Source organism: Erpetoichthys calabaricus, chromosome 12 (genome assembly GCF_900747795.2).
Source record: "Erpetoichthys calabaricus chromosome 12, fErpCal1.3, whole genome shotgun sequence".
In the NCBI taxonomy this organism is placed as follows: Eukaryota; Metazoa; Chordata; class Cladistia; order Polypteriformes; family Polypteridae; genus Erpetoichthys; species Erpetoichthys calabaricus.
In genome coordinates, this window is record NC_041405.2 from 135424320 (window position 1) to 135568498 (window position 144179).

The 144179-nt window shown below is 41.0% G+C and overlaps 2 protein-coding genes across 2 annotated transcripts in view; one reads left to right on the forward strand and one right to left on the reverse strand.

The window, feature by feature from the left end:
• The first annotated feature begins 1687 nt into the window (after positions 1-1687).
• On the forward strand, positions 1688-48332 carry fbn2b (fibrillin 2b). The gene is made up of 65 exons (XM_028816333.2): positions 1688-1815; positions 3235-3540; positions 8407-8489; positions 8793-8891; positions 9632-9727; positions 10520-10615; positions 16775-16972; positions 17375-17500; positions 19370-19495; positions 20118-20270; positions 20347-20514; positions 20597-20734; positions 20986-21105; positions 21640-21765; positions 22151-22273; positions 24064-24339; positions 24437-24490; positions 24579-24704; positions 24799-24924; positions 25008-25127; positions 25217-25354; positions 25998-26048; positions 26152-26277; positions 26360-26587; positions 26681-26806; positions 26888-27016; positions 27106-27231; positions 27319-27444; positions 27526-27648; positions 27725-27850; positions 27934-28059; positions 28503-28625; positions 28710-28832; positions 28923-29048; positions 29177-29299; positions 33375-33497; positions 33655-33816; positions 34158-34226; positions 34639-34764; positions 34853-34978; positions 35067-35216; positions 35556-35627; positions 35705-35830; positions 36070-36195; positions 36286-36411; positions 40306-40422; positions 40542-40670; positions 40767-40886; positions 40979-41104; positions 41187-41339; positions 41421-41486; positions 41591-41716; positions 41838-41957; positions 42044-42166; positions 42252-42383; positions 42477-42602; positions 42900-43106; positions 43187-43312; positions 43390-43512; positions 43590-43706; positions 43966-44094; positions 44332-44451; positions 44638-44869; positions 44962-45130; positions 45230-48332. Exons 2-65 carry the CDS (start codon positions 3362-3364, stop codon positions 45599-45601), a joined length of 8592 nt encoding a protein of 2863 aa, XP_028672166.1. The 5' UTR covers positions 1688-1815; positions 3235-3361; the 3' UTR covers positions 45602-48332.
• Positions 48333-137866: 89534 nt separating this feature from the next.
• The window catches only part of LOC114662704 (mast cell protease 1A-like), an 8186-nt gene continuing 1873 nt past the window's right edge, over positions 137867-144179 (reverse strand). The window contains exons 3-5 of the mRNA XM_028816336.2: positions 143795-143930; positions 138174-138401; positions 137867-138046 (exon numbers count right to left, since the gene is read on the reverse strand). Of these exons, the coding sequence (XP_028672169.2) occupies positions 137867-138046; positions 138174-138401; positions 143795-143930 (544 nt within the window). The remainder of the gene's footprint in view (positions 138047-138173; positions 138402-143794; positions 143931-144179) is intronic.

The window sequence follows — 144179 nt, forward strand, 5'->3', positions numbered from 1 at the left end:
GCATCCTCCCACAGTCCAAAGACATGCAGGTTAGGTTAATTGGTGATTCTAAATTGGCCCTAGTGTGTGCTTGGTGTGTGGCTGTGTTTGTGTGTGTCCTGCGGTGGGTTGGCACCCTGCCCAGGATTGGTTCCCTGCCTTGTGCCCTGTGTTGGCTGGGATTGGCTCCAGCAGACTCCCGTGACCCTGTGTTCGGATTCAGCGGGTTCGAAAATGGATGGATGTATAGTATGAGAGAATCTTGGGTGTACTGTATAGTGATTATATAACGCAATCAACTGTCTTCTGTCTTGAATGACATATAGGTGCTATGGTTTTTTTTTATTTATTTACTTACTTATCTACCTATTTATTTATTTAAAGAACTTCTGTAAAACACCAAACTTCCCTCTGGGGACAAATAAAGTTCTATCTATCTATCTATCTATCTATCTATCTATCTATCTATCTATCTATCTATCTATCTATCTATCTATCTATCTATCTATCTATCTATCTATCTATCTATCTATCTATCTATCTATCTATCTATCTATCTATCTATCTATCTATCTATCTATCTATCTTTGAAGTAGGCTACAGCTCCCTACAATCCTATTCTGGAATACATATGTTTATTTGGTAAAATGAATTAAATTGATGAATGAATAGATAGATAGATAGATAGATAGATAGATAGATAGATAGATAGATAGATAGATAGATAGATAGATAGATAGATAGATAGATAGATACTTTCTATCTATTCATTCATCAATTTAATTCATTTTACCAAATAAACATATGTATTCCAGAATAGGATTGTAGGGAGCTGTAGCCTACTTCAAAGATAGATAGATAGATAGATAGATAGATAGATAGATAGATAGATAGATAGATAGATAGATAGATAGATAGATAGATAGATAGATAGATAGATAGATAGATGCTGTGGTGTCCCTTTTGTTAAGATGTCAATCCATCCAATCATCCATCTTTGAGGCAGTGTGTTTGGAGGATGGAGCCAAATCCAGCTGGATAGCGCACAAGACAGGAAGAATCAATGCAGGGACAGCAGTACACATTTTTAATTAGGTTTTCCTTGCACATCTCCATTGTGTATGTTAGGTTAATTGATGACCCTAAATTTGCTTTGTTTGGGTGAGTATAGATTTGTGTGTGAGTGTGTCTGGCAGTGGATTGGTATCTCATCCAAGGGTGGTCCCTGCCTTGTGCCTGATGCTGTTGGATACGCAGTAAGTGTCCCTGGCCCTGAATTGGACAAACAGGTTACAGAAAATGTATAGATATAAATATAAATGTATAGATATAAATAAAGAGCTATACTACATGCAATTCTTACAACGTCCCAGCACTTTCTTTTTTCTAAAATTCCGAATTTCTATCACTGTCCTGAGATGCCACCTTCTCTCAGATTTTTCCCGCCTGGCATTTACTCCTGTCCATCAACTTTATGTTTTGCTGAGGTATTGATTCTAATCTTTAGTTGCATGTGCCAATCTGAATACTCCCGTACCATTTAGATACCCCTGCGCAGGGCACGCACCCTCCTACCTTGACACAAGACCAAAAGCCGGCAGACTTTTAGCTGGGATACTCCGCTCCGTATCCACTAGGGCACCTCTGGTCTTGCTTCCCCACCCCCTCCGCCTTGGAATGCAGCGCCCCCTCCTCTCGTGCACAAAAGGCCCTCCCCTTTCCCAATTTTGGGAAGACCTTTCTTTCCCACTTCTCACTCGGGGGTCCTATTAACTCTCCTCGAGTCAGTCTCACGGATCCACAGCAAGAGCCGAGTGCAGCTGCGATCGTCCCGAGGTAAAGTTGCCATCCCGACCTGAGATATGGGGGACATTTGGAGATGAGAGGAAAGAGGAGGGGGGAGTTGGGTAGAGCGGGATGGATGGGCGAGCGCTGCGTGGCGAAGGTGCCGACGGAGTGCCACTCTGAAATGTGAAGAAGCTTTGCGGGGATTGCTAGTTAAGAAGCGTCGAGGGCAGCACCGTGTTGGCTTTTGCGAGTGCATGACAGCGTATCCGTCTGGACGCGTGAGTGAACTCTCGTCCGTCTGTGCGAGTGTCTGTCTGTCTGTCTGTCTTTACGAGTGCACGAGAGTGCGAGTCCATGTCTGTCTGTGCGAGTGTGTGTATGCATCCCGTGAGCAGTTTTCACTTTTCGTGCACCCCGTGCTCAAGGTCGCGTGCACACTTCTTACTGTGTTTTATTTGTCTTTCTTTGTTTGCCGGCAGCCTTCGAGATGCCTACTTTAAAAATTCTTTACCAAATCCCGCTAGCTAGCACCACCCCCGAAACACCACCCGCGTAAAACTGCCTGTTGCGTTTCCACTTGAGTGCAGATGGGAAATGGAGTAAGTAAGAGATGAAGGACTTGTGCCAGTGCCACCTTTCCAGTTTTATGTTTCTTTTTTCTTATTCCAAATCACTTCTCCCCTCTTTTATGTAATTTTTCCATGCCATATCTCATACTGCCTTAATTGGCAGTTCCTCCCAAGACTTCTACTTTTTTCCCGCCTTTTGTATTTGGCCTGGATCATCTTTGTCAGCTTCTTCAACCCAAAGGTATAATTTCTTTCTTGCCAGTCACCACAACCCAAAGACAATTTCTTTCTTGTCATCCTCCACAACCCAAAGCCATAATTCTTTCAACATAAGCACCTCTGCCTGGTGATTTTTGTGGGAGTTGGAGGGCAGCAGGATTTGGCAATGGAGGAGTAGGGGATTTTTGTTTTTGTATTAGTAAAGTAATGGCAGTCATGCTTGTGGTACTTGACATGTAGGAGTGGGATTAGGGTGTGTGTGTGTATTGAGCATCTTTTGGATTTTTGAAGTAAAGGCTGTTTTCCATTATTTGATCCTTCTTGATGTTTTGACGATTCATTGTATGGTTTTTAGTCATGAAACATCCAAGTAAGGCTGGGAAACAAAGAGAGGGAGAAATTGTGAACACTTAGTCACAACGTCCAGTGGTTGGGTAATGCTAAAAAAAAATGGAGATGGAATGGGAACAACTTTCTGTAACTGGAGTACGGCAGGACATGTTTCTCAGTGCTGCTTCTCTCCTTTTCTGACAGTATAGGTTTTGCTTTACAAATTCATAGATGGTATTGTGGCTTTGCTTAGCGGGCTGTGGTTGGGAACGGGGCTTTTGTTTCAGATGAAATGAGCTTTGGACGTTGTGCAGCTTCCTGTAATTTCAGCCAATATTTGTTTCCACAGTGTTACAGCCAGCCAGCCCTGGGACTCTGCTGTGGGAGGGCAACAAAAGTAGATTGGAACTGAGGTTTGAGAGAACTCAAGCGGAAACTGACTTCTGTGTGATTGTGGAAGTAGCCCAAAGGTGGCCATGTGGACCTCCTGGTTCAGGAGGTTAGTCCTCGTTTGGACAATGGTGTCTTGGACCTCAGCCCAACCACCCCGTTCTCTGGGAGATGGGGCCTATGAAGCCAGCAGATTCTCCGTGGGAATTGATGAAAGAGATGCTGCTAACCGCGTGAGACGCAGGGGCCAGGAATCACTTCGTGGGTAAGTACCATCATTTCACTTTTTATTGTCCATGCCTAATTGGCTTGACTGAAACCCATCAAAACTTCTTTTCTTTTCCTGAAGTGAATCTAACTTTTGGAAAAGGAGCTTTTGAAGCTCAAGCATTGGAATTCCATAAAGCTGATTTGCTTCTTTTTCATATAGAAATACTACTGATCTGCACTCTTTTTAAAGTTATGAATTGCAAGCTAAAGTGCATTGTTGGCTGAGCTACCAAGCAGGAATTGCGTGGCATAGAGTGTCTGCTCTTTAGTTTTACTGCATTATTATAACATTTCAGACTGGACTTCCTGAGCTGCAGCAGCTCAGCTGTAAAGTGATCCCTTAATGAGATGCAGACAACCATGCCCCACTGTCCCACATTTATCAGGGAAGGGAGGGCAGCTGGAAGTGGTCCTCAGTGTCTCTCGGAGCTTCCACTCCACCTTGAAACAAAATGTTGCATTCTGGGTAGAGGCCCACTGACCTGGTGACTCAGTCATGAAAAAATATCCCAACGGCACATTCCTGAGTCCAGGCAGAAGTACTGAAAGGTTGTCCTGCTGAGGAACGGGGATGGAACTTTTTTTTTTTCTTTCAAATTTATATTGTTTGGAAAATGAGGCTGAACTGAGATGGCACTCCACAGCTGGAGTGGGTCAGGGGCCAGGTCGTTTGTGTATTGTAATTAAGAGTGTATGGCAGCAATGATGAGGCTAGGTTATCTGAGCACATCCAATGCTTATGGAGACTGAGCAGATGGTGGTGGACAGTAGTAACCACACAGTGACTCTCTCTCTATAGACATCACAACAGGGGATTTTAAAAATGAGGAAACCTGGTGTTTTCCAAATCTGACAATTATTATAATTGGTTTAAAGTGAATGGCTCTTTAAAAACATCTCCAATTATTAGAGCAAATGGGTTTGGGGTAAGAATATGTCAAAGTAGCTCTTACATTAAAACTTAACAAACTAGCACAGCAAACTACCATATGCAGGCAAATGTGATTTTCGTTTTTTAGAGAAGTTGAGAAATGTTTTTACTACTCTAAAAGGCCTTCGTAGTACTTAAGTATTAAGCGGAAACTGAATACCGCAATTCTGAACCACAAGTTGCAGATGGTTTCTAGAGCTATAGACAGATTTTTTTTGGATGTGGACTATTCTTACAGGGATAAACCTGTCAATTTGTCAAGGGTGAGAAACTACCTTGGAAGATAGGTGCTTTAAAAGTTTCCCTTTTAGGAATGAATGTGTGTCTTTAAGACATTCTTTCTTTGGATCAGAACTAATGCCCTCTGAAATGCAATGAACTAAAGCTATTTTGAAAGCTAATAGCCTTACGTGATGGTTATGGCTCCAGACAGAATTTTTTTTTCTAAATTTCAATAGTGCTGAGATATTATTAAGACATCATGTATATTTAGATTACAAACAGCTAGGTGGCGATGATGTGTGGTGTTGTAAAAATCCTTGGCATTCCCATCAGCAGGATGGTACAGACTGTTATTGCAGTGGGCCAGCAGTAAGGGGTCAGGTGTCAATGGGGTGGCCTTTTGACCTTTCACAGTGCTAGCTGAGGGCTTTCTCCTCCTGCTTCACACAGAGCTTTGATGTCTGGACGAAAGAAATCTCCTGTCTGCTCTGTTAAACCTTGAGCCTCTGTATTGCCCAAAGCAAACTACAAAATACTTTCAGTCAGGCTCTGAGCTGTACACAGTATTACAGGGTGCAAATGGGGGAGAATGGTTTTCAAAAGTTCATATGGATTTAGACATGAAATGCTAATGGATACAGTATGCTATATGAGATGACTGCATTAAGAGAATTCTGTTTAAGACTGTTATAACCCCAGCTTATGAGAAAGTTCAGCATAATAGAAGCAGAAGTAATCCCTTGTGAAATGAGTCCTAGAAGTGATATATAGTATAAAATTGACACTCATAAGCTTATACAATAGAGCAGAGAAATTAGTTTTTTTTTGTTCTGCTATGCATTAATTTTCAGAGGAGATATGCAAGTGTGCTAAACAAAAGTGTCTGTTGACTTCTGGAATCCCAGTCACCTGAATAAACAGAAGTGACCCAAAGGTGGGTGGAGTCAGGAGATGGCCACATGGTGTGATGAGGGATATGCACCACAGGATGTCCCAGGTGTGGATTTAGTAACGTAGGGTTTTACTTTGCTTGGTAAGGTAATGGTTATGGGATTTGACATCATCAGATCTTGTTAACCTGGTTGTATCTTTGATACTGGGAGTAGCAGATTTGTTTTTTCACAGTATCAGAAACTGGTTTTGTTCTTGTGGTTCTTACAAACTGATTCAGTTCATCCTGCACTAAGAAACTCATTAGGATGTCTTGTATTCAGAAGTATATAATAAGATCTTGATGTTTTGAGAAGCTGATTTATTTGTGTATGGCTAGTAAGATGGTTGATTCCTGTTTGTTATGAATATCTCATAAGGTTCTTTGTATTTTGAGGAACTAATTAAGTAATTGATACTTTACAAAGTTTCTTTATATGTTGATAGTCTAAGAAGCTGAATGTATTTATGATCTTTTGAGGAACTGATTACAGTCTTAATGCTCTTGTGTTCTTAGTGCTCTGAGAGCATAATTACCTCTTTGTGTGCCTGAGAGTGGACTAGTGACTCTTATCGGCGTCTTTATGCCTTAGAGAATTTGATTGGGCTCTGGTGTAGAGGGCCACTTGAATTCTTGCTATGTTAATGGGTGATTGGATAATCTTTGTGTTCCTGTTCTTAGAAATTCTTGTAAGCCTCGATGTCTGGGATAATTATTGGTTTATTAGAGTATAAGAGCCACATTGGGTTACTGATTATGGAAGAGTTACAAGAGTTCTCGTCCTTCTTTACAAACTAACTGGATGGTCAGTGTTTGAGGGCCTCATTTGGAACAGCACATATGAGGCAGATATGTGATAACTGACAAGCTATTTAGTCTTTTTGTGTTCTAAGGAAATCATGTAATTCTTGATCTGTCTATGGTTGACTGAGAGAGGGTCTTAATATTTTGAAGGTATATTCAGAAAATCTGGACTCCTCAAGCTGATTGAGTTAGTGCTTCCTGAGGAGTGGAATATAATATGCCTGCTAAGTAGTAAAGAGAAATGTTGATACTGTAAAAATATGATCAATACCTTAATTTATTAGAGGTATTTTGTGCACCACATGATTTTGTTTTTGCCTGAGACACTGATTGTGGTTATGTTTGAGAACAACAAGAATCTATTTTTGAGATTCTTATTTAAATCTTGTCTCAGGGACTGACAAAGATCTTCCAACTGTTAGTAGCTACAGTGAATGGAACATTCTGTTGGAGGAGTCAATATCAATGTTAGTGAATGATGAATGAAATTTTATATATGATGGATCCATTGCTAAATGGGATTGCTTTCTCTGGAAGGCTACATAGGGGCTTAATAACAGTTTTAAGAAACTATTTTGAGTTTTAATGGTTGAAGGACTGATAGGTTAATTTATTATATTATAATAGTAAAAATTGATGTCTATGTTGCTAACTGGGGTCATTTTGTGCAGTGAACTGGGTATTTATATTTGATAAGCTGTATTAAAAAAAAAGAACTGGGATCTTTATATACAAGAAATTTATTATACTTTCTATATTTTAAGAAGACTTTGGAATCACTGAATTTTAAGAAGTTGTTTGGGGCCTCTGCATTTGCAGACAATAACCGTCCTATGTATTAATAGGCAAGCTGAAGTCTCTCTATTAGTATTAGCTTTGGGTTTCTTTGTTCTAAGACGTTGACTGGCATTTCAGCATTATGAAACATTGACACTGAGATCTCATGATTTAAGTAATTTAAAGAGTCTTTGTATTCTGAGTGGCTGATTAGGACCTCTGCATTTGATAAGCTGAATGAGGTCAGTATATTTAATAAGCTGGGCATAGCCTTTGTTCTGAGTAACTGAATGAAATCTCAGCACTCTGGAAGTGTATTATAATTATGGTATATAAAAGAAAACTGTTGGACACTGTGATCTGAAAATCAAGGCAGAAAATTGTCTCAATGGTGTTAACACTGTTGTTTCATGGACCCATTCTCCATGGTTTGAATTCAACAACTGTTTGTCATCTGTATAAAATCTGCCTGCCCCCAAATCTTCACCCCTGTGTAATTTTCCCTTGGAGGCACTCAGGTCTTCTATCCACATTTCCAACTATGTAAAATTTTGGTTAATTCATAAGTTTAAATCAATCCAAGTGCAAGTGTGAGTGTGTGCATGTTTGTTGCCCACTTTGCACTCAGTGCTGCAGGATTGGTTCTGCACCCACCCCACACATGACTCTGAATTGGATTAAATGGCTTTGAGAAAGTGCTTCTATATAATCAGAAACATTAAATGTAGCCTCTGTATTCAGAGCATCTGATTGAGATCTCTGTGCTCTAAAAAGTTAACTGGGGTCTCACTCTACTCAGAGAAAGTAACAGAAATTTATGTGTTCAGAAAATTGATAAGGATCTCTGGACAACATAATCTGATTGGAATTTCTGAATTTGGATAATTTGATTGGGGTCTTGCAATTTAATAAAATGATTATTTGGGGAAGCTAAATGAGTTACTCTGTTTCTGAAGGCAGTAGACCCGCTGCATTCATTAACTGATTCAGGGAAGCTTGTGGGACCTCTGCATCTAAGAAGCTAAGTGAGGTCATGGTGTTATAAGATGTTGAGTTGATATGTCTGCATTTTGTGAATTTCCTTGAGATTTGTAAATTCTGAGATGCTGACTCTATGGTTTGGTGCTATGATTTGATAGATTGCTAGTGTTCAGAGAATCTCATTGCAATTTCACTATTCTTATCCTGCCTTACAGCCCCAATGTGTGTGGTTCAAGGTTTCACTCCTATTGTTGTCCAGGATGGAAGACCTTACCAGGAGGAAACCAGTGCATCGTGCGTAAGTGTGACCTCCCATTGGCTGATTAGAATGGTTTTGTTTTCAGAATGAGTTTTTCCTAGCCACAGTTTACTATATCCATTAACACTAAACTAAATAAAAACCCCACTTCCTTTTCCTGACTTCTGTTGTAAAAGTTCTTTTAGAAAGAAACACTAAGTGTAAAGTTATGTGCCAATGATTAGATGGCTGCCCAGTGGCTGCTGGAGACAAGCTGAACTCCTGTGTCCTGCTGTGCTCAGCCAGTTGTTTAAATTCTGCCTCCTTAATTTATTACCGTTCTCCGTCTCATCTCATTCTCAGCTATCTGCAGGAACACATGTGCAGAGGGCTTCTGCTCACGTCCCAACTTGTGTACTTGCTCTAATGGGCAGCTCTCACCCAGCTGTGGCGCTCAGGCAGGTAAGACCTGCTTTTTGTTTTTATCTCCTTGTTTCTTTCCCTCTCTTTTTGTCTCTTTATTGGAATGTGGCCTCTCCTTCCCCATTAAGTCATTTTCCGTTGCCTGGCGGATGGTGATCTCCTCAACAGAGTTTCTGAGGTCTGGAAAGCATTGAATGGGAGGAGGAGCATTTACTCCTGTCTGTCAGCCGCCCACTGCTGTTCTCCTCTGGCCAGATAGAAGAGGTGATGACTGAGCGCCTCTCAGTGGGCTGAGGTCCGAGTCTGTCTGTGATGACCTCACTGGGGGTGGAGTGTCTGGCAGTGTCTTTTCATGTGGAAAGCATAGCTTTTCCACTTGTAGTGAAATACAGATGTAGCTGTGCTGGGCTGACTCACCAAACCACTCCCCCTAATTGTCCACAATCGGTATCTTCTTCGAAGCATCTGTGAATACACAGCTAGCATGTGGATCTGATTAGTGGTAAGGCAGAGTCCGGCTGGCTGCATAAATATACTGTACTGTCCCTCTGTGTGGTGGCTCCAGCCCCACAGAGTCAGTAGGCCTCCGTCATTTTTGATGTAATGTGTAGGTTCCAGTGAACATCACAATTGCTTACTGAAAATGTCCATCCTTGGATATTCATCAGGCACTGGCCAACTCTGTGAAACCTCATGATAGCATGTGGTGAAATATCCAGTCCCACTGCAGAGGAGACCATTTCATCTGGGAGACTAACTCTGTCATCTTGTCTTCACAGTGCAGTCCTGTAATGTCCGCTGTATGAATGGAGGTAGCTGCAATGAAGACTCCTGTTCGTGTCAAAAAGGCTACACAGGAACTCATTGTGGGCAGCGTAAGTAAATCAAAATTAGTAGGATGCACTTTAGAGAAACCTCCAGGCCTCAGAAGAGAGTGGAAATGCCCTTTAAAAGCTACAGTAGAAGAAAACAATATACATTTACCAGAACAAATGAACTTAATAAGACCAATAGGTTTCATCAGGGATCTTGAGTGATCATGGGTAAGAGACTCAGAAGTGAAGAATAAGAGGTTATGTATGAGGAAAGGGGATAATAACAGAAACAAAGTAGAGGGCACAGGATATCACATGAGGAGCACATTAGAGGGGCAGTTGTGTCAAGTAGTGGGGACAAAGGTAATAGAGAAGAAAATGTAGGGGCATGATAGGACAAAATGAGGTAAACAAAGGGTAGTGATGTTGGGTAGTGCCACATAGTGTTCTCATGCTACCTGATAGGAATTGTAATCCCCACATTGGCACTGGGTTTTGGGTTGCGCCAAGCCCCCCCCCCCCCACCATTACAACCCCTCTTCTTGATATGCTATATAGCCAGTATTTTAAGTTGGGCCAACAGCAACACACGTACAAACTTGTGAAAATCATTTCAGCTTTTTTTGCATAAAGAGTGAAGAAACAAAAAATCAGATTACAATTTTATTTATATAGATAATAATCTTGTATGAGAGACACTCAGGAAGGACTATTGCATAATGTATAGGGTATTTGAGGAGCAATGAGAAAACCTCTCAATGTGAATAACAGGATCATGTTGGTGTCACAAGGAAGGCATGATGGAGCCAATCTGAAACTTCTTTTTTTTCTTTTTTTCATTTTTCTTGGTAGCCGTCTGTGAAAATGGCTGTCAGAACGGGGGACGCTGTATTGGACCTAACCGCTGTGCCTGCGTCTACGGCTTTACTGGGCCCCAGTGTGAGAGAGGTAGGACATGATGGACAGATAAGATTCTCTGGTTCCAATGGTCTCTGTCTGGAAAATATTGTGTACAGGTTTCCTGTGGCTTTGCACATCATGGTGAATTGGAGAGGTGGCATGGAAGGGTGTAGCAATGAGGCTGCTTCCTCACATGCACCTCTCTAGACATCAAATAAAGTGTCATGGATTCTTTGTCAGACAGGGGACATTTCCTGATGGGAGGAGCCAAAAACATTAAGGCAGCTGTATACACAAAGTCTCCTGTGGCCTCATGCAAATAGTCTGGTCACCACACTGAGTGGAAACTGAGCTGGAGCCCCCATCTCCATTAGCATGCTAGTTTATCAGCCCTCTCTGGTACTTGTCACACTTTTGCTTTTATTTAAAGGTAGTTTTGCAGAACCAGTTGTTTTTTTGCTATTTTTCATTTTCACCACTGAGTCTCTGTGCCTTCAAGTCACATTTTATCATATACACTGTCGACCTAGGTGTCCTCCTGTCATCTCAAGGTTTAGTTACCTATTCCTGCATTGTGCTTGTGATTTACTTCTCAGTACATTCAGTAATTCCTATTGTGTCTCTGTTTTAACTTGCTTTGAAGTCATTTACATGTTTGCAGATAAACTCCCTAAACTGTCACTGACAGTTTTAAAGCTCCTCTGTCACTTTCTAGCATAGCCAATAGCTCTTAATATGTTCCTGGGTGATATCCCAGTTTAGCCAGTAGCCTTCACTGCACACTTGAGTCACTTTTTAGCATAGCCACAGATAATTCTAGTATCCATGTGCCACTTTTGCCCCTCAGATACTGACCCTAACATTTATCACCAAGTCATCTCCCAGCATATACAGTAACTGTCAGTATGTCCCACAATCACATCCCAGCTTATCCACTGACTCCCAATGGCTCTCTGTGTCACCTCCAGTTTTATCCACTGAGCTTCAGATGTGTCTCCTTCCTTATATTAAAGCAACCAACTCCACAATGTTTTCCTGTGACATCTCTCAGGATTAAGCCCTGATTCTCATTTCAGCTATCGTGTCCCCCTGCCAATCTACAGTTTTGCCATTTACCTAGTTGTGCTTCTAAGTAAGTTTATAATTTAGCCATTGACCTCCACTGTGTCCTGGAGTCACCTCCTAGCACAGCTATTGACAGTGCCCATAAAATAACCTTGATCTCCTCTGCGCTTCTTTTATGCTACTACAGAGTGACTATGGGTTCTTGATCTTTTTTTGTTTGCCCATGCTCAGTATCAGGCTCATATTTCAGTCAGCTAACTTAGCCGATGGATTTCTGGGAGGCTGGCAGCATCTGAAATGCCCTTTGTTCGTTGCTTTACTTTTTTTCCATGTGCAGACCCTTTCTCATGTGCACGACCGAGGCCCAGACCCCTGCATGAATGTGAATAAGTTGGCAGTTTTCCTTTGTGAATGTTTTCTTTGGCGTGAGAATGTCTCTGCCCAAATTGGGAACATGTGTCCGTAATTATGATGTATAAGTGGATGTGTGGTAGCGTCCACAAATACACACACACACACACACACGTGCAAAACTGCTCACATGCCAGTATTCACACTGCCACTGCTGACATGGCACAATGGGGCTGCCGCACTACAGTCACAAGTGTAGTGGACCCAGTAAAAACATGAAGCTGAAACAGTTGTCTGGCAGTAACAGGTAGGCTTCAGGCACTGCATTCTGTCTAGTGGAATTCCTAGGAGATTGTTCAGGGAGTTGTGTGTAAACTGCCACAAACAACACTGAGTAATGAGAGTGCCCTCCAGCTTCACGCTTCTCTGTAATTAGGAAACAGCCTCAATCCTGCACCTGCGCAGACACGTAAAGGTAATCTGTAAGACTGAGGGAGAAAGAAAAGTGGAAGCAACTTTGGTTATGGTAAATTCTGTTACTAGGAATATCAACATGGGTACCATACAGTTCTATAGACTCTTGAGACTTCACCATGCTCCAGACCTTAAATGCTGACAATCACAAGATGTCTGTGCTTTTGACTTATGACCACCAAAGTCCTCAGCATCCATAATCCTACACCTCTCACCATTCACATACTGGGAACCATTTACTTCCCACTACAAACACACCAGCAAAGCATCTTCTGAACCACCGTAATACTCACTCTAGACTCTGTAATCACTATCACCATCATCTGTTCCTCTCATCACTGAGCATCAAAACCAAAGGGCAGGCAGTGTAATGGTTAAGGCTTTGGATTCCAAGCCCTGAAGTTTTGGGTTCAAATCCTGCTACATTAATGATCATTGCAACTTGGGCCCAAAATACAATAGTGTAGAATATGCACATTGTTCTTGAAATGGACAACAGGCATGGATTACGGCATAATTCATTACCCGGCCGGGAGGTCAATGTAATCAAGGAACAAGGGGAGACATTTTATTTGGAGCAGTGCCTTGCCCACTACATTAGATGGCAGAACACCCAGATCAGTATTCCCACAAGGATACCTGCAGAGCATAATGGGATTTGTAGTCCCCTGGGGCAGCCTGGTTGGGTTCCGTGAGGGTTGCCAGGGGGAGCTATTGGAATTGCAAGATCTCTGAATGACACCAACATAAAAAGAGCCACTCTGCTACATCCAGGCAAGTCAGACCCGGAAGTGGAGTCAGGCAACACTAGCCTGGGAGGAGTGGAGGAAAGATGACAAAGTTAAAGAGAGTGAGAATTATAGTGTGGGGTGTGAAACACTTTAAAGGTTTCACATAAAAAAATCCTTTGTTCTTTGGAAAACTTGTATCTGTGTGGTTGCGTCTGTAGATGGAGGAGTTCCTTTGCTCCCTGGTGACCACAGTCTAAATGTGTTTTTCTCCAGGTATGCTAGTTTTTCCCGCACATCCATAAAATATGTTTGTTAGGTTAACTGGCAATTCTAAACTGACTCCTGTGTATGGGGGTATGTCTAGTGATGGATTGGAGCACTTAAGACTAGTCCTGCTAGAATAGTCTTTGGGCCTCTGCAGCTCTGCCATTGATTAAGCAGGTTTGAGAATGTGGGTGTGTAATTGATCCTTAGGGCTTGGATTTGTTCAGATACACTGCTTTTCTCAATCAGAAGTTGTTTACAGTCCATAAAATCTCCAAATCTTACAGTCCTCTTCTTAGATAGACTTTAGCCTTTACCACCAAATTATGAAGCAGATCTCACTGCACAAAATCTGTAGAAGAAAGAAAGTGTTGTGAAGTGTTGGTAATTTCTGACTTGTCAGTGACGGACACTTTTTCAGCCTATAATATTGGGGTTATTTAAGTAGGTGTTCGTTCAAAGTGTGTTGTGTAGATTCATTTAGCCATCACAATCCCTATTGAGACTACATTTTATCTTAGCTGCAGCCTCTACTCTGTAGCCCTTTTGCGTGACTTCATTATAGGAGTCAAGTCGGACATTGAGCTGCTGGGAATTGTGGGAGTAAGAGCATGTGACTGCATCCCCTACTGGGAGGGAGGGAAGTATGCTAATTGCTTCAGAATGTTTCCACAAAGCCCTTTTCTCAACTACAGTTTGAAGTGCCTCCAAGCAGCCTAGTCAGACTCCCCCACCCAAAGATTTGAGAAAAAATGATTGTTTAGGAGTGACCATTTAATACTTTATTAAATATAGTGCATTTATGAATAAAATCCCTGCCTGAAATGGGAGGGGAACAACTGCCGATCAGTGAATGAACTGAGACTGAACAAGTCCCTGTAAAATATTGAGAGCAATGAGTGGGGGATGAGTGTTGACAACTCATTGGCTTTTCTTTGTAATATCTCAGTTCTCTAAGGTGATACTATTCTCAAATTCTGGTTGTGAAGTACAGTCACTGAGAGTTACCCCCACCTTCTGTCACCTTCTTACCTTTGCCTAAAACGTGGGCTGAAGTGAAATTGGAATGTGAAAAATAGTGAATCCTGGCTGACTTATCATGTAGGATTCATCTGTTGAAATTTTGCCATCAAGAGGCGTCTGTTAATTTCAGCCTCATGGTGATTGTGAATTAGGCTTCCATCCTCCCTTGAGAAGACATTTCACTTTACTTACATGCTGTACCCCTGGGGCACCTTGGCACCTCTGAGGCCAATGGCACACAATTCAGAAAAGCAACACTGTGGCTGCATCCCAAAGGGTGGAGAGACATCTGGAGGAGGTGGCTGCTCCCCCAGGCCAGACTCCTAATCAGTCCCAGATGTCTGTTCCCAGGTCTCTGAGGGGCCTTGCATTCCTGGCTTCAAGCTGCCCAAGGAAAGGCTGAACTGTGAAGTGGGGGTGCCAGCTGGACCAAGTCAAATTTCATCTGGATATTTTGGGTTTTAAGTTCTGATTTAGATTGCCATGTGGGACTCTTCTGTCAGCAGCTGCTTGAAGCCAACAGCTCAGCAGAGTTCAGTGAGAAAAGGCATGTCTGCATAGGTCGGCAGGGTTCTGGAAAATCCGTCTGCAGCCTGCCCCTCAAACAAATAGACAGGATTTTGGCATCCAATTCTTGCATGTAGCATCTTGGGAAAAAGAAGATTTGGTTTTTACATTGGGGTGTTTCATCTTTCTGGGTAAATAGCAAGGAATGTTTGACATTAGAATGGGTCCCAGCTGAGTCACTGGCCCATCAGCTTAGCCATTGACTCACAGTGTACACTAGAGTAATCTGCCAACTCCGGTGTACACTCGAATCGACTCTGACTTCAGATATTAACCTTCATTGTATCTGTGACTCATCTTTGAGTTAACTCCATGTTTACCTAGTGACTCTTAGTGTGAGCTTTAGTTATTTCCTAGTTTACGCCAGGACTTTGGTATCTTGGAAGTCATCTGTAAACTCAGGCAGTGACTTTCAGTTTTCAAGTTGGTCACCTTTTTTGTTGAATGATGCAGAACAAACAATCTGCACCTCAACATCAGTAAGACCTTGGAGATTATCGCAGACTTCAGGGAGCTAACTCTGCCCTGTTTCTCATTGATGGCGAAGATGTGGAGGTGGTGAGGACATATAAGAGTCTCAAAGCATATCTGAAGAACAGGCTTGAGTGAAGTTATCAACACAGAGGCTGTAAAGAGGAAGGGTCAGAGTAGCTTTTATTTCCTGAGGACGGTGAGATTGTTTGGTGTATGGAGGCTGCCCTTTCATGTTTTGTATCAGTCTGCAGTGGCCAATTTATTTTTCTATGCTCTATAGTGTGCTGGGGAAATGGAATTTGTGCAGGTGATGCCAACAGACTAAATAAACTGATCAAAAATGCCAATGGTGGAAATGGTACAACTGAGGTCACTCAGGAAGCTGCTGACTATCCTGGAAAATGACTCTCACCTCGTATACATGAGATTTTCGCTAAACATTGGAGCACCTTCAGTAACAGATTAAGCCACCTGTGTTGCTCCAAGGAGCGCCATGTGAGGAAATTGCAACCCTCAGATATCAGGCTCTGTAATGAGAGACTCCTCAGCCGAGGTGGTAATGTTTCTTGTGTGCTAAATTGTCCTGAGCTGGTCTAGCAATGATGCCATGTGCTATATACTGTGCCAATGACTGGCATCCTGTACTGTGAAACTGTAACTTATGTTCAATTCTAGTCACCTTGCACTTTGTTAATCTATTTACATATAAGTCATGTTATATGCATGTTTGCACCTTGTTAGCATACCTAAGGCTATTATTATTCTTGTTATATGTGTAGTTGTGCCTTTTTGTCTGCTGCTGTAACCCTGAAATTTCCTTCAAGATTAATTTCTATCTATCTATCTATCTATCTATCTATCTATCTATCTATCTATCTATCTATCTATCTATCTATCTATCTATCTATCTATCTATCTATCTATCTATCTATCTATCTATCTATCTATCTATCTAATAGTTTACTCATTCACTCCCATTGTTCAGCTGATCCATCCTTCAGCACACTCTAACACCCTTGACAAACTGTGAGGGTGATTATGAATTATCCTATAATTTTAATTGCTGACTCACAGAGTTTGTTCAAATCACCTTTCTCTTTACCCTGATTCCTTTGTGCATCAGACTTACCTTCCATTTTAGTCTCTGACTTACCTGACGCAATATCTAACCACCCTCCTCCAGGTTTCTCTTGTCACTATGTATTTATCTTTGTTAACACAGACTTGTGGGTTAGTCATCTCTCTGTTTATGCCTCAGATTACCGCACTGGACCATGCTTCACACAAGTCAACAATCAAATGTGCCAAGGGCAGGTCAGTGGAATTGTCTGCACCAAGACCTTGTGCTGTGCCACTATTGGACGTGCTTGGGGTCATCCTTGTGAAATGTGCCCAGCTCAACCACACCCTTGCCGCAGAGGTTTCATCCCCAACATCCGTACAGGGGCTTGTCAAGGTAAGGTTGTTCTCTGGTTCTGTGGTGCCTTATTTGTAAGTGTGAAAGCAGCACCATGCCCATACAGCTCCATGCCAGGCACACACCAGTTCAGACGGCTGCAATTGTATTGTTTGGAGTGCTGAAATAATGAGGTCTTGTTCAGTGGCAGCTGTGTTGCATTTTGGACATTTTATACACCTTGTTAAAAGAGTTGTGGAGGACAATGGAATCCATTCATTAGCTGGGTGGTGTGCACTGAGATCATATTTGGGGTTGGCAATGATGTCATGCCATACGTACTTCCTCAAAAGGGGTGGCTCAAGGGTCTCAGTGACGGTAGAACTTGAAATAATGATTTCTTCAGCCTGTATACCCAGTCAACTGCTCTGACCTTCCTCCCTCAATTTTCTGCTGTTTCAGATGTGGACGAGTGCCAGGCAATACCAGGGCTATGCCAGGGAGGAAACTGCATCAACACAGTAGGTTCTTACGAATGCAAGTGCCCAGCAGGGCACCGGCAGAGCGAGACCAACCAAAAGTGTGAGGGTAAGTTGAACCACCTATGTATTCTGTCTTTGAAGTACGGTTGAAATTTAGGTTGTCGTGATTTAGAATAAATCCATAGAGTAGGTCATTCAGTGTACCTGGCACATAATGCTGAGCATAGACTTGAGTCTTATTAGTTTTCTGTATTCCAAGACTACCCATGACCCTCTTCTTGTACAGTGATCCCAGACTGCCCAATTTTTTCTTCTACCTCCTTATTCTCAGACTGTCCCGTGCTCTCACCTTCTTTTAGGTGCCTAGTTTTCAGTAACCTTACTGTTCTCTCTGAGAACTCCAGAATTCTTCAAAAGATATTGCCCTTTGCCCGTCCTTTCTGATATTTGCCTTGACTTAGATTTCCACATCAGTTCTGCCTTCATTCTACAAAACCTTTGCTCAGCCACTTCACATAACAATTTGAATGCCAGGTCTCACCTCTGCCCTTCCTGAAACCCATACCATTATGTTTATACTACATTATATAAAGTCATGCATAGTGTTAAATTTAACTTGCTCTGGCCTGTATCTCTGAGGTCACCTTTTATGACCTATAGTTATAGGGCACTTCTCTGTTTGCAAGCTGACTAAGCACAGTGCCCAGCAACAGATTACCCTGTAATTACAAGAAGGCAGAACAAAGGATTATTATTAAAAGCTTTGAATGTGTCCAGGAATGGGTCTGGCTAAGAAGCATTAATTACAGAATAAAAGGTGCTGGGCTGGTGCCCTATGGCAGTCAGCTGTGAGTCAGGAAGTAGGCGTGTGAGTGGGAAAGCACGAGGATTGTAATATCCACGCCTCCCTTGGGAGTGATCATCAGAAAACAGCTTTTAGGTAACTGTCTGGACCCATGCATCTGTCAAGGTGTGTGGGAACAATCCAGTGTTAGCTCTTAATAGCTTTTTCTTGAAAGGCATCATTGTTTTCTTTTTTTTACAAGAGAGTATTGCCAACTACAGGAAGTAGTTGATACAGCCCTGAAGAAGGTGGAGCAGATATGTTTAGCTATAAGACTATTCTGTAGAAGGAGAAGGAGGAGGTTGGGAGCAACCTCATAGCAAACCAACGGGTGACACCACAGCACCACACTGAACAGTGTGAGGTTTTTTTTATAGTGGCAGGAGTGCCAATACTGACTACAGTTAATAGTGCAATATGACTTTCCAGCAGTAATGGGTTGGCATTTTATATACTGTTGTTAACTGACAGCAACAATGGATGACATTCATAGTTATATTACAGTTTCCAGGATGGCTGAAGGGATTGTAAGACTGTGTTACTAACTAAAAGAAGAGAATGATCAATATTGTAGAAGTACTAACTAGCAGTTGGGGGCATTCTGTTGAGTGATAATAATAGCCACTTGTAGTGATGACATTTAGGGTTATACTACACTCTTCTATTGGGTTGGAGTATTAAGGGCCTGGCACTTTCTTTTATAAAATTGCAATGCAGGAAACACAATAGGGCAGAATTATATACCAACAATAGTGAAGGCAATTGACTCACCATAAGGCACCCACAATAGAGGTCTGTAGGGTAAGGTTATGAAACTATGCAATTAGAGGCAATGACTCTTAGAACTGCATAACCAGAAGAAAAAAAAAAGCTAAGGTATCAATCTGATAAAAACCTCTGGAAAAGTTAGTCTGTCTAGCAGAAGAGAGTGGCTTGTACAATGACACTTTTGATCAGAGGACAGATTAAACTGACCAGCCAGGTTATTGTCTGAAGGGTGAAGTTATAGATCAGCAGAAATAAGTGGTCTATAGTATGCCATGTCACCAATGGAATGAGGTTAGCATGAAGTGGAGTTTGATGGTTCAAGACTTGAATGACCAGTGTTAGAATGATGTCACTCTTTTCCAGACATCGACGAATGCAGTACCATCTCAGGCGTGTGTGATGGGGGAGAGTGTACCAACACAGTTGGTAGCTACGTGTGCACGTGTCCACGTGGATATATTACAAGCCCAGATGGATCTCGTTGTGTTGGTAAGCTTTTGGTGGACTTATACTGGGATTCTGTACTGGGTTCTGCATGCTCATCTAGTATGGGGTGAGACACAGCCTACCTGCCTGCTTGTCTACGGGCTGAAATGAAGCAGGCCTTAGCTGGCGGGTGCCGTCTGGCTCAGGGCAACACAAAGGCGTACTTTATGTCCTGCGGCAGCGGATGCTCGTCTAGGACGCTGCCTGAAGCCAATACCTCATGTAACAGATATTTTCAGTCTGTGTGCTTTCTGCCAGACGCCAGGATGCACGTGATGTTTGTGCAAGGGGCCTGCTTGGCTAACCTTAGCGTCACATCTGCCTGCCTTTCTCATTGCAGTGTCAGATCATGAGGTCATAGGTCATTTTGTAACATTTCAGTTTTGCTTCCATGTTGTTGGTTCTTTTACCCATAAACAATGAAAAAATATAGAATTCAATAAATCCAACAGAGGTTGTCACCAGTGTGAGACTCTGTGCTACCTTTTGTTAATGACTGAATTGATGGAAGGCAATGCTGTGTTTATTCTGTTTCAGTGCCCTGATCTTAATGAAGGGGTAGCTCTAATTTATATGGAGCACTGACTATCCAGGATGAACCTCCTAACAAATCTTTTATTTGTAGATCAGCGTCGGGGGTCATGTTATGCTGCTCTTGCTAATGGACGTTGTGCTGAAGAACTACGTGGCTCATTTACCAAGATGCAGTGCTGCTGTGAATCTGGTCGCTGCTGGGCTGCTGTCCATTTCCCGGAGATGTGTCCTGTGAGAGGCTCCGGTAGGTGTCTGGCCACCAGTTTGTTCACTTGAAAAGTCTAAAGGCACTTCCTTATAGCCAAGCTTCTCTCTATCAGATGAGTACCGGAGACTGTGCATAGTTGGTGTTCCCCACAATGGAGGTGGAGGTGTTGGTGGTGGTGGAGGAAATGGTGGCTTTCCTGGCTCAAACAACATTGACTTTGGTAATGGGAATGGTGGACCTGGGAATGGAGGTGGCAATGGAATGGGACCCTCCAAGATAGGTAAGTACTTGCTTTTCTTTTTCATGCTATCAAGTGCACCTTTTTCAAGTTCTGACAGACATCTTCATGTTGTTCTGGACAGATACTTTGAACCAGACAACAGATTTCTGCAAGCACTTCACCAACCTCTGCTTGAATGGACGATGCATTCCAACACCATCCAGCTACCGCTGCGAGTGCAACATGGGCTTCCGACAGGATGTTCGTGGGGAATGTATTGGTATGTTCTCCTTAGTCCATGTCTCTGCTGACCTGTCTAATGCAAGTGAACACAGCTCCTAAAACTCAAGTTACAACTTGTTTTCATGGCAATCCATTGTTCTTCCAGCTGAGTATGAATTTCACACCGGAAATCTTTGTTTATTTACCATATGAGCAGCATCTCAGTTTAAGAACATATTTGTGCAAAGAGCAGTATAGCAAATACATGGTGGTAAGCTGACCAGGTCCCTCTCTTTTTCCTGTGTGCAGATGTTGATGAGTGTTCCAGTAGCCCTTGTGTTAATGGAGACTGTGTGAACAATCCAGGATCGTACTACTGCAAGTGCCATGAAGGATATCAGAGCACCCCGACAAAACAAGCTTGTATTGGTATGTCTGTCAACGGGGCAGTCATAAAAAGGACTTCTTTTTTGTTTGAATACTCTTCCAGGTGTCCTGAATCTCAACTATAACTGAGGGGATTTTTTTTAGGCTTGTACCACTGCACACTGTCTGAAGGCCTTTATATCTTTATGTCTTTATATATATCTGAGGGCATTTACCATGCTACAAGATATGCCTCACTCTAACAGAAAAATATTGTCTTTAATGCCTTATAATGATCAAAGAGATTGGTCAAAGTGTGAGTTGTTTTTTATTCCAAATATTTGTGTAAGTACTTAACTATAACAAAGGGTATTTGCCAGGGTGGAGAAATATTTACCATGGAACTTTAATATTAAGGATTTTAAACATGTATGCTTTTCATCTTGAGCAGTAATTCTTATTACCTGGGGACCTTGTCCATGTACCTGAGCATCTACCTTTGAGTTTTCAGAGCCTGAGAAGGCGTCTTCTCAGCCGTCACTCCTGTAGTTTGCTACTACTGATGTTACCATCTGACTTTTTCCTATGTCTTGGCAGATATTGATGAGTGCATTATGAATGGTATTATGTGTCGAAATGGGCGCTGTGTGAACACGGATGGCAGCTTTCAGTGCATCTGTAATGCTGGCTTTGAACTTACTCCTGATGGCAAGAACTGTGCAGGTGGGTCTTGGTGGATCAGGACTGACTGCTCATGGCCTCAGTCTGCTTCATGGCCTCTTCAGTTAATGTCACTTCCTTTGCCCAGCCTACCCTAAGTTTTCTTGTCCTATACCCATATTTCCTGGTGCTTGAAGAATTTTTGGTAAAGGTCTTTTTATCACATTAAATGCAGGCCTTACAATGTAGTACAGTTCCAATTAATGAACTCATCTTTTACCCAGGTAGATTCAATTTCATTGTGCTTATGAACCATTTCTGGTGCTAGCTGCAATCCTAATTGACATTTAAAACCAGCCTCAAAAGGATCTAGTAAATAGTTAATTCTGGCAGGGTAGCTTTGCTTTCTTTTGTGTGTCTAAAGTAACTTTCTAATTCTGTCTCACAGATTATGATGAGTGTGCCACCACAAATATGTGCCTGAATGGAATGTGCATCAATGAGGATGGCAGCTTCAAGTGCATCTGCAAACCAGGATTTTTCCTGGCTCCGAATGGGCGCTACTGTACAGGTATGAAGTGGGCAGGGTTTCAGGTATTTATAACAATAAAACAGAGCAGAGAAATATGGGTGAACAGAGTAAGCATGAAGGTGGCATCAGGCCCTTGTATGTTACTTGAGTGTTATGACTTTGCACTCTTTTTGCTTACATGCTGGTTAAATGAACCCCTGGTGCCCAGGTTGGAGTCAAGTCGGAGTGTTTCAGAACAATGCCAGTAAAACTTCTAATCTGGTCTGGGATCTAATTCTGAGAGATCAGTATCAGAATGATTTCTTAAGGGCTAAAGCCTTTATGCATCTGAATAAACACAAAGGACAAATAACTATGCATTCAGCATTTGTGTCTTAGTAAAGCAGGTTTAAATGTGGAATATCAGCACACTTGCCTTGTACTATGTCTCAGGTACATTCTAGCACCATTTTAGAACCATCTTATCTGACATTTTATGAATTAGTTTGGCAAACATATTAACAAAAAGATGCATCCACCAATATTACACAATTTTAAAGGGAAAGTGGCCACCACATGCCACCCAGAGCTATAGCATAGCTTCTACAAACATCCAGAATTCATCATCTGTGGGCATCTTAGTGATGTAAAATTAATATGACTATATTATATCTTACCACTGCTTACTAGGACATTGCAGTGCTCTTTGTAAACAAGTACTGTTATATTAGGTACTTTTTGATCTGCAACTTGACTATGGTATCATTAATTGAGAGTTGCTGATGAAACTGGTTGCTTATATCCTAATTAAACTGAAATTGGCATTTAACTGATTTAGTGTTCATAACACAATGGAGCATTTGCTGGTATTGACTCACAGCTAGAAGAGACTAGGTTTTGATCCCACTCATTATTAGAGTAGAGTTGGTGAAACTTCTCACTTTGTCTATGCACACTCTGCTTTTCCCACACATCATAAAAATGTTCATTTGTGTTGGTGACTCTAAAATGCCCTGATATCAAATCCCATTCCAGTCACTGTCAATATGGCTTATGCATGTGTATATGATTTTTCTAGCTTCCTTCCATATTTAAAAGATACACATGTTAGGTAGTGATAACACTAAATTGGTCTTCTTTAAGTGTGTTTTTGCATTTCCTGTATTACCGTCAAGAATGTGTTCCTACTCTGCACCTATGCTGCTGGGATAGGCAAAAGCTCCAGCAAACCTGAAATGGAAGAATCAGGTTGAAAAATGGTTAATGATTTATTGCTTCTTGTCTAGTTTTCCTACATATTGAAATGAAGTGTAGGTTCAGGAATGTACAATATTAACCACAGTGGTCTTCTGCTTGTGGTGTTCTTCCCAGTGTGTTGCATAGTAATACAACAATGGACACTAAAATATCAGCAATGTGAGCTGGGTTCACTGTCACTGATACTCCTTCAAAATGTGCCCCAACACATACACTTTTGTCAAAGTCTGCCAGGCTAGTCACAATTCTACATAAAATAAGATGTTTTCATCTTTTTATAATAGTGAGATTTTTACATTCATTTATTAACTAAGGAACCACAGTGGAATCAACTGTTTTCAATGTGCTTTGCATCCCTCTTCTCATTTACACAAGTCCTTCCTTGTTGCTGGCCGCTGCCTAAGCCTTAAAGAATGTTATGAACAGTAGCACTTTGGAAATATTTAAAAGGTGGCTTAATTTTTACCCAAGGAAGTGATGAGTATGGAGTATATAGCCTGAAGTTAAATATAAATTAATATTAAAAAAAAAATATATATATATATATATATATAATATATAAGCAACAACCCATTTCTGCATTTTGCTCCTAGATATTGATGAATGCCAGACCCCTGGAATCTGCATGAATGGTCGCTGCATCAATACAGAAGGGTCTTTCCGCTGTGAATGCCTACCTGGCTTGGCAATTGATGTGGATGGTCGTGTATGTGTGGACACACACATGCGCAGCACGTGCTACAGCAGCATAAAGAAAGGGATCTGCACACAGTCCTCTCAGAGAGCCACCACAAAGTCAGAATGCTGTTGTGCTAACCCAGAGCATGCCTTTGGAGAGCCATGTCAGCCATGCCCCGCCAAGAACTCAGGTATAACCTCCTTTTTTTCTGTATCTCTCTATATCTCACTCTCTCTCATTCTTACACCTTTCTCACCTCAGTTGTCCTCTGATCTTTCACTTTGTAGCTGAATTTCAGGCCCTGTGCAGCAGTGGGATTGGCATCACTGTAGATGGAAGAGGTGAGGAGCTTCATTGCCAGGGCTGACTCTCGTGCCTAAGAGTTTGAGGCAGCTCTGGTGTATTTCTTAACAACCCCTCTGTCTGCAGACATTAATGAATGCGCTCTCATCCCTGACATCTGTCAGTATGGCACATGTGAGAACCTGTTGGGCAGCTACCGTTGCATCTGCAATATTGGATATGAGTCGGATCCCAGCGGCAAGGTCTGCATAGGTAGGTATCATACTCTCGCCTCCCGTGCTTGTTCTGAAAACCTAGCCTTACCACACTTTCAGTGTTTCTGAACATAGTCTGGTCCTTCTTGCAGATGTGGATGAGTGCAATGTGAACCGGCTGCTTTGTGATAATGGGTTGTGCCGAAACACTCCTGGAAGTTACACCTGCACCTGTCCAAAGGGTTTTGTATTCAAATCGGATTCTGAGACCTGCGAAGGTGTGTTCCATCCAGTATTTCTTGTACCAGTACAGCCTGGCTTTCAAACCTTTGCTAAATTGCCTTATTTATTTGTCATTCAGATGTGAATGAGTGTGAGTCCAAACCCTGTGTGAATGGAATATGCCGTAACACAGCTGGCTCTTTCCACTGCGAGTGTTCCCATGGTAGTAAACTAGACTCCAGCAACACAGTTTGCGTGGGTAAGCCTTCAAAATCTGCTACTCCCACCTTGCTTTTGTATTTTTTTGTTCTGCCACTGATTTTGTGGCTGCCCTCAATCTCTCCACAGACAGCATGAAAGGAACCTGCTGGCTCAATATTCAAGATGGCCGCTGTGAAGTAAACATTAACGGTGCAACCCTCAAGTCAGAGTGCTGCTCCACTCTAGGTGCAGCTTGGGGCAGCCCATGTGAGCGCTGTGAAATTGGTGAGTGATGACTAATAGAAGGAGATAACTCATAGTAAGGAATTGTGTTAAAGTCAACTGATGAAGGATGCCACAGGAATATATTAATAAATGACTCACATATTGTGGTATGCCATGGTTTGAGGCAAGTGGAACCAATTTGGAAGGAGGTAGTGATAAGGACTCCTATTGGAGCTATGAAAGGTCTCCAAATTAAAGGATATCTGAGGTCAAGGTGGTTTGTGAAATATGGCGTGTGAATGGATGGGTGGCACAGCAAAAAGGGACTTGAGAATTTGAGTGGAGGTTTTGCTTTCCTTTCTTCCCTAGCCATTTGACCATAGCATATTTGTGAAATTGGACACTGACTTTTTCTATTAAAACTATTAGAGATGCAAAACTAGTAAAATTAATATGTTATAATTTAATTATATAAACTTATAATTTAATAAAGTTATAGTTTATTTTTATGTGATTTACCTTCAGTTTTTCTATTTTTGCTTTTTATTTACTTTTACTATTTGTAAAGGATTTTGAGTTACACTTTTTATATGAAAATGTGGTTGTCAAAACCAGATAACTGGATTCTTCAGTGGTGCCAGGTGCTCTCTCAGCATTTAACTGGTTTAACATTCCTCAACCTGCACATTTTCTTTCGTTTCAGATACTGCCTGCTCCAGAGGCTTTGCTCGTACGAAAGGAGTCCAGTGTGAAGGTATGAAGAGCTGCAAATTTTGTGGTCATTGGCATTACATTGGTTTCTGAACACAGTTTCCACCAGTTCTTCTGTTACATGTCCCTCACCTCCTTATGCGTAGATGTGAACGAGTGTGATGTGTTCCCCGGAATCTGCACCAATGGGCAATGTGTAAACACTCAGGGCTCCTTCCGGTGTGAATGCCCACCAGGGCTCACCTTGGATGGCACAGGCAGGACTTGCATGGGTGAGGAATAAATGGGTGTTTTAAAAGCTTCAGGACCACAAATGACTTGATATGTTACTGGATGACCTGTGACCTTTTACAGATGTACGCCTGGAACACTGTTACATGAAATGGGAGGAAGATGAATGTGGTGAGCCACTCCCAGGAAAATTCCGCGTTGATTCGTGCTGCTGCTCAGTTGGTGCTGCATGGGGTTTTGACTGTGAAGAGTGTCCAAAACCAGGAACCAAGGAGTATGAGGCCATCTGCCCCAGAGGGCCAGGTTTTGCCATCCGTGGTGAAGTCCTAACTGGAAGGCCGTTCTACAAAGGTACTAGGGTGGTGGATTTAGGGGTCTAGGGATGTGTTTGTGTATAAATGATTTCATGTGTTTTTAAACTGCTGACCTGTGTTCGTATCCTAGATGTAAATGAATGCAAAGTGTTCCCCAGCCTCTGCTCCCATGGAACATGTCGCAACACTATTGGAAGTTTTAGATGCCGTTGTAACAGTGGCTTTGCCCTCAATGCAGAGGAGAGAAACTGCACAGGTAGGCACTTTATTGAATGGGTCATGTGCAGGGATATTGCCATACAACCGTTTTCCCTACTAACTGCGCCTCTCTCTTCAGATATCGATGAGTGCCGTATCTCCCCTGACCTGTGTGGTCATGGCAGCTGTGTGAACACACCAGGAAGCTTTGACTGTGAATGTTTTGAAGGCTATGAGAGTGGATTCATGATGATGAAGAACTGCATGGGTGAGACACCTTACATTAAAGGTTTTTGACCTTGTGATCCACCAAGGATAGACATCCAAGTTCTTCAATGTGTTGTTCCTTATTTTCAGACATCGATGAGTGTGAGAGGGATCCTCTACTGTGCCGTGGTGGTACTTGCATCAACACTGATGGGAGCTTTGAGTGCACCTGCCCTCCAGGCCATGAGCTTAGTTCTGATGGGGTGTCCTGTGTTGGTAAGCTGATGGCTTTTCCTTGTGCTTGTATGTTTCCAGTTGCACCCTGTCTCTGCCTTTTTATATAACATGCATTTATCCTGACAGATGTTAATGAATGTGAGCTCAGCGAGAACCTATGCAGAAATGGACGTTGTGTGAACATGGCTGGCACTTACCAGTGCTCTTGCAACCCTGGTTATCAGGGCACTCCTGATAGGCAAGGATGTGTTGGTAAGTGTCACTAACAGCTTTGTACCCGTTTTATTTGTGTCTGTGGTGACAATATCTCATTCTCCTTGCTCTTTTTTTCAGATATCGATGAATGCACAATCATGAATGGAGGATGTGATTCTCATTGTACCAACTCGGAGGGCAGTTATGAGTGCAGCTGTCGTGAGGGTTATGCCCTGATGCCTGATAAGAGAACCTGTGCAGGTGCAACATTTTCTGGTTGTGTGTAGATATTGCTATTCTGTTGTGCTAGGAAACTCATTCATATGATGTACTGCAGATATTGATGAGTGTGAAGACACCCCAGATATCTGTGATGGAGGCCAATGCACCAACATCCCTGGGGAGTACCGCTGCCTCTGCTACGATGGCTTCATGGCCTCCATGGATATGAAAACCTGCATTGGTAAGCAAGTCTCGCAGCACTTCTTAAAATGACTTCAGAACCTATGACCACTCTGTTGCAATACTCTTGTTTCGCCTTTCCAGATGTCAATGAATGTGACCTGAACCCCAACATCTGTCTACATGGGAGCTGTGAGAATACCAAGGGATCTTTTATTTGTCATTGCCAACTGGGTTATTTTGTGAAGAAAGGAAGCACAGGGTGCACTGGTAAGCCAGCATTTTAGAAAATCCTTTGGGGTTAGAGTTTTTAAGTTATGGAGTGTAACTGTACTGCTTCCTTAACACTTACCTTAATACCATAATATTGATGCAAAGGTCAGAGATGAAATCCATAGGCTATGTGTTAGATTATTGTTGGTGATCTTATAGTTGGGTTATCTGGCTTTTAAATACCACACAAATCATATTTACAGGTAAGGGTTCGTTAGCCTCTTCCCATCTCAGAGTCAGAGTTGATGGCTAAAATGTTGTCGTAGCTGAGGGTTTGTAAATTATATTAGTTACTGGACTCTAAGGGTTAGAGATGTAAGGTTCAAAGAATATAATCAAAATTTTGTCATGTTAAATAGGAAAGTTTCATGCTTTATAAATATAGGACAATAGGACAGAGGTTGTCTCATTTACTCAGCTCATTGTTTTTTCTATTTCAGATATTGATGAGTGTGAAATTGGAGCACACAATTGTGACATGCATGCAGCTTGTGTGAATGTTCCAGGGAGCTTCAAGTGTCGCTGTCGTGATGGATGGATAGGGAATGGGCTGAAGTGTACAGGTGAGTTAAACACTCTTACCATGTAGAAACGATTGTATTGAGATTATAGATTGTACAGTCTTATTGTTACGGGTTTATTTCCAGACTTGGATGAGTGTGCCACAGAGGACCACAACTGTAACCTTAATGCCAACTGCGTCAACACACCAGGCTCTTACCGCTGTGCGTGCAAAGATGGCTTTAGTGGAGATGGTTTCTCCTGCTCAGGTAGGGGGTGTTAAGTGGTATATGATGTTAGTGGAGCTAGACGAGGCCTCCCATTTTCATCTTACTTTGTTAATTGCACTTGTTTTGCAGATGTTGATGAATGTGCCGACAATGTAAACCTTTGTGAGAATGGGCAGTGCCTAAATGCTCCAGGAGGCTACCGCTGTGAGTGTGAGATGGGCTTCACCCCTACTGAGGACAGCAAAGCATGTCAGGGTATGTCTTGACTCACTGAAATACTTTGGTTCTACAAACAAAAGCTTTTGGAACTGGTTTGGGTAGTGGTAATGCTAGGTTTTAAAATTGGGTCCCCAAGGCAGTCATACTGTAATTTCTCTTTGCAGACATTGACGAATGCACATTCCAGAATATCTGTGTCTTTGGAACTTGCCAGAACCTGCCTGGAATGTTCCGATGCATTTGCGATGATGGATATGAGTTGGACCGTGGTGGTGGCAACTGCACAGGTAAATCTGCATGGCGTTTATATGCATAGACGGATGATAGTCTGTCTCTGCTGGCACAGAGCAAAAAGTTCTTAGCTCAGAGAGGATCTCCCCTGCACAATAAAACCATTTTTTCATTAAGTTTGTTAGCCAGATCAGGGACGGAATAGGAGATTTTTTACTGGCAAAATGATATCACACATACACCCTACAATGAGTCAGGCAGTTACATTTATCACTGAGTACTTAAAGCAGTAAAATAAATTAAGAGAAAAATAACTAAAATAAAGTTACATCCTTCTCTTTTCTTTTTCTGTTTCCAAAATGTTAAAGATGATCATGTTAATTACAAGTAATAATAATTCATTACATTTATATAGCACTTTTCTCAGTACTCAAAGCGCTATCCACACAGGGAGGAACCGAACCCACAATCTTCCACAGTCTCCTTACTGCAAAGCAGCAGCACTACCACTGCGCCACCTGTGAGGACAAGTGATGTTACTGTTTGATATGGAGCTAACTATGAAACAATAATTGCCCATGTCTGCAGAATACCAAAAGCTTAATAAGCAACCATTTAAATACAAATAAAAAAAAAAGGTTTTAGTTTCAAGATCAGACTACCCTGAGCAAATTATCTATTTACAAAAAGTTTCTAGCACTGTGACATAATGACTAAACTAACAGTAAACTTACTTTATACTTTATGAAAGATTGTGAGTTACAGTATGTGGTACGTAGAACAGTTTAGACTCAATATTCCAACTAATTATTTTTATTAGAGATTACAATGGTTAAAAAATTTCACTTTAGCACATTTAATTGCTGTGGCTCAGCATCTTGAGAAAGCAAATGAACACCACCGTCACTTCCACAAGGAGACTCAAGGATTCAGTTTGCCTTAACCCAGCCCACTGTAACCACATTTCCTATCGCTAACCTATACTTCTTCTTCAGGCTCTACTCAGTCAGAAAACTTTGCCCTTTACTTCCAACAGAGCTCTGAAACACAAAGTAGAATACAGTTTCAGCGGATCAAGTTCTTCATTAGTCAAAACATAAAGCTGAAGGCGTGTTGTATCTTTTAAAGAATTGTAGCTCTCCTTATACTGTTTGAACGATAATTATATACAGTAGCTAGTGAGGTAAGGTTGTGCTGTGCAGGCTGAGAGTGAGGACTAATCAGGTATTTTTCCATTTGTTTATTGCAAATTTTGAACACAGAAGATTATATTTTTTCACTCAGAAACTCTTAGCTCCTTTTTCATGTGCTTGTTATTTTTATTCAACTAAATTTACATCTAAATAGCATAAAAGGACATACAAAACTCAGATGTTCTCAATGTACGTGGTATTAGAGGCAATGACTTATTTTACGTTTTCTGTACTACTATCATTTATGGATGCTAGGTAACTCTGGGTGACAGGACATCATATTAACAAAGTGGTTAACACTGCAGCCTCACAGCTGCAGGGACCAAACCCTTCACCATTCCTACATTGCTAAATAACGTGTGAATGTTTAATTTATATCCAAGTCCAAAATGGCTTAGTATGAGAGGTGTCGTGTATACAGGTTTTCTCTGTGATGGGTTACTTCCCACCCTCAAGTCATGTCAATTGTTATGTATACATAGTACAACAAAATTTGTATTTGTGTGTCTCCTCAGAACAGCTGACAACAATACAACACAAACCAAAAACAAATAAAAAGTATACAGTAGTTAGCATGCAGCATATAATAATAATTCATTACATTTATATAGCGCTTTTCTCAGTACTCAAAGCGCTATCCACACAGGGAGGAACCGAACCCACAATCTTCCACAGTCTCCTTACTGCAAAGCAGCAGCACTACCACTGCGCCACCTGTGAGGATATATATATATAATTATAAATAAAATATACAGTATACATTTGCAACTATTATATCTAGTGCTGCCTACAATAGAGTCTGACAGTAACCAAGTGTTGTATTCATCAACTTCATAAAATAAACACATAAAGGGGTAAATAAAGGAAAACTATATTTATCTTTACATCTTCTGTCAATCTGGTACCTCCCCATGTCAGGTTGCCCACTTTAAAAACAATACGATGGCCACTCATAAAAATAAATCTGCACACTTATTATTGTGAAAACAATGCATTATGTTTGGACCAATTTTGCAATGGTGGGTATACAGTTACAGTATGTGGCTAATATTAAAGTAGCAAGTGATGAGAAAAGTATGCCCCTGCTAATGCTAGTTATGAGCTACATGTTAGATGCCCTTATGGACAGGGCATTGCATTTCACTGGTGCTAGTCAGCAAGGGACTCTACTTTGCTTGTTGTGGAAGAAGACGTTCCTTTTCTCTTAAATCTTTATTTATAATTATCTGATTTCAAATTTAAAAGACAAATCCGGAAAATATTTAATTTATATCATTTTTCTTGAAAAATAAAAATAGAATAATAAATAATGAAGAAAATTCAAACATTAAAAAAAATATCCAACCCATCTCAATCTACAATAATGTTCAGATCCCTGCCAATCTGTCTTCCTCATCTTATCTCACACTGACCTCAAAGCCTGTGGAATAATTTTACTTCATTCTGCCTCACAATGTGCTTCTGCCTCCAGCTAATAGCAACTACAGTGCTTGTCGGTCCAGTAAACACAAACACATCATAGATACTGCACAGTATTTCTGTTACTTTGCCTTAACCCAGCCCACTGTAACCACATTTCCTATCCACCCTTATATCTTGTGTTATCTTCATGTTACCTGCCCATGTTCTAAACTCATCAGACTAAAGGGACCACACTGCCTTTCTGCTGAAGACTGAGAGTGTCTGCAAATACTATGCACACCCTAAACTAAGTACAAAGCTTTACAGTGTTTAACCACTATCAGATAACTATAACCTAAAAGTCTATCTACTTTGTCTAGGTTTCAAAATGACCTAGTTCTACTAGCAGACTTGGCTGACAGTATATTCCTCCTTTCTTACTCCTCCATACTTGTTTTTGGTAATGTCACTGTGGCTGTCTTCTGTGTATGGAAAGATGATGGATGTGTCCATATGTCACCCTTTGGAACCTAAGTATACATTTATATAGAAAGATCTACTGCCTAATTTTAGAACATTACAACAATCTAGACGAAAACAGGCCATTCAGCCCAACAAAGCTCGCTAGTCCTACCAACTTATTTCTTCCAAAAAACATCAAGTCGAGTTTTGAAAGTCCCTAAAGTCTTACTGTCTACCACACTACTTGGTAGCTTATTCCAAGTGTCTTATCATTCTTTGTATAAAGAAAAACTTCCTAATGTTTGTGCGAAATTTACCCTTAACAAGTTTCCAACTGTGTCCCCGTGTTCTTGATGGACTCATATTAAAATAACTGTCTTGATCCATTGTACTAATTCCCTTCATAATTTTAAACACTTCAATCATGTCACCTCTTAATCTGCTTTTGCTTAAACTGTAAAGGCTCAGCTCTTTTAATCTTTCCTCATAATTCAATCCCTGTAGCCCTTGAATCAGCCTAGTTGCTCTTCTCAGGACCTTTTCTATGCTGTGTCCTTTTTGTAGCCTGGAGACCAAAACTGCACACAGTACTCCAGATGAGGCTTCACCAGTGTGTTATAAAACTTGAGCAGAACCTCCTGTGACTTGTACTCCACACATCAAGGCGCTATATAACCTGACATTCTGTTTGCCTTCTTAATGGCTTCTGAACACTATCGGGAAGTCGATAGCTTAAGAGTCCACTATGACTCCTAAATCCTTCTCATAAGGTGGACTCTCAATTTTCTGACCGCCCATTGTGTATTCAAACCTAACATTTTTACTTCCTGCATGTAATACTTTACATTTACTGACATTAAATTTCATCTGCCACAAATCTGCCCAAGCCTGCATGCTATCCAAGTCCTTCTGTAATGATATAATGGATTCCAAATTATCTGCTAATCCACCTGTCTTGGTATCATCTGCAAACTTAATCAGCTTGTTACTTATATTTCTATCTGAATCATTTATATAGGTTTAAAACTAATTTATTTATATCTACTGACACATTTTCTCTACTTCTCCTTTTTAGATGTCAACGAATGTGCTGATCCTGTGAACTGCATCAATGGCCTGTGTGTTAATACTCCTGGAAGCTACCTTTGCAACTGTCCTCCTGACTTTGAGCTTAACCCAACTGGGGTAGGCTGTGTTGGTAAGACTTCATGTGCTGATTCCTATTTTTGGACAGGCTAACCTTACTAGATGATGCAAACTCTGAACCTGGTGTAGTTAATGGTAACACCATTATAAAGATCATGTCTACTATAACCTCATCCCTATTCTCGTCTTGTTTTTTATTCACTTAACAGATACACGTGTTGGGAACTGCTTCCTGTCCACCCTAGACAGAGGAGATGGTGGTATTTCTTGCAGTGCTGAGATTGGTGTTGGTGTCACTCGGGCCTCATGCTGCTGTTCCCGTGGTGGTGCCTGGGGCAACCCCTGTGAATTGTGCCCTCCTGTAAACTCAAGTATGTAGCACTGCTAAAAGAGATTTCATGTGGGCAGTTTGTTGACTAGTGCGTGAATGCAAAGGATTATAAATGGTTTGGGAAGGATGAGAAAAGATAATTGTACCTTATAGCCCTCTTTATGGTGGAAATCAAATTGACCAAGTCCTTGAAAGCCATGTGTGGGGAGGAAGAGTACAGTCAGAAACAGACAAGATAGGTACATAATGAACAGCATAAGAAAGTTCTATTTGTGACTAGTAAATGAATCATGTAAAGGAACGCAGGCATCTCTCCCACTAGCACAGTTGCATTTTATTCACATCAGTTGAACCATGAATTGTGTGATCTCTTTTCTACAGCGGAATACAAGACTTTGTGTCCTGGAGGAGAAGGGTTCCGTCCAAACCCAATTACTGTCATTTTGGAGGGTAAGTGTGCAGCCTGGGCTTTTACTATGTAGGAAACACTGGCACTTGCACTTGAGCTTAGATGCAAAAAGGACTCATGATGGACAAGGAAGCATAATAAGGCAAAATATGTCCATGTTAATGGCATCCAATAGAAGATACTAAGCAAAATACCACATTTGGGGTAAAGTTCTTGTCCATTGCTAATAAATGATCAACAAGGGAACTCCCCCCTGCTTCTTACTACATTAAATTCTACAGTAGAAATATGACGTAACACTGTTATACAGGTGGGAGAGGTTGGAATGGAAAGCTCACACATTCTTGCAACTGGAATTATAACATGTATGCTGTCATCCTGAATGTAATCAACAGGTGAATACCTTCAAAGGACATCAATCTTACTTCAGTTCACTTTTTTTTTTTTTTTAAGACATCGATGAATGCCAAGAACTGCCTGGCTTGTGCCAGGGAGGAAATTGTTTTAACACTTTTGGAAGTTTCCAGTGTGAGTGTCCATTAGGTTACTACCTCAATGAAGATACACGAATCTGTGAAGGTGAGGAGATAGTCAACGGACTAGGGTCACTGGGAAAAGGGAAGTGTGGTGGAAAATAATTATCACTCTGAACTTCATACATTTTTAGATATTGATGAGTGCACCGCCCATATTGGAATCTGTGGCCCTGGAACCTGTTACAATACACTGGGCAATTACACTTGCGTCTGCCCTCCTGAGTACATGCAAGTCAATGGAGGCAACAATTGTATGGGTGAGTGAAGTTGCTGCAGGGCAAAAGGAATAGTCAATGAAACCATATTGTAATGTATTCTGACCAAGGTCTGCTTCTTTAATTCCAGACATGAGGAAAAGCTTGTGCTACCGCAACTTTAATGACACCTGTGAAAATGAGCTGTCTTTTAACATGACCAAGAAAATGTGCTGCTGCTCCTACAATGTGGGCAAGGCCTGGAACAAACCATGTGAGGCATGTCCCACCCCAGCCACACGTAAGTAGACATCTCAGATGTGTCTGTTTGGTCACACATTAGTTTGAAATGTGTTTCTGTGCCTTGGACTCGTTGTTATAACTGGTGATTCTCTAATAGGGCACCATGTCATTTCAATTGGTATTCCTATATTTGATCCACTTGTGCTGCTTTCTTCTTGGCTATGCAAGAAGGAAAAATTATAATTCTGTAATCCGTGCATTTAGGAATACTGTCGAACTTAGCCCTAAAACAATAAACCTACTCAATATCCAACTCCCATTACTCAGTCTTATCTTATCAGAGTGTCATAGCTTAAGGGACTTCATTTCTCAAGGCAGCTACTGTGTTGCTTTCCAGCGGAGTACCAGATTCTGTGTGGTAACCAAGCACCTGGATTCATCATTGACATTCACACAGGAAAACCAATAGGTAAGAGCTAATAACTATGGTCTGTGTGGAATGATTCTTCAGGCATGTGTCAAAGATGGCTTACCATTGTGCTGCAGATATCGATGAATGCCGTGAAATCCCTGGAATCTGTGCCAATGGTGTATGCATCAACCAAATTGGTAGTTTCCGCTGTGAATGTCCCATGGGCTTCAGCTACAATAACATCTTACTCATCTGTGAAGGTAAGATCAATTTTGACTTTAGTAGTATTACTGGAATATAAATAAATAAAAGATATGTACACTCCTGTCATGTGTATGGAATTACTATGTTCTCCAAAATGGCAAGTGATGACTGCAAATGTTGAGACCATTTTTGTCAGGTGGCTATTAATTTAAGTAAGTATGTGATTATGCTCAAGGTATATTTGCAATAGAACAACATCACATGAAAAGTAAGAAGGTTTTCGTTCACATTACAGACATTGATGAGTGCAATAGTGGTGATATCCTCTGCCAGCGAAATGCCAACTGCATTAATATCCCTGGGAGCTACCGCTGTGAATGCTCTCCTGGTTTCAAGCTGTCCCCCACAGGAGCCTGTATAGGTGAGTTTTTATCAGGGTGGTTCTGCTTCTTATATTTTCCATGCAAATGTAAAATTTAAATGGAAACTAAGTATTCTTCTCTTGCTGTAGATCGCAATGAATGCCAGGAAATTCCCAATGTCTGTAGCCATGGAGAGTGTATTGACACTCAAGGTAGCTACCGCTGCGCTTGCCACAATGGTTTCAAAGCTACTGCTGACTTAACCATGTGTATGGGTAAGTATACTGCCAAAAAAATGAAAAGTATAGTCCTGGAGTGAAAATTAGTCTGATATAAGCATCTATATAGGAGAGAAACTCCAATCTAAATTTGCAAGATTTTAGGAGTGTGAAGACCTTACTTTGTAAGTTGACTTGCTAATGTGGAAAGAATGTATAGGACTTTTTTTCAGAAAGGTTGTAGTTAGTAGTTTTGGATCCTGAAGGGTGACATGTCATGGTTGTGGGATATTTATTGTAATTTATATGAACTGTGCTTAACATTTACACAACAAAAAGAGAACATTTGTACACAATGGGATGGTATTACTCCCCAATGTGAGCACTCATAAAATTTTAATGGATAGAGAATATTCAAGAGATCATTTCTTGTCTCATCAATATATCATACTAATAATTTATTACACTCTACAAAATACCGAAACTATGATGCTAGTGTCATCTCTAACCATAGACCTCATATTTTAGACCTAAAATCATTATGACCAAGAAACTCAACTTACAACTGGCTCCTTAACTCATTAAAAAATTAAAATTCAGCCTTATCACATGCACTTCAGAACAGATCATCTACCTGAAGTTAAGCATGTTCAGGCCTGGCCAGTACTTGAATGGGAGATCACCTAGGAAAAGCTTGGGTTGCTGCTAGAAGAGGTGTTGGTGAGGGCAATGGGGCGCTTACCCTGTGGTCTGAATATGGATCTCAATGCCCCAGTGCAGTGATGGGGACACTGTGCTGTAAAAATGGCGTCTTCCTTCAGTTGAGATGATAAACTGAGGTCCTGACTCACTGTGCTCATAAAAGATCCCTAGGCATCCTTCGTAAAGATTAGGGTGTATCCTGATATTCAGGCTAAATTACCCACCATGAACTAATCATTCTGGCCTGCTAATCATTCCCTGTCTCTAACTGGTTATCTCTCTCTCACCACTTCACCAACTAACTGTTAATGTGTGATGAGCGTACTGGTGCAAAAATACAGTAGCTGCCATTGCATTATCTAGGTGAATGTTACACATTAGTGATGGTTGAAGTGGCTCCCCACTCACTGATTATTGTTATTATGATCTGCAAACAAATCAATATTTTTTAAGAGACCAATGTTTCCCTAAAGGTTTCTGTGGTAACCAGTGAAGACAATATTGAGAGGACAATGTTGAATATGTCACATAAAAATAAACTGGAGACTAGAAGGGCATCAGAACTTATTACAAAATTTTTCAGTACTAAATATGCTAGATCATCTAAGGAGGCACTCCATAGAAACAAGGTGGCTGTGCAACTGTAGTTTCATCTTTTGACTGCAAGGGAAACAGAACAATGTATTTTGAAGTCATATCATTATTAATTGCACATACAAGGCCAATTTGATTTTAGCTCAGAAAATATATAAGTGGGACATTCACAAAGAGCTAATAAAGAATAATAATGTAGACATAGAAATTATTAATATATTTAAGGAGGATTATGATTCCTTATATTCCTCTCAATATAAAGAAGACAAGACTCAACCTAAGGATTTTTGTGATAAAATACAAATGCACAGTTTGATACTCTCAGTGCAGTAGAGCTTGATAATACTGTAAGACTTTCAGAATTGCCATACATTCACTGCAGAATAGAAAAGCTCCAGGCCCAGATGGCTATCAAGCAACATTTTATAACATTTTTTTCAAGTCGGTTAGCCCCACATACAGTGTTTTTAGAAGCTACAGAAAATTAAATTCTAATCAAAACATTATGCCAAGCATCAATCCTGGCCTTTGCTAAGTATTAATAAAGATTTATTGCAGATACTAGTTGAAAAAGTTCTTTGATCTATGATATCACAAGATCAACCCAGATTTATTAAACACAGGTACTTAGCCTCCAATCTTCAGTGCTTGTTTGATGCAATATAGGCACCTACAAAATGTAACTCCTTAGAGTTTTAACTGAACTTAAACTTTAATTTAAACTGTTCTTTGATAGAGTCAAATAGCGGTTATGTTTACCATATAGCACACATTTGGGGTTTGCCTTTGGTACATAGTATTTGTGTAGATTAAATTAATGTATGCAAATTGAAAAATCCACCCTATATTCATTCAGTCATTGTCTAACCTGCCAAATCCTAACACAGGGTCACGGGGGTCTGCTGGAGCCAATCCCAGCCAACACAGGGCACAAGGCAGGAACAAATCCCCGGGCAGGGCACCAGCCCACCGCAGGGCACATGCACACACACACCCACACACACTAGGGACAATTTAGGATCGCCAATCCACCTAACCTGCATGTCTTTGGACTGTGGGAGGAAACCCACGCAGACACGGGGAGAACATGCAAACTCCATGCAGGGAGGACCCAGGAAGTGAACTCAGGTCTCCTTACTGCGAGGCAGCAGCTCTACCACTGTGCCACCGTGCCGCCCCCAGCCTATATTAATAATATGAATTAAGAATTAGAACATGGTACAATTTAAAGGGAGTCCATTATCACCAATGCTTTTTGCAATTGCTTTTGAACCATTAACTATTTATCTCCAGAAGCAATTAGAGATAAAGAAGATCATTAGAGAAGGGCTTGAATGGAGATATCTCTACTGAAGATAGGATACTTTATAACTCAGACCTACAGTAATCTCTACCATTAGTTTTAAATCTGCAGGGAGAATTTCAAAACATCTCTGGGTTAAAATTTGATTTTAACAAATTCTGCTTTTTCAAGTGAATTCTTTAGCATATTGGCATATCAGACCAAACTAGATTACTATATGTGAACAATATTAAAACAGGATAAAATCTGCAGGTTTTCATTGCAAAGAAATATAAAGATCGTTTTTAATTCGATTTTTATAGTACAATGAAAAAAGAAGCCAACAAAATGTTAACAGATGGTCTACCTTCTATTTAATGCTAGCTGGGAGAACTGATACTTTCAAACTGAACATCCTTTCAAAGCTCCTATATCTTTTCCAGAATATTCCTATACACATCAGCAGATCATTCTTAAAAAAGTTAGAAACCATTTTAACACCATTTATTTAAAACTCAAAATTACCACACATTAAAAAGGTGATTCTATAGAGATCTAAAGCAATTTACACAAGCTTGCTTTTGCATATCTCATGAATAGCTTTGGGTTTAAAATCACTTCAAACACTTTTAACGGTTCTATCTGGAGTAGTTCCAGATAGAATTAAAGTGTACTATGAGAAATAGTTGCAATATCCTGTAACACACTTCTACCATGTAGACTTACTTTGCTCAGCTGGAAGAATCCCAATCCAGCTCTTATAACTCAGTGGGACAAAATCAAACTCTCTGTAACAGGATCTGTTCAAAATATTCTCAAAAACCTGGCAGAAACGCATTGATATAATTCTACAATAAGCATGCTAGGCCTCTAGCTTAACTTTCTTATTCTACTTGCTGTTTTATCATATATAAAGAACTATTTTAGATGTGGATCTATATTAGTATTGCTCTCTTTCTTCTTTTTGGGTGGAGGTTGAATGCTGAGTTCTATTTTTTTCTATTTCTTCTATTTCTTTTATCGTTTCTATTTGTTTTAACTGAATTTAAGACATATTTACTAGCACACTACAAGATGGGTTAAAGAAGGTTTCTAGGTGCTTGGGGTAATGTTACTGAATTAACAGTGACACTTTACAAACGGGTCTTGATGGTTTGTTTTGTAGTTGCAGTAATGATAATGAGATATAGATGACATATTTTATAATGAGAAAGGTTTGCTAGAAGGGTAGAGCCATACTACTTTGTGAAGACATACTCTATATAGCTGTGAAGACATAATTATGCACAAATAGGAATAGGTATTGGTCCATAATATAGTCCATAGATTTTTAAGTAATGTAGTTCTAAGTAAACATCTATCACCCTCTGCAGATATTGATGAGTGTGACCGGCAGCCATGTGGAAATGGCACCTGTAAGAACACGGTGGGCTCCTATAATTGCTTGTGCTTCCCAGGCTTTGAGCTGACTCATAACAATGACTGTATGGGTAAGTTTGTCTTCTGCCTAATATGTGTGGCGTGAAAGCTTCTTATTGGGATTGTATTTGTTGTTTTCCATTCTTAGTTGATTGTAAAATGGAAACTTGATGTTGGTGTCTGTTTTCAGATGTGGATGAATGTTCAGCTCTAATTGGCCAGGTGTGCCGTAATGGTCAGTGTATCAACAGACTGGGTTCCTTCCAGTGTCTTTGCCAAGAAGGCTTTGAATTGACACCCGATGGAAAGAACTGCATTGGTAAAGTGAACATTATCGATCTAATGTAGTGAACTCTCTGAGTTCTGACTGTCTATAATATCTGTATTCCTAATCTGAACCATCATCCTTCCATAGACATCAATGAGTGTATTAGCTTCCCTGGTACCTGCTCTCCTGGCACATGCCAGAATCTGGATGGCACATTCCGCTGTATCTGCCCTCCGGGCTATTCAGTTCAGAATGACCACTGCATTGGTAAGTGTATTTGTCGAGAACCTGTGGGCTTAATGTGATTGTATACTGCGTACATACAGCCCAATGTGTTAAGACTTGCACTGCCTTCACAGATATTGACGAATGTAAGGAGGAGCCCAACCTTTGTATGTTCGGGACTTGCACCAACATCCCTGGTGGCTTTCAGTGCAACTGCCAACCAGGTTATGTTTTGTCTGACAACGGCAGGCGCTGCTTTGGTAAGCTACACTAGGTGACTTATATTATAATGCATTGTCAAGTGGAAGCCACCTAATAAGCTAGAATTTCTTTAACTAACAGACACACGTCAGAGTTTCTGTTTCACCCGCTTCGATGCTGGCAAATGTTCAGTACCAAAAGCCTTCAACACAACCAAGGCCAAGTGCTGCTGCAGCAAAATGCCTGGAGAGGGCTGGGGAGACCCTTGTGAGCTTTGCCCACAGGAAGGAGAGGGTAAGGCAGTGTTTTTACAGTCTACTATCTTCTCTTAATGTTTGATAATAACTCAAGCCCACAATGGATTTGTCATTGCAGTAACCTTCCAGGATCTGTGCCCTTTTGGCCATGGGGTGATCCAAGGCAATGGGAACACCCGTGAAGGTGAGCAGCTATCTTTTCTTTTTATATTGTGTTAAAATATTAAGATGTCAGCAGTTAGTATCAGAAAGCTGATGGCAAATCCTTACCCCTTTTGATACCTACAGATGTGAATGAGTGCTTAGAAAACCCTGGTGTTTGTGTGAATGGAGTGTGCATCAACACAGATGGCTCCTTCCGCTGTGAGTGCCCCTTTGGCTACAACCTGGACTACACTGGAGTCAACTGTGTTGGTAAGGTCAGGTGCTGTTACAGCATGAGGTGTTGGAGTATTTAGGCATAAGCTAATACTTCCCACAGCTCTTGAGAATCCTTTGTGATTCTCACATTTGGCTGAACTTTTTTTGTTTGCAGACACTGATGAGTGTCTGATTGGCAACCCCTGTGGCAATGGAACCTGCTCCAATGTTGTGGGTGGTTTTGAGTGTGCCTGTGATGAAGGATTTGAACCTGGACCCATGATGACCTGTGAAGGTAGGTGTTTTAAAAAATCAAACATCCTGTTTTGAAATCATACCGCACTGACAAATAGCCACACAAGCTCTTTTCCTTACTTACAGACATCAATGAGTGCTCCCTGAACCCACTGCTCTGTGCCTTCCGATGTGTCAACACTTTTGGCTCTTATGAATGCACCTGCCCAGCTGGGTACACCCTGAGGGATGACAGGCGAATGTGCAGAGGTAAGAGATGACTGCTCTGCTGAGGCATGGATATGGTAGGTCCAAATCTCCTCTGACTTACCCCAGTCTTACTTGACTCCCTAAGACCAGGATGAGTGTGCTGAGGGTCTGCATGACTGCGAATCTCGAGGGATGTTGTGTAAAAACCTTATTGGGAACTTCATGTGCATCTGTCCACCTGGCATGCAGCGCCACCCAGATGGGGAGAGCTGTATTGGTAAGTAACAAAGGAATCTGAGCATAAGAAGAATGTGACTATTGTGCCGCTACACTTGTTCACTTATCTGTCTGCACTCGTTTACCATATCAGATGAGAATGAGTGTCGCACAAAACCAGGCATCTGCAAGAATGGCCGCTGTATCAATACAGAGGGTAGTTTCCGATGCCAGTGCAACGAGGGTTTCCAGGTCAGCGTTACTGGCACTGAATGTATTGGTGAGTATTCCATGATGGGTATTTGGAGCACCAATAAAATGTGTGTCATGCAGGAAAATTTCTACTATAAATTCTTATGTAATGGTCACTCAGCTTTGACCCTTAAAATATTCTTGATGGGACACTAAGCATCAAGCTGCCTGACAAGCACCAATTAGAACTACTCAGACCATAAGTGTAACTGAATCTGATGTCACTTGTTGGGCTATAGAATTACACAAATCCCTACATCTTTGCAAGTTTTACATGTCAATGCTTCACCTATTAATCTGGTGTGTGTGTTATCTTCCTTCTCAGATAACCGTCAGGGCTTCTGCTTCACTGAGGTACTCCAGGTCATGTGTCAACAGTCCTCCACCAACCGCAACACTGTCACCAAATCCGAATGTTGTTGCAATGGAGGTCGTGGCTGGGGATCCCACTGTGAGATCTGCCCTCTGCCAGGTACCACACAATACAAGAAAATGTGTCCATTAGGTCCTGGATACACAACAGATGGAAGAGGTAAGAGCTGAACAATTGACTGGCACACTGTCATACTGCTGCCTATCCACTACTCATTTTTTTTTTAAATCTTGTTTTAGATATTGACGAGTGTCGTGTACTGCCAAACCTTTGCAAGAACGGCCAGTGTGTGAACACCATTGGGTCATATCGTTGCCACTGTAACAATGGCTACACCAGCGACCTGACCAGCACATCTTGTGTCGGTATGGCATGGCCAGAGAAGGCTGCTTTATTCCTTAAACTCTCCTATCCGTCTCATCTTTTCCTTCTTTTCCCACAGACATGGATGAATGTGCCCAGTCTCCAAAACCCTGCAACTTTATATGTAAGAACACAGAGGGTAGCTACTTATGCTCCTGTCCCAGAGGGTACATTCTGCAACCTGATGGCAAAACCTGCAAAGGTAACTTACTAGTTACTTAGTCTTCTGTGCAGATTCTTGACCCTTGTCCTAACACTTGCACTCTCCTTCCCATGCAGACCTTGATGAATGTTCCACTAAGCAACATAATTGCCAGTTCCTCTGTGTTAACACCATTGGAGGTTTCACCTGCAAGTGCCCACCTGGTTTCACACAGCACCAGTCTGCCTGCATTGGTAAGTATGACCTACATGCTTCCTCTTGCTTATTTGGAATGGAATGATGTTATTTCTTCACACCAATTCATTGTACCTCAATTGAGTTGATTTCTCTTTTGATGGTATTGTTTTACCGGTTATAAGCGTATACAAATGATAAACAAGTTTTCTTATGTTGTCTTAGTAGTTGTTACAGATCCGTATAGAATTCTGTCAGTGGTTTCTCCAGCAGCAAATTATTGCTTTTGTTCATGTTGCTGCTGATTGTATTTTTTAGACAATAATGAGTGCAGTTCCCAGAGCAATGTGTGTGGGTCCAAGGGAATGTGTCAAAATACCCCAGGAAGCTTTAGCTGTGACTGTCAAAAGGGATTCTCTCTTGATGGAACAGGGCAAAACTGTGAAGGTAAGTTCACTCTTCAGCGGTGTGGCCTACTAGAATTTTGCATTTAAGGAAAAATGGTTGCTAGGACCCTGACCTGTTTCTCAGTGATCTGAGACATACCACTGGAGCTATCTGGGGACAAAGTACATGTTTTGCTCCATTGAATATTGGTCTGGAAGCCTGTTTACACTTTTGCTTTTTAGCCCTATCCCAAGAGCAGGTGTTTTAAATGTACTTTTTCCTTCTGTCTGATCGTAGATGTAGATGAATGCGTTGGAAACCACCGTTGCCAGCATGGTTGCCAGAATATGCTGGGTGGTTACCGTTGTGGATGCCCACAAGGTTATGTTCAGCACTACCAGTGGAACCAGTGCGTAGGTATGACTAATTTGTTTTCTATGTAAGTGAACTGATGTGGAACCTGAATCACTAGTGGTCAATGAGGACACTGACCACATTTCAGCATCCCATTCTGATATGTTGGCAGTAGTAAGGCCTGGTTCTAGCAGAGTGCATCGACTCTCCTCTGTATCACTAGTAATTATGTTGTTTTCTCATCCTCAGATGAGAATGAGTGTGCCGGAGCACAGATCTGCGGCTCTGCCTCCTGCTACAATACACTGGGTAGCTTTAAGTGTGTTTGTCCGTCTGGCTTTGATTTTGAACAAAATGCTGGTGGCTGCCAAGATGTAAATGAATGCAGTTCAGACAGTAATCCATGCAGCTATGGCTGCTCAAACACCGATGGTGGCTACCTATGTGGCTGCCCAGGTGGCTACTTCAGAGCAGGGCAAGGGTAAGTGTACCAGGAGGTTGAAAGGAGGGGTGCTGTTTGGACTGTCTATCTGAGAGGAATAGCTGATTAGCGTTTTTTTTTGGCACTTGCAGCCATTGCATCACTGGTGCTGGCTTCAGCCAAGTCCCATACCTGACCTCACAGCCTGAAGAGGATGATGAGAGTGCCCTTTCCCCAGAGGCTTGTTATGAATGCAAGATCAATGGTGACCAAAAGAAGAGACGCCAGAGACGAAACATTGAAGAAAATGAAATACAGAAGGTAAAGAGGAATATAGCCCATGCACACAGGGCTTTATCACATAGGACCACCTATTCCTCACCTAACGTAAGTCTGTTGTTTTTTTTTTTTTTTCTTCAGGATTCCCTAAATCTAGCCAGTGTAGACATTGATTCATCTATACCAATGAATTTGAGTCTGGCAGCTATCCAGAAGGAACCCATCCTTGAACTATTGCCTGCAATCGAACCCTTGGAGCGGCATGTACGCTATATCATCAGTAAAGGCAATGAGGATGCCCACTTCCGTATCCTGCAACGACGTGATGGAAAGAGTGTGTTACGATTTGGACGCAAGTTACCTCCTCCTGGCAGCTATCGACTGGAAATTGCCAGCGTGCGTCTCTTTGGGCCACAGGAGCTGCGTCACCTGGAAGATGAACATGACATAGACTACCTCCTTGGGGAGACTGGTGATGCCCTGCGACTCAAACTCAACCTTCACCTGCATTAGGCATCTGAGACTCACTGCCTGCCCTTGTCAGTGGCACTGCAGAGATGCTGACACTTTGGAAAAAACAGATTCTTCTTCTACTGCCAACACCCCCTCCCCACCCCTTCCCGTTTTACCTTACCTGAGCTGCAATTGCCAAGCTGGAAGGCACCCCCAAGTCATTTGAGGTTTGTGTTTCACTTCCTAGAGAAAAATGAAAACAGCAGATTGTCATTCAGTTTGACAGCCATGGGAAATGAAGAGCACCACAGCCAGAGTTCGACAAGGAAGCTTGTTCAGCTTTTTACTTTCTGCTGTTTTCTTAGTCTGGGAAAGTTTGACACTTTATGTGCCCCCTGCTGTTTCTGCTCTTACACACTGGAAGGGCTCTTAATCAGCTACAGATACAACCTGAAGGGCTGCCAATGTGTTCATAAGTGCCTTACCCAGTGGCCTCAAATCAGCACTCTCTTTACTGTAATACTAAGGGTGCCATCATCCTGGGGTCAAAGGTGAAGTGTTAGCAGTGTCTAAATTCAATTTTTGTCAGTATTCTGTATAATGTTAAAAATTAATTTAAAAAAAAAAGATAGATAGAGGACTGCAAATGTTAAACCTCCATTTCAGGACTTGGGCAGAAGTCCGAACGAGTGCAATAACTTGCTGGTGCTGTTTCAGGGTCAAAGGTCATCTCTCATTACTTCCCCTGGTGCTTCTGTGCCTCCCGGTGTGTGCGTGACACTATCATCTGCATGTGTGCAGCTCTAAAGAAAATTGCAAGTTGCTACTATTGCTTATATTAATAGAACTTAAGCAATGTTGGCACTGACTGTATAGCACAAGCCCCCTAAGCTTCCCTCCATTAGCACAAATACCACTTGTTCTTTTTACAGCATTCATGGAAAATTGTGTGAAAGTTGCATTTCTCTCTCTCCACATGGAGAGGGTCCTGTACATACCAGTTTTTCCTCACCTCTTCCAAATCGGCTCATGGTGCTTCTTGGTGAGTAACAATGTGACATCACTATCAGGGCTGCCAGATGGGGAGGAGGTAAGGCCATTGTGTTTGTGAAAATACAACTTTTGGGTGCCAAAGCAAAAAACCTAACAATCAGCCTGTTGAGCCAACTTAAGTTAAAGATGGAAGTGCCTTCAAAACCTGCAAACAATGCAAAAAAATCAAGCAGTTGTCCAAAAATGAAACAATTACCTCATTTAGATGCTGTGCCTTGCTGTGCTGTCCTTAGGAAGAAGCACCTGTTCAATCTGCTGTTGCTGGGAGCAATGTGTGCTTCTTTTTATTTTTTTGATAGGTTTGGATTGACATGTCTGCAGAGCACTCCCATCACGATTTGCCTCCATACTTATGACCACCTCACCTTTCCGTAGTGATCTGCAATTCTGTAGTTAAAGGGCTTATTCATTTAATTTAGTCACAATTTCTCGTGAGGTGTTACTTTTATGATGTTTCCTTTTAAATACTGTTCCTTGTCTCCTGCAGTTGATTGAATGATTTAATTCCAGCAGTTGGAGGGCAATGCCTTCACAGACTGGGGGCCTATTAAATTCCACCCTTTAAAAAAAATTCTGTGTTTTTTTTTTGCCATGTTTATGATTTAGATTGACCCCCCCAAGGTGTTGATGAGTCTTTTTCATGAAAAGGTGTCAAGGTTCCTTTTTTCCTATAGCTTGAAAGCATGTTCAGCTTGACCTTTCATTGGAGTCGGGAGAGCGGAGGGGGCATGTTATGCTGCATCAGCCTCATGCACACCACCAGCACACTGGAGCACCCACCTCACTGAAAACATGTTCATCAGGTGTTTAAATCAGTGGTGCTAAAAGATTGCCTCCGAACAGTCCGGGAATCGGAAAAGCAGTCACATTAATAACATTCTCTGTGAGGTTTTTCATTTTCTCTTTAATTTTGTTTTTTTTTTTTTTTGCAAATTGTGTTTAAAGCTGAAAAACCAAATATTTGTAAACCTGCTTTTAAAACTAAGGTAAATGTATATTTTAAATGAAGTGTAGATGTTTTTTTTTGTGTTTTTGCTTTTACCAAGGCTGCCTAATACTTCTTTCTCTTCTTTTGTGGTGGACTGCCTGAGAGCATTAAGGTGCCAAGGCCTAACTATTGAGACACTTGTGCCCATCTCCTACTTCTGCTTGTTTTTTTGCAGAAGTATATACTTTTTGAAGGATGTAGACATGGCACTTTATGTAGACATGACTTGTCTGAAATGAAAGTTTGTGTTAACTGCTACCAAACTGCTGAAGAAGCCTCAGGTGGTAAAGTGTCAAACAAGCCTGGCAACATCCCCTCTAAAACCCATCGGTTTTGGTACCTGACAGCTCTTCTCCCATACCTGCGTACTGTACTCTGCCTTGGATATATTTATGCATAATCAATCTTTTTTCTTTTTTTTTTAAACTGTTTTCCATGGCGTTATTCTTATTTTAATAACTTTGCCACTACATGTAAAAGCCGTGCACTGTATACCAGCTGAGTGTGGATCTCGTGTCTCAAGGTTTTTGTGTGAGCGACTGAGCCAGAAAGCACAGTTGTCTCTATAAATGTACTGTCCTCTTTAAAGAGAGTGTGAGCACGTGATCATACCAGCATGTTGTCCAGTGGGAGCACATAGTCTGTACTTGCAGTTTTATTGGCTCTGGCAGACATTTTTTGTGTTTTGTTTTTAATTTTGTATCTGAAACATCTGTGGCAATAAAAAATATTGTGGTTTATATTTTTAAATGGCTTTCTGCTATTCTTGTTCCCTAAAGTCCAGTGAGTTGGAAGCACCAGGCACTTTTACTACTTTCCATCACACATTTCCCATTTGCTCCCTTCAGAATAACTTCTGTTCTCCTTTCTAGTTGGCCTTTCATTTAAACTTACAGTGGCAAGAAAAAGTATGTGAACCCTGTTTTTTTTTGCACTAACTGGTCACAAAATGTGATCTGATCGTCATTTAAGCCAAGAATAGACAAATACAATATGTTTAAACTAACAACAAACCAGGCAGCACGGTGGCGCAGTGATAGTGCTGCTGCCTCGCAGTAAGGAGGCTTGGGTTTGCTTCCCGGGTCCTCCCTGCATGGAGTTTGCATATTCTGCGTGGGTTTCCTCCCACAGTCCAAAGACATGCAGGTTAGGTGCATTGGCAATCCTAAATTGTTCCTAGTGTGGGTGTGTGTGTGCCCTGCAGTTGGCTGGTGCCCTTCCTGGGGTTTGTTTCCTGCCTTGTGCCCTGTGTTGGCTGGGACTAGCTCCAGCAGACCCCTGTGACCCTGTAGTTAGGCTATAGCAGGTTGGATAATGGATGGATGGATAATAACAAACCATCATAATCTTTCATGTCTTTATTGAACACAATATACACCCATCAAACATTTACAGTGTGCAGTGAAAAAAGTGAACCTTTGAATTTAATAACTGGTCAAACATCCCTTGGCAGCAATAACCTAATATCCTTAATCAAGTGCTTTCAGTAGCTGTGAATCAGACCTGCACATTTTTCGGGTGGAACTTTTCAGCTCAACATTCTTTAGATGTCTGGTGTGAATGGCTCACTTGGGGTCATTCTACAACATGTCTGTTAGGTTAAGGTATGGGCTGTGACTGGGCCACTCTAAAAGTCAGATTTCTTTTTAGAAGCCATTCTGTAGTAGATTTACTTCAATGTTTAGGGTTATTGTCTTGCTGTATCACCCAACTTCTAGTGAGCTTCAGCTTATGGACAGTCACCCTGACATTATTTTATGCTAAACTAGGGAATTAATTTCCCCTCGATGATGGCAAACTGTCCAGGCCCCAAGTCATCAAAGCAGATCAAAATCATGATGCTTCTTCCATCATACTTCATTATTGGGATGGAGTTTTCATATTGGTTCTGTTTGTAGTGCCCTTTTTATACCATATGTACTGCTGTGTGTTTTTCCAGAACAATTCAACATCAGTCCACAAAACATGTTGTGGAATGGCAAGGTGGTATTTGGTAAACTTCAGGCATGGAGTAATGTTTTGGAGAGTCATGTTTTACCTCTTCATCTTGACTTTCAAGTCATCTTGGCTGGGTGCCCATTCCAGGGAGAATAACCCCAAAACTTGTGTGTCCATTTATGCACAATTTGTCCATGCATAAAGTGATGAGTATCTAAACTTTTTAAAATTACTTTGAAACTCTTTCAAGGTCTATGCAAATCGAGAATTATTGATTATTACTGATCTTCTGAGATCTCTTTTTTTTGCAAAGCATGCTTCACATCAGCAGGTGTTTCTTGTGAATAGCAAGCTCAAAATGTCTGAGTTGTTTTTAAATTCCAAAGTAGCTCTAAACCACATTGACAATCTTGTTTTGTTGGTTGGACTCCAGATTATGTTATGGAAAAAACTTTCCTCTGTATTCAAATAAATCATTCTCAGAAACCAGATGAAAATGCAGAATGATTCTTTATTTGGGCATTGGTATGGAATACAATTCCTTCCCTTTTATACTTTTCCTATTACAATTACCTTAACTAATACATCACATCATCTGACTGTTAATATGCATAATTCTATCATCGTAGCCAATCAACTCCAGCCACCAGTAACTTTGTACACATGTTGATTCTTCCATTATTCTAATCATTGCTTTGTTAATAGGGGTGTCCTACAGGTTTTCCCATTGATCTTATCACCACTTCATAATAGGGGTGTTTGGGCTTTCTCACTAGTTTGTTCTTGCTTTTTAATGGGGTGTTTGTTACTCATCTACTTCATTTTAACCTTAGCAACTGTCTTGGTAGCTCCTGCAAGATGAGGCAAAAGCCTCACATGATACAAGCTTAAGTCGTGTTTAGTTAACTCTTTAGTTACTATCAGTTCTTTTCCTCATGCTTTTAGTAATCCATTGTTACAACTTCATCTAAGTATATGCTTGTGTTAAATTGTAAAAATTATTTCGTACTGATTAAACATTTTTGATTAAAATTGTATAGTATGTCACCTTCTGACTCCAGTTAGCTTTTGTTGAAGTCATTAGCCAAGGAGTTCACATACTTTTCCAGCCAACACTGTTAATGTTTTTTATTCATCCATCCATCCATCCATCCATCCATCCATCCATTACCCAACCCGCTATATCCTAACTACAGGGTCACAGGGGTCTGCTGGAGCCAATCCCAGCCAACACAGGGCACAAGGCAGGAAACAAACCCCGGGCAGGGCGCCAGCCCACCGCAGGGAGCACACTCACACACACCAAGCACACACTAGGGACAATTTAGAATTGCCAATGCACCTAACCCTGCATGTCTTTGGACTGTGGGAGGAAACTGGAGCACCCGGAGGAAATCCATGCAGACACAGGGAGAACATGCAAACTCCACACAGGCAGGACCCGGGAAGTGAACCCAGGTCTCCTAACTGCGAGGCAGCAGCGCTACAAGGAACGCCACCCCTAATGTTTTTTATGATGTATTCAATATTTACATGAACAATATAATAATTTGTACACTATTAGTTAAACCAAACTATGTTAATTATTTTTACTTAGATGAAATTTTATGACAAATATGTACCAATATAGGTTTATTTTCAAAGGAGTTCACATGCTTTTTTTTGTCATTGGAAGTCGTCTGAGCACACAGATAGCAGGATTGTACATCTCATTGCTGTATTACTACCTGCTCAATGGCCACTTAGCACTCCCTTGGCCACACTTCTCCTCCATTTTGACATGAAAGAATTTTGACAGAGGGAAGGATACTGCAGTACTTGGAACAAATGAAGAAAGGAGAGGAGCAAAACATGAAAGACAGTCATCTTTGTAAATTGCTTAACTTCTGAATGGAGAGCAAAATGAGACTGTAAGTAAATATTTATAACAAACATATTAACATCAGGAGGCAGGCGATGAAAAAGTATTGTAGTCACTGCTTAAAAACATCAATCTAGGACATAGTCAAAAACTGGAAGAAGTCAGAAACTAAATATGGTACCTGAGAAGCTCACATTATGAAACTCGATGTCTCAGTAAAATGTTGCAGAATTCCTATTGACTACTCCTGTCTCCTTTGTAATGCCAGTAGTTGCTTTGCGAAAATTACTGGTAGGAATTGTCAAAGAGAATTTACAGTATATTTGACAGATGGCAGACACAGAATAGATGGTTTGCTAAATGTGGTGAACTGTGTGGCATGGCACCCTGAATGAAAATATCAGATTCTTTTTATTATTGCCAGGCAGAATTTTAGTCACTCATAATTAAATAATACATATTTTTAGTGTGGGTTGCACTTGGACAAACCCCTATAGAGCAGTAAGCTGACTAAACTCCTTTTTAAAATGACGTTGGCACTATACAGTCAAATATTTTGAAGAGTATAATTTGAAAGCAATCAAGTTGGGTACAAAAATATGCATTTGCATGGTAAAGGCTTTTGTACACCATTAAAAAATATCCCAGGCTGCCAGTAAGAAAGAATTGTATTATTATGGAAATGCTGCACACGTTATTCCCAATAATTGAACAATATTTTTAACACTTATTTAAGCATGTGAATCTATACTGAATCAGATTTGTTTTTGAAACTACAGCCTCCATATAAATTGTTTTCTGGGAATGGGAATAATAATTTACTGACATTTCAGTTCTGGAAGACAATATTTCATTGGATGAATGCACTGCGGACTTTCAAGCCAAATTTATAATACTATCGATGAAAGAAGAGCCAAGAACTGATACACACCTAAATCAAGTTGAGTGTGCAAAGCACATAGTCATAAAATCATAAAATGCTGCCTCTGATACTAGAGTCTGAGAATAAAACAAAGATAGAAGTCGGAGAAACAGTGGACTGTTCAGAGATTATTGTCAGTTTAGAAAGTGAGCAGGGTCTTGTTTGCTAGAATCTCTCGTTGTTTGGCCAATATACTCGTACAATAGGCTCACTATCAGGCCATCTTTTACAAAATATAAACATGACTTTGTCTGTAATTGTCTGATTGTATCCATATTAACTAATGCCTCCAATCAGATAGATAGATAGATAGATAGATAGATAGATAGATAGATAGATAGATAGATAGATAGATAGATAGATAGATAGATAGATAGATAGATAGATAGAATTCTTTATTGTCATTATGCATACACATAATGAAATTTTTTGTTGGTAGGACTCGGCTTCAAAGCAGAATACTTAAATACACAATAGACTATAAATAATAAAATAAACATAATAAGTATAAAAGACAGCAGCAATAAAGCATCATCAAGTCCAAACTTTTCCTGAGGTAGTACGCCTGCAGAGACCAGTGATCTGTGTGCGTGGGTCTGCAGGAAAGGAATACGAGTGTGTGTGTTTGATTACGAGGGAAAGTGCGTTTGCATGTCTACAGGAGGGCAGGTTAGGGGTAGATGTATGTGTGTGTATCAGCAGGGGCAGATGGACTTCACAGCTCTGAGGAAAAAGCTGTCTTTCAGTCTGCTGGTACGTGTTTTTATGTTTCTGTACTGCTTTCCCGAAGGCAGTGGTACAAACAGTCCATTTCCCAGGATGGGTGAGAGCCACACCATACCTCTGTGCTCAAATGGTGAGTCATTCTACCATTTACTCTCACCTCTGTTTTTCTAATGTCACTCCTAAGATATACTTTTTTGAATAGAATAAAATAAATCAAAGGCATCTGAGGTGAATTCCTCATTATTTTGACTGACTCACCAGGTAACAGAAGGTCAATCTCCCTGCTTTCAGCAGTCTGTTTTCTTGATTCTTTGCATATTTCGTGTTCCATCTCCCGCGGTTCTTCTAAGACTGCTAACACACAGTAACAGATGTCCCATTTCTATATAAGAACAAAAGTGCAGAAACGTTAACTACTGAAAATTTGTAATAGATAGATAGATAGATAGATAGATAGATAGATAGATAGATAGATAGATAGATAGATAGATAGATAGATAGATAGATAGATAGATAGATAGATAGATAGATAGATAGATACTTCATTAATCCCAAGGGGAAATTCACATACTCCAGCAGCAGCATACTGATAAAGAAACAATATTAAATTAAAGAGTGCTATTCATACCCTTTACTTCAACAAAAAGGCAATTTTTAACACAAGTAAATCAGAGGAGAAAAAAATAAAAAACAAAAGTGGGTTAGCACATTTCCTTAGTGTAGTTCGGTGTCTACTGAATCAGATTTCCATCATTAAATGAAATTCAGACAACACAATCATGTGTGCCTCAAACCTCAGATGATGATGTTGCTCCTCCACATTTTGTAAACCGAGCTCTCTTATGAGATGCACCCTTTACTCACCTATTGGCAAAACAGCTGAAGCCCCAAAAAGTTCCTGGAAGATTCTTTAAATTAAGGTCTCCACAGAAGTAAGCCAAACAGGTACTTAAAGAGAAATAAGTAAGCCGATCTGCTCATGTTTACAGTTCCAGTTTATACTTCCAAAAGCAATACAACCAGACCTGTGTTCAAGACACTTTTTGTTTGAGGTACTACATTCTCTGTAACACCAGTAAGAAACATTTTATTGTATTTAAATATGATTACTACTGATGCATTTATTAAATAAAAGTGACAGACTAAGATAAAAGTAATAAACAAATCCAGTTCCTTACAAACTTTTTAAAGTGTTGTCTTTCCCTCAGGAGCCCTTTATCTTTCTTCCAATGACGAATCTTATAAACTTTTAGGCTGCACATTTTCAGAAAAAAGTGATGAAAGCAAGAACCTTATAAATCTCTTTAATAAAATATTGTTGGAAGAATGCTGTATATGTTTAGAAGGAGCTATTGCATTCATTGCACTGTAAACGAGTACCAAATTTAAAACAAAAACAAACAAAGCCTATGTTTAATTCCTATTATAAACCGTATTCTCCTCTTCTCCTGTTTCTTTCATGTCTCCTTTCTGAGAGTATCGGTTTTACTAAAGTTTTTAGTGCACCTTTGCATACTGGCCTCAAAATGCTCTCTAGGTAGCACAGTGATGTATTTGCGAGGGCTGCTACCTCAGTGTTGGGTTCAAATTCTGACTTAGTCACTGCCTGTGTAGTTTATATGTTTCCCTTGTGTCTATGTGGGTTTTTTTCACTGGGTACTCTTGTTTTCCTCCGACATCGCGAAGTCAAGCATGTTAGGTTAACTGGCAGCTCTAAACTGGTCTTATATGCATGACGCTCTTGATGGATTGGCATCCAATCCAAGGCTGATTCCTGCCTTATGCCCAATGGCATAGAGATAGAACTCGATAGAACCTTGGACTGGATTTGGAAATCCAGTGATGGATTACTTTATTGGATTGTTTTCCCAAGTTGCTAATTAGCCAGAATAAGACAGCATTTAACTTAATTCTACTCAAACAAATTCAGTGATATGTATTCTCATATGTGTGTGTCTGTTAAGAGACACGAAGAAATAACCAGGAGATGGTAATGTGAGGCAAGATTCATAGTCAAGCAAAAAGTGGTCGAAGCCAGAAAAAAGGCAAACAAGGAGGCAACTTAAACACGAGGGCAAAACCAGAATCAGAAATCAAAGTCAAAAAGGCAACCAAAGCAGAAAGCAATACTCGCCACTACTAGAGCCTGCTACAATTTCAAACTAAGTATGCTAGAATTCACAAACAAGGAGTTTTAGCAATCGAAGTATAACGTATGATGTGACTGCTGCCATATTTATAGTGTCCCATTTCATGATGTAATTAGCACAGAGATCATGTTATGCATTAAACCATGTCACATAAACAAAAAAAACCAAAACTAAATAGGTATAAAATAAAACTTTCCTAATTCACCCTGAAATGATCAGACAATCTGATAAACAGATTCTACAGCCAAAAAACATGAAAAGCCCCAAAAGACGTGTATGGAACGTATGGATTAATACGTAGTGTTTATCATTATTTAAAAACTGAAATAAAGGAACAAAATATAGAAGCATAAATTTACTTTTGCATGTACAGTACATATCTATTGGAGAATAATATCTATCTTACATTTTGATAATATTTTTAAATATCTAACAATATAAATTTTTAAGCCACCCAATTTATTAGATAACTAGTCATTTAGCCCGTTACAATAACGGGCGCTAGAACAGTAGTGCATAAACATTAGTAGGAACAGTCTATATTAAATGGCAAGGGACTTTGACCTCATTCTTTTTTGTTGGTCGTATTTTTCTTTCTTTCAGCCTTTCTTTTGTTGATGTTTACTTGCTGAGCTGACCGTTCTTCGTGGGCTGCTGCCGTGTATTGCGTGTCTTTAATTTTCTGTGACAGTAATACTGTCTTGTACGGCTCTATTCAATAAGGGCGCGCACAAAAAGGCGAGCTTCAAAAGGGCGACCTCAATTGAACGCGGCGAATAAAGGCGTTCGTAGATAATTTAGTTCAAATGGCTCTGGAATATGTGAAGAGCAACAAAGGTGCAGATCTTTATTTACGCGCGCCTTTATTCGCTGCGCCCAATTGAGGTCGCCCTTTTGAGGCTCACCTTTTTGTGCGCGCCCTTATTGAAGGATACCGTCTTGTACGTCCGCTGGCTTGTACGTCCGTAATATACCTTTAATTTTCTCTGGCGGTAATACAGGCGTGCGCGTCGGTAATATGCCTTTAATCTCCTCTGACAATAATACTGGCTTGTATGTGGCTGTAATATGCGTCACTGTATTGTGTACCTTTAATTTCCTCTCGCAGTAATACTGGTTTGTATTTCCGTAAAACGCCTCTAACTTTCTCTGACAGTAATATCGCACATCGCACCGTGCCCTGTGCATGCGAACTTCACCAGAAGACACCCACACACGGACACCTGGACGCACATAGGGATTTTATATATATAGATGCCAGCAGATATCCTCTAGCTGAAATCCCAAAGAAATGGTATGGAAATGGACTGGAGGACTGAGTTGTTGTTGTTGAATAGGAAAGGTGTGAAGATGGCTTATCCCATTGGTCCGGGAGTTGCATCAATGAGCCTGAACTAATATACAGACAGAGGTAACAAAGAAACTCAGTCTCTCTCCATGTAGGAGAAGACCACGCAGGAGCAAAGCCCAAGACAGAGCCACCAAGTAGTCTTTGCAAACCAAACTGATTATTACCCAGGTTGTATTCATCTTATTTTTCCAACATTCATATTTGTACTGTGTTTATTATGTGGGCATATATTAAACAGATGTGTAACTTTTCTCCTGCCTGCTCTGGTACTCTATTTGATTGCCTGGTGTAAAAGAAAGGGGAGAAGTGTTGAACTACAGCAGCAGTTAATCCTGACCGTGTGGTAAGAGTACAGGAATTTGGGTATGTAGTATGCAGTGCAAACGTATAAAAGCTTATGGCACTAATCGTTAATGATGAAAACAAATCTGGAAGTGCTACCAGTCTACAATAGGGCACATTTGCTCATAGACGGTCAATTCAGAGTCATCAATTAACCGAATATACATGTTCTTGAGATGCTGGAGAAAAACTCACATAAGCACATGCCAACAGCACACGCTCAATATTTAGGATTGGATTCAAACCAGTATCGTGAATTGTTGAAGCAGCAGCATTAATCACTTTCTCAACATGCTTCTCTAAACTGAACTAAAGTGAACTATCCATGATAACAAGATACCTTAATAGGACATTACAAAAACTTGACTTGTTTCAAAAGCAGGAAAGTTACAGTATATGGAAAGTTAATGACATAATATGACATTCTCAGATCAGCTTAGTCCAATCCAAGGTCATGGTAGGCATGAGCCTGTTCTGGCAACACTGGGCACAAAGCAGGAAACACCCTTTAGAAGGACTGCAGTCCATTGTAGAGCCCACAAATGCACACATTCACACACACTGAAGGCCAATTCACTTAACTGATGTGAATTGGTGATATGGGAGGAATATGCTCATCCGGGAATGGAATATGGACCCCGTACACTAGATCCACGACCATGTTATGTTTATAAATAGGGAAGAATAAGATATACATTTTTTTTATTGTACCAAGAGGAGCTGCTACCTCCTCTGTGTGAAAACTGAAGGAACATTTGAAACTACAGTAGTTAAGGCAAGTTATAGTAAGTAGTTTTTTACATTCTGTATGCTACAATTTCTGTCTAGAATCCTAAGTTCCAAATTGTCTGACTGCCAGGCATAGAAAATGTTCCTTCTTAAGCTAACAGCTTGTTTGCTCTACCAGAGCACATGCTGGACGAAAAAGAGAAAGAAAAGACCACACACATACACCACAGTAGATCTGTAAAGGTCAACGTGTACAGAGGCATTAAGCCACCTCTGTACCAATCTGTCTGTCTATGGCATTTACTTACTTAATTTGGCTCAATGTGTTTAATTTCAAATTATATATCATTTAAAGTTTTTTACTTCATTCAACTTCTTGTTCACTTTACTCTGCATGTATTTGCGCACAAAATACATATAACTTAATATACTTATTCTTTATTATTGCAGAGTAAAGTCTGTTGTATTGTGTTGTAAAATCTTCTGTTGAGCGGTGTCTTGCTGTATCACTAAAAATGAAATTTACATGAAAGCAGTGTATGGATCATTGCATTCCATCTTTTCATGAAATGCAACTAACTAGACATAATACAATTCATTCTACCTTAGATACCACAAATAAACATGCACACAGCTACTAAAACTTTAACTAGGGCACATGCTGTGGAAAGGCAAGGCCTTTTAAACAGAAGTCTGAATTTCTTTCTCTGGCCTAAGTGCCTGCTTTACCACTGCTCTGTTTGATGTCTGCACTGGACCCCGTAGCTGGGATAAATGACTGGCATCCACAGGCTATATTTAATTTTCCTTAGTACAGAACATAGAGAAAAAGAGAAGTTTAGTTTTATGAGACGTGTCTCAGACAGAGGAAGCAGAACTTGTATTTACTAAGTACCTGGCCTTATGTCAAAAACTGTAAACTCCATTAAAAAAAGAACTTCATTAATGGGAGTGATCACTGCCAACCAACTGCTGACTGAGTGACCTCATGCATGCCACAGATTCTGACTGTACCACAAATGAGCACCGGGGCAAGACATAAAACAAATCCCAGTATTTAATTTGATTCATTATTATACAGTATAGTGCTCTTGTCAGTGGACATTCTCAGAGTGCTGCAGATTTACAAATTTCAATTCAACAAACAAAATAATCGAGTTACTTCATAGCAACTTTAAATTGGCACTACAGGCTATAAGTGTGGAAGTGCCTTATGAGTGACTTGTGACCTATCCTGCCTTGTACCCATTGTTAACAGTACAGGCTCTGTGTTATGCCATAAGGGCAAGGGTATGGAGAAGATAAACGTAAGTGAATAAATAAAGCAAAAGCCATAAACCGGAAAAAAGACATAAAAGTGACAAAACTAGAATGTAATCCTAACTTGTAATAAAAAAAAGATATCAGAAAACAATAAAGCATAAGCCATAACCCGGAAAAAAGACATAAAAGTGACAAAACTAGAATGTAATCCTAACTTGTAATAAAAAAAAGATATCAGAAAACAATAAAGCATAAGCCATAACCCGGAAAAAAGACATAAAAGTGACAAAACTAGAATGTAATCCTAACTTGTAATAAAAAAAAAAAAGATATCAGAAAACAAGAAAGACACACATACATTTTCTTTTTGTTTCGTGAGATATCCACAAACTTGGATAATTAAGTGACCCCAGGAAACAAAAGCACACTTTATACCCTGTGACCCTAGACATTATAGGACATGTGACGTCATGATAGTTGTGCTATAAAAGATGTTATACCTGATAGTAAAGACAAGTGAAATTTTTATGATGGAACCAGGAAAAGAAACAAAGTCGTTATGCCAAGCTAAATCTTCACTCAAATGTTTAACAAAGATTATGGTCAAAGCAAAACACACACCAACATGTTAAGTTTTGTCCACAGTCTTGGATAACTAGTAAGGAATAAGTAGTGGTGCTGACCTTTGTACGGTTGTCCCATTGACATCACTAGTCGTGACCGCTAGTCATTCAATGGTTGCAACCACCCTAGCAACAGAATTCAAAGAACCTACAAAAAATAGAGGCTCATGTCAAAAACAAAATGGGATCCGAAAACACAATATATTTAAAACTTGTAATATGATTTCAAACCAAAAATTGCACACCAGAAATGGATTCGACAGCCTGAAAATCCTATTATTACATATACAAAAAAAGTCGCCACCAAAAAAAAAGGTCACACACTCTAATATTTTGTTGGACTGCCTTTAGCTTTGATTACGGCATGCATTCGCTGTGGCATTGTTTCGATAAGCTTCTGCAATGTCACAAGATTTAGTTCCATCCAGTGTTGCATTAATTTTTCACCAAGATCTTGCATGATGGGTGCATCACTTCATCTGTCTCTCTTCTTATCCTGATGCGCCCATCACTCTGGAACAGGGTAAATCTGGACTCATCAGACCACATGACCTTCTTCCATTGCTCCAGAGTCCAATCTTTATGCTCCCTACCAAATTGAAGCCTTTTTTTCCGGTTTGCCTCACTGATTAGTGGTTTTCTTACGGCTACACAACTCTTCAGTCCCAATCCCTTGAGTTCCCTTCGCATTGTGCGTGTGGAAATGCTCTTACTCTCACTATAAAACATAGGCCTGAGTTCTACTGTTGTTTTTCTTCGATTTGATTTCACCAAACGTTTAAGTGATCGCCGATCACGATCATTCAGGATTTTTTCCTTGCCACATTTCTTCCACGAAGACGATGGGTCCCCACTATCCTTCCAGTTTTTAATAATGCGTTGGACAGTTCTTAACCCAATTTTAGTAGTTTCTGCAATCTCCTTAGATGTTTTCTCTGCTTGATGCATGCCAATGATTTGACCCTTCTCAAACAGACACATCTTTTCCACGACCACGAGGTGTGTCTTTCGACATTATCCAATAGGAGGCTCGTACCTGTTTGCTTAGTTAAATCCAGGTGGCGACTTTTTTTTTGGCCAGGCAGTGTATAAAAACCCCAAAAAAGTCTTAAAACATTTTAAAAAGAAAACAATTCATAGGTTTATGTTTGTAATCAATGTTGAAATGTGTAAATTTATATTTGCAATATGTGTGCCATACTTTTAAGCACTTGTTGCTTTCTGACAGTTGTGCATTTTAAATTGTTTTTTCTGTTTTGATACTTATTGTATGTAGTGTCCCCACTCTTTGCAAGACACCAGCAGGAATATAAAAAAGCTGTTTATTTGCTTGACCTTACAACGACTTTGTTAAAACTTAAATAATTACTTAGTAGACATTCTAACCCTGTTCCCTACATTACAGTGAAACGTGAGACATAATGCTCTCTAGGCTACACAATATGCCAGTATTACATCACAGTACAATACATACACTATAACATGTGGCGTGACACTGGGAACAATATATACATTAATCCAAAAAGACAGCCAGAGGAGGTTTAAGTGTATGAGAAGGGTAACCCATCCAAGCATGTTTACCCTACCCCACACATGTATGCGTGTATTATAACTACCAGGGGCACCACTGAGTCCAAAACCACAGACATAGTAATACCTAAAACAATTCCAGGTTCAAATAAATACAATTTTTATTTGACAAAATGCCATTCACTTACAATTACCAGCCAGATAATCCATTCACAGATCCTCCTTTATCCTTCAAAAGAGCATTGCTCACTGCCTCCAAGACAGTCCTCCCCTGGCAGTGCCCTGTGGAGGTCCCCATAGAACCTAACAGGGCTGCGTCTGCAGACCCCAACTCCCATCAATAATATCCACTTGCAGAGCCACAGCACCATTTGTAACTTCAGTGGTAGATCCGCAGTTGCAGAACCGGAAGTGATGTCACCGCAGTTTCAAGACTGACTTCGTAAAATTACTTTCGGAAGGGTTCGGCTGGTCTGGGCAAAGCCCGGAAATTAACCAGGCCAAGGACCCATTCAAAAATTAAGCGACAAAAATGAGAAGGAAAAACAGTACATCAAACCAAATAATATGCATCATTGTGAAGTTCGGAGGGTTTCTGCCATCATGTCGTGTCATACTGTACATCAAACTAAACAATACAGATCATTTCTGTGAAATACACTATTAACATTTACGTTGTGTTCGGGTCTGTGGGAACTATTTAACATGTCGACAAAATTAAAATCATTAAGATTTGTGTTAACTAAAAATAATTTGTCGTTTACATTCATGAAACGAAATATACAATACAGGGTGTTCATAATGTCCGTGTGCAATTTAAAATAGTTGTAACTTTGTAAGTATATGTGATAGAAAGAATCTGTAAAAAGGATTAGAAAGAAGAAACACTTACGTTTTTCGTTGTTCTTGTTAATTTTCAACTTGTCCACCACCATTACTAATACAAAGGGTAATACAATTCTGTTCTCGGAAAACATTTTCAAGCTGATTTTCAGTAATACCAGCAATCACATCAGTTATCCTCACTTGTAAGTCTTCTAAAGATTGAGGTTTGGTTGAATAAACATTCGTTTTCACATGTCCCCATAAAAAGAAATCCAATGGAGTCAAAACTGGCAAATGTGGAGGCCAAGAAAATGGTCCACCTCTTCCAATCCATCTGTTAGGGAATTTCTCATGTAGAAACTGTCTAACATGCAAAGCAAAGTGACAAGGGTCTGCTGGAGCCAATCTCAGCCAACAGGCAGGAACAAATCCCAGGCAGGGCACCAGCCCACCGCAGGACACACACACACACCAAGCACAATTTAGGATCGCCAATACATGTCTGGGAGGAAACCCACACAGACACATGGTGAACATGCAAACTCCACACAGGGAGGACACGGGAAGTGAACCCAGGTCTCCTTACTGCGAGGCAGCAGCGCTACCACTGCGCCACCCTTCCACTACAACACTATTCCATTAAATAATTCCTATTTCTTTTGGTAAAGAAGCCAGTGACAGCATGATGGAAACAAGCAGTTTGCAGAATTAAAACTGATGGCTTAATTGGTGACTCAAAAATAATTCCGTGTTGATGTGTGTTTAGTGGGTCCAGAGATCCATTGCCCCCTGTCCAGTTGTGGTTCCTTTAGTGCATCTGATGCTGCCAGAAGTTGTCGTATATTGGGAACTGTAGACTCTGTGTTGGTACTGTTTTTTGGGTTGACCCATTCCATCACAACCCCACTCCCCAATGGGTCAAATAGCCTACTGTATATTTAAACCTAGAACAACAGCACCAAGAACGCAAAATTTCATGAAATATGGTTCAGCCATTTTTGCTTCATTAGAGAACAAACAAACACAGAACCAGATTAAGATTTTATTTACATAGATTACAACAACCAGATGTTTCCTGTCATTATTGATCTGTCCCTTACAGTGCTTTGGAGGAATTTTGTTCTTTGCTTCTTATGGATCACTTCCAACTCACTGCCATTTGCACATTCTAGAGCGTAAATTACTCGTTTCAAGGGTGGGGTTTGGTTTTAAACTTTAAGAAACACATTCCTAAGTTAAATGTACTGTACCTTTATCATCATTCACTCTGGCGGACAATTGTTTGTGCATTTTAGGTCTTGTTTAATGACATTGCTGCACACATGTCACAGATGGATGGTCAGACATTCTACTGAAGATTCTTCTGATAAAAAACATTTAATAAGTAAACTTTATCCATACTGTGTATTATCAAAGCATCCTTAAACTATGACAATGCCACCGTGATGTTTGAATGTTGGAATGTGGTTATTTCTGTGGTCTTCGGTGATAGCTTTTCTTCAGAAGCAATGGCACCCTTTGTCATCCAGCTCTGATTCATCACTTCATAGAATATTACTACAAAACACATATAAAGTGAGTGCTGTACTTAATGAGCAGAGTTTTTTTGCCTTAATCCTTTCTCAGTGATGACCTCTGTATTTCTGTTGATGAAATTATGAAAATCGCCCTGAATCAAATCAAAAGAGGCCTGCAGATCCCCAAATATTGTTCTTGGGAGGTTTAGACATAAACATGAACAATTCTATTCTTTGTTCATTGAGAGGTTAAGTCTGGAGATAACTGATTACTCTTCCAAACAAACTCCCTTCAGACATTGTGGCTCTGACTGTGGCTTTATGAAGCACCAGCGTTATTTTCTAACACTCTGCACACTGATAGACATTAACAATCATTTTACTAGAGAATTTGATTATTATTAATTGCAGCCATAGTTTTGTATCCTATGTGCTGACAGCTTCTTTCTGATGGCACAGGGAAGCATCAGACCAGCTTATGGCCAATAGTGCTTGCTAAAATTAGGCCTGATTTGTAAACCAACATATTTAAACATTTATCCATCCAGTTTCAAACTCACTTTATCGATTTCCAGGTCATAAATGGAAAGGGTCTGTTTAGTCACAAATGGGAGGACAAGACAGATAGTAACTCTCAACAGGATATATTCTATTACAGGATACTTTCATGCAAGTACCCTTACTCTCTTACAGCAGACCAAGCTGGAGTCTCTGATTAATGTACCACCTGTGTCTTTGGGTACAAAACCTTACATAAACACAGGTACAAGGTGCAATATGCAGAGTCAACACAGGAGATAGTGGTTTTGATTTAAGGTAACAACTCTGTAGGTGTGAGATAGCAGTACTGACCATCACACCACCGTGGTACCCAGTATTCAACTGGAGAGGTGCTTTTTTACACTTAGCCACAAAATTATTCATTTTTGTCTTGGAAACCTTAGAACATTAAAAAAATTTGACTAGAACAGTCCATTTAGCCCAAAATGCTCACAACATGATGTGTCTACCTTTTCTAATAGAATGTGAGTTAAAATAAGAGCTGGCTGCCTAGTGAATGCCATTTACATCAAACAATTTACTTAGAGAGAGAAAGAGAGAGAAAATGCTAGGTAAGTAAGAACCTAGATGACTTCTTGACCAAAAAGTGAGAGCATGTGATACCTAGTAGAGGAAACTAGAGCTTGGTTGACCACTTTATAACAAAGTCAGGAGGTGCAGGCACTAGTCCGTTGTTTTTCTAGCCCTGTTTCTAGGAGACAGTACACAGTCCTTGGTTCAGAGGAATGGGATCACATCTAAGATTTACCTATAAGTGCATGGGTAGCTGGGAAGCTGATCTGGAGTACTGACTCTTTGACTACGGGTAGATCTAACCTGGTGTCTCTGTCTCTATAGCTAAATTGAGTGGCACGTGACATAGCATTTATTGAGGCTCTTGGCCAGAGGTCCTCAATCACAGTCCTGGAGGGCCGCAGTGGCTGCAGGTTTTTATTCTGACTAGTTTCCTAATTAGGAAGCAGTCCATGCTGATAATGAAACTTGGTATTGAACTATTTAGCTTGTTAATGCTTGCATTCATCCAAGAGCAATTTTAATTGCACTGTAGAGTTTCCTTCTGTGAGAACGTTATTCATGTGTTTTGTGGACCAGAACAGATTTAAACTTAATGGTCCTTCCAATTCCCCTCTCATTCGTTTCTAAACATTATTTTATCACAGATACTTCATGGTAAGTACGTTAGCTGGAGAGCTGATGGTTTATTGGTTATCTGCATCTTGTTATTAACTAATGTCTGATTAAGAAAACAGGCCAGCATTAAAACTTAAATGCAGCTGCTAAAATTTAAAATAGGCAATTAAGGGTTCTGAATGGTAACAGGCAAGAGAAATAAAATTAAGCCCGAAAAATGTATTGCTTTAGTAGTAAATAAAAGGGTTCTAATTAAGAAATTGGTTAAAGTGAAAACCTGTAGCCATAGCAGAGTGGACTGTAATTGAGGACCTCTGATCTACAAAGTAACTAAAATTTGTCTTTGAAGAATAAAGGCACTAACAAGGAATAGAGTTAAACACCAACTACCATTATCAGCAAGGACTGAGTTCTAATTAGGACACTGGCTGGAACGAGAACCCGTAGCCACTGCGGCCCTCCAGTATCGTGATTGAGGACCCCTGCTCTTGGCTAAAAATGACCCTTGGGGGAGTTTCAAGCCTTCTGATGACAGAGAAATCAGTGAAAACTTTGGTATGGTACTTGAGAGAGCATGCACACCAGTATTAAATATTAGTACTGTTTTGTTTTCCTAAAATTTGTCATAATATGTATGTATGAGTATAACCACTGTTATCAATCAGGTAAGCATTGTTATTAAAAATTACATTGCTGATAGTGCTGAACCTGATATGTTTACTATGTGTCCACTGGCCCTTTCATGCATGACAATGTATATTCGATTGCTGATAACACACCAATCGGTTGAGGATGTTGAGTTATGATGATATGGGAGCCCTGGTAAGTTTGACTCCTGCCTTGCAAGTGAAGCGCTAGGGATAGGTTTTTGGTTCTCTAACTGCAAACTGGGTTGAACAAGCTCAATAATGGGTAGAGAAAAAAATAAATATTCTTGTACTGTATGTGGTGCATTTTTGTATTTATTCATCCTGGTGTCATTATTTTTAACTTAGACTTTATGATTTTGTCAGTGACATATTAGCAGTAAAATTGTTTGTAGCTTTTTGTATTCTGGCATGTTTTATTTGTGGAATTTGCGTACTATCCAACTATAACCTGGTTGAAATCATATGTTTAAAATACATGCTAATTGTGGCCTTGAAATCGGTAGAGTGTGTGACTGTGACTCCTCATACAGCACAGTGACTGTGAGTCTCCATACAGCTCAGCCCTGCACCTCCTCCCCAGTCAAACTGATTTTCTTCAGGTCTTCTTTTCCTTTATCCATACACCTCTGCTTTGGCCTCCCCTTCTCTTTCTTACCCTGTACTACCATTCCCATCACTCTTTTTCCTACACATTAATTTTCTCTCATCATCACATGTTCATACTATTTCAACCTACTTTCCTGTACTTTCTGAGATAGCTCTCCCATTTTTATCTATCCATCCATCCATTATCCAACCTGCTATATTCTAACTGCAGGGTCACGGGGGTCTGCTGGAGCCAATCCCAGCCAACACAGGACGCAAGGCAGGAAACAAACCCCGGGCAGGGTACCAGCCCTAATTGTCTCTTTCTTATTCGGTCATTTTTGGTAAAACTACACATCTCTCTCACCATCCTGAAATATTGGTGATTTTAAAAGGAAAACTCTGGGAGGAGCAATTGCAAACTTCCATCAATATGTGTCATGTTCCATTCTTGGGCACAACAAGCTAGGCTTGCTTTATTTAAATGTTAAGTGACATTAAATGTAAACCTGTGGCAAAACTGGGCAGTCTGACCACAGTTTGATCTACCAACAAGCTTGTTACTAGACGGCCATAGCTCTATTATCATTATCCAACCCAGAAATTCTTGTGTGTGTTTGGGAATTGCTGTTTATTATAATATTTACATCTTTTTTGGGCTTTTACAAAGTCTTAATTTCGTCTTGGTGAATAATTAAGTATCTATCTATCTATCTATCTATCTATCTATCTATCTATCTATCTATCTATCTATCTATCTATCTATCTATCTATCTATCTATCTATCTATCTATCTATCTATCTATCTATCTATCTATCTATCTATCTATCTATCTATCTATCTATCTATCTATCTATTGTCACAAACTTGACGAAGAGCCATAGCAAGGTTTGGGGCAGCCACCTGTGTATTATTTTCCTGGATGCAAAATTGACTGATTCACTGATGTGCATAAACCGTAGTCCAAAACAGAACTGAGGGGATAGGGGAAGGGTGGAGGCTTTTAAAGGCCATGTATAGGAAGTGACCTCAAAGGGGCCGGAAGAGTCTTCATCCATAGGTTTGAGCCCGGAAATTACATCATGGGACTGGAACCAGAAAGGTCTTCATCCATAAGTTTGGACCCGGAAGTGACATCAACAAGGTCAGGCGGAGTTTCTCCTGAGCGGTCTGCAGAAAAGCGAGAAAAAGAATCGGTGCACTCACATCCCGGTCTGGCTCGGAATTGCCCTCATTCAAGCCTTTTGGGTACAGAGGTCAGTGCTGCTGCCTTACAGATCCAGAGTCCAACCTTTGAGGGGAGTTTGCAAATTCTGCTTGTCTCCCTGGCTTTTTCTTTGGAGGCTCTGGTTATCGGCCCAAATATAAAAGCAATTGTTATCCTAAATTGGTCTTGAGCAAATGTAAAGTTCTACAGCACATTGGTTACCATCCAGAATTTGTTTCTTCCTGGTGCTGAAAACTGCCTTGATATTCTCCGCCCTCTGTTAGCCTGAATTGGATTAAAAGCATTTGGCAATGAAATGTAGATTGTAGAAAAGAGAGCTAACAAAATCCCCTACCAGTGGACCATGACATATTTCATTCTCATACTGTGGGAGTTGATGAAAAGAAGGACAGCTGCTCCTTCATGTGGCAAGTGTTTCTGGCATGAGTATAAACAAACCTGCAGAAGTTTTCTTTTATTATGTCGCGTTTCTCTCCCACTTGTTTGGTCTGGTTTTTTCCCTTCTTTATTTAAACAAAAATATATATATATATATATTTGGTCTTGTGGTGTCTCTGTGACAACATCAGTATTCATCAAGAGCTGTGCATTTCAGAGTTGTTGTACTGGGTCTCTGAGAGCAAGAGTTTGTTCTGGTTATTTTGGCACCATAGTGTACATTATCAGGCCTTTGGGAGAGTCACCTTAGTGATGGACTTTGCATTTTTTGTCATTTCATGAGTGATAATCTGGACAAGGTCTACATTAGCAGAGAGAGAGAGGGGCTGGGAGCATGCACTGATGCAGCTTGGTTTTAAATAACTCAATTTGCTAGCTGGAGTCGTGGTGGCAGAGGGTGTGCTTCATTTTGCATTGACATGAAAACAGACTCTTTATATTGCGTTGCTGTGCTACAATTTTGTTTTCCAGACCAACCCTAATAAGAATTGCATTATCTATGTAATTCTGTGCAAGAATAAGAAATGTTGCCATCTTGTGGTAAATTGGAATAGTGCACTAGAAAGGTTTCTTAGTCTTTCACCAGTGTTTGTGTGCATTAGAGCTGCAGGTCTGGAGTTTAGTAAAGAGTGTAAGCCTGGTAGAATTCATATAATTTCAACATGCCAGTAACCTAATTAGATACTAAAGGATTATGTGCATATGGTTAATTGTACCAAGAATAAAGTATACTCTAGACTGCAGTATCTGTATCATTCAAGTTGTCAATATGTGCCAGAATGGGCTGCTCTTATTAATGATGTGGCCCAAAGGAGTGGACATAACAGTGAACTACTTAGCTCTTGTATCTCATGGCTCCGAGAGATTAGGCTTCAACCCCGGCTTGGTCATTCTCCATGAGAAATTTAAATATTCTCCCCATTTGGTGAAAATTCAAATTCCAGTCGCAGGGAGAAAAGTGTTGTTATTTGCATGTATGCACCAAAAACTATTTAGAGTATTCTGATTTTTAGGATACATTGGATTTGGTGTTCAAAACTGTACCATATACTGACTTTGTATTCCTACTGGTGATTTAAGTATTCGTATCGGGTCCTTCCTGACCTGCACCTGAATGGTGAACTGTTACTGGATTTTGTGCTAATTGTAGAGTGTCCATAACAAATACTACGTTGAAATGCGGACTAAATTGTTCAGAATTATAAAGGTAATCAGTATGATGGATTTTAAAACAAATTCTTCAACAAGAATATGGGGATGTAGATGGAAACTGATAAAGGGTAAATTTCACACAAAGGGATTAAGTTATCAAATAATATGGTAGAATGTAGCACTTTGGGCACTTTGAAAACTCACCTGAATGTAATATCCATGTGAGTTTTTCTGTGGGACTCAAATTTTCTTCCTGCATCATAAATACATGAATATTATATTAGTTTGCTTATTTTAGGTTGCCTCAGTATTTCTGAGTATCAGTGTCCCCTGCAAAAAACCTGTGAAAGGCACTATATAGGCGCCCGACCCGACACACACTGGGCACGGAGGCACATGTAAGATAAATAAACTATTTATTTTTCTTCACCTGTGGGACACGTCTTCCCCATGATTCCCACAGGCACATCACAGTCCTAAGCAGAAATATACCAAATAAAACACACAACAAAGTACTCTTTTCTTCCTCCACCACTCCTCCCAGGCAACCTCATCCTACTCCTCCCGATTCTGGCTCCTCGAGTGGTGGTTACTGGCCCCTTTTATAGTTCACCCAGAAGTGCACCAGATGCTTGATTGCCGAGTTCCGGCTGCACTTCCGGGTGTGGTGAAAACACTGCCAACCAGGGCTCAGGAGTTCCAGTTGTAGCCCCCACCTTGGCGGCACCTGTGGGACCCAACACGGCTGCCCCCAACTCCAATTCCAATGAAGCCCTGCAGGAAACCGAGGCACCACTCCAACCCAGGGGGGCAGCAATCTAGCGTCCAGGGGGTGGTATTGCACTGTCCATGGCTGCTCCCCCTGAGCATATAATGAAGGGGCGTCCCAGCTGGTCATGGACCCCGGCCGTCTGCCACACACCCCATACAAGGTTAGTTAAGGCTTTGCACACATTGCTGCCAAGATAGGCTGTGGATTGAGAAAGTTTCAAAAGAAATCACTGTTACAGACATAACAACTAGGCTTTACAGATGTGTGCTAGAATGGGAATAGTTGGCCATCTACTGGTAAAATGGAGTTCTGCATCAAAAGGAGGTTTTAATCAGTATGTGTTTCTGCAGTAATGCTCAATTTTCTTTCTTGCTCTTCAGGTTTGCTCGAGCGGCTTCTTCTGGATAAAAAGGTCCTACGACTGGGTGACTCAATGACTTAAAACTAGACAGCACTCAGAAATCAACAGACACAATAGATGGCAGCATCCTTGAAGAGTTAAGGCTTTGGACCAAACCCTGAGGTTGTGGGTTCAAATCCCGCAACTGACAGTGTGTGACATTGAGCTAGTCACTTGACCTGCCTATACTATAATTGGGAAAAGAAATGTAACCAGTTGCATCTCAAATGTAATTTGTTAAAGATAAAGGCATCAGACAAATAAATAATTGTACATGTATTATCAATTTCAAATATTATTTGAAACATTTGCTCAATGAATGATACAATTCCTTATTTCATACTATTATCAAAACTGCTGGCACTTTCTGGGTCTATAATGAAGCTTGTAAAATATGGCGCTATATTGCACAGATTCACACGGGAGGCACTGGTAAAATAAAATAAACTTTTAATTTTTCTTCAGCTAGAGGGCACGTCTTCCTCGTAATCCCTCCAGCCACATCACAGTCCCAAGCACAGTACTCCAAAACCCACAAGTAAACACACTTTCTCTTTCTCCACCACTCCTCCCTGGCAACCTCGTCCTCTTCCTCCCGATTCTGGCTGCTGAGTGGTGGTCACTGGCTCCCTTTATTGGGTACCCAGAGGTGCTCCAGGTGCTTGATTGCCGACATCCGGCTGCACTTCTGGGTTTGGTGAAACCAATTCCCAATAGGGGCCAGCAGCTCCTGCTGCAGCACCCCCTGGTGGTGCCTGCAGAACCCAACAGGGTTGCACAGAACTCCAATCCCCATGAAGCCCTGGGGGAGTCCAAGGCACCGCTGCAACCCAGGGAGGCTGCCATCTAGCATCCAGGGGGAGGTACTGGATTTCCCACCCTTGACCCCCTGGTATATATGGTGCAGGGGCGTCCCGGCCAGGCATGGGCCCCGGCCATCCTTCCTAATTTCTCTTTGGATTTTACATTTCAAAATGTCCTTGTTCTGCAACTATAAATTGTGTAATTTCCCCATAACAGGTCAAAATCATTCCTTATGGGTCAAATCTAGATTATAACAAGAAATATGCATTTAATTAACCAATTACAACATAAAGTACAGTGACTTTCTACCATTTCATTATCTTCTCTGTACACCATTTTGAGCACTGCAGTTCAAATGTGCTGATCTGGAGGTTAAACTCATCCATGCAAAAGGTACGCAGGCCCCCTTTGGAACAAAGTGCTCAACACTCTTGCGGAGTAGTGGAGATTCATGTCAATTTATCCTTCAACTAAATTTCTTAATACAGAAACTTAAGGAAAAAATCAAAATGGTAAAAGCAACTTTAAATGCAATCAACACGAATATTTGGATCTATGCTTACTGTATATTTAGCAAAAAAATGGCTAGTGACAACTATTGAGAAAAAAAGTTCTACCAATAATGTGCTGAGATCTACTTTGTTTCTTCTGCAGTTTTATTCATTTTCTATTTGATTTTCATTGTCAGATTCCTGGTGTGATGCAAAGTCCACACACATGAACTCTTTTGCACGCTTTACCATGTCTATCTATTTGGGTGCTGAGTGTCTGTTATCAGTATAAATCAGTGCCTTTAACCAAAAATACACATGACAATGGATGAGGTCCCTTCTTTGACATGCAACTCAAACCTCTCTGACATGACAGAGCTTACTGGAGCAGGACCAAGAAACATTTGTTGATACCAATCAGTCTGGAACCACTTGACCTTGACGGCTCTACTGACTGTGATAAAGCAGCTGCCTTTTGCTAGAGCTACCAACATGTCATTGTTCCTGATCCTTCTAGGTCTCTCCTCTGCCTTTGACCCGTACCCTGACATCCTTCTTGCCACCCTCTCTGACCTTGACATCACTGGGAATGCTCTCAGATGGTTTGAATCTCACATCTCGGGCAGATCCTAGAGCATGTCCTGGTGAGGAGAGTTGTCAAAGGTACACCAGACATGCTCAGGGGTGCCCCATTGCTGGGTCCTCTACTTTTCTCCCTGAACACCACCTCGCCTGGGCACTATCATCCAACCCCATAGATTCTCTAATTAGTGCTATACTGATGATACACAGCTGTACCTGTCAATACATTATCAGCTAGAGTCTCTGCTTGTCTTACTGATGTCTCAAACTGGATGAAGGAGCACCATCTACAGCTCAACCTGGCAAAAACCATGCTTCTTATGATCCCAGCAAGCCAGTCTGTTCAACTCCCATCTCTGCACAGCTCAGCCCACTGTTGCTAACACCTGCCAAGTCAGTATGCAACCTTGGGGTAGTGATTGATGAGCAGCTATGTTTTTCTGACCACATTTCTATTATTTCTTGTTCATGCAGGTTCACACTGTACAACATTCACAAGATTAGAGCTTATCTGACAGAGCAAGTAGTACAACTTCTGGTTCAGGCTTTGGTCTTGTCCTGTCTGGACTAATGCAACTCACTTCTAGCAGGAGTACTCACATATGCTATCATGCACTGCAGATGGTCCAGAAAGCAGCAGCCCATCTTGTATTTAACCAGCCAAGATGGGCTCATGCCACTTCTCTCTTCAGGTGGCTACATTGGCTCCAAGTAGCAGCACGTACTAAGTTCATATCCTTGATGCTTGCCTACACAGTAGTCATTGGGTCAGCACCTGTATATAATGAGACACTGGTAGGTTGCAATATTCCTTCTCCCCCATCCAAGTCTGCCAAGGAACAGCGTCTGGTGATGCTACCTCTGCATGGTATCAAGTCTCAATCCTGACTCTTTTCCTGTGTAGTTCCTAGTTGGTGGAATGAGTTGCCCACCTCCATCCGAGCTGCTGATTCCCTCAATGTATTCAAGAAGCAATTGAAGACCCATCTGTTCTGTGAATATCTGTCCGATTGATAGAAGACAAAACAACCTTTGCTCTGTGATATTTTAACTTGTTGGTTAATTTGTTGTTACATTAAGTTTAGTTGCTTTATTGATTGTAATCTATGATTGTAAATTTATTAGTTATTACATCTTTTCACTTGCGGCAATCAACTTTTGTTCTACTACAATTGCTGGACAAACAGGCCCTAGTTTAATGTTACTTGATTATGTTTACCTCTTTTGTAAGTTGCTTTGGATAAAAGCATTTGCCAAGAAAATAAATGTACATGTAATGTAAATTTGTAGCAAAGATATAGAATGGCATATCTAGCATAAAAAGGGATTTAGACTTAAAATTCATAGTCCTTATATAGATAGAAATAAACTTAGCATGGCACCCTGCCCGGGATTGGTTCCCTGCCTTGTGCCCTGTGTTGGCTGGGTTTGGCTCCAGCAGACCCCCGTGACCCTGTGTTCGGATTCAGCGGGTTAGAAAATGGATGGCTGGATAAACTTAGCAAGATCCAAAAGCCAGAAAATGCATGCAAAACATTATGACAACAGAAAGATGAACTCTAAATGTCAAAAGAAAGGTAGTGTTATCAACATTGTGTTGGAAGTTAGTGTTTGTGGTAGTTTTTAAGAACGTATTAAAAAAACCTGGAGATGGAAAAAGCTTATGAAGAAATCAAATTTGTTGTCAGCTGGGATCAACTGAGCCGACGTAAACATTTAAACCAAAACATAAAATTAGAAAACACAGTCAAAGTAAATTCAAATCATATGGTAAACAAACTAACTAATGGTCCTTTCTCCTAACTTAAGGCTATTTTTTGTGGTGAGTTCTGTCTTTGACTTATGCTTGTGTTATGTTTCAGTCAGGGTTTCTCCCCTGGCTGGTGTTCAATGTCATGTTTCTTGTCTCTTGTGTCCATTTTTTGTGCTCTTTATCTATGGTAATGTTACTTTTGTTTATTATCTGCTTTGTTGTTAATGCCTGTGTTATCTTTTAAATCTTTCACTTTATAAAGGTTCTTTATTTGTGGTATACCTCTCCCCTGCTGCAGTGAGCAATTTTTGAAATATCTATGGGACTTATGTGCTTTTGGAACTTCCATTTCAAGACAGCTTGGATGCATGGTGCTGAGTGCCACAAAAGCAGCCATAAACAACATGGCTACAGCCATCATAGATGGACACAAAATTACAGCAACCACAGCCAACAAAGATTTTAAATGGTAGCAAAATGACATCACAAACAGAAAATATACAAATGCATTACAATAAAGTAACCAACAACAACAAGGTAACAAAGAACAAAACTATATATTCCCATGTCCATCCATGACAGTCCTAAACGCTCACTGTTAAAACTGTCATCCCTATTCTTTAACATAATGTACTCTTCTCTTTATGCATGATAATATTTCAAATTATTGGTATACAATTCATACAGGTTTTCCAAACAAATCCGTAGTATTGTACAGTGAATGAAATATCCTAATGCATTAATAGTGTCTTTACAAAGTTCTGAAACACAAACAGAGGAAACACAAACAGAGGAAACAGGTTGTTTCATTTCTCTCAGTTGTGAGGTTCAGTTCTTGGTTGGTGTGAAGTTTAAAGTGATTTTATCGTGAGGTGTGCATTAATTCCATTCAGGCCATAAGCTGGTCACTCCAGTCAAGAGGAGAGTTTGAAGAGGGGAAACCAGAAGGTCATCTGGGAACCTTATATCAAAAATATTTTAGGGTCACCAGGCGCAGAAGCTATTTTATTTACCAAGTCTTGGCTTTCTTCCCATTCTTTTCCATCTTGTTCTGCCAGAAAATCTGAAATGCTTATTTTAACAATCCTTTCCATGTAGATTTTAAGATCTAGTGTCTAATGATCCTACAGTGAGTGCTTTGTCCAAAAATATTTTTACATCCATCTTAATCTCCCATTCAATTGGCCACTGACCTGCTATCTCAAATCCAATCACCTGTGCTAGTCTTGTCTGTTTGAGGACCTCTTTGGATGCTATGATCTCTCCTGTTTGCCAGTGGAAAGATGTTCTCAGAAGAGAAAGAAGAAGAAGAAGATGAAGACAATACATTATGAAAGGAGATGTCCCGAAATTAGGAAGGAGAACACCATGTTCAAAAGTGGTTAGTTAGTCCATATGTGTATAGAACGTCTTTAGAGAGCATATCATTTGTTGTTTGGTTTGCTTTTTTGTGTAGTTTGAACACTTCATTTCATCTTCCCTTGTTATTTTGAATTTTGGAAATTAATTAAAAATTTTACTAGATATTGGACTAACCAGACGTCTTTTGGGTTCTGGGGTGGCACCAGAGCACCCCCATCTTATCATGCAGTTTCTTAGTTTGACTTTTCAAAAGACCATTCATACTCTCAATAAGTGGATGGTAGGGAATGTGCAAAATCCATTGTATTGCTGTCTCTTCCTGTATATGTCTTCCAGGATGATGCGGTCCTTAGTTATTTTTAATTTCATCTCAAAATCCATATTCTTAAATTTAATGACTCCATTGATAAAGTGTTCCCTTTGATCATCCTTTGTGAATGGATAGATTTGTAATGACCAATAATAAGAATCAACCACAGTCAAGAAATATCGAAGTTAATTCTGTTTTGGTCTATCCTGGTTAAGCTGAATGGTTGCTGTTTTATTTCTCTGCATATGGGTCAGATGGCTAGAGTTTGTCGTGCAAAGTCCTTTGTTGCTGCAATCCTCCTTTGATGACTCCTTTGGTATGTTTTCTCAGCTCCCATGTGTCCTGATGTTTCATGAGTCCATCATGCCAAAGAAATCAAAGATAGTTCGATTGTATTTGCCTTAAGAGACCAACGCATTGTTCATCTTCCTTGAGTGTTGTGTGAGAGTCAACTATGGGATTATGGTGCCGGGTGCCAGTATCATCACTGTCTTCTAACACAATACTTTGGACAGCAGCCATATGCTCAACTTAATGGTTATAAAGTCTTTCAGGGAACACTAGTGGCATATGTGCATCCACATGGACAATATAAACCTCTCCCTTGGTTGCCGCCTTCCATGCTTGTTTCCACATAGTTCAGGTCCATGAATAGACCAAGCAGCATTTTTTCAGCTGGTAATCCAGACAGCGAGTCCCTCAAATGTCTGTGTACAACACCACAGGAAACCCTTAATGTTCTATCAGTGCCATGTCTGCAGCAATCAGTTCAGCAATTGGTTTGACTTTGCCTCACCCTGTTCTTGGATTATTGTCTAAGTGTGAGGCTGCTAAGTCACTGCTTTGCAAAGTGTTTTTCCTTCTTTTACGAACACAGACCCATCTTTAAACCAACAGTTCTCTTCTTCCAATGGAATCAATCTGCATACCTGATTGGGGCCTCTTAAATGAAACCTTGCTTAGATTCCATACTAAAATTTTGCTTGTGCTCAAAAGGAAAAACGACAAAAGATTGTATGCACAAAAAATCATCACATGCCAAATCAAGTTACTTTATAAATATTGAATCATTTTTAAAATATGTGCTTTTAGTTTCTCCCCGTCACCGCCCATCATGGCTTAAAAATGCCTTTTTTTTGAGTTTTCGTGATATGATCACCATATAAATTTGCTCATGTTCTCAAGTGACAACTTTACTGCAAATGATCAGAGAACTCTGCGTGGAGTCTGCAAAGTGCTTTGAATATTGAGAAAAGCACTATGTAAATGTGAAGAATTATTATTATCATTAACATAGAAAACAAAACTTCAATGATCATGAGGTATTACTGATTTAAATGGAGTTCTTAAACATTCTTTTTACTGGTCTCTCAGTATAAGACACAACTACAAAAAAAAAAGACAACTGTGGGAGCAAGTTTAAGCAGGTGAGAGGAGAAAGCAATAATAGTGATCTGCCAGTACTGTACACAAGACATTAAGTTTATTCTTATTTAACTTGTCAAAAATATCATCATTTTGTCAAGTAAATGTCAATGTTGCAATACATACAAGTTTCTTTATATTTGATGTACCACACCTAAGTGTCTTTGAATGCCATTGTGTTGATGTCCTGAGGGACAAGTTGTGGGATAGTCATGCGCTCATCTTGGCCTCTCTCAGGTAGCAAAGGCAGTCCATATTTCTATTCGATAAGCCAACCCAATTCATCAAACCTTTGTGGGACTGTACTGTATGGCAGTGCACTGCACAAAGAGTCCAAGCACCATAGGTCAGGTCAGGTCAAGTTGGGCAGCATGCTTTGGTACAGTGCATTCCCGCACCCACCACATGAGGAAACAACTTGGGTTCTGGTTGGCAACCCCCCAGGCAGACACTTGGTTCAGTCCCACCCTCCGGAAATGACCATCTATTTGCCGCAGCCAGGTGTTACATGAGCATCCCTGTGGCCTTGTCCCGCCAGCTGGGTCCTCAACAATGAGGATCCTGTGAGTTGGCTCACCCTCAGGGAATCGCGCCACATGGCCGTAGTGCCATAAGATAGATAGATAGATAGATAGATAGATAGATAGATAGATAGATAGATAGATAGATAGATAGATAGATAGATAGATAGATAGATAGATAGATAGATAGATAGATAGATAGATAGATAGATAGATACTTTATTAATCCCAGGGGGAAATTCATATATTCCAGCAGCAAAAAATATTAAATTAAAGAGTAATAAACTGACGATCCCTCACAACGCACAGGTAATGTGCCTCATTCAGGACTCCATGAGCAACCACTCATTCAACACAAAGTCAAACCAACGGTACCCAGGGATTCTCCGAAAAGACACAGTACCAAAGGAGTCCAGTCTTCATCTCAGGTCACTGGACAGAGTCAGTGCAAAAAGATACAACACCACCATCAACCTTTTAATTAGCCAATGATCCATTCTATCTGCATGAAGGAGTTTCTTTTTTATATCTCCTCTCCTGTGGCGTACCCACTATCACCTGAACGAAAGATAATACAAGTTGTTTATAATCTACTCAACATAATTATAATCCCTTCTATTAGACTTACTTACCATTGCCAAGTATCCAGCCATCACACACAGCATGATTGGAAAGTCCGCTTCCCACCCTACTATTTCATAAAATAAAGTAATTGTGAGTTCAGCCGGGTCACATTGCAACATTAGTCAGACACATTTGAGCATCACATATTATTTGTATATTAATTGAATGAAAGGGCTTTCTGTTTACAAAAGCAAATTCATTCTGTTGTGGTGTGTTTATTGTAGCATATCATGTGTACATTACATTAGGAAAATCCACAGTCACTGTGAATCTCCTTTTGATCTTGGCTTACTCATTGGCTTACTCACCCTGACTGTAAGTAAATTAAACACATCTGAGTAGCATCTTCATTATACAGTACCATCCCATACAGAGACTGTGACGTGCCTCCAGGATTACTACGAGATTCCTGACCAGTGTGCCACTTCAAGGCTAAAAGCACTCATCACAAAATACAATACGGTTGATAAAATCTGTAACAGAACAGGGGTCATATGATTTCAGAGTCTCTGTACTGTACTGGACACAACTGCAAGAGGGAGGCTTTAAGAAGTCATTATTGCAATCAATGAAAACTCACTCTTGGTGTAGCCTGTCTGTCCAAAAGACTCAATGTTGTCATTGCCATTATGTCATACAACACACCTTTTTAGTAGACAAAATAGATAGGCTACATATTAAGGTGGTTAGCATTAAGTGTATGAAATAGGCATTATTATCAATACTCAAACAGTTGAACTGAGAGAATGTGTCAGTTAAATGTGATATGATTATTTTGGAATGTGGCTGATGCATTGTTGAAATGAACAATCAAATGAGATTTTCGGTTCACTTCACTGTCCTGCCACCTGATTTTGTTTCATGATCACTCACATTCCTAATCCATTATTTTTGACCAGACTTGCTGGTGGCAGGTTTTTAAATAACCCATAATGTTTCCGTCTTTCTGTGTTTAAAAGTGCTCAGGAGTCTCCAAGCGGTTATTTCTCAACTGCTGTGCATACTTGACATGCAAACCAGTTAACTGCTGATTCAACAAACCTAATGGCAGTCTTCACTGCTGTGTCTTTGCTAAAAGTTTCTAGCATCAATAGTGTTCTGTTCTGTCACTTCCAGTCCAAATGGAATGTCACATTTCAAAGCGTCTAGGTCCTGGTGTTGGATCGAAGTCTCTACAGTGTTTATTAGAGCTGTTTTAACAGTCATTCTCCATCTGTTTTTCTATCGTTCCACACGGAGAAATTAAATGGGCTGCTTGTAGGTTGAATAATTAGTTGCCACTGCAGTTGCTGTACTGCATTCCCTATCTCTTTACACCAATTTGAAAAATAATGCTATTTCAAAATCAAAGGTATGTTAGGTGCTGGGATCTGTAGTGGTTGCCATTTTGCTGCTCTGTTGCTCTCATTGCACTGCACATTACACTACGAAATCCAAATGAAAATGTCCCTCCTTCCTTTCAAGATATCTTTTCCCAGTATGTTCTCTGCAATTTCAGAAATCAACACAGTAGCTTTAAAAAAGGTCCTTTCCACATTTCTAACTGTGATACAGTAGCTTTAGCAGGAATATCTACACTCTTTAGCCATTTACATATTAATGTTTCTGCTAAACAATGAATTAAGCGCACTTAAGTGTATGTAGTTTCCCTTCCTTTCCCTATAAAATGGTCAGAGAGAAGTATGAGCATCAGACTTCTGCGTTGTAAGAAGACACAAGAAAGTGTCAAAAAGATCTGGAGCATCGTGATAATCCCCATATATTGTAATGGCCAAAAGAAAACAAAAAAGAGTCATAGTTGTCTTGTTCAGATGAGAGCCTTCTTCAGACTGCCCCAAGATGACATTAGAGCAATTATGATGTGTGCAAGTTAGAAGGGGCAGGTCCAGGAGAGAGGAATCCTGAAGTGACGTCAGTGATGGAAGAGCTGTCAATCATCCAGATGGGGAAGAGAAAAGGCTCTTTGGAGTGTAACAGTTATTAAATGAGCCCTGAGGTTGTCTCCAGGATGCACATGTGTGACAACATGTTGTGCTCTAGTATAAGTCCTTCCGCAGTATACACAGGATTCAGAAAATATTCAGGCCCTTTCACTTTCTTCACACTTTATTGTGTTGCAGATTTAATTTTAAATGGATATATTTGACATTTTTTGCCCATCAATCTATGCTCAAAAATCCATAATGACAAAGTAAAAATATGATTTCAGAAGAGTTTACAAAATTATTAAAAATCAAAAAACTGAAATCACTCATTCATGTAAGTATTCAGACCCTTTACTGTGGCACTCCAAACTGTGGTCAGGTGCACCCTCTTTGCTTTAATTCCACTTGAGATGTTTAAAGAACATGACTGCAGTCCACCTATAGCTAATTAATCTGATTAGACATTGTTTATAAAAGCACACTGCTGTGTATAGAAGACCCGCCAATGACACTGCATGTCAGGACAAAATCCAAACCATGAAGACCTTGGCAATCTCTGCAGTCCTCAGCAATCAAATAGAGATGAGGTTAAGATCAGGGCAAGCATATAAAACCATTTCAAAAGCTTTGAGTGTTTCCAGGAGCACAGCACCCTTGATAATTGTGAAATGGAGGAAGCTTGGAACCATAAAGATTATTTCTAGAGTTGGCTGTTCAGTCAAGCTGAGTAAGGGAGGCTTTGGTCAGAGAGGTGACTAAGAGCCCAACAGTCACTGAAATAGGACTTCAGACATTCTCTGCTGAGATGGGAGAACTGGTTGGAACACTCCATCAGTCAGGTATTTATGGTAGACTAGCTAACCCCTACTCAGAGTTGCTGAAGCACATTTAAAGGACTCTGACCACATGAGGAAAAAGATTCTCTGGTCTATGAGACAGAAACTGAACTCTTTGGGCAGAACTCCAAGCACTATGTCTGCTGAGGACCAGCCACCTCTCCTCACCTGTCTAATGGCATCCCTATGGTGAAGCATGGTGGTGGCAACATCATACTTTGGGGTGCTTGTCAGTGGCAGGGACAGGGAGACTGATCAGAAATGAGGCAAGGATGAATACAGAGAGGTCCTTGAAGAAAACCTGCTCCAGAGTGCACGGGGCCTCAGACTGGGCAACAGTTCACCTTTTAGCACAACAACAATGCTGGAGTGGCTACAGGACAAGTCTCTGACTGTCACAGAGTGGTCCAGCCAAAGCCCAGACTTAAACCCATCGTAGCATCTATGGAGAGACTTGAAAATGGCAGTTTACAGATGCTTCTTATCCAATCTAATGGAGCTTGAGAGGACCTGCCAGGAAGAAGGGGATAAACTGTTCAAATCTAGGTCTGCAAAGCCTGCAAGAAAACTCAAAGTTGTAATTGCTGCCAAAATGGCTTCTACAAAATAATAAATTAAGGATTTCAGTACATATATGACTGGAACATTTCAGCATTTTATTTTAATAAATTTGCAAACCTTTCTGATAACATGATTGCATTCTTTCGTTACGGGTTATCGAGTTTGCATGATGGGCAAATGTATCCATTTAAAATTCAATGTACAACACAATATAGGGATCAGAAAGTGAAGGGATCTGAATACTTTCTGAAGCCATTGTCCAGTCTAAGGTGTACACCAAGCCCCTGGTATGAATACAAAAACTCTCAGGCTTATGTTGTGTCTTGGACCTTCCTGTGGAGCAGCATGATCCATCCATTATCCAATCCACTATATCCTAACACAGGGGTCTGCTGGAGCCAATCCCAGCCAACACAGGGTGCAAGGCAGGAAACAAACCCACCGCAGGGCACACACACCAGGGACAATTTAGAATCGCCAATGCACCTAACCTGCATGCCTTTGGACTGTGGGAGGAAACCCATGCAGACACGGGGAGAACATGCAAACACCACACAGGGAGAACCCGGGAAGCGAACCCAGGTCTCCTAATTGCAAGGCAGCAGCGCTACCACTGCGCTACCACCATGCCACCCCAGGTCAGCATGAGATATACTATTTTGTTTCTTTTTTAATCCTCTCCTCTTTTTAAGAGGCTCAGCTGTTAAATTCTTACAGATCTCCTTAGCAGCTCCTGACGTAATCAGTTCCAAGAACATACTTTTTCATCACGTTTTGCTGTCTTATTTTTTATTTTGCATTACTGTCACTGTCACTGTCCTGGCCCTCCACACCACATAGCAACCTTGCTGACACAGCAATTATATCCCATACTTAAGGTCAGGGTCTCAGACTTAGGTCCTGGAGGCCCGCAGTGGCTGCAAGTTTACATTCCATCAACTTTCTTAATCAGCAGATAATTACTTCTTCTAATGGCACATATTTTCTGCCTTGATTTTAGTGGACTCATTTTTTTAAGGACTTCAAAAACCTGAAGTTGTTTATTTTTTCCTTAACCTGCTGCCAGTTAACAATAAGTACTGATTTGCTCCAGGTAAAAAACACTTGGATCAGAGTCTCAAACTCAGGTTCTGGACAGCCACAATGTCTTCAGATTTTCACTGCAACCAATTTTATCATTTAAAGCCAATTGTTGCTGTTAATGACACATGTTACTGCATTTAATTATATGGCTTGACAGTGCACTCACTCTGACACATCATACGTTTCTAATCTTGTTTATTTTGTTTTTCTGAGAACATCATCCAAATGTTTTCTGACCTGGAACAGATCGGGACATATTGGCAGCTGGTGAAGGAAAAAATAAGCAATTTAGGGTTTGGAGTCTTAAAAATGGAGTCAAATAAACTCAAGGCAGCAAAGAATGTTCCATTAGCAACAGTAATTGGCTACTAATTAAGTAAGTGGCTGGAAACGAAAACGACATCCACCAGGAACTAAGTTTGAAATGCTTGCAAAAGAAGGACCAGTTCCAGCCAACACAGAGAATAATGGCCATTTAAAATGATCTGAAGTTGTGTTTGATCAGCCTAGAGTGCATTCCAGTTTTGAACAATTCACCATCAGGCTCCACAAAAGTCTCTGTTCTGGTCAGTGTTGTAAAGAGCTCTTCTGCACCAGCCTCAATACTGTAAACTTCATCTAGCTGAATGTGACATGTTCTTCATTTTAGAGTGTAGTGTGGTTAAGCCCTAATTGTTCATTTCTGCTTCACTCAGCATTACACCGTCTAAACCAGGGGTTCTCAAAGTCGGTCCTGGGGGCCCACTGTGGCTCCAGGTTTTTGCTTCAATCAGATTCATAATCAGTGATCTCATTTAATTAGCTGGTACTTTCTTTCTCTTCTCTTATTCTACATTAAGAAAGCACAGAGGCATGATTTTTACATTGATAAGACATTTAGAAATATTTCTGCTTTAGCTATAGATGTAAATGCTTAACTCACTTTTGTTGCTTTCATTATATTTTACCCTTTCTCTGTGCAGTTTGCTCCCTTCACTGTATCTTATTAATGACAATTAAAAACGAGCAGAGCAGACACCCAGGCTAATTAGTAAATAATAGATTAATTAAACAATTAGCACACCTGGGAAAACAGAATGAACATCAAGATGAAAATATTGTTATAAATAAAAATGAAAATACATTATTCTCATATAACTGCTTAGTACATTTTAATTTTTTTTTTTACCAAACTTAGTTTTCTAATTTCTATATTGTTCCCAAAACACAGAATCTGGGCAATAACAGTTCACTTAATTAGCCTAGGAGTCTGGTCGGAACAAAAACCTGCAGCCACAGGGGTCCCCAGGACCGATGTTGAGAACCCCTGATCTAAACCATCATCACACCATAATCTACTCTGCTTAGCAAATTCAGACAGTCCAGTGGAGGTAAAATCTTTCACATTTCCCATGCATTCTGCTCCAGCTTCTCATTTTGTCTTATTTTGAAGTACAGGTCATGGGTGAATAGTCTCACAGCAGCCACCACACATATCCAGTTTTATGGTGGACCTACAGTAGGTCTATATGTCATTTTGAACTCTGAAGAGGGTTCTGTATTTATTGTTTATTATTTTGGAATGATTTTTCATGTCATTATATTTACCCAGCTATTTTTTTCAACTGATGTTTGAGATTTCTTGTGAACCAGTATATTATGAACCACAATGTCCACACTTTTTTGGATGCTCTGGTTTTCTCCCATATCCTAAAGATGCTCCAGTTGGATTGACTGATTACTACACATGGATGTGTCTTGTAATATCCTGGCATCCCTTGTACTGTTAGCTTCACTGGTGCACCCAATACTGCTGAGAGTGGTTCTGGCATCCTGAAACCATAAAGTGGAATAATTGAATATAGAAAAACAATTGTACCGAGTATTCCTTCACCTCACTTCACCTCATGTCATCTTAGTTTTCATTTTGCTTTTTCTGGTGAGTGTCACGGTGATAAGATGCCAAACTGGACATACCAGTGGCCTCGTGTATAATGCTGTACATAGAATTCACACTAAAACATGGCATCCGGACAAAACTGGAAATGTGTGTACATACAAAAAAATCCAGATGCATAAACAGTGTGCGTACGCCAAGTTCCACATACTTCCCCTTTATAATCCCAATGAATGTGAAATTTAACGCATATGCACACGCCTACAGCCCCATCTCAGTTCCTTCCAGAATTTCACATATTTGAATATGCAAATCAATATAAATAGCTCCTTTCATTGAGTGCTTTGTTAAAAGACAATTGCAAAAGCATTTGGAAACAAGAATAATTTCAGTGAATGTGTAGTAGAAGCAAAGAAAAATGTACTATTTGTTAGCTTAAGCAGTGGTATAAGCATCAAAAGGAAGCTGATGGAATAATTTAGCATGGCACAGACACTCGAAAGTTCAAGTTCAGAAAGTCGCACAGTGCCTGAAATACAAAAAGAAGTGGTCAGATATCAAAGTTGACGTGAAAAGGCGAGTCGCAGCCCACTGTCTGTTTATCCTCTTTAAGACCATATTACAAAAGCTGACCCCCATGCTGGAGACACTGTGATGGTTCTGCTGTGCCCAGCACATCTTTGGGCGCTGGCTGCACACACAGCTCTGCCTCGGAAATCACTGGGAGGCCATCTGGATGTGTGCTGTTCTGGAGTTGCAAAATGCAAGGATGCTGTAAGAGATGTGGCCAATAAACTAAGGAATACAAAGGCTGTACTATGTGGTATTAACCACTAATTAAAGGAATTGGTTAATAAATAAATGCTGCATCTAATTTCTTGTTTTTAAATTCTGCTAATTACATTCAAATAAAATTGTAATGCTGTCCAATTTGATTGATCATTTGCTGGGTCAGGGTCAGGTTCATCATATTCTATCTCTTCAGGTACGGGCAAGCCATGATTGTGTGCCATTTTATGCCGCACACTACATGCTTGCACAATGTAACACACATTCTGTGGACTATAGAGCAGCACATTAACAGAGTGGAAATGCTTTTTGTTTACATAAGCAAATGCATTCTCTGATGGTGCCTTTATAGTGTAGCATCGGTGCTGAGCAACACAATGGATCGATTCTCTGGCTCTTTACAGAGCTCTGTGAGGTGACTCACTATCTTTAAAAGGACTGCTTGCCTTTTGCTGCACTAGTTGGAAAAGCACCTGGAGTTGACATTTTTATAGGCACTCCTGCTATATATGATGTAATGGCAGCTCATTCTTTTGGTGATTTATCCCTGGCTGATGTAATTCATCCAGCACCGTTGCAATAGCAATGTACGTACAGTTGACCACTCTGATTACATTTGGAAAACTGGATGTTGCTGCAAATTGCACTTTGATGTTTTGCAGTTCAACCACAATGTAAGGAAATCTTATATATCTGGAAGACAAGCAGATAATACCAACTACCCTTTAGACTTTGTCCACTCCAGTTCGCCTATAGGTCAAACAGATCCACAGATGATGCAACAGCATTTGCACTGCATACTATCTTCTCCCACCTGGACCAGAAAAACACATATGTGTGGATGCTGTTCGTCAATTACAACTCTGTTTTTGACTCAATAATTCCATCCAGGTTGGATAGGAAGCTACATGTGAAACTGGATCCTGGATTTTCTGACAGGCAGACCACAAGTGGTAAGGACTGGCAATGTCACCTTCTCCAAACTTGCATTTAACACTGGTGTCCCCCCAGGGATGTGTGCTCAGCCCCATTTTGTATACCCTATTCACCCATGACTGCACGGCCACACAAAGCTCCTGTAGTATCATTAAATTTGCAGATGATACATCCATTATCGGGTGCATATCAGATGGAGATCAGTCTGCCTGTAGAGCAGAGGTGAGAGCCCTGACATCATGATGTCAGGACAACAACCTACTGTTCAACGTCAGCAAGACCAAGGAGCTCATCATGGACTATTGGAGATTGCGGGGTGGTGGGCATGCCCCAGATAGAGTCAAATATGTCGGATTTCTGTGGATCAATATCAGTGAGGATCTAAGCTGGTCGCACTATATACAGCGGCTGAGGAGGTTTGGTATGGACTCCACAATTCTCACCAATTTCTATCAATGTACCACTGAAAGTGTTCTATCTGGTCGTATTACAAATGGGTATGGCAATTGTAATGCTCTGGACCACAAAGCTTTACAGTGGTCGGTCAGATTGGCAGAATGCATCACTGAGACAGAGCTGCCAAACATTCAGGACCTCTATAGACAGTGCTGTAGGAGGAAGACATAGTGGATACTGTCTGATAGGGCCACCGAGCAGCCATGAGTCGAGGTAAATCTTGGTAGCGAAAACCAATCAATCGCTTTCTGCTACCAAGATTCTACCAAGAATTGAAAGCTGGGGCCAATCGCGGCCCGTATCGGCTACCAAGAATTGACCATTCACAACCCGGCTCGGCTACCAAGAATTGGCCAATGACGGCTCGATCGGCTACCAAGAATTGGCGAATCACGGCTCGTGTTGGCTACCAAAACTCTGAAAGGGCGGGCCAGCCTCTTGTCAGTTAATGTATTCTGCAAAAGCTTGTTCGAGTCTGCACACAGACGCTTTGCGATATGCGTTTCATTTTGAACTTTCTAAAAATGTTACTCACGAGTGTCGATTTGTGCAGATATATTTAAATTCACATACACGTTTTTTGAATGATTTTTTAACCATTCTTGGTGCAGTTTATTACATTTATTAAATATGTGTGCAAAACGTGTAAAGACATATAATAATGTATAAATATAATAAACATTGAATCGTATAATCATAGTTTCATTTTTTATACTTAACACCATCCATCCATCCATCCATTGTCTCCCGCTTATCCGAGGTCGGGTCGCGGGGGCAGCAGCTTGAGCAGAGATGCCCAGACTTCCCTCTCCCCGGCCACTTCTTCTAGCTCTTCCGGGAGAATCCCAAGGCGTTCCCAGGCCAGTCGAGAGACATAGTCCCTCCAGCGTGTCCTGGGTCTTCCCCGGGGCCTCCTCCCGGTTGGACGTGCCCGGAACACCTCACCAGGGAGGCATCCAGGAGGCATCCTGATCAGATGCCCGAGCCACCTCATCTGACTCCTCTCGATGCGGAGGAGCAGCGGCTCTACTCTGAGCCCCTCCCGGATGACTGAGCTTCTCACCCTATCTTTAAGGGAAAGCCCAGACACCCTGCGGAGGAAACTCATTTCAGCCACTTGTATTCGCGATCTCGTACTTTCGGTCACTACCCATAGCTCATGACCATAGGTGAGGGTAGGAACATAGATCGACTGGTAAATTGAGAGCTTCGCCTTGTGGCTCAGCTCCTTTTTCACCACGACAGACCGATGCAGAGCCCGCATTACTGCGGATGCCGCACCGATCCACCTGTCGATCTCGCGCTCCATTCTTCCCTCACTCGTGAACAAGACCCCGAGATACTTGAACTCCTCCACTTGGGGCAGGATCTCGCTACCAACCCTGAGAGGGCACTCCACCCTTTTCCGGCTGAGGACCATGGTCTCGGATTTGGAGGTGCTGATTCTCATCCCAGCCGCTTCACACTCAGCTGCGAACCGATCCAGAGAGAGCTGAAGATCACGGCCTGATGAAGCAAACAGGACAACATCATCTGCAAAAAGCAGTGACCCAATCCTGAGCCCACCAAACCGGACCCCCTCAACACCCTGGCTGCGCCTAGAAATTCTGTCCATAAAAGTTATGAACAGAATCGGTGACAAAGGGCAGCCCTGGCGGAGTCCAACTCTCACTGGAAACGGGTTCGACTTACTGCCGGCAATGCGGACCAGGCTCTGGCAACGATCGTACAGGGACCGAACAGCCCTTATCAGGGGGGCCGGTACCCCATACTCTCGGAGTACCCCCCACAGGATTCCCCGAGGGACACGGTCGAATGCCTTTTCCAAGTCCACAAAACACATGTAGACTGGTTGGGCAAACTCCCATGCACCCTCCAGGACCCTGCTAAGGGTATAGAGCTGGTCCACTGTTCCGCGACCAGGACGAAAACCACACTGTTCCTCCTGAATCCGAGGCTCGACTATCCGACGGACCCTCCTCTCCAGAACCCCCGAATAGACTTTTCCAGGGAGGCTGAGGAGTGTGATCCCTCTGTAGTTGGAACACACCCTCCGGTCCCCCTTCTTAAAGAGGGGGACCACCACCCCGGTCTGCCAATCCAGAGGCACTGTCCCTGATGTCCATGCGATGTTGCAGAGGCGTGTCAGCCAAGACAGTCCTACAACATCCAGAGCCTTGAGGAACTCCGGGCGTATCTCATCCACCCCCGGGGCCCTGCCACCAAGGAGTTTTTTGACCACCTCGGTGACCTCAGTCCCAGAGATGGGGGAGCCCACCTCTGAGTCCCCAGGCTCTGCTTCTTCATTGGAAGGCATGTTAATGGGATTGAGGAGGTCTTCGAAGTACTCCCCCCACCGACCCACAACGTCTCGAGTCGAGGTCAGCAGCGCACCATCCCCACCATATACAGTGTTGACACTGCACTGCTTCCCCTTCCTGAGATGCCGGATGGTGGACCAGAATCTCCTCGAAGCCGTCCGAAAGTCGTTCTCCATGGCCTCCCCAAACTCCTCCCACGCCCGAGTTTTTGCCTCAGCAACCACCAAAGCCGCATTCCGCTTGGCCTGCCGGTACCTATCAGCTGCCTCCAGGGTCCCACAGGACAAAAGGGTCCTGTAGGACTCCTTCTTCAGCTTGACGGCATCCTTCACCGCCGGTGTCCACCAACGGGTTCGGGGATTGCCGCCACGACAGGCACCGACCACCTTACGGCCACAGCTCCGGTCAGCTGCCTCAACAATAGAGGCACGGAACATGGCCCATTCGGACTCAATGTCCCCCACCTCCCTCGGGATGTGGTTGAAGTTTTGCCGGAGGTGGGAGTTGAAGCTACTTCTGAAAGGGGGCTCTGCCAGACGTTCCCAGCAGACCCTCACAACACGTTTGGGCCTACCACGCCTGACCGGCATCCTTCCCCACCATCGAAGCCAACTCACCACCAGGTGGTGATCAGTTGACAGCTCCGCCCCTCTCTTCACCCGAGTGTCCAAGACATGTGGCCGCAAGTCCGACGACACGACCACAAAGTCGATCATCGAACTGAGGCCTAGGGTGTCCTGATGCCAAGTGCACATATGAACACCCCTATGCTTGAACATGGTGTTCGTTATGGACAATCCGTGACGAGCACAGAAGTCCAATAACAAAACACCGCTCGGGTTCAGATCGGGGGGGGCCATTCCTCCCAATCACGCCCTTCCAGGTCTCACTGTCATTGCCCACGTGAGTATTGAAGTCTCCCAGCAGAACAAGGGAGTCCCCAGAAGGTATGCCCTCTAGCACACTCTCCAGGGACTCCAAAAAGGGTGGGTACTCCGAACTGCTGTTCGGTGCATACGCACAAACAATAGTTAGGACCCGTCCCCCCACCCGAAGGCGAAGGGAGGCTACCCTCTCGTCCACCGGGGTAAACCCCAATGTACAGGCTCCAAGTTGGGGGGCAATAAGTATACCCACACCTGCTCGGCGCCTCTCACCGGGGGCAACTCCAGAGTGGTACAGAGTCCAGCCCCTCTCAAGGAGATTGGTTCCAGAGTCCAAGCTGTGCGTCGAGGTGAGCCCGACTATATCTAGCCGGAACCTCTCAACTTCGCGCACTAGCTCGGGCTCCTTCCCCTTCAGAGAGGTGACATTCCACATCCCAAGAGCCAGCTGTTGTAGCCGAGGATCGGACCGCCAAGGTCCCCGCCTTCGGCCACCACCCAACTCACACTGCACCCGACCTCCTTGGCCCCTCCCATAGGTGGTGAGCCCATGGGAAGGGGGACCCACGTTGCCTCTTCGGGCTGTGCCCGGCCGAGCCCCATGGGTGCAGGCCCGGCCACCAGGCGCTCGCCATCGAGCCCCACCTCCAGGCCTGGCTCCAGAGTGGGGCCCCGGTGACCCGCGTCCGGGCAAGGGAAAACGCCGTCCAAAATTGTTTTTCTTCATAGGAGGTTTGTTTAACCGCTCTTTGTCTCATCCCTCACCTAGGACCAGTTTGCCTTGGGTGTCCCTACCAGGGGCATAAAGCCCCGGACAACAGAGCTCCTAGGATCATTGGGACACACAAACCCCTCCACCACGATAAGGTGTCGGTTAAAGGAGGGGTATACTTAACACTAATTTCACAAATCGTTCATATGAATGCTAATACAGAATAATAATAATTATAGTTACACTCTATATTAACATTGATGTTATTAAATTGCTTATAAAATAGACCTACACCTTTAATACTCAGACGATTCTAATCGTGCTGTAGAACAACATATATATATATTTACAGGTCGTAACGTTTTATTTATTATGAATATGTTCTACTTAAGTTTGCATATGCTGGGTTTATGTCCAAATGTTTGTTAATGGCGTTTTTGTCTGATAGCCAAGATTTAGCCAGCTCTCTGGCACTTTTAGTACTGGCCTTAAATCTTACTTGTACATTGTCCCAGTTAAATGTACTGTATGTCCTGTTGATTTTGTATGCGTATAGATCTGTGATCGTGAGTCCTTCCTTCTAATGGCATTGCGATGTTCCTGTATGCGAGTTGAAATTCTTTTTGATGTTTGTCTCATGTATACCGCTGAGCAAGAACTGCATGGAATGCTATAAACTGCGTTTCGTGTTTCTGCTGTCAATTTCTTATTTTTGCATTGAAAAGGACAGTGCGCAGATTGTTTCTGTGCTATTCTGATGCCTGATTTGGCCAGGATATATATAAAAGATGATATTTTAGCGGCATCCCCTGACGGGATCAGCCGAATTATGAATAAGAATATATATATATATATAGAGAAAAGCCAAGCAAAATGACACCTTTTATTGGCTAACTAGAAAGATTACAATATGCAAGCTTTCGAGGCAACTCAGGCCCCTTCTTCAGGCAAGATGTAATACAGAAACTGAAGTTTCCTATGTTTATATACACACTCTAGGACAAGAAACAACATTGGTAAATATTTAAATGAGAAATTTTGTATGTAAAAAATTAATAGATTCATTCAGGCTAGGGTTAATTTAGCAAGAGAGAAAAGAACAATGTATTGTCAAGATCACTGGATAAGATAACTGTCCAACAAAGTCTTTTGAAGTTTGTAATGAGTTTTTTCAAAACAATGTGGGTCTATAGACAGGTTGTCTGTCATTCTGAGAGATGTAAACAATCCTCATATCTGGCCATAAAACTCTTGTCTTTATTCAATCCATGTTGTAAAGTATTAAATTTTAGCATGAGTTTAACTTCCCATTCTTTTCTCTCTTGCTGTGTTTTGAAGTTGCCCATAAGCACTGTGACCTTAAAGTCCTTCTCACAGTGTCCATGGCTGTTGAAGTGGGCCGCCACAGGAACATCTGTGTTGCCATGTTTAATGTGGAACCTGTGTAAGTTCATTCTCTGGCGGAGTGTTTGTCCAGTTTCTCCCACATAGAGTGCAGTGTCAGGACATTTCATGCAGAAAATTAGGTAGACTACATTAGATGATCTGCAGGAAAATGATCCCTTGATGTGATGTTCAAGTCGGCAGTGTGGTATAACTATACGGTCTGTATCATAGATGTGGGCACATGTTTTGCATCTTTTCTGTAGGCATGGAGATGTGCCATTTTCTGTTGGTTCACTTAGGGAGCCTCGGACAATTAATTGTTGAAGGTTTGGTGGTTGTCTGTATGCCAGGAGGGGAGCTTCAGGAAATACATTTTTCAGTGTTTGGTCATTGTTTAGTATTGGCTGAAGTTCTTTTATAATTTGTCGAAGTGTTTCAAGATGTGGGTTGTAGGTGACAACAAGGGGGATGCGATCCTTGTTGTCTTTGTTTTTATATTCCAGAAGGTTGTCTCTGGGTATGGCAGTAGCTCTTCTTATTTGAGTGTCTGTTGTTTTCGGGGTGTAACCTTGTTTGATGAAATCTTGTCTGAGCTCCTGCAGTTGTTGATCCCGGTCTGTTGGGTCTGAGCAAATACGATTGTACCGTATTGCTTGGCTGAAAATAATGGAGCGCCTTATATGCTTGGGGTGGAAGCTATCATTTTTCAGGTAGGTCCGTCTGATCATCTAATGTAGTCTACCTAATTTTCTGCATGAAATGTCCTGACACTGCACTCTATGTGGGAGAAACTGGACAAACACTCCGCCAGAGAATGAACTTACACAGGTTCCACATTAAACATGGCAACACAGATGTTCCTGTGGCGGCCCACTTCAACAGCCATGGACACTGTGAGAAGGACTTTAAGGTCACAGTGCTTATGGGCAACTTCAAAACACAGCAAGAGAGAAAAGAATGGGAAGTTAAACTCATGCTAAAATTTAATACTTTACAACATGGATTGAATAAAGACAAGAGTTTTATGGCCAGATATGAGGATTGTTTACATCTCTCAGAATGACAGACAGCCTGTCTATAGACCCACATTGTTTTGAAAAAACTCATTACAAACTTCAAAAGACTTTGTTGGACAGTTATCTTATCCAGTGATCTTGACCATACATTGTTCTTTTCTCTCTTGCTAAATTAACCCTAGCCTGAATGAATCTATTAATTTTTTACATACAAAATTTCTCATTTAAATATTTACCAATGTTGTTTCTTGTCCTAGAGTGTGCATATAAACATAGGAAACTTCAGTTTCTGTATTACATCTTGCCTGAAGAAGGGGCCTGAGTTGCCTCGAAAGCTTGCATATTGTAATCTTTCTAGTTAGCCAATAAAAGGTGTCATTTTGCTTGGCTTTTCTCTACATTCATAATGGCTAACACGGTACAACACCCTAGTACTATATATATATATATATATATATATATATATATATATATATATATATATATATATATATATATATATATATATATATATACCGGTATATATATATATATATATATATATATATATATATATATATATATATATATATATATATATATATATATATATATATAACCTGGGTCAGGTTTCAAAAGGAATATATATAACTGCGAGTTTTGTGTAAATAAAGTTTATTGAAGTTAAGTATATAGGTAGGTGTCCTCGGATTGGGGGGGGGGAGACGCCATGTAAGATAGTTCGGAAGAGTTGCGGTACGAAGAGGAGAAAACGGGAGAGGTGAGAGAGAAAGAAAAAGAAAAGAGAGCTTCAGGCAAAACGCCGAAGCGAGAAGAAAGAGAGAGCTTCAGGCAAAACGCCGAGACCAGAAGAAAGAGAGTTTTAGGCAGCACGCCGAAGAAAGACGGAGAAAGAACGAGAAGGAGTGACTGTTCAGGCAAAACGCCGAAGCAAGACTGACAGAACGAAAGAGAAAGTTGGAGTTGAGGCAGCACGCCGAAGCAAGACGGACAGAAAGAGAAAAAGAGAGTCGCAGTTGAAGCAAAACGCCAATGCCAGACAGAGAGAAAGAAAGAAGGACTAAATGTAGCAAGCGGATAAAACAAAAAGAAGAGTTGTTGGATAAAGAGAAAGACGGCAGGCAGGACACAAGTGCAGAAATGGTGATCAGTGAGTAAAGAGAGTGGTTGAGAAAAAGGGAGAAGGAAGAATACAGTAATCCCTCCTCCATCGTGGGGGTTGCGTTCCAGAGCCACCCGCGAAATAGGAAAATCCGCGAAGTAGAAACCATATGTTTATATGGTTATTTTTAGAATGTCATGCTTGGGTCACAGATTTGCGCAGAAACACAGGAGGTTGTAGAGAGACAGGAACGTTATTCAAACACTGCAAACAAACATTTGTCTCTTTTTCAAAAGTTTAAACTGTGCTCCATGACAAGACAGAGATGACAGTTCTGTCTCACAATTAAAAGAATGCAAACATATCTTCCTTTTCAAAGGAGTGCAAAGCAAGCAATCAAAAAAAAAATCAATACGTGCCCTTTGAGCTTTTAAGTATGCGAAGCTCCGTTCAGCATGTCCTTCAGGAAGCAGCTGCACACAGCCCCCCTGCTCACACCCCCCCTACGTCAGCGCAAGAGAGAGAGAGAGAGAGAGAGAGAGGGAGAGAGAAAGTAAGCTGGATAGCTTCTCAGCCATCTGCCAATAGCGTCCCTTGTATGAAATCAACTGGGCAAACCAACTGAGGAAGCATGTACCAGAAATTAAAAGATCCATTGTCCGCAGAAACCCGCGAAGCAGCGAAAAATCCGCGATATATATTTAAATATGCTTACATATAAAATCCGCGATGGAGTGAAGCCGCGAAAGGCGAAGCGCGATATAGCGAGGGATCACTGTATACAAAACAAGGTCGGTGTGTTTTTTTGTTTATTTGTTTTAAAGTGGCTTGAGTAAATTCTCAAGTGAAGGGGTCAGTTTCTGTTTTGTTTGTTTGGCCACTACGCACCCGCGCTACGTTTGGGGCCCCCAACGGAGTGAGTAGTATTCATTGAGTGGAAATATGTCCGGGTGAGCTCACCAATCGTGTCAGGACCAAAATATATATATCGGGTTATAAATAAGTTACTGCTTGTATTTTATGTATAGTGTATATATTGTAAATTTAAAAAAAAAAAAAAAGAACTTCACTTTCAATTTAGTAAAGAGAGGTTTTGTTTATATATTGGAGTAACTGAGTTGATTATTGATTATAAGGCTGAAGGTGGGCGACAATGTACATTCCCACCATAGAGGTGGCGACACCATTATAAAAGAGCTCAGGAGCTTGCATACCGATAACGGAAGGGTGTTGCAAGGGGGTTATATATATATATATATATATATATATATATATATATATATATATATATATATATATATATATAATTAACTGAATGGTGTGTGTGCTGTTTACTATAAGTATATAAACATTTCCCTTAAATATTTCCAAATATTTATTTTTACCTACTTCAAATTAATTAAATGTCAGCATCAACTAGAATATATTACTTCCCAAATTTTATAAATACATACAAACACAAGGCTGTACACTATTATTTATTCATTCTTATTGTGTTTTAATTTTTATTGTACCTCTCTTGATTATCTGTGCGGCCGTCTGAGACCATGGTAAAGGTGCTATATAAGTAAGTGAAATGCGTTATTATTTGTTATAATTATGATTCAATAGAATTCGCAGGCAGTTTGTTAAAGTGTGATTTTTATCTTTGCTTGTTGTCCGTGTGTTCCTTGACAAATCATTCATTAAATAGTTTTTGTTTAATTAAGAAAGAAAAATAAACAACTACATCTGCAATGTAGGATTCAAAGCACTGTTCGTTGAAGAGAAAGTTTTTTAAAAATTTATTTTAGAGATATATTCTTCCATTCAGCAATGTGCCATGAGCGGAATTCGAACCCGGATTCCTATGATAATTCTTGGTATTTCGTCTCTCAAGAATCGCAGCTATACCTCGACTAATACGCGATAACCTTAGGGTGGTGTGATGGCTCTGAGGCTAAGTTTCTGCGCTGGTATCCAGAAGTTTGCTGGTTCAAATCCCTGTCACTGCCAAAAGAGATCCTCCTTGAGCAAGGCCTTCAACATGTACATTTTATGACAGTGTGTTTTTGTTTGCCTTAAGTGTTTGGGGTTAGAGGGTGAGTTTCTGGCGGGATTAGTGGTTCGGGAAATAAGCGCTTTTCTGAGACAAACTGCACCTGTACGCTCTCGTATTGTATGCAACATTTTTGTGAAAAGGATGGCTGAATTTTCACTTCCAATACCTTCTCCCTTTCTTTCCCTGCCTGGAGAGCCTCCAGTGCCTTGGTCCCGCTGGCTGGAGTCTTTTCAAACTTACCTCCTGGCTCTTGATTTGCAAAATGTAAGTGATGCATGCAAAAGAGCTTTGTTCCTACACTGTCTGAGAACGGAGGGACAGCGCGTGTTTAAGACTTTGGGAAATGCAGCCACATACTCTGCTGCTGTGACTCTCCTGGAGATGCACTTCTCCTGCTTTCAAAGTGTTATCCTCCGCTGAATCCTATTTTGTAAACGGCGACAGCAGGCAGGCAAATCGGTTCACCAATACGTGGCCAACTTAAGGGGTTTAGTCAGTTTATGCAAGTTCGGAGACATGCCAGATGAATTTATTAGGGATCAATTGGGTGAGCACACTAACAATCCAAAAGTCTGCAAAAAGCTCATGCTAGAATCAGATGATTTAAGTCTATCATGGACAATCCACATTGCATTTCAGATCGAGTCTGCCGCGGAGTTCGCCGCCAAACTCGACATATCTCCTGCTTCCTCAGCAGTGACAGGAGACGCGGGTCAAGCGCTGCAATGCACAGAAGACTCAGACAACTGCAACGAAAATCCCAGTGTGCAGTTTACGTTATAGCTTCCTCCAAGAAAACAACGTTTTTGCGGAAATTGTGGCTCTAAATCACACTCTACGAGAGCACAGAGCTGCCCTGCCAGGGGTCAGATATGCCAGCACTGCAATAAAGCCAATTACTTTGCAAAAGTTTACCGTTCTGCTCCGGCATCGTTAATGCCTGTGACAATTCGTAATGTGACATCTAGGCATACATCTTTTAAAACCTGAACAGTAGAACTAGACAACGTATGTCTTCTGCTTTTGCTAGATACTGGGGCAACAGTGTCTCTGTTAAATCTGAAGACTAAGAAGCAGTTTTTCCCAGATCTCCAGCTATCTGCTCCAGAAACCACTCTCTGTAGCTATACCAGCTCTAATATTGATAGTGTGGGTTCAGTTGAGCTGTCAGTACGCTATGGTTCTAAGTTTCTTCATCAATTCACATTCCATGTCTCCCGCCGTGGTGCTAACCTCTTTGGCCTGGGTCTTTTTAACAGCCTTGGTTTTACCCTTGTTGACACTAGTGGATCTGTAATTTTTAACGTCTGCTCCCCTTGGCAACAGACGTGGCCATCACTTTTTGATGGACTTGGCTGTCTCTCTGCCTTTCATCACCAACCTTTGCCAGATCCCACTGTGCCTCCTGTGATCTAGCCAGCACGCCGCATCCCACTGGCTTTCCGTGATGGTGGTATCTGCTGAGCTGCAATGCCTTCTAGACCCTATTAATGCTGCCCCATGGATTTCCAATTTGGTTGTTGCAAAAAAAAAGTCAGGGGAACTACGAATCTGTGTCAATCTAAGAGCAAGGCAGTCATTCCTTTTTTTTTTTTTTTTTTTTATAAATTTTTATTAAGTTTTATTGTAATCATTCCATACAAATAGATCAATTTAAAACCCAACAAAATTGAAGACAAATCAAACCCCACCCCTGAGAAGGAGAGCTTAGCTGAAGGAGAATTGCTTAGGGCTTTTTAATAAGGCAACAATAAACAAAAGAAAGGGAGAAATAAATATATATGTAAATAATAGACGGAGAAGGGAATTAAATGCGGTAATTGTTATTTCTCTTATTCTAAAATAATATTGATTAAATCCTGCCAGGTTTTGAAAACATTTTGTACAGATCCTCTAACTGAGAATTAGATTTTTTCCAATTTCAAATAATATAAAACATCGGTTTCCCACCGACTTATCAGAGGAGAGTTAGGATTCTTCCAATTTAACAGAATAAGTCTGTGTGCCAAAAGTGTAGTGAATGCAATCACAGTTTGCTTGTCCTTCTCCAATTCAAGTCCGTCTGGAAGAACACCGAACACAGCTGTTAATGGGTTAGGAGGGATTGACAAGGCAGTCATTCCTGACAAATACTCTCGGCCAACATCAGAGGAGCTAACTACATAATTTTATGGATCTCGTTTCTTTACAAAGTTAGATCATGGTCAAGGATATCTTCAGGTGCCACTCCACCCCAGCAGTTGATACCTGACTGCATTTGTCACTCACATTGGGGTTTTCCAATATACTAGAATGCCATTTGAACTCAGTTCAGGCCCAAGTTGCTTTCAGAAAATAATGTCAACCATCTTGGCAGGGACTCCAGGGGTTGTCATTTATCTTGATGATATATTTGTGCATGGTCCTACAACCTCTACCCATGATGACCGTCTCAAAAGAGTGTTTTCAGCACTGGCCAGGCATAATCTCACTCTTAATGGTGATAAATGTGTTTTCTGCACCTTCAATTGAATTTGTGGGTTTCCAACTGTCTGCAGATGGTTTAACCCCACTCCAGTCTAACACGGAGGCAATTCAGAGAATGCCAGAGCCCACATCAGTAGCACAGGTTGCTTCATTTTTGGGTATGACTGCATACTATCTACGTTTTCTGCCGCAATACTCCTCCACTACTGCACCCTAACGTCAACTTTTGAAAAAAATATGCTCCCTGGGCATGGACTCTAGCCTACACAGAGGCGTTTCAGTTACTAAAGGCTCAGCTTGTTTCATCGCCTTTGCTGGCACACTTTTACCTCAATAGTCCCACCTTAGTCACTTGTGATGCATCTGGAGCTTCTCTTGGGGCTGTACTGTCTCAGATTCAGGAGGGGACTGAGAAACCTGTGGCATTTGCTTCTAGAGCTCTTAGCCCAGGTGAACAGAAATACTCAGTCAGTGAGCAAGAGGCACTGGTATGTATCTGGGCTTGCGAAGGGTGGCACATGTATCTGTATGGCTGTGCATTTACACTCAGAACTGACCACCAAGCTCTCACTTCACTGCTTTCAATATCCAGTTCTGGCCACAGGCCACTAAGACTGCACCGCTGGTCAGAGCATCTCCAGCAGTACAATTTTAAACTCCAGTATACTTCCGGGTACCACAATGTGGTGGCTTACCTACTGTCTCGGTTCTCAGCTCCTCCTGTCATGACTCCCTGCCCTGGTTCTGCTGAGCCTGAACTTGTTCAGCTTCTTCACACACCTCTAGAGGCCACGGTGTTACTCCAGGAGCTGCAGCAGGCCTCAGAGCAAGACACTGTGCTCACTCAGCTTCGTACTTTTATCAGGCAGGGGTGGCCTACTCAAGTACTGGCTGAGGTGACACCATTCCATCATGTCAAGGATGAACTCACTTGCTGGAATGAAAGCTGTGTTGCTCGTGGTCTCCGCACAGTAGTTCCAAGGTCTCTCCAAGCACGGGGACCTGGCTATGGCACATGAGGACCATTTGGGTATTGTCCGTGTTAAGCAACGATGTCGCAGCCTTGTGTGGTGGCCAGGGATTGATGCTGATATTGAAGCTCTGGTCAAGGAATGCCCTGCTTGCCTTGTTAGTGGTAAAATTTGTCCTCCACCCACACCCCCATTGCAGCCAGTTCAGTGGCCTGTTAAGCCTTGGGAACACATACAGCTAGACATCTGCAGCGAGTTACATGGCGTTCCGCCTCATCAATGTTTTCTTATTGTGCTTAGAACCTACATTCTAAGTGGCCAGAAGTAGCCTCAGTTGGATCAATTACAACCAGAGCTGTGATCGAGTTTTTAGAGTCCATTTTTGCTCGCGGGGGGTTGCCACTGGCAACAGATAATGGTCCACAATTTACTTCTGTTGAATTTACAAGCTTTTTGATGAACAAAGGAATTCGACACTATCGCACAGCATTCTACCACCCTCAGGCCAATGAGGGGGTAGAGCGTCTAAATAAAACTTTAAAAAATGGCATTAGAGGACATTTGGCAGATGGATGCACATTTCTTTTGGCACTTCTCCAGACACTTCTTCACTACAGAGCTACACAGCGCTCAACAACAGGCAGTTCACCTGCAGCTCTTATGATTGGTCGTGAACTTCAGCTTCCACTGGATCGTCTGCGTGCTCAACCAACTTTGTGCAATGCATACACACAATAGTGTGTCCAAGAGCCAGAATAAAATGAAGCAACATTTTGATAGGTCACACTGGGTCAAAATGCCAGACATAACTGTATCAGATTGGGTCAGGGTCTGGAGGCCACATCGAGAAAATAAGTTGAAGACTTTTTGGTCTTCTCCTTTAAAGTTAATAAGCCAACTAGGACCTGCTACATTTTGTCTGGCTGATTGTTCCCGATGGCATGCATGCTGCCTCCGCAAGGTACCTGCACCACCAGTGCCGAGCTGTGACTCTTCAGGCTTTACAGCAGAGTGGCTCAATTCAGCTGCAGGATCATCGGTCCCTATTACAACCTGAGACTGAAACCATCTCCAGACCTGAACGCGTCAAAACTTGGCCAGCCAGATTCAAAGATTTTCTTACTGATTTTCACAGTTAAGCAGACTTTAGAATGACATTTGGGTTTTGGAAGAAGCACACAAAAGAGAAATAAGACTTCTGTACAATTTCAATTACTTCTGAAAGTTCAAGCCTTATGATATGTTTTTCTGGGAGTCGCTGTATTTGGTGGGGGAGGGGGGAAATGTTATGTTTGCAATATGTATATTTTACGAGAGTGTGTTCTTGTTTGCCGTAAAGTGTTTGGGGTTAGGGGGTACGTTTCTGGCGGGATTAGTGGTTCGGGAAATAAACGCCTTTCAGAGACAGACTGCACCTGTATGCTCTCGTATTGTATGCAACATCAGGGTAATCAGGCGCAATTGATAAATACAGTTGTGTGTCATAAGCGTAGCTGTGGTAGCTCTTGTTATGCCTTGAGATAATCTGACCTAATAAATGCACGGAGATCAAACAGAGCAGTGGACCCAGGATAGAGCCTTGTGGAACACCATATAGAATAGTATGTGTCTCTGAAGTATAATTACCACAACTAACAAAGAATTTTCTACCTGCCAGGTAAGACTCAAACCAATTTAAGACCCTGCCAGAGAGGCCCACCCATTGACTAAGGCGATTTATAAGAATATTGTGATCGATGGTATCAAGTGCGGCACTCAGATCTAAGAGGATGAGAACAGATACACGACCTCTGTCTGCATTTACCCGCAAGTTATTTGATACTTTAATATGTGCAGTTTCTGTACAGAATATTTATTCAAGTGATCATTTAGCTGGATAATGGCTGCCTTTTCTAGGATTTTACTTAAGAAAGACAGTTTAGAAATGGGTCTAAAATCTTCAAAAACAGAGGAGTCAAGATTATTTTTCTTGAGCAGGGGTTTAACATCAGCAGTCATTTACTTGACTATGTCAAGAATACTATCAATTAGTAAATTAGATACTTCTTTGAAATAAACCTGTTGGTATTGGGTCAAGGACGCAGGTGCAGGGTCTCAGTTGAGAAATGATTTTATACAATTCAGGTAAATCTATCCTGGTGAAAGAATTTAATTCACTTAAAATGGAATACCGGGATTTAAGAGGATCGGTATTGGGGGGATGTACTTTATTATTTCTAATATCATTAATTTTGTGATTAAAAAATACAGCAAAAGCCTCACAAGTTTCACTGGAAGTTTTTTGGAGGCATTCCATTGAGTGACCTGGGTTTAGCAGACGATCAATTGTAGAGAATAAAACTCTGGGATTACTAGCATTATTATTTATAATTCTAGAGAAATAACACCGCCTCTCAAGACGTACTATGTTGTTGTATTCTGTTATTTTAGCCTTCAATATTTCAACCAACACTGCTGAAGAGGATCATGATGCCACAGCACTTGCAGGCTAATAATGTGAGTGTTTTTAAAGAACTCCTAAAAACCAACTGTTTTAATTGGACTTTTTCATAGCTTGATTTTAATTGCACTCTTAATGGTCGATATACTGTAGGCATAGAATTATCATACTGTTCAAGGATTTGCAATCTTTACTAAATTTTACTTTTCTCTACTTCCTTTTCTGATTTTTCTGTGGTGATGTTTTGCAAGACCAAGGCTCTGTGCAGTGGCTTGTGATGTCTGAATGATGGCGGGTGCCCTAGCTGTGCACAAGACCCACTGCACCGAATCCTCTCAGGAAAAGACTGGAAAAAAATTATTATTATGTAGAATGTCAAGTGTGGACTGTGTGGTTTCTTGGCCTTGGAACCCCTGCAGCTTTGTTTGTTTTTCTTCAGCTTAACTGGAGTTTTTTTCTTTGTTTTGTTTTTTGTGTTTTCCTGGTCATTATCATTAACTGACCTTATCACTTCATCTTTAGAGACTTACAATATGATATTGTATATAAAGACTCTACCCTTCTACTAATTATATATTGTAAGTTTTCTGAAGTCTTGGGACGATACGCCAAAACGTATTTACCGCATCTGTGCAAGACAGCTTGTCTGTCGCCGAGGCAACCTCAGGTTTCGCAGCACTGCGGAAACAACTATGAACTGATTAAGGTCATGCTATAAGCACCTGTTGCCAATGGGTAATGCAAGGAACATTATAAATGGAACAGTATAACTTGGCCACTGACCTGGCCCCGACCCTGCCTGTTTGCTGTGTCTGCATATAGGAGAGTGGTAGATCCTGCTAAATAAATAACTGTGCCGTTCCTGTTTCAAGTTAAATAAAGCTGGTTTTGCTAAAGTACTGAGACTCAGCCTCCTTTTTGGGGTGCAAGACAACAACTCATGCGTCACATGGTACCAGTGGTGGAGTACTGCGCCAATGGAACCCCAAGAGGCATATACTATTGTCGCAAAAACCAGACATAAGAGTCATAAAAATGGTTGGGGCAGCCACCCGTATATTGGTATCCAGGCTGCAAAGTTGCAAAATCTATAACAGCACTGATGTGCACAAAACCAAGTCCAAAACAGAACTGAGGGAATAGGGAAAAGGTGGAGGCTTTTAAAGGGGAAGACAGGAAGTGAGATCAAAGGGGCTGGAGCCAGCAAGGTCTTCTTTCATAGGCTCGAGCCCAGACGTGACATCAAGAGGGCCAGGTGGAATCTCCCGAGAATGGTCTGCAGGCAAGGGAGAAAATGAGTCAGTGCACTCTGCCACATTCCGGTATGACTCGGAACTGCCCTTACTCAAGCCCTTTAGCTGCCTCCCATGCGCACGTGTGTGACAACTATCTCGATACCAGTGGAGCAAAATGAGGCTCTGTGGGTGCTCCTGTCTTCACGTTCCCTAGGGATGTTCTGGTTAAGATGGTTCCTTCGGGTGACCCAGGATGTTTCCAATTCTGCTTCGAGCACGTGGCAACATTGATGCGCTGGGACAGGGGAGCCCTACAGGTCATGTAAAACCTCCCTCCCAAAAGGTTTGATTATTATGACTTTCAGAAGCAACAGATCCTCCTCCACACTGCTTTGAGCCTGGTAGCCAAGGAGCGCCAGTTTCGTCTGTGGCATATTGATCTGGACTGCCCTATACGAGGACAGATCCAAGGATTTGTGGACCTGATTCAAAGCTGGATCCACAGAGACACTTTCGAGCGTGTCGTGGAGAAGCTTGCTATTGATGCAATCCTGTCAGGGATAGACAACAGCCTTTGTGATGAATTGCTACGGAATGACATCCTCTTGTTGCAAGACCTGACTGGCAGACTGGTGTATGGAAGATAAAAATTTATGTATCAGCAGTATTAGCATAAATAGATATAAAAGTAATTAACAGCTTTTAAAGCATTAGATTTAGCTTAATTTAGACATGACAAGCTAATAAGTTATATCAAACAAGTAGTTAAATAAAAGACATTAGTCATATTGCATTTTCTAGTAAAGCTTGAAGGAAAATTACCAGTATTAAGAAAGGAAGGATAGAACAGGAAAAGAATGACGTACAGAAACTACCCGAGGACAGGATAAGGAGGAATGAGAACACCTGTTGCATGAAGGCAGAAAACAAGGAACGATACCAGTAACAAAATGCATGAAAAATGGTCCTGATAGGCACGTGAGAAGCCAGCTGGAATAGTGAATCAGCAGAAACAGCAAAGGCATTGATACAAGGTCAAGATGATGTCATGTATGAAAACTAAAATTAGTATATTCATGTACTAACAATAATAAACATAGAGAAATATATAAGCATTAGCCTTAGTGTAGATATTAATGCAAGTCAGGACTGCCAAACAAATGATTAAATAAAAGCACATACCATATTTCTTTTTAATTAAAGCTTAGCTTTAGGCCACCATTATAAAATAGTTTGAAAGGCCTAGGAAAGGAAATGACACCAGAAAGCCCAAAAATGGAAAAAGGAAACATCTGCCTGGCTGAAGACCAATCAAAAATAAGCAAAACAGAAACTAGAGATGAACAATGGACAGTAAGGACAGGTGCAGAATGAGCAAATTGAACGAGGTCGGAGTGATAAGAAATTACTATATAAGTTTGGAGTTTTGAACAGTTAAGGGCTCAGCTCAATTTGGTCATACTGGGTTGAGTCCGTGTTATTATTATTGTTATTTTATTGCAATAAAACTATAGATTCTGTTTGCCTATCCTAAGTCTCCTAATAGTCTTCATTTTAGGTAAAAAGCCTTTTGGTGACAATTTTTCACCATGACAGTGGGCACACAAGCCACCTGGAAATAACGGGGCTACCTAGGCTTGACCCCAACTATGATCCAGCCAGCAGAGACTTCCAGGGTGGCCAGCGCCATGAGTAGAAGACACCATTGTGGGAACACCATACTGCAGACTGAACGCAGCTGCTTTCGCTGTGATCAACTGGGACATCTGGCTTGGGAGTGCCACCTCCCACCTGCGCAAACCATGGCCATCGGTCTGGCCCAGGTATGGCAAGTTTCCCCCAAGATGCTAAAGAAGGACAATTTTAAGGTCTCTATTATGCTGGCTGGATGGGAAGTCTCGGAAGATTGGACTCCGGTAGCGACCTCGGCGTAGTCCACCGTGACTGCTCCGGCAGACCCCTTATGAGACCACAGACGAAGTGAGCATCTGCTGTGTCTGTGGGGACATTAAAGCATAAGTGACTATATTACTCCCTCTGAAATTTAAAGGGAACAACTTTAAGGTTTGGGCAGCCATATCAGGCACCTCATCCTGGCCACTCCTAATAGGAAAAAGGAATGCCCTCTTTCCATGGGTCTTGGCCACCTGGAGAATGCCTCACCCTGTGTTGGATAAAGTGAGGCTTGTCGCAGACATTGTCAGTCAAGGAACCGGGTTTGAAATCAAACCGGAGTTGTCCAGCGAGGTAGGGGATCAATCCTCAAATGACGATCCGGTACAGCTGTCAGACTTGGCCATGCCATTGCTTGCACCAACAACCTCCCCAGACAGGACACCCAATATGGACCCTGACCAAATAGCAGCGTGAGGTGAGCGCAATGCTACATCGGACACAGAGGAAGCAGAGACTGCCATTCAGATGGAGTTTGTTTGTCTGCAACGAGCCAATAGCAACTTGGATTTTTCATTCAGACAAGTCCACGTCGCAAATGACTGGAGGACCCGAACTTTAAAACACCACATATTTTAATTAAAGATGGTTTTCTGTATCGGGTGATTTCTAATTGCATAGGTAATGGGTGTATTGAGCAGTTGGTGGTGCCAAGTGGACATAGGGAGAAGGTTTTGGGGTGTCACCTCAGTACGGAAAAGACGAGGGAACGCATTTCGAAATGCTTTTATTGGGTGAATATGGATTGGGATGTGGAGAAATTCTGTAAGGCTGGTTCCATCTGTGAAATAGTTTCTGCTCACAGACCCACCAGGGCACCCCTTGTACCGATGCCTATTTTAGATGTCCCCTTTGAGAGGGTGGGATTAGACATGGTTGGCCCTCTTCCCAGGAGTAAAAGTGACTTTCAGTATATGCTTGTGTTAGTTGATTAAGCCACAAGATACCAAGAAGTAGTCATGCTGTGGCAGGAGGAAGCTCAGACTATTGCAAAAGCAATCTCAGAAATGTTCATGCGTATTAGTATCCCTCACAAGATTTTGACTGATCAAGGCACGCCCTTTATGTCTCACATCATGAGGCAACTTTTTCAATTAAGACAGTTACACTCCACGGTTTACCATCCGCAGATGAATGGACTGACTGAATGATTTAATAAAGCCCTAAAACAGATGATTCGGTGGGTGGCCCATGATGACCTGACCTCCTGGGATACAGTAGTGCCTTTGCTCCTGTTTGATGTCCGAGAGTCCACTGGGTTTAGTCCTTTCAAACTATTTTCTGGCCGCCAACCGCGCGGGGAGTTATATATTTTTCGGGAAGAACAGATGGGGACTCGCGAGACACCCTGTGGGGGGAGATTTTTTGACCAAGTCTTTTTGCTGTAGGAACAGATTGCCAGATTGTCCTCTATCACAGTGGAACATCAGCAGCATGAGCAGGGGGCACAAAAATGTAATTATGACAAGACGAATAAACTCTGTGAATTTAAGAAGGGGATCGTGTGCTGGTGTTGATCCCGTCCGATCCACATAAATTTCAGGCTGAATGGCAAGGGCCAGCAGTAAAAGAAGACTGCATGTTCCCAGTGAACTATAAAGTCAGGATTTCTGGGTGATGGAAACCAGTACAGATTTTGTATGTTAACCTTTTAAAGGAGTGGCATGACCCCCATGTAGTTCTGGTCATGTCCGCAGCAGTCCCCCAGACCGAAGTCACTATTGGGAATGCTTTAACTGACACTGACAAAGGAGAATTGCTATCTCTTATCGAGAGAGATGTCTTTTCGGTTACACTTGGCCGGACAGACATTGCAGAACACAAGATCATAACTCCACCTGGTCTTACTGTACAAGTACCCCTGTATCGCCTGCCAGAGGCAATGAAGAAGGTGAAAAACGAAGAAGTGTAGCAGATGTTCCAGTTAGCTGTGATTCGTCTGAGCAAAAGCCAGTGGCAGAGCCCAATTGGACTTGCCTCAAAGCCCGATAATTTGGTTAATTTCTTTATTGATTTTAGACATTTGAATAGGGTTACCAAGTTTGCTGCATACCCAATGCCGTGTGTGGATGAGCTGTTGGAAAAGCTCGGGCAGGCCTCATATATTTCCACTCTGGACCTCACGAAGGGTTATTGGTTAGGTACCCTTGGAGGTGTCCAGTTGATAAAAGTTTGGGTTAGCCACTCTTGGCAGGCTGTTTGAATTTATGGCGCTTCCTTTGTGTCTCCATGGTGCACCGTTGACCTTTCAGCGGATGATGGACCAGATCCGGTGTCCGCATTCTGCGTATGCAGGTGCCTATCTTGATGAGGTAGTTATTTTCTCTAATGACTGGGGCTCTCATCTTGTCTGCCTTTGGACGGTGCGTGATAGTTTGCGGCGGGCGGGGTTGACAGATAGTCTTAAGAAGTGCAAGCTGGGTATGTTGGAAACCCATTATCTAGGACATTCCATGGGGAAGGGTTTGCTCAAACCTCAAATGGACAAGGTGGGGGAGGTACTTGCGTATCCCTTTCCCGAAACACAGAGAGAAGTTTGTGCCTTACTCAGGCTCGTGGGATACTACAGGCAGTTCATTTCCAATTTTGCGTATTGAACGCCCCCTCATTGACTTCACAAAAGGCAGAAAGAATCGTAATGTTGTCTGGTCTGATGCCTGTGACAGAGTCTTCTCGGACCTAAAAGCCACTTCATCCTTGTTCCCAGTTCTGTGCAATCCAGACTTTTTGAAGGAATTTATTCAGCAAACAGATGGAACCGCTTTTAGTTTAGGAGCGATGCTCTCACAGTGTTTTGAGGGGGAAGAACACTCCATCACATTTCTCAGCAGGAAACTGCTGCCCAGGGAGCATAATTATTCAACCATTGAAAAGGAGTGTTTAGCAATTAAATGAGCGGTGGAGGCCCTCCGCTACAACCTCTGGGGACAGCGGTTTACCCTGGTGACTGACTACTCCCCACTTCACTGGCTGTACAAACAGAAGGATACGAACGCCTGCCTCACTTGTTCGTCTATTAGTTTGCAGACTTTTGCTTCTGATATTCACCACCGTCCCAGAGTTGCACACTCCAATGTTGACTGAGCTTTGACAGTTGCTTTGCCCGCACCGGTGTGGACAAAGCTAAGGGGGGGATATGAAGTTTCCGAAGTCTTTTGGGACCACCCCCCAATGGAACGACACGCCGTAGCACGATTGCTGCGTCTGTGGAAGACTGCTTGTCCATCGCACAGGCATCCACAGGTTTGCAGCGCCATAGCATAGCGCCACAGAAACAATTATGAGCTGTTTGCAGTTGCGTTATAAGTGACTGCCACCGATGGGTGATGCAAGGAACATTAGAAATGCAAGAAACAGATTAACTTGGCCACTGACCTGGCCCCAAACCTGCCTGTTTGCTGTGTCTGCGTATAGGAGAGTGGTTGATCCCACTACAATAAATAACCGTGCTGTTCCTGTTTCAAGTTGAATAAAGCTGGTGTTGCTAAAGTACTAAGACTCAGTCTCGTTTTTGGGGTACAAAACAGGGACTCATGCATCAATATCTATGACATATTTGTGTATTTTTTCTTTGTTACTAATTCATTAATATTCTTATGTAATCTTTTTGTGTTTTCTTTTCTCTTTGCCATCTTGTAAAATACGTTGTTGTACATTTTTTGTATGACAATGTGCTAACATATTGTTATTGTTAGAAGAAGTAAGGCACACACAAGGCAAGACGATTTGTGTTTTTTATGAATTAAAATGAAGCAGACATAATAAACTAGTACACTTTGCTAATTATAACCTCAAGTTAATATTGACTGGCACCTCAATCTGTAATCATCAATTCATTTCATCATTATTCCACTTTATGCAACAAACTTTAACCCACTTTTCAAGGTTTTTCAAAGTTAACCCCAGTAGTATCAGGTGCACAGCAGGAAAAAGTACCCCAGAATGCATCCTTAAACACACACACACACACAGGACCAGTTTAAAGTCACAAACCAACCAGATCCAAATGTATTTTGGGAAAAATAGGAAATTGAAGTCTCTGGAGACTGGCATAAGGAGGTCCTTTTTTCAAAATATCCACAAGAGCTGACCATGTCACACCAACTATGACTTTGAGAATGCTGCTTAACATGTCTACTGCTCTGCTCTTCTGCTACTTACAGTTTACTATGTTTCTCTCTGTGGTTTATTTGGCAGGCCTTGTTGATTTATTGCTACTTACTGTAGGCTTTCCCTAGCAGCTCATGTCATTTTTTCCTCGTTGAGCCTTTAAATCCCTCCAAGAAGGTCATTTTTCCAATGCAGCCTTCCTACCTCCTAAGTTCTTAAAGAGGCCATCACATCCTGCTTTACCAGTCTGGACCATGAGATGCCCTCTATTGGCCTGGGGGTCTTTAAAGCATTACCTTGCTGTCAAGGGCTTCAGGCACACATCATATCTGCTGTGTTGCTTTTCTTCTGTATTCTTTGGGAGGACTTTCTCTTTCTTTTTCCTGAGTGCCTGTATGTCTGCAATTTTCAGGCCTCATAGTGCCATTATCACCCACCAATGCTTCCACAGCTTCCTGCTTCTACTTCACATAAGTAATGCAGCAATGCAAACTGTCCAAGGTCATAAACAGCACACACTGGATTAACTGCTATGCTGTCCTAAGAGCGGTGTTTGTTTAATGTGTTTCAATATTATTTCATGATTTCTTTAAACTATCACAAGAATAACTCAAGCCATCATTTTCAAATGAAAAACTTTATTCAAGCAAATAAAGCAATGGAAATGCAAAACAGCCTTCTGAAAGAAGAATCACATTCAAACTCACATCAAGTCACAGCACCAGAGGCACAACAAGTGATGAGAAGCCATTTGCCTATATGATATACCAAAACAACTTTATGAATAGTTTTGCAATTTGTGTTTCAAAAACATGGTGTATATTCATGTTTTTATACATTGCTGTGCAAGATCCCTAAGGTACATTTTGCCACTCTAAGTGACCTTCATCTTGTCACAGGTGCACAATGCAGGAAGAGATGATGGAGTGGGGGAAAGCAACACCTGTGAATATGAATACCAGCATAAGACTGTCCACCCAGAATGTTTTAGATGTGAAATTTAAAAGTGTATGGGTGGATGCAAATGTGCAAACTGGTGCAGGAAAGATTTATGCTAGCAAGGAGAGAAGCGAGGGGTGTTTCAGCAGAAATGCCATGAAAGTTGTGGTAAAAAAGTGGGCATAGTTAGGCTAATATTGATTTAACCTGCCAGGAGCACAATGCATTTCTTTAGGAGCAAAGCAGGAATTGGAATGGAAGTGAAACTGCCTTGTGGTTAGAAGTTGTATCATGGATCTGTTTACATTGGCAGCCCCCTTCCAGAGTCAGGAGTGTTGCTGCACTCAAAGCTGAAATGTGAAGAAAATGCACATCTGCTGTTGGCTTGCCTTTCTTAAACCTTTTTTGGAAGACATCATCAGAGAAGCTGTCCCCAGCTTGAAGAGCCATCCAGTGAACCAAAAATCAGTGTGGGATTTACTGGGGGATTTGGTTTAAAGTGTCTTTGATCCAATTGTAGTAAGCAGAAACCTTTGAGTAAAAATTACTATGATTTTTATCATCACAATTAGATGGTGAACTGAAAGACTCAACTCCCACAGCTGTGCTCCTCTGACCAATTTCACACACCAGTGGGCTACCGGAGTCACCCTGCAATAAAGACAGAAAGTGTAATTTAGTAGAGAAGAATGTTCATAGAAGAAGAGGATCTGGAGGTCTGAGTGTCCTGATTAAGTCTAGTGAAGACTGATATAATAATAATAATAAAAATTCATTACATTTATATAGCGCTTTTCTCAGTACTCAAAGCGCTTCTGCACAATTACTTAGTTTTTTATATTTAAAAATGTATCTGCTATTCACTCTTTGTCTTAATTTTGCAATGCACAGAGTGCTGATGTTTTAGAAGAGGAAAGGACAGTTCTTTACTATACAGTATATTTGAGACACAAACTTACTCTACAGGCTCCTTCTCCTTTGTTGCCTCTTGCATTCAGAGGGTCGATTCCTCTAATTGTCACAGACACCTCTCTCAGCACATCACTTTTTCCTGAAGTAGAAGTAGTTTGACCCCATCCTGCCACAGAGCATGCAGTTCCGACTGGCACAACAGTGTTGCTCTGTGCATATGGGATCAAATCCACAGTTTTACTTAATGTCACACTTTGACTCAGCTATGTATGAGAACAAAAAAACAGAAAAACCTCTGTTAGAATGTTGGTTACTGGGCTGAGCACAGTTGACTGGTCCTGGGAGAGTCCAGTAAGGCAAAAAAATACAAATTGTAAACATTGTTATCAAGCGCTAGCTGAAAATTCAGGATATGAAGTAATAAATAGATGGGAAATGGAATAATAGCAGAGGGTGGGCATAAGTGGATTCAAGAATTATGTTTAATGTAATATGATCCATAAAAAGAGACTGAAATATCTATCTATACACAAGTAAGAGAGCAGAGCCTTGAAAGGACATTATGGTTACTCACCTTCAATAGCATTATGTCATTGACCTTTTCTGAATAATTGAAATTTGGATGGGGATAATGATTATTTGTCACAGGTATTCCAAGATTTTCTCTTTTTGCTTGATTCACTGAATGAATACCAACATAAGCAGTGATTGAGCTGAAGAGAAATGAAGGCATGTGTGAAAATAAAAATATAAATGGAATAATTGCTATATACAGACAAGGAAATTCAAAGCACTACTTCATAAGGAACCTTAATATTGAGTACTGAGAAAAGCGCTATATAAATGTAATGAATTATTATTATTATTATTATTATTATTATTATCTAAAACACTCCAACCCTGAAAGAAAAATAAATACAACTTTGCATACAACTAATGCTTCATTAAACTGAATAGAAGCCATAGAAGAACATGGAGTCCACAACGTGCAAATAAATACAAAATACCAAATCACAAACTGCACTAGCAGGCTGCTGTAAAAATCACATTGGTCTTTTCTAACCGGGTGAATCACACTTCAAGGTCTCTCTTTTCCTTTTTACTTGAGCTGTAGCCTCTTCAGCAGATTATAACACCTACTCTTTCTGGACTCTGCCATTGATGAATACTCATACTGTGAGAACCTAAAGTTAACTCCCATCATCAGGTTCCAGAGTAATACATTACAGCAATGGAGGACTGAGTTTGGTAAGATCTCTTTTTGTATTTGTATTATCGTGCAATTTGTAAGACTTACCAGGAACATTTATTGTATTCATCTACTCTCACCCTAGAAGATGAACTCTCACACAGTGGTATACACACACATAAAATAGTTCTCCTATGCAGTCAAAGTCTTGAGTGGTGCCAATTGCCAGTCACTCCACAATATTCTGCATAAGATTCTTGATATACGGATTCACTATCACTAGCTCTAACAAACATGCGGGTGTCGTTGCAACACAATAAAAGTGCAGATCATTTGGTTATATGCCACTTACTAAGCAAATAATGTCTTGTTTTTACTACAGCTGTTGAGAAGTGACCTAAATAGCCTTGGTTAACCATTTAAGCAAGAAATGTAGCATCAGACTCACACTTGGTACCCATTTATTATTTCAATCACTCTAGATAAAAGACAAAGTATTATCACACACACATGCATGGGAGGCAGTGTAAGGGCTGGGGACAAGATACAGAGTTAAGGGCTAATGAATGGTACTAATGCCTTTTCTCCCTCTTCCACAGACCTCCAGAAGGAAAGCCCAGCTAAGACTCTGCCCACTTCCGGTGTTACAACACGCCCTCCTGCAGACCTCATTTCTGCCTGAGAGCCCACCCTTTCCTGTCCTGCACCTATAAACCCCAAGCACTGCAACACTATTTTTGAAGTTCATTTCTGTTTGTTGCCGACAATATACGGAGTGGATCCCCCAGACCTTTATCTGTTTCTCTGTTTATTCCACAGTATGGAAAATATAAAAGCAATGTTGGTATTTGTTAATGTAAAACAATACGAAATAGAACATAAAATGGATAGGGAAGTCTGGATCTAAACAGTCTTAGAAATGCTTACTGTAAATCAGAAGTGTAAAGGGGTGAATGTTCTGTGCAGCTTTTGGTTTAGTGAACCATATTTTTAATAGTTACATTTTCTGACATCCAAATCAGATGATCTCTCATGTCGCCCTTCTGTCGTTGTTTTCTTCCTTTTCTTTTCTCCTCATTTCTCCTCCATGTTAGTCCATCAGACAAAGCCACATTACACACATTTGATTGGCCATTATGTCCTGAGGGTCAATTACTATGATCAAAGTGTTTGATCTTTTAAGTACCTCCAAAGTCCTTTCTTTCCCAAGCTGTAAACTAAGTTTGTAATTCCTAGTCTTACAGCATCCATCTGTTTACAGTTTATAAATTAATTAAAACAGGCTATGTAATAAAATAATTGAAAGAGAAGCTGACTGGAACAAATGCATAAATTACTAGTACAATACAAAAGTATGCTTGCAATGCCTGTAAGTTCTGTAACTTCAGTTCATCCTGGTTTGTTTGAGCAAAGTTATTAACATTTGATATAAACAGCAGTTGAAAATTTGAAGATTTTCCACACCAGAACATGCAAGCTACATATCTCCTACCTAAAGAAATTGAACATTTATTATGTGAAATGTTATGGTTAAGCAAAAAGTCAGGAGGTGAGATAAATTGAAATGCACATGTAAGAAGATACTATACAACACAATAAAAGAGGAAAGCAAATTACGCTGATTGGAAATGGCTCCCAAACTGTTCCCAAGTAATTTCATGCTTTGGAAATAGGATGCACTTTTTGCAATATTAATTGCATCTAGAAAGTCATCTGCATATCTGTACATCGCACGGCTACATGGACAGAAAAATATATTTGAAAACTTTTAATAAAATTGTGATCACTTATAATATTAAGTTATAGTCATAAACTGTGATGAGATGCCCCCAAAGTACTATTATTGGCATCAGCAATTGGTAACTTATTCTGTTTACTCATGATTACCCTTGCGAAGAAAAATATACATTTGTGCAAAATTAAACTTTAATTAGCTTACATTTATGTTTCTGCACTCTATTTGAACAACTCCACAGCTAACTTTCATCATATTTCCTCTTATTCTTTATCTTCTTAAAATGAAAATGTTAACTCCTTTAATCTTTCTTCAATAGCTCAAATTTTGCAGTTCTGGAATTAGTCTAGTCACTCTTCTCTGGACTTTGTCCATTGCCACTATGTCTTTTTTGTAATATGGCAACCAAATCTGCACACAGTACACAAAATGATTTCTGCACAAGACTGAAAATCTAGAAAACAAGTTTAGTGTGCAATAGAGGTCTGCAACCCAACGCAAGTCCAATGGGACCTGACAAAGAATGGGGTTTTTAGTCAGGTGTTCGAACCCATTTTTAATATTAAACGTCAGACTTGGTCTGAGTTCAGATTTCTTTATACAAACTGTTTTTTTAATTAGTCCCCCTCCCTTTTTTCATTTTCGCTCTGTAATTTCGCATACAACCAAAGTTCGCTCTCACTGCTGTGTTTAACCTGAGTGGTAAACAGCTAGAGTACATCTTAGTAATGGGTGAATTAAAACATAAATTTACGAATAGATAACTACTCAAAATGCCAAATAAGTCGGGAACAGCTTCATTATGGAACAATTATGACCTTGTTGTAACAGAGGAGAAACAACTCTCTAGTTACGAACAGTTTCAAATGTGTTATGCTGTTTTAAGGTAAGATAGCAAATGAACTGGCATGTCTTCTCTTCAGAGTCATGCAAATCATGGGTACAGCTGCTCGAGTTCAACAGCATATACTAGCAGTCAGAGGCAAACGTCCATGTCACAGTACTTCCTTGAAATTGTTAAGCAAATATTACTGATAAGTGCATATACTTTTGCTGTTGGGATATTAGACCTTTTACCACAGTAGCAGGGAAAAAGTTTTATTGATCTTGCACAGGAACCTATAAACTTGGAAGTTAGCCATGGTTGAGTTCCAGCCGAAAGTATGCTACTGGATCCTAGTATCATCTCTCATTAATGTAAGGAGATTGTAATGTCAAAAAGACAGGAAGTCTTAGATGAATTCAGAGAAAATGTCTGATATTCATTTCAGAATGACCACAAAATAATTGCACAGTATGAAAAGTAAACCAGGGTCAATGAGAACATTATGATGTCAGGTTTGGCTTGGCTTTGGGCTTCAGATTTGCTAGCTCAAGTTGGGCAGGGTCAGGTCAAGGCAAAGAACCTCATGCTTGGGCATTAATTTCAGGCCAGTGCAGACTGCTAGTGTACAAAATATGCAGTAATGCAGAAAATCAGACAAAGGAAATTACTTTTTCTCATCAATGCTATGCTGATACCTACTTTAAAGGGATGGATGTTTGGAGAACGTTTGAGTTTGGTTTGTTCAGTTCTTTAGGATTTGTATAAACATTTGCAAATTTTCTTACTACCTTTCAGCAGAAATATATTGCTTGACTGAACTGGGAGCATTTTAATGTATTTTCAATTAAAAAAACTCTAGTGTATAAAAAAGAAAAAAGTTTAAAATATTTATACAATTCTTTAGATTTTACTCTGTATATTCCATAAATAAAAGAAAGGAACTTTAATATTTCTTTTTTTACAGTGAAAAGTGTCAAAACACTACTCTCTACTTAATTTTGGTCATCTTCTTTGGTTCCTGATTTTTTTTTTAATGGAATAATCTACCATGTTGGAAAACACTTAAACTTGGCAAAGAGATTTCTACTAGTAGACTGCATTATTCCGGCCATTAATGTGCACACCTAAACCCTTCAAAACACTGACTTTAATAAACATGAAAGTCTTTTACAAGTAACAGAGCTTCCATTTCATGAAAGACTTACCTTGCATCACAGTGGGCAGCAGTCATGATGACATTCTCACGAATGAGGGATCCTCCACATAGGAATGTCTCAGCATTATCTGTTTGTCCCTCCAAGTACACCATATAAGGTCGACTGTGGGGGACAACCTCTTTTCCGCCCACAATCCTGTGTCCAGATACACCTGTCAAAACATATAATTCACATGTGAAACTGAACACAAATCTGAAAGTAATTGCACTGACACATCATATGTATCTAACTTCAAAAGAAATTTTCAAACAGTCATCACATTTAAGTGAAACAACTTTTGACTTCTCTTTTCAACTTGCGTCCCTGATAATCTTGTTCACACTGATGTGAACAGCTTCTACTGCAGCTGCTACAGAATCTTACCTGACAGTGCCAGGCAGATGTTGATGATGGTGCTCCAGTACATTGTCTTCATGGCTTCCGATCTTCAGTGCCTTCAATGCCTTTAACACCTTTGTCATTTCTGTAAGGTTGCTTTAATAGACATTATCATTGACCACAAGCCACAGATCAGGTCAAGGCTGTTCTTGTCATACTTGGTTAATCTTTGCATGTTTTTTTACGTAAGCAGCACGAATGCATGTATGTAAGATACATATGCATATTTCCTTGTGGTTTATGACATCTTAAAATATCTTTAAATAGTTAATAAAAATTAGAACATTAGATCAATATGGTGGGTCTACCTCTGACCAATAGTATGATGACCAAGTAAAGAGACAACTGATGAGACTACACACCTTTAATGTATTCACTTTATATGCTTCCACTGGGATCTCTCATGTTAATTTTCACTCATATGCAGATGACACCCAGTTATGCATTTCTTTTAGATCAAATGAACTTTCTGCAATGTTAAGGAGTGGATACATGAGAACTACTTGTCTTTAAACATAGATAAACAGAGATGTTATTTATTAGAAGGAATAATGCTGATCACAACAATATTTTGTTATCATTTAACTCAGTTGGAATCACCATTAATTTTACTGAATCAATCTAGGACTTATCTTTGACTCTAGCATGTCATTTAAGCACACATTACAAAGAATCATGGTGTTATTTTTGATTCCTCCATTTCTTATTCCGCCCACATAAATCACAATAAGAAACTTTCTTACTTTCACCTCCGTAACATATCCCGTGTTCGTTCCTTTCTCTCCTTTTCTTATGTTGTCTGTTAGGTTTTTTGTCTGAATTTACTGTCTTAATCTTCTTTATTTATTTAACTGGTTTTTACAACGCTATGCACTGTATACCCTGCCGTTCTTTCTTAAACTCTGTGAAGTGCCTTTAGCATGGGAAAGGTGCTATATAAATAAAATGTATTATTATTATTATTATTATTATTATTATTATTATTATTATTATCAAGTTGTTAAGGTCTGAACTGACCAACTTTGTCCTGTTCAGTTTCTCATTAAGGCTCCACAAAGTGCTGCTGCTCTGGAGAATATCCTATATCATTCTAGATCTAAAGAAGGCAGGTAGGTGCACATCATGAAGATTTTCAAGAGACTGGTCCTGGACTATATGAATCCTCTTGTGAAAGACTACTCATGTTTTTTGATTTCTTCATTGCATTAAATACTATCCATCCATCTCAGTTAAAAGGTAAAGTCAGGAATATGAGGATGGATGAGTCTATGATGTCTTTGATAATGGACTATCTGTAGGACAGAATGCAGTTTTGGAGACACAAGGACTGTGTGAGCAACACTGGGGCACCACAAGGAACAAACCTGATTGCTTCTGTTTACTCTGTACACATAGAACTAGAAATATATATACAGTAACAGGTCACATCACTTGCAGAAATTCACTGATTATTCTGCACTTATGGTGTGAATTGTTAAGGGCGATGAGACAAAGAAGAGGAGTCAGGTGGAGAACTTTGTTTTTTTGGTAAGAAAGAATTGTCTGCAACTCAACATCAGCAAAACCAAGAAACTGGTTACTAATTTTCGCTCCATCAAAGAGCCTCTGCATAAAGTGACTATTGAGCGAGTTGATATGGAGGTGGTACACTCCTACAAGTACTTGAGGGTCCTCATCAATGACATACTGGACTGGTTTCATAACACAGAGGAGCAATGTAAGAAATGGCAGAGCAGAATCTTTTACCTTAGGAGACTGTGTTCCTTTAATGTGGGTAATGACATCTTTTACATGTCCTACAACTCTGTGATCGCCTGTGTAATTATCTATGCTGTGGCTTGCTGGACCAGTAACATCATTTCAAGAGAGGCCTACTAAATCAACAAGCTGATTAAGAAGGCAGGCTTAGTTATGGGGTGCACTCTCGAACCCCAGAAGTGAATAAAGGAGGAGAGAATGGAAACAAAACTGACGGTCATTATGCTGCACATCTTTTCTTTGACAAGCTAACACTGATGGCTTTTAGTCAAGGAATTATTCAGCAGAAGTGTGTCAAGAAATGTTATGGGGGCTGCTTTAATACTGCGGCAATATGACTTTATAATGCCTCATTGAGACTGTGATTGCTCTTTTTATCTTAAGGTAAGTCAGAAGTTTTCTTTCTTTTAAGTAATTGTGGTGTGTTTTTAAAGGGGAGTAATTGTTTGTTATAATTTATTTATTTCTTTATTGATATTACGTAAAAAGCTGCATTTCCCCATTGTGACAAATAAACTGCTGTCTATCTGGTTTTGTGGATATGTTAATTTATTGTCATAATTAATGAAATATCACTATGTTAAATATACAGTATACATATATTACAATGGCTTTATTACAGGACCTTCAATATGAAAACAAAAGCATTATCAGAAGCAACTTCAGAGTTGATTTCTTGAAAATGTTTAGCACTTTTGTTCATAGGAAGAACTGCAAAGAAACAGAACCACTTCCCAAGCAGTGTCACTCAAATTAGGACTTTTAGGTCCTTTGTGGTTCAGCTCTGTCTCCTTTGGGTGAATAGTACAGTGGATTCAGAAAGTATTCAGTCCCCACCACTTTCTGCACACTTTACTATATTGTATATTTAACTTAAAATAGATACATTTGCCATTTTCATTTTTATTTGAAGAAAATAACATGGGATACAATCAAGCCAGACATGTACAACAAATAATTTCATAGTCAAACTAAGAAAAAAGAAGAAAAGAATAAACATCAAAAGGTTAAAAAAGAAAGCAAGAACAAAAAGAGACATAACCTAGTAAAACAGAATTCTACCCTCACCTGAAAGAGGAGAGGAGAGTCTAGAGCATGGGCAAACATAGTAAAAAAAAGAAAAAGGAAAATTTGCCATTTTTGCCCATCAGTCTACACTATGGTGGTGCAGTGGTAGTGCTGCTGTCTTGCAGTAATGAGATCAGAGTTTGTGTCTCGGGTCCTCCCTGCATGGACGTTTGCATGTTCTCCCTGTGTCTGTGTGGGTTTCCTCCGAGTGCTCCAGTTTCCTTCCACAATCCAAAGACATGCAGGTTAGGTGAATCGGTGATACTAAATGGCCCTAGTGTGTGGGTGTTTGCCCTGTGATGGACTGGTGATAACTATTATAATAATGAGAAAGTGAAAACAAGTTGTCGTTAAGGTTTACAAATTTATTAAACTTTTTTCCCAATGTGATGAGTATAGGACAGTCCCACTCAGGTAGAAGCTTGATGACATCACTCATAATTTACATCTTGGTTTAGATAACTTTTGGACTGTTTTAGTCAAGATAGATGCATTCAAAGAGCAATGTTTATCTAAATTACACCATGCTTTGCACAAATTGATGGGGAGTGATAGTAACTTGTTAATGGGTGAATTTCTTTTTTTACCTGAGATTCTAAATGAACAGTGACATTGCTTTAACTTAGATGATTTAAGAGTGCACTTTCTGAAATTAGTTAATAGTGTATAATCAGGACAGACAGACTGCTGCAGAAAAACTTCTCGCTCAAACAGCCATAGCATATGGGAATAGCTATTGCTACACATCTTCCTTTCAGCTCAGGAATTGTCTTTTTAAATAAACTGTTCTTCTAGCTTTCATCTTCATGGGAATTTTCACTTACTACTCACAACTCTGCTATTACTGTACGTAATTGACGCCTTTTATTTCTTTTGTTTATAAGTTTATTTCCTCAGGTGCCTTCAGAAATCTGCCTGAACAGCTAACAGTCCCTGGCATCCAAAGGTGAATTCTGTTTAACCTGATGAGACCCTTTTTAGCCTCTATCAGGAATGATCTCAGTGTGTTGGCACCTGACATTTCTTCTGTAGTGATCCAGATACATATCCAACTGTGAGGTCAAATCTTTAGCACTGATTCCAGGATGCTGCCATCTTGCAGCCACTCCTTCTCATCTCTCATGCAAAAAGCCATGTAGGGTTCAGCTTATTGAAAGACTGGAATACAAAGATGTGCAATTTCCCCCTTTTTGACTTAGTGTTTATTGGTGTGGTCCCTTGTCTCTTTTCTACTAGAAATTAATGTTTGATCTGCATGGTCTACTTCCATGTTTGCTTGAGGGTAACATGGATTACTTGAGATAAGTCTGTAATTGCTGACCTTTGCAATAGTTTAAATGTGTCTGATAAAAACTGTGGACTAGTTAGTAGTTAATATCTTCTTCGCAGATCCAGTGTCCTGGTTTCAGACTGTCTGTATGGGATAAACTCTCAACCCTGAACTTCATAAGAAGAGTCACCAGACACATGAATGTCACTGCCGAGGTAAATAAACCTCTCAACAAGGTTGACATTCTCTCCGGAGACAGACACACTGCTGATGGCTGTGCCTATGAGGTCATTAAAGGCCTGGCTCTTGGTTTTTATCCATTACAGTCACAAGCCCAGACACTCAGACTCCTCACTCAGTCTCTCGAGAGCCTCGATCAGAGCCTCCATCGACTCTGTGAAGATCACAGCATCATAAGCAAAGTCAAAATCAGTGAATCTTTCTTCACCAACAGATGCTCCACAGCAGCTGGACCCCACAACCTTGCCCAACACCCAGACCATGCAAGTATTGAACAGAGTAGGAGCAAGAACACACCCCTGACGAACCCCAGAATCAACTGGGAAAAACGCAGAGGTTTTGCCTCTACACTGCACAGCACTCACAGTTCCAGTGGACAGGTTGGCCATGCTATTCAGCAGCCTTTAGGGGATCCCACAAAGTCTCAGGATGTCTCACATGGCAACTTGATCAACTGAGTCGAATGCTTTATGAAAATCGACAAAGTCTGCAAACAAACTCTGCCGATATTCACGTTTGTGCTCCATGAGAATCCTCAGTGCCAGGATGCAGTCAATGGTACACTTCTTAGATGTAAAACCAGACTGCTCCGGTTGCTAGTAGGTGAGGTAAGTGATCACAGAAGCTATTGAGGACCACCCTAGCAACAACAACAACAACAACAACAACAACATTTATTTATATAGCACATTTTCATACAAAAAGTAGCTCAAAGTGCTTTACATAATGAAGAAAAGAAGAATAAAAGACAAATAAGAAATTAAAATAAGACAACCTTAGTTAACATAAAAAGGAGTAAGGTCCGATGGCCAGGGTGGACAGAAAAAACAAAAAAAAAACTCCAGAAGGCTGGAGAAAAAAAATAAAATCTGTAGGGGTTCCAGGCCACGAGACCGCCCAGTCCCCTTTGGGAATTCTACCTAACATAAATGAAATAGTCCTCTTTGTAGTTAGGGTTCGCACCGAGAGCCGTGTTATCTCCCTGTAGTTGCCACAATCCAGGCGATCACCCTTCCCTTTCCAGATACGGACAATAAGTCCCGTTTTCCAGTCAGTTGGAATGATTCCAGTCTCCCAAATGGAAGCAATTACTTGCAATGGCAGGAGGACAGCCATACCACCAGCCTGGAGAAATTCACCCCGGATACCACAGATCTTTGCAGCCTTCCCTACCCTCAGCTGGTATATCACCTGTACAATCTCAGTGAGATTGGGTGGTTCACAGCTAATTGGAGGATTGGCCTCAAGAACTGTGGACCCAGAGATGTCCAGCATCCCATCCGGAGGATCAGCTTTAAACAGCTGCTCAAAGTAGCCAGCCCAGCAGGTCACAACTGCAGTGTCATCCATAAGGACCATTCCATCAGCTGCCCTGACTGCAACTATATAAGGAACGGATTAGGATGTGCTTAATGCTTCGATTCGTCTGTAAGAAGGACATGGGTCGCTAGACCACAGATGGTGTGTTACTTGCTCAAAAATTCCTCTAACAAATGCCTCTTTATCTGCCCTCAGAGCCCTTCTTAGTTCCCGGTACAGACATGTGCTGCAACTCCAATTGATGATATCCTGAGTGCCCTGCGAGATGAAACACCTCCTTCTAGTAACAGCGGTAACACCAACACAACCCTCAGCAACCTTCAGGGTCAAGTCACAGAAAGTCTCCCACATCATATTAGGATTAACAGTCGCACCCAAATCCACAAGTTCCTCACACAACTGCGTGCAAACTCATTAGATACAGCCTGATCACCCATTAAGCACAGAGCAAAGTTGAGAATAATATGTCTTCCTCACCAAGACATCACTCACTGGAGCATACACTGAGACAACAGACAAGGCACCCAGTGAGTGCCGAAATCTGAGTCTCATAATACGCTCATTGAAAGAAGTGAAATCAGACACAATTGGAAGAAGCTGATTCACTACAGCAACAGCTACTCTCTGAGTATGACAGCCATCAGAGTGACCAGGCCAATAAAAGGTGTACCCACTGTAAAATAAATCAGAACACAGCATAAAGGTTTGGAATTTGTCCGGCCCCGTATACTGTACAGTTTGAAAATAAACAGGTCAGAGATATTCTTTCCAAAATACATCAGACAGTCAAGATGGAGGAGTGGGGAACATTTATGGAGTGGGACCGGAATTGACACAGAGAAATGCTGGGAAGGAACCGAGGTGGTGGATGGGAGCCATGACGTCATCAGAGGTAGACAGAAGGAAGGGAATGAACACGGAAGTGACAGTACGGGGTTACTAATCTGGGTATATTCATGGTGGTGTTACTTCTTTCTTTCTGTAGGAAACAAAGAGAGAGAGGTTAGTACCCCGCTTTTCCCCCTTGGCTGGAGTTTTCGTGCTACAGCTCGGGTCTTTACGTGGCTCCCTATGTGCGCGTGCGTGACACCACCTATGGAGATCTGGGCAATCCCAGGCCTGCGCACCTCAGAGAGTGCTGACATTGAAATGTGGAGTTTAAGTAGCTCCTCCAACAGCAGAGGAAAATGATCATCATGCCGGAGAGACAACACGTTCCACACGCCTACCTGGATGGGCCACCCAAAAATTAGGATCCTAGTGCTGCCATGCAGTGGGCGACGCCTCAGCACCACACCAGTTCTGATCCCCAACAGGCCTGACCCCATTGGTTCTCTGACGGTTTTGACTCTTCTGTGGATGGGGTTCCTGAGAGCTTTCCCCTATCCCCTTCATAATGCAAGCAGCCTTCCTATAGGTGGCTGCAGCAGAGCTATTCCCGTGGAGAGTAGAAAGGAGTCCTTTCTGTCAACTCAGAGCTGTGTAAATTTTTTTTACAACCAACCCCAATGATTTACCTTCAAGTTGGTGGCCCGCTTGCAGGGCTGGATACAGTTTAACGTTATACCCAGGACAGTAAAGACTTAATCAAAATAAAAAAAATCAACAATCAGTAGTATAAATTGTTTTAAAAAAATGAAGGTGAACCTTTACTTGTCAGTGATGTACATGCCAATTATCATCAATAGAACCTACCTGAAATAACAGATATAAATGTACAGTTATAGAATTCCACATGAGGCACCTGCAGCTTAGAATTATTATTAATTCTCAGGAATTTTCTTTTCTAGGTGTGTTTGAGTGCAATTTTTTTTGAGATATGGCAGCAAGAGAGAGAAAGAGAGAGCCTATTGCTGTCCCCTGCCAGTCATTGTTAGACAGTCAAATGCCCAGCATGCTCAGCTCAGAGGACCAGTTCTCTAATTGCTCAATTGGATAAGCTCTCACTCCTGACTCAGAAGGCTCCAATTTGCAGCTAGCCTCGGCAGTGTGAAACAGAGACAGGTGAGACCCTGAGCAATTGGTGGACTGGTGCAAGTGTAGATAGATAGATAGATAGATAGATAGATAGATAGATAGATAGATAGATAGATAGATAGATAGATAGATAGATAGATAGATAGATAGATAGATAGATAGATAGATAGATAGATAGATACTTTATTAATCCCAAGGGGAAATTCACATTCTCCAGCAGCAGCATACTGATACAAAACACAATATTAAATTAAAGATTGATAATAATGCAGGTAAAAACAGACAATAACTTTGAATAATGTTAACGTTTACCCCCCCGGGTGGAATTGAAGAGTCGCATAGTTTGGGGGAGGAACGATCTTCTCAGTCTGTCAGTGGAGCAGGACAGTGACAGCAGTCTGTCGCTGAAGCTGCTCCTCTGTCTGGAGATGATCCTGTTTAATGGATGTAGTGGATTCTCCATGATTGATAGGAGCCTGCTTAGCGCCCGTCACTCTGCCACAGATGTTAAACAGTCCAGCTCCATGCCAACAATAGAGCCTGCCTTCCTCACCAGTTTGTCCAGGCGTGAGGCATCTTTCTTCTTAATGCTGCCTCCCCAGCACACCACTGTGTAGAAGAGGGCGCTCGCCACAATCGTCTGATAGAACATCTGCAGCATCTTATTGCAGATGTTGAAGGACGCCAGCCTTCTAAGGAAGTATAACCGGCTCTGTCCTCTCTTACACAGAGCATCAGTATTGGCAGTCCAGTCTAATTTATCATCCAGCTGCACTCCCAGGTATTTATAGGTCTGCACCCTCTGCACACAGTCACCTCTGATGATCACGGGGTCCATGAGGGGCCTGGGCCTCCTAAAATCCACCACCAGCTCCTTGGTTTTGCTGGTGTTCAGGTGTAGGTGGTTTGAGTCGCACCATTTAACAAAGTCTTTGATTAGGTTCCTATACTCCTCCTCCTGCCCACTCCTGATGCAGCCCACGATAGCAGTGTCGTCAGCGAACATTTGCACGTGGCAGGACTCCGAGTTGTATTGGAAGTCTGATGTATATAGGCTGAACAGGACCGGAGAAAGTACAGTCCCCTGTGGCGCTCCTGTGTTGCTGACCACAATGTCAGACGTGCAGTTCCTGAGGCGCACATACTGAGGTCTGTCTTTAAGATAGTCCACGATCCATGCCACCAGGTGTGAATCTACTCCCATCTCTGTCAGCTTGTCCCTAAGGAGCAGAGGTTGAATTGTGTTGAAGGTGCTAGAGAAGTCTAGAAACATAATTCTTACAGCACCACTGCCTCTGTCCAAGTGGGAGAGGGATCGGTGTAGCATATAGATGATGGCATCCTCCGCTCCCACCTTCTCCTGATATGCAAACTGCAGAGGGTCGAGGGCTTGTTGAACCTGTGGCCTCAGGTGGTGAAGCAGCAGCCTCTCCATGGTCTTCATCACATGTGATGTCAGAGCAACAGGCCGGAAGTCATTCAGCTCACTAGGATGTGATACCTTTGGGACTGGGGTGATACAAGATGTTTTCCAAAGCCTCGGGACTCTACCCTGTTCCAGGCTCAGGTTGAATATGCGCTGTAGAGGACCCCCCAGCTCTGATGCGCAGACCTTCAGCAGTCGTGGCGATACTGCATCTGGACCCGCTGCTTTGCTGGTGTTGACACTTTTTGTGACTGAAGACAGAGAAGAAAATTAAAATTAGTAAAAACCTTTTATTGATACATACCAGGCAAGGGTAAAATGACAGAGAAATACAGTCCTAGGACACTGCACTTCATCTGCCTCGAGCGCAGATATCCTTGCTTCTTTTATAGCTTTCTAGTCTCCTGATCGTAGACCACGTAAGCAATAAAAATAGCGTCCTGACTCATTTTGTATTATTCCAATTGGTAAAGTCTTTACCCTAAAGGTACATTTTCTTGTCACACACATCATTGAAAGAAAACTTCCAGAAAGTATATATGCTTTTTGTCATGTACGCAAAACACAAACAAGTTTGATCATTCTGTCCTATTTTCTGTACTTACACACATACATTTTGTTCAATTACATCATTTTATGTTTTTACACTCCTCCCTTTTTGAACAAAATGATGTTTGCAGTAGAATTAAATTGAAATGGTTGACGAAGGGGAAGGGGGGAGAAAAGGGGATGGGGAGGAGAAAATGGAAGAAGCTATACGAGACATGTGCTCCTCATGTAGCATATATGCCCTTTCCATAGAGGCGGTAAAGTACTTAGATAGAGATCACCACCCATCCTTGGGTAGCCTGAGAGGGTGCGGGTAACAGTCAACAGAAAAAGTATTTTTAAGATAGCCATTTCTTGCAATGCGATGCATGGATCCAGGCAGGCAGTCCTTCAACTTTCACGGCATGTGGTGTGGATAGAAGAATTTGGAATGGTCCTCTCCACCTAGGCTGATGCCAGTGTTTCCTCCGAGTATCTCGAACCAGGATCCAGGTGCCCAAGGGAATTGGTAAATCCTTAGAAGGTGGGCTGGTCCTCCAGGCTTGATTAACCAGCTGGTGGACTTCCTTCAACGAGGTTCGGAGACCTGCAAGACTAGAGAGAAGATCATTGTCCACAGTATGCAAATTCACATTTCCTACAATCATGCCAATGGGCATGGGACGTCCAGTCAGAATTTCAAACGGCGATAGTCCCAGTTGTCGGTGTGTCCGTCCCCTTAGTCCCATTAAAGCTAAGGGAAGTGCATCCGGCCATGTTAAATTAGTTTGTTCACAAATTTTTGCGAGTTTAGCTTTTAAAGTGCCATTGCATCGTTCTACGATGCCTCCGCTTTGGGGATGATATTTACAATAATGGTGCACATTAATTTGGAGCCAGGTGGTTAATTCATTTATAACGGAGTTCACAAAATGAGTGCCATTATCTGTTTGTAACTTTTGAGGGATACCCCATCTTGGAATAATCTCTTTAATTAGTGCTTTAGCTACTGTTTTGGCATCGTTGTGTTTTGAAGGGAAAGCCTCTACCCATCGGGAGAACACATCGACGATCACAAGGCAATATCGGTACCCTTTAGATGGGGTTAGTTCAATGAAATCCATTTGGAGGTGTTCAAACAGACCCATTGGATTAGGGGTAACGGCGGGACTTACCTGGGTACCTTTTCCCACATTAAACTTTTGACATATTGCACAGCGTCTGCAAAATTGCTCTGCATATGTAGAGAAACCTACAGCTTCCCAATGTTTTTCAACATCTCGAACCATGGCATCTCTACCTGCGTGATCGAGGACATGGGCGATTTTTGCCATTCCTGGGAAAGAGGCTTTTGGGAGAAAAGGTTTGTTAGTTTGTTTATGAGTCCAGACTCCATCAGAGAGGGACCCTTCTTTGGACCATTTTCTCCTTTCGATATCCGTGGCTGCACTCTGTAAAGAAATAATTTGATTATCAGGGTCCTGGTCATTTCTCTGTTGGAATAAAGAAATTGGTGTGTTATTATATGCAGCCTCTTTAGCAAAGTGGTCAGCTAATTCATTTCCTTTGCTAACAGGATCCTGTTTTCCTGTGTGAGCTTGACATTTAACAATCGCTAGCTTCGATGGTTTGGTTATAGCTTCTAAAAGGGATTCAATCAATTTCTGATGTTGGATGGGTTTGCCAGTACTGGTCTTAAATCCCCTTAGTTTCCATAGTGCTCCATGATCATGGCAGACTCCAAAAGCATACCTGGAATCCGTATAAATTGTTACGATCTTCCCTTCGGACAGCTGACACGCTCGAGTGAGTGCTACGAGTTCAGCTGCTTGTGCACTCAAGCTTGATGAAATTCAATTTGCTTCCAGCAGGCGGTCTCCTTGGACCACTGCGTAACTGGTTGAGGGTGCTCCATTTTTCAATCGCAAGGAACATCCATCCACAAAAATCATTTCTCCAGTTTCTAAAGGTGTTTCCTGTAGATCTACTCTAGGTTTTACACCCTTTGCTATTTCATCATGGCAATTATGTGGTTCTCCTTCGTTGTTAATTGGGAGAAGAGTGGCTGGATTTAAAGTGGAGCATCTTTCAATTGTAACATTTGACAAAGTACAGAGTACATTCTGATAGTGTATTGCCCTAGCAGTAGTGAGATGTGAAGTTTTGGCTTGTACTAGGATAGAATGTACAGCGTGAGGCACTTTAACTGTTAGGGGGCTCATGAGAACTACATCCGTGCTTGCTAATACAGCTTCTGTTGTTGCAGCCACAGCACGAAGACACGGAGGAAGTGCTGCGGCCACTGGATCCAGTTTTTTAGAAAAATAAGCCACCGGTCTCTGTTTATCTCCGTGTTGTTGCGTCAGTACTGCATTCATAAATCCCTGCTCTTCGTCCACGAACAAAGTGAATGGACGAGACTGATCAGGCAAACCAAGCGCGGGCGCAGATAGAGGAGCAGTTTTTAAGTCACAGAGAGCCTTCTCAGCCTGTTCATTCCATTGGACCTGGCCAGAAAGGGGGGTGCCAGGAGTATTAACCAATTGTTGCAACGGCTGTGCTCTTTCAGTAAAATTTAGAACCCACTGTCTGCAGTAGCCCAGAATACCTAAAACAGACATAACCTGTTGTTTTGTGACCGGTCTAGGAAGATTTTGGATGGCTGTAATGCGATCGCTAGAGAGAGCTCTTGTTCCACACATAATGTCATGACCTAGATATTTTACAGTTGTTTTGATTAGCTGCAGCTTAACTTTAGAAACTTTATGGCCATTGTCCCCCAAAAACAGCAACAATTTCTGGGTATCTTTTGCACAATCTTCTTCCGTAGCGCTACATAGCATTATGTCATCTACATACTGTATCAATGTACTACCTCTGTCCGGCCAAAAGCCTTCTAAATTTTGGGCAAGAGCTTGTCCATATACACAAGGGGCTTCAGTGTATCCCTGAGGCATGACGGTCCATGTCCAACAGCGGTTTTGGAAAGTAAAAGCAAACCAAAATTGAGAATCAGGGTGTACAGGGATAGAAAAGAAAGCATTAGCTAGGTCAATAACGGAGAAGTACCGAGCGGAAGGAGGGATAGTAGAGAGGATAGTGGAAGGATTAGGGACGATAGGGGCCCTAGGGAAGATGTCAGAATTTACTTGTCGCAAGTCTTGTACGAAACGCCATGAACCATCAGCCTTTTTTACAGGTAGAATGGGGGAATTGACTGGAGAGTATTCAATTGGAATAATGGTACAGCGTTTGATGAGATCGGAATGTACGGCGGAGATGCCAGCCTCTGCTTCGGGAGACAGAGGATATTGGGCACGGTGCGGGCGGAAGGAGGATTTCAGGTGGATCACCAGAGGCTCACAATGGGCTATCCTTCCATAATCATTCTTTCCCTGGGACCATAGTGAATCAGGGAGCATAGAGAGCCAAGAAGGGAAAGTGGTTTGCAATGCACAAGCAAAAGAGGAAGGACGGCACAAAGCGCGATGTACTAAAAAATCAGTTTGAAGCACCACTTTAGTTATTAAACGGTCAGGAGTATCAAAAATACCAGGAGTAACTTGTAACCACTCTGTTATTTTAAGGCATTGTTCTACCCATGGTCCTATTTCCTCCCATTTAACAGTGCGTGATTTAGCTAAGGAAATATGAGGCACTGAGCCGCCAAGATAAAATATATGTTGTGAGCATGTAAGATGAACAGAAGCAGCTGCCTTTGTGGATGAAATAAAAACACAGGAGATGTGAAAGGTTTCGGGGCGAGTACCAGAAGTAAGGAAAGATTCTAGCCAGGGGGTGTCTACTTCTATAGGGAAGTATTGGGCAGTACAGTGTAAAATGTCAGGGGCCTGTAAATTGGGAAAGAGACAGGGGGAAAAAGAGTGTAGGGCTTTGAGGAGAATGGTGTGTGGGGAAATATTTAAAGTCCAAGCTGCAAAAGAGGGTTTGGGGTAAGGGGCAATTTGACACAACAACTTGGGGGTAGAACAGAAAAAACCTTTGTCAGTCATAGAAATAGAAAGAGAAAGTTTTGTCATGAGATCTCTTCCTAAAAGGTTAACTGGACAGAGCTGATTTAAAAGAAAACGATGCAGTAAGGTATGTCCGCCAGGACATGACTGGACTTGAAGAGGTTTTGATACTTGGAGAAGGTGAGGTTGTCCAGAAGCAGTAAGCACAGTAACAGTCTCGTTCGAGGCAGGGACCTTTGCCAGCGAGAGGGTAGATCGAGTGGCACCAGTGTCGATTAAGAAAATAGTCTCAGTGCCATCAACGAACAATGTCAGTAAAGGATCAGTCTCTGAATTATGGGTGAGCAAAGGTAGTTGAAAAGAGTGGCTGGAGGTCCCTACGTTTTCCTATGGCCAGTATTTTTGGTCAGGGGTGTCAGAAAAAACAGGTGGAATAGGGGGAGGCGGGGGCTGTTGCTGTCTGTGAGGGCACTCCCGACGAAAATATCCAGTTTCACCACAGGCGTAGCAAGAGTAGGAATTAACATTGGGATTAAAGGGAGAGGGAATAAAAGGATTCTTATTGTGGTCAGCAGGAGGAGATCCAAAACCACCTCGTCCTCTTCCTCGTCCTCGTCCTCGTCCCCTTCCTCTAAGGCCATATCCTCGGCCTCGGTCAGGAGTATTCCTGGTATAATAGTTCATCTGTGCTGCCAATAATTTGGCATGAGAGTCCGATTCCTTCTGCTTAGTTTGTTTTTCGGCATGTTCAGCATGTCGTTTGACTTCATCAAACGCGGCACTTTCCCACCCAATACAGGAAGTGCGGACCTTGTTTTGTATATCAAGGCGCAAACCGGAAACAAAAGGTGGAACTGCAGCTCGGGTGCGGTCATCAACATTTTCCAAGCCCGAGTGATTAGCCATAAGGTCTTGAATCCTATGTGCCCATTCATCAACCGTCTCGTCCCTCTTTTGTTTTGCAGCAGAAATAAGGGACCAGTCCGTTCCTTTTTTATATTTTTCTGCAATATTTTGTCTCAACGCCTCCCATTGTGGGTTAAATTCGCCTTCTCCACCAATCCCCTGTCCTCGAGTTAAAGCTGGGTTCCATACCCATGGAACGTCATTGCGGACACCCTTGCAAACAGTGGCCCATGTGGCCCCAAGCTTTCGACGAAGTACCTGGGTCCATTCAGCAGCGTTAGGCTTATACATGCTATCTAACTGATCAAGTTGTTCAACAAATTTTAGTCCTCCTACTTCCTTTGGATCTGGAAGTGCATTCACGACATCCTTTAGTTCTTGGATGTCCCAGTTCCGATTTATCATAACTGTTGTGGGATTTTGGGGTCCGGCTGGATGGGCAGGGTTATAATGGGGATTGGGAACTTCTATTAAAGGTCAAGTAAGTAAAGGTGAAGGATCAGAAGAGGTTGGAGAGAAAAAAGTTGGAGCTGGTTTGTGAGTGGAGGTTTGACTTTGAGTGCGTTGGGAGACGGGGGTTTGTCTAGTACGGGGTGGGTCATCACGATGGGTAGAGGGGTCATAGTGATCTGTGCCTGGGGGATCATCGGAGGAAACTTCTGCCAGTTGTAGTGCAGGGGGGGCAGTCGGAATGGGGGATAGAGGAGGGGATAATGGAGGTGCCTGAGGTTGGTACTGAGGAGAGGAACAAATAATAGGATAAAGGGGGTCTTTATTTGGATTATTCTTCCTTTTCCTCCCGTCTACCTGTGGTTCCGTGCCTGTCTGAACTTTCTGTAATGTAATTAGTAATTCCTCTTTCTCCTTTTTAGCCTTTCCCTCATTTGCCCGCAATAATTCATTCTGTTTCTGTACTGCTTCTAAATTTCTGTCTTTTATTACTAATTCCCATCTATCGAAAATATCCATTCGATACGGTCCACTATTATAACAACCCTGCTTATTCCTACACAGGATCTTCCTAGTTTCCTGTATTTCACTTGCATCTCCTGTCCCCTCTATCGGCCAACGCCCACCACTCTGTCTATTCCATTTCCTACATGCCTTCTTGAAATCTAAACCTGTCTTCTTTTCTACAAATTTCCTAGGAGACCCATTTTTACGGGGCATCTGTTGATCCTCCGAAAATAATTCTTCCAGCATTAATGATTTTGATCCCCCTGTGCGGCGATTAACAGGCTTACTGTTATAAGTTCCCATTATGTCCCCTTGCTCTTCCCGGGTCCTGTATTTAATTTTCCAACTATATACTGATTCGTCTAATCCCTTGTACGTATGAATCAGCGAGGTATTAAGTGTGCCACTCACTGTTCCCTTACTGTTCCCTTCTTTAGTCCCAAGGGGAGACACCCAACTATCGGTCCTGTCCCAGTTCCCAGGAGAACACGGTATTCCTATTAGTATGTAGATTTATTTATTCCGTCCTAACAGCAAACCTGCAATCTGTGCTCTTTTTCTGTTTATGTTTCCATATATATATATACCACACCGTTACTCGTCCCGTTAGCCTGTCCGCTCACATCCCCAGATTCCAGCTCAGGTGACTTCGTGTCCGATTCGGTTCAGCAGAATACTACATCAATACGTCCAGCTGAGTCTAGGATATGGGTGAGGCCAGTATCCTTTCGTCAGACCTTTCGTATGCGTCAAACTGCTTGGGTCAAGTCTCCATCACCTTAAGCAACCCGTTGAGATATGAATATGACTAGACGGTCAACAGGAAACTCGCCCTCCCGTAATTTAGAAAATAAAAAAATGTTCGGAAATTCCCCGGTGCTTACCCCAGCTTGGAAGTGTGTTAGCTCTGTCTGGAAATCCGTTCAGTCACCGTGGATGTAGCAAAGAGGAGACCAGGGGCTCCTCACGCAAGAACTCTTTCAGGACAGGGCAGTCCTAACTTTTGCCGGAGCTGCATGCTCTGCTGCCGGAGTACTCAAGTTGACGGCAGTCCGCTGGTAAGACGGATCACTGAAATGGTCTCGCCGGAGGAGTCGACTGGCCGTCTCTTGCCCCACGTCCGGGCACCAAAAAACTGTGGACACTTTTTGTGACTGAAGACAGAGAAGAAATTAAAATTAGTAAAAACCTTTTATTGATACATACCAGGCAAGGGTAAAATGACAGAAAAATACAGTCCTAGGACACCGCACTTCATCTGCCTCGAGCGCAGATATCCTTGCTCTTTTATAGCTTTCTAGTCTCCTGATCGTAGACCACGTAAGCAATAAAAATAGCGTCCTGACTCATTTTGTATTATTCCAATTGATAAAGTCTTTACCCTAAAGGTATATTTTCTTGTCACACACATCATTGAAAGAAAACTTCCAGAAAGTATATATGCTTTTTGTCACGTACGCAAAACACAAACAAGTTTGATCATTCTGTCCTATTTTCTGTACTTACACACATACATTTTGTTCAATTACATCATTTTATGTTTTTACAGTCACCTGCGTGCTCCTGCTCGCACTGAATAAGATCACGCCATCTGGTGCATGATGTCAATGCAGCACCACGAATAAAAGAAAGAGACAAATATATGCGACATTTTGAAGAAATCATTGTATGACCTGAACAGTATCGATCAGAAAACATCATCACATTAATGCAATATTATTTGAAAATGAACAGTGACAGATCAGGTGTGAATTTATACTGGCGCTGTTAGTTAGAGTCAGATTAGGAGAGTTGGTGGGTTCAGGGTTTGAGCGTGAATGTGATTGAGAGAATAAAACTGAAAAAAAGCTAACTTTTACAAATACCATAAATTTTGTATGGGATACTTTCACGTACGTACAGGATACTTTTATGTACGCACGAGACTAAAAAATTATAAAAGTGCACTTTGGGGCTACCTAATTACCCCTTTACCAAGGCTACGGCGCTTCAGTTTGACGTCACTTCCAGCTCTAAGAGCATGGTGATATAAAAAAGTAGACGGCTGGGCTTTTATTTATTAAAGGAGTGTGGGATGCTTGGAGATGGGTTTAACTGCAGCCTGCAATACCTATGACATACATTAGGTAATGCCCAGAATGTCAGTCACGAAATTCCCATTGAGTACCCCATTACACCATGGTTAAGATTAGGCTTGTAGGAGGTTAAGGGTTTAGGTATGTGCTTTTATGTTTGCAGGTATTCGTCTGCACACTTGTACGGAGCCCCTGTGGAGATGTGTTTTTTTTTTCTTCCTGGGAAACAGTTTGGTGTGTACAACTTACTATCTCGTGCCCACCACTTACCCTAGCCTGCGCACCAGGTACTTTTAGGTAACACCGGCCAACACTGCGTGTGCGCCTCATACATTCAGATGAGCACCAAATACCATTGTGTGCTACTGTTTTTCATTTTCTGGAAACAGGACATATCACTGAACAGTCCGATGTTTTCCTCAAACAGTTACATTCCACAGAAATTAATATTGACAAGTTTATAAAATCAGGCTATGCATTCAACCCCAGATCGTTGGATCCATGAAGCAGCAGCGCTAACCACTGCACTCATTTAAAGTAAACAGAAATTACATTATGTTAGCCATCTATTTAGTAGCCCGCAGCTTCTTATTCACACCAGTTACGGAATGAATTCATATTTCATTTATTGAGTGCATGTGAAGTTTACCCAGTCCAATGAGGGTTCACTAATTTAATTCTCTGGTAAACCTGGCACACTTGATCGCTTATCTGCACCAATGAACTGTGGGATTTAACGTGCATCTAAAGAGTTAAATCCAAATCAGGCCATATAATTCCCACCGTTTTTGCTCAAAATCTTTTACTCAGTTTGAGCATATCCTTTTTCCCAAAAAATAAAGTTTTTGATGTTGCTTAGTACTACTAGTATATCTTCCTTTCCCAGGCTGTAAACCCATTTAGCAGCTTGTCCCAGATGCCCATCCTTTTTCAATTTATAAAGTAATTGATGGCCTAAGGTATCAGCATGTCTTCTTTTTGTGTGAACAGCTGTTTTAAAATTGAGATACAATTTGGGAAGAAAATATTCTTTGATGTGTCCTGTATTTAAATTCATCTAGTGCTGTCTTGAGAAAAATACAATGAAATATAGACAAAAATCTGCAGATTTTGCACACCACAACAGTACTGTTTATGAAAGTAAAAGTTGGCACGGTCTGTACACCAAGGGGAGCTCCTTAAAGTCTGCATTAAACACAAAGTGGTGCATTTTGTGCTACTGAAGGTGCATGCACTCGTATATTATGGTGGCTTTCCATGCATTAAGAAAAATAAAAAATACAGGCATGAGCCTTTAATGGTTTAACTCTTTCATAACCTAAGGCTAGGTAATACAATATGTTCCATTTTAATTTGATAGAGATTACATTAATACAAGTTTTAAATCCTCTATATGACCAGGAATTAAATCTGGCAGTGTTTCTCAACCTTTGTGGCTTCTGGACCCATTTTTAATTTTTAACTTCACTGACGACCGACATACAGAAATCAAAAAGCCCTGGTGGTTGAAATGACTGCGAATGAGAGAATGTTGTTAGAAATGGGGAAAAATATCACACAACACTGTCAAGTGCTTTGGTAGACAAGGTTGGGGGGAAGCTTTGCATTTAGTGTATTAAACGCTAGCAAAGACCTTATAGTAGGTATGCGTGAAAGTTCTGTGCAGTCCTGTCACAGCTCTGTAATGTCACAATGGCCTCAAAAAGCATCATGGGGTGCTTGGAAAAAAATTTTTTTTTCTGGAATCACAGAGAATTTCCAGGAAAATATTTGGCAAAAAGGTCATTGGTGAACACAGCATATTTGCTGTGAAAAATGCTTTTGCAAATTTTGTCAAAAATACAGACAAAAAAAGATACAAAAATATATTTTACACTAAAGGTGGGGAACATGATGGAGAACATGAAGTCTTGGACAAAGAGCTCCTGTCTGGGCTGGAATTTACTACCAAGACTTTGTTATGACAGGTTGAGGTTGTGGGTTCAAATCCTACCACTGACACTGTGTGACCATGAGCAAGTCAATTCACCTGCCTATGCTCCAATTGGAAAAAGAAATGTAATCAATTGTATCTAAAATGTTGTAAGTTGCTTTGGATAAATGTGTCGGCCAAATATGTAAATGGTGGAAGTGGTCCTTTGCAGGCATGATGGGCACCTTGGCAAAGCGTTTACTGAAAATGAAACAGTGACATGTTTAAAAATTAAACGAAAAAAATTAAAATCTTTCATGGGCAAGAACATAAAAATAAGAAACACACACTAACAAAATTTATCTAAAGAAAAAAAAAAAAAAATATAAATAAATAAATAAAAGCTAGCCTAAAATACATCATGTTTGTTTTGTTTTTCCATGATCTATTACAATTTTCTTTGTGCTTCTATATCATAGATAATTCAAATCTATATGAATGTCCTTATGATATCTGCATTTACACATTTTGAGTTTGATTATTGTTTTATTTAGAAAATGACTGCAATGTTTTTCTATTTTTAATAACCATTTTGGTTAACCATCGCTATGATGCTAAGATTGCTGTTAGGGGCTGTGGTCCTGGATGTTGACCACACAGGACATCATTGTCCAGGACTGTGGAAAAATGATAAAACTCAAGTGCAAATGCTTTCATAAAGATCCTCTAGTTTCTGAAGTTTTGTTAGAAACTTTTGGCTTCTCATTTTGTTTTTCATATTTGACTTCATTGCACGTTACTGTTTTACTTATTTTAGACCTTTGCTATTTTTCTGGTTTAGATTCATCTCCTGATCCATTCTGTAAGTTAAGGTGGGACTTCTAAACGATCATTCTGCCTTTTTCTGCCTTCATGACACCTGAGCTCCTGCTTCCAACCAAACATTTTAAGAATTGCACCTTCACAGTTACCCATTGGCTATGCTGGCCATAGACTGCATGCCCCAGAGTTTCAGTCTTAAATTAAATTATAGGACTGCTGCCTGTCTTTGATACAATACAATATGAGCTGTCTGGATAGGACCAGTACGAAAGATGCATGTTATAACAAATTAACTTATGTATGTGCATCTTCCAGTTAATTATTTATTACTCAATTAAAACTAAATGGAAATCTGCAACAAAACTTTAGTCAACATCCCTCTTTCTATCCTGGAGTCACGGAATGTCTCCAGTTGTTCCACATACAGGAATGTTTCACTGGTCTGGAGATGTTTTTAACTCATCTGGCATCTATCTGACTTGCATAGCCACACCTTCTGACAAGTTCAGACAAGCGACACTAAAATTCTGGAGACAGGGGAATTTTACTTTTTTCCCTGACAATTAAAAAACCATCTTGAGAGAGAGAGAGATACAGTGATTTTAATACATTGATATCAAATTCTTTTTAAATATGATGCCTTTTAATTCAAGGCCATACAGTGGCTTTCAATGTTTGCTGTTTAATGCACCTTTCATTAATATTGCCTTACCTGCTTCTTAATATTATCTCTTCTTTTGAGCAAGATTCCCTTCCATATTATAGCAATCAAGTCCTTAAGCTCTTGGATAACTTTAATTGACAAGAGTATGAAGTACAGAATATCTTGTGATTCCCTTCTTCCATCACAAAAAAGTTTTGCTGCTTTAATTTCATTGGAAACTTAAAAATGATCAAATATCAGACCTAGGCATGGGTGGCAGCACCTTTACGGGGAAGTTATGAACTGGAATTTTATGGATTTATGCAGCTGATATAAAATGATGAAACCTAGATGTTTATCATGAATTGACTGCACTCTCCTAAAGAAACAATGTAAATTTGTAATAAGAAGTCACATAGGTCATTGTGTTGCAAACTTTATTGAAGCCAAATAAGCAAGGATCAGAGCTAGCAAGCAAGTGTGATATAAGTGAAAGCATCATGATCTTAGCTGGCTTAGTGCAGAAGGTCTAGAAGTTGAAAAACATCAAACAAGAGGGTATTGGCTCATTTTGTTATCGAGCCAGCTCCTGTATGCGGACACCATTGTGTACACATCGTTCCGATTATTTTCTTCACAGCATTTTGTATCACTATAAGACACAATCCCCACAGCTAGAGGACTGTTGTTGTTGTCCGGACAAATCAGTGGACCTCCTGAGTCTCCCTGAAATAAATTCACAAGATTTTAATTTGAAAGAAACTCAAAATAAACAGAGATGACAAATGAGCTGACAACTTAAATCACATTTTATCTTTTGCTCTTTGTAGACAGAAATGCCATCTCTACTTACATTACAAATACCCTTTTGGCCGGTGCCCCTTGCACAGATCATTTTAGGATCTTTACAGGGTTCCTGGACTGTGACATCCACCTCTCTCAGGGTATTGCTGCCATATCCACTGCTAGCAGTTTTCCCCCATCCTGCCACAGAACATAAGGTGCCATTCCTGAAATTCTGAGTGCTGTTTGGAATGTTAATGATAGTCACGTCATTTGTAAGAGTGGCACTTTTCTCCAGCTGTTTCAAATGAAGAAAAGCCAGAATGAATTTCATGTGACCTTTCAGTATGGGGCCTAATGATTGTAGTTTGCTATAATATACACAGTAGAGAGATAGGACCATAGACCTATTTACTATTTGTGAAATTGAATAAGGGAAAAACAGAATTTGGTTTAAAACCTTAAAAAGTTTGGCAACATTTTTGCTCTGATTGATGTTTTTATTTGATTTTTCTTATGTTTTATCTCACCATCTTAAAATCAGTTCTACCTCTTTTCTGGGATTTTAATAATCAGTTTTCAAAGCCAGTTTTGCTTTGGTATGGAGTGCCGTTGTTTTGTGAACTTGCATTGCCTGATGCCATAGTAATCCCTCCCATGATGAACTGGGACTATGCAATGGTGACATCATTGGCACATCTGTATAAAGGTCATTTCATGCAGTCCTGACCCATTTGAGATTGAATCTTATTAGTAACTATGTGTGTTTCTCTTTGAGAACCCTGGTATAAGATTTTTTCTCTGTTTTATTTACTTTGATGTTTGGGTAAATTTTCTGGTTATGTTGTTTGACTTTTTGACTTTTTGACTTTTTAACATTTGAAATGCTGATTGCAACTTAAAAATGCTGATTTTTGTTTTGTGATCTGTTTCATTTGATTCTTTGGTGTCTGATCCTAGCATAACCTTTTTTTAATGGCCTACTTGGTCCTTTGACTCCTCCATTTGCTGTTTTTTTATTTTCAAATATTTTTAGTAAACACACGCCCGTTCTGGTGTTTCCAGCATAGACAGTTACCCAGAGGAATTTTTTTAATGTCCTTTTTAGTTGATGTTAGGAAGCAAGAGGCAATAATAACCTGACCCACACCTTATGTCAGGCATCAATTATTGTCTTTCCAAAGAACAACAAAACCCTCTAGAATATGTATGTTATAGACCAATCTTATTACTAAATATAAGAACCAGCAAATTTTTTAACAAATACAATTTAAAAAGTATTCCCTTCAATAATTTCACAGGATTGAACTGGATTAATTAAAGATCGATATCTATTGTCAACCTGTCTACTCTTCATAGACCTAGTATATACCCCTTCGACATCTGCATTTCCAAAGATTTTTTTAAAATCCCTGGATGCAGGAAAAAGTATTTGATAGAATGCAATAAGGATATCTATTTATGGTGCAGCAAAAATTTAGGTTTGGACCTAATACTTGTTGTGTTACTGTTGTGCCTACATTGAAAACAGAACGCCATAAGGGCAGAAAGATAAGATACCAGGAGGAAGATGAGAGTCAAAAGCCAGAAAAAGAGATTGAAAAGCCTATCATCAAAACTGTTGTTGTGTGAAATTTTGTATATAAGTTGATAAATATTTTGTATGTCTTTATATGTAACTTAGACAAAGCAATGCAATATTAGTGTTATATCATTGATAAGAACCCCCCCCCCCCCCAAACCCCCAGACTTTAGAAATGAGTCTTTGTAATTATATGACAGGGTAGGGGGAAGTGCATAAAACCAGTTTGGCAAGTGATTCTCTGCAGGACTCTCTCAATCAGCCCTCAAAGGAAAAGCAGACTACCCAGCTAACAAGCATTAGCTGAACAAATGGTTTTGGAGGCAGGTGTGAAAGGTATTGTGTGCCACCACTGGTCTGAAGTATGGCTGTTTGGGATTGGTTTGAATCAGAAGCCATTCTGTAGTACAACGCCATACTGGTGTAAGGGTTTGGACAAAGAATGCATACATTTAGTTGCTTTACAATCACCATGAAGAACCATCTCTCTGTCACACCATTGTAATGAGGAGTACAACTCGGCAGCCATATTGTGGCAGGCATGCGGCCTGTTCTGAAGAAAGCTGACTAAAAATGGTGCCTTAACTACAGACATTTTAAATAACAAACAACTCTGTGTGCCGCCTGAAACTATACATCACTATTTATCAGGTTGTATGGTTGCCAACATTCACTTGTACTTTGCTTATTGTTGTTATTGATGAATATTATCAATAATACATTATTTAAAGTTGTAACTTAACTCCTGCTTGTCTTTTACCACACCTAATTGCCTGAGGTTATAGATGTAGAAGGGAAGGTGTGGAGAAGTTATAAAGTACAGTAATTTATAAACTGTGGTAAGTCTGTGAGATTTGAAGCATTCTGACAAAGGCTACACATTAATAATACAAAAGGGGAAAGTAGAGTAATAGAGAACTCTACCAAGACAAAACAAAAAGCAAAAGCAAAATCCTAACACACAGCAGAAAAAAAAGCACTAGACATACTGTATACCCAAACTTTAAAACACATACACTTATCCTTTGATATATGTACATAAACTCAGATAATCCAGAAGTCTAACAGACAGAACTTTATACCCCTTGAACTATGACAAAATGTGTAGCGTATCCCTGATCATCAATCATCATAGGAAAATGGAAAATAATGAAACGTTCAGGCAGTCATTTCTAACCTTGTCTGAGGGAATGGTAGTGCTGGAAGGGGACGTTTCTAATTGTAAGGGGTGTGCATACCTATTAGGAGGGTTTTTGAGAAGCATTTAGAGTTTTGTTTTTTTTGGAGGTGTGCTGTGTAACCCCAGAATAGCAGACTCAACAATAGTGCTCCATTTTGTATAAGTCCGAGTAAGCAAAATAAAATTGAAGAGGCCCTGACTGCTGTGAGTGTTCCTGTTCTTATCTACCAGGATCGTTACAATAATTTTAACTACCTAAAAACAGAAGAATTCAGAAGATATAATAACAGAAATTAATTCTGTTTCCCCCAAAAAAACCCAATATAGAGAAAAACAATATTATTTATATTATTTAGATTTATTCCCTGGCATGTGTTTTATTTAATTTTTATTGTTGTTTTGTAAATATGTTTGATTTTCATATTGTTATGTTTATTTACTGTTTTATTTTAATGTACAATGTCTTTAAATGTTCCACTATTCCTTGTGTTTTGTGGGTAGAATCCTGGGAGGCAGGGCAACTCTAATGACACTGGTGCTGGATCCTCCTTCTTTATGTTGGGGTCCGAGCAGCGGTTCATTTTGTGTATAATGGTGATACAAACATGGCAAAAGGAGAGTGAAGCTTCCAATAAATCCCAAAAAGCAGACCAGGAGCCCCCTCTCCTGCCCCCCCAAAAAAAACCAATAAAAAGCAAAATAAACACAAGCCAGGGAATATATTTAATAATAATCTGATCATCTGTCTGTTATTACAAGCCATGGCAGAACCTAACCACTGAAGAAACAGAAGTACTAAAACAAGTATAATAAGTAGAATGTAGTTTGAGGAGTTGACATATGAAGAAGTCAGGAGTGGCAGAGAAGTACGTAAGAGTTGTACAGGATATGTACGTGGGAAGTGTGACAGTGGTGAGATCTGCAGTAGGAGTGACGGATTCAAGGTGGGGGTGGGATTACATCAGGGATTGGCTCTGAGCCCTTTCTTATTTGCAATGGTGATGGACAGGTTGACAGACAAGATTAGACAGGAGTCCCCATGGACTATGATGTTTGCTAATGACATTGTGATGTGTAGCGAGAGTAGGGAGCAGGTTGAGGAGACCCTGGAGAGGTGGAGATATGCTCTAGAGAGGAAAGGAATGAAGGTCAGTAGGAACAAGACAGAATAGATGTGTGTAAATGAGAGGGAGGTCAGAGGAATGGTGAGAATGTGGGGAGTAGAGTTGGCAAAAATGGATGAGTTTAAGTACTTGGGATCAACAATACAGAGTACCGGGAATTATGGAAGAGAGGTGAAAAAGAGAGTGCAGGCAGGGTGGAGAAGAGTGTCAGGAGAGATTTGTGACAGACAGATATCAGTGAGAGTGAAAGGGAAGGTCTACAGGATGGAGGTGAAGAAATGCTCTAGAGAGGAAAGGAATGAAGGTCAGTAGGAACAAGACAGAATACATGTGTGTAAATGAGAGGGAGGTCAGTGGAATGGTGAGGATGCAGGGAGTAAAGTTGGCGATGGTGGATGAGTTTAAATAGTTGAGATCAACAGTACAAAGTAATAAGGCATTGTGGTAGAGAAGTGAAAAGGAGAGTGTGAGTAATTTGTGACAGACGGGTATCAGCAAGAGTGAAAGGGAAAATGTGCAGGACGGTAGTGAGACCAGCTATGTTATATGGGGTTGGAGACGGTGGCACTGACCAGAAAGCAGGAGACAGAGCTGGAGGTAGCAGAGTTAATGATGCTAATATTTGCATTGGGTGTGACGAGGATGGATAGGATTAGAAATGAGGACACTAGAGGGTCAGCTCAAGTTGGACGGTTTGGAGACAAAGTCAGAGAGGCGAGATTGTGTTGGTTTGGATATGTGCAGAGGAGAGATGCTGGGAATATTGGGAAAAGGATGTTAAGGACAGAGCTGCCAGGGAAGAGGAATAGAGGAAAGCCTAAAAGAAGGTTTATGGATGTGGTGAGAGAGGACATGCAGGTAATGGGTGTAAGAGAGCAAAATGCAGAAGACAGGACGATATGGAAGAAGATGATCTGCAGTGGTAACCCCTAACAGGAGCATCATTTTGTCAACTGTATTAATGTAATGCACTCCTAACTGGTCTATATAAGACAGATGTCAATCAGTTGCAATTAGTGCAGAATACAGCAGTGAAAATCTTAACTGGTAAAATAAAATGTTATACTGGTCACCAGAGTACTTTAGAACTGATTTTTAAATAGTATTAATGGTATACAAAGCTTTAAATAATCTTGCTTCTTCTAATATTTTGGAATGCATGGGCCCCTATATTCTAAGTTGTAACCTTAAATCTTCTAAAGGTTGTTGCTTATTAATACAAAATCATAAAACAGGAGGTACAGAGGCTGTTATAATGAGTTATTTTCTTTTTTCCCTTCCTCTTTATGGTTTTTGGGCAATATTTTACATGGATACTGGGGTGTTGAGGAATTTGAATTTCACACTGAATTTGGAAAGTTTGCAATGGTTATTAAGTAGAAGTTTAATAACTGCTTATCGGGGTATCATTTTGTTTGTTTATTAAACTCCAGCTCTTTTAGATGAGTTAGCATTAGTTGTTGCAAAGTATTTTTGTGGCTTTAGATTTTAATTTTTAGCTTAGCTGGAAGAAACAGGTAAGGAGGAGTTTCATTTTTTTCTTACATGACTTGCTGCCTTGTTTGGGTTACATTGTTTAGCAAGAAAATTCACAAAATCCTAAAAAGCCTAGAAATAACTGAAAACTGTTGCTCTAAACATATATAGAGCACCTTCATGGAAATTTTAATAATCCAAAATCTGATGTTCATTTGGTCCTTCAAGACAAGAGAGGTGAGAAAACACAAAAGTTAAAGGCTAGCAGACATGGAGTAAATTGTGTTTGCAGCTTCTCCTCACCCCTCTGTGCTTACAGGGATGCTTACCTTCAGAAGCATGATGTCATTTTCTAATTTTTTTTTGTTATATCTTTCATGACGAATCATATTCTTTACTTTTATCACCTGCACGGATGGTTCTGGTTTTGTTAAATTATGAACTCCTAGAATAACGTTGATACTCCTGTTGAGCAATAAACAGCATGTTAGTTAGGGAGAATTATAGGGATAGTGATTCTGTTACCAGTAATGACATTAGCATCAGAAGCAATGTCACTGTAACTCTCAAGAGGGGTTTAGACAAAAAAAAAATCACCTAATCAAAGCAAAGAAAAGAGGCAGAGCATTGAATTGAAGGAAACAAACCTGTGAGCATGTAACATGCAAAGAAAAAATCACAAAATAAAAAAAAATCTATTTTACACCTAAATTA

Coding starts and splice junctions, on each gene's coding strand:
- fbn2b (XM_028816333.2), top strand. CDS start 3,362: ATGTGGACCTCCTGGTTCAGGAGGTTAGTCCTCGTTTGGACAATGGTG. Junction 25,128..25,216: donor CAGCAACACAGTTTGCGTGG/GTAAGCCTTCAA, acceptor ATCTCTCCACAG/ACAGCATGAAAGGAACCTGC. Junction 43,313..43,389: donor GACCAGCACATCTTGTGTCG/GTATGGCATGGC, acceptor CTTTTCCCACAG/ACATGGATGAATGTGCCCAG.